Source organism: Emys orbicularis, chromosome 4 (assembly GCF_028017835.1).
Source record: "Emys orbicularis isolate rEmyOrb1 chromosome 4, rEmyOrb1.hap1, whole genome shotgun sequence".
Classification (NCBI taxonomy): domain Eukaryota; kingdom Metazoa; phylum Chordata; order Testudines; family Emydidae; genus Emys; species Emys orbicularis.
Window position 1 is genome coordinate 70943281 of NC_088686.1, and position 144179 is coordinate 71087459.

The window sequence follows — 144179 nt, forward strand, 5'->3', positions numbered from 1 at the left end:
TCCAGCTACTATCATCAGCCAAATCCCCTGGGATGCTGAGTGGTTCACTGTTATTGACTTAAAATCAGCCTTTTTCAGCATTCCTGTGCACCCAGACTCTCAGTATCTCTTTGGTTTCACCTGGGAGGGACAAAGTTATGTCTGGCAACGACTTCCTCAAGGCTAAAGAGACAGCCCCACGATTTTCAGCCAATGCCTCCGCCACGACTTGGAAGGCTTCACCAGTCCACAGGGATCCACGTTAGTCCTATACGTAGATGACATCCTATTAGGTAACCGCGAAGAAGCTGCCCTCCGCATCGATGGTAAGGCACTTTTATTATACCTACACACCAGAGGCCACAGGGTAGACCCTAACAAGATTCAGTGGGTCTCACAGAAGGTCCGATATCTGGGCTTCCTGTTAACCCCAGAGGGGAGACAAATGGACCCAGTCCGCATAAAGACTATCCAAAACTGCCCTCTGCCAAACACCAAGAAACAACTTCGAGGTTTCTTAGGATTAATTGGCTTCTGTCGCCCCTGATTGCCGTCCTGCGGGGAGTTAAGCAAACCGCTCTACCGACTCACTGCTAACCTTGCTCCTGACCCTTTGCAGTGGTCCCCAGACACGATCCAAGCCTTTCAGTTACTCAAGGACAGTGGCCTCCTCCATGTCTCTCCGCCCCCCCAATTACAGCAAACCCTTTCACCTTTTTGTCCACGAGAGGGGCGGAATTGCTAGTGGCGTCCTTACCCAGCTGAGCGGGCCCCACCATTTCCCGCTTGCTTTCTACTCTCAGCAGATCGACCCTGTCGCTCAGGGAACCCCATCCTGCACCCGGACTCTGGCAGCAGCTGCCCTGCTGATCACAAAGGCAAAGAGCCTGACCCTGGGTCATTTTACCATGGTTTGGACCTCTCATGCCTTGTCAGCCCTTCTGCGTAGGGGCACAACCCAAGTCTTTTCGGCCCATCGTCAGCAACAGCTAGAAGCCGAACTCTTAGAAGACACTAACCTAATTTTTGAAAGGTGTGGGCCCCTTAATCCAGCTACCTTGCTTCCTGATCTGCCAGTCCTCCAGGATCAGCACGACTGTGTGGAAGTAGTTTATAGCATCTTACAGATAAGGAACAACCTGTTTGACGTGCCACTGGACAACCCTGATTGCATCCTCTTCTCGGACGGAAGCTCCTTCTATGTTGATGGCAAGCGTTTCACCGGTTATGCAGTCACCTCTGAATGGGACATTCAAGAGGCCGCCTCACTGCCAGGCAACTGGGGAGCCCAAGCCGCCGAACTCTATGCCCTGGCCCGAGCTTGCCAGTTGGCCGCTGGTAAGACCGTTACCATTTTTACTGATAGCAAGTATGCTTTTGGAGTTGTGCATTGTCACATCCACCTCTGGAAGTTTTGAGGTTTCCAGACAGCTGCCGGTAAACCCATTCAGCACCTCCCCCTCATCCATAAGCTTTTGGACGCCCTCCAAGAACCCTCGGTCCTGGTTGTAGTTCACTGCCGTGCCCATACTAAAGATGATAGCCCCGTCACCCGTGGGAATGCCTTGGCTGACGCCTCCGCCAAGACGGCTGCCGTCTTACCCTTAGCCATGCCCACGTTGGCTATTGTAACCTCCTCCTTTACTCCACCGCACCCCGTACCAGTACCCGCTGCTGAACTACAGTCGTGGGAGAGCCTCGGAGCCACTCTGGTCAAAGGGACCTGGCTTATGCCGGATGGCCGAGCCTGCCTCCCTCGCTCCACATACCCCGTGGCAGTTCGCTGGCACCATGATAAGGGGGGTCACTACGGCACGCACGCCCTTGTGGACACCATCGCTCGCTTTTGGTATGCTCCAGGCATTCAACCCTACTGCCTGTCAATAGTGAAAGCATGCAGCACATGTCAGCGTAATGGACCTGCTCCGCCTCTTAACAAAATTAAGGGTGGAAGACCTCCGCCTGCTGCTCCATTTCAACATCTTCAAATTGACTTTGCAGATATGCCAAAGGCTTTTGGGAAAAAGCACCTCCTTGTTTTGGTTTGCCCTCTGACTTCATGGGTCGAAGCTTTTCCTACTGCTAATTGTACTGCTGCCACAGTGGCGAAGATTCTCCTTAGAGACATTGTACCCCGTTTTGGCATCCCTCTCGTGCTTGACTCAGATCACGGACCCCACTTTACTGGTCATGTCCTTGGCCGTTTAGAACAAGGACTGGGCATTTCACACTCCTTTCATACACCTTACCACCCCCAGTCTAGCGGGAAAGTTGAGCGTATGAATAGGGAGCTTAAGCTTACATTGGCTAAATACTGTCAGGAAACAGGGTTAAAGTGGCCTCAGGTACTTCCCTTGGTCCTGTTTCACCTTCGTACTCGCCCAACCCGTGTATTGGGATTATCCCCCTTTGAACTGCTCTATGGACACCCCCCTTTCAAAGGCGGGGGGCTACCACGTGCTGATGTTTCACTATTGGGAGGGGATCATATGACCGCGTGCCAGTTTCTCTCCCTACAGGCTCGCCTCCGTACCCTTTGGAAAGCCTCGCAGTTTTCCCAGACCGTGCCGCTGGAAGAACAGATCCACCCGTTCCAACCAGGGGACTTCGTCTGGGCCAAAAAGTTCGTTCGTGGCGACATCCTCCAGCCGAGGTTTACTGGACCCCACCAGGTTCTTTTAACAACCCAGACTGCAGTGTTCCTGGAAGGACGCAAATCCTGGATCCACCACTCCCACGTCAAGCCAGCCGTAGTGGACCACAGTGACGGACCAGCAGCTCTTGCCACCACTGAGGACACTGCCTCCGACCAGTGGACCAGCTTACCTCTTTCAGACATCAGACTTAAATTGACTCGGCAAAAATGAGAGGACCTTTTATTCTGACAACTGTATGTTTTTTATTATGCCTTTTTAGTTTATTTTCTGCTTATGAAGATAATGCTTTTATTAGATATTCCCACGAGGTTAAAACTCGTATTTTAGGAAATAGAAGTAATTGCTGGGTATGTACTCAATTTCCAGTAAATGCAGAACAGGGACTCCCCTTCACACCCATTCCCCTGACCACTGCTAATATGACTTGGATGCCACCGGCTAGAGAAAAAAATCCAGTCCAACACAATCTTACATGGGACAAAACAGGAGTGCCAATTAACAGATATCTCAGGGTAACCAATCAGACAGGATCACTGTGTTTTGTTAAAGAAAAGGGGTCAACTTTTGTGGGAACAAGTAAATGCAACATGTATTTTAATGGCACCGTCTTTAGTAAAAATCTTGGCTTCAAGCCTTGCGCATCCCACTTATCCCATATGTGGATCCCTCACCCCGATCCAACTTTTTCATGGGTGGGCAAGCCTTCAGAGTCAGCTTTTAAGAAGCCCTGCTCAGATCACAAGGGTGTCCAACTAATTGTTAAGGGATATACGATTGCCTTCTACAACTGCTCAAGCAGTACTACACTGCACTTTGAAAACACCACTACCAAATTGTGCCTCTGCAGTTCGCACAACGACCCCTCTGCATTACCAGGGGAACAGTGGTCCAACGGGTGGTGGGTTACCTCCTACTTTGAGCAATGGAATACCCGAAACGCATTGTATGGAACATACTGGGTGTGCGGGCCCAAAGCTTATTACTTTCTCTCCCCTGATTGGGCAGGGTCATGTTATTTAGCGTGGCTAACACCGCCTTCTCGCATCTCCCTCACTCCCCCTCATTTTCCCCACGTTCGTAACATCCGTGAAACCTTCAGAGATATTAATATCCGTGATGGTTTGTCGTGGCAGCGGTGGGCTGGTCTCATTAGCTTGAGGGGTGGTGTCATCCGTCTACAGGGACTACTAGAATCTTTAACCAATGAAACTGCGACCCTATTTGAGAATCAGGCCGGGGAAATGTCCCAGCTGCGCCAGTTAGCTTTGCAAAACCGAATGGCTTTAGACATAATGTTAGCAGCCCAGGGAGGAACTTGCGCCCTCATAAATGAAGAATGCTGTGTTTTTGTAAATGACACCTACTCTGACACTTTTCAACGTACCAAACATCTAAGGGAAATGGCTAAGAACTACTCCTCTGGCCAGCCACCTTATGATTGGTGGGGAGCCTTATGGAATTGGCTGCCTGGATTTGGGTGGGTTAAAAAACTCTTGGTGGGTATTGTTGGGGCCATAGTAATCCTTATAATACTGTGTTGCTGTATTCAGTGTGTCCCCTCCCTCATAGACTCATGTGGGTCAGTTTATTCTTTTCGCAAAAATAACAGGAGTACTTGTGGCACCTTAGAGACTAACAAATTTATTAGAGCATAAGCTTTCGTGGGCTACAACCCACTTCTTCGGATGCATTTAGAGTGAACCATATATTGAGGAGATATATATACACACACATACAGAGAGCATGAACAGGTGGGAGTTGTCTTACCAACTCTGAGAGGCCAATTAAGTGAGAGAAAAAAAACTTTTGAAGTGATAATCAAGATGGCTCAGTACAGACAGTTTGATAAGAAGCAAGTGTGAAAATACTTACAAGGGGAGATAGATTCAATGTTTGTAATGGCTCAGCCATTCCCAATCCCTATTTAGCCCTGAGTTGATTGTGTCTAGTTTGCATATCAATTCCAGCTCAGCAGTCTCTCGTTGGAGTCTGTTTTTGAAGTTTTTCTGTTTTAAGATAGCCACCCGCAGGTCTGCCAAAGAATGGCCAGATAGGTTAAAGTGTTCTCCCACTGGTTTTTGAGTATTATGATTCCTGATGTCAGATTTGTGTCCATTAATTCTTTTGCGTAGAGACTGTCCGGTTTGGCCAATGTACATGGCAGAGGGGCATTGCTGGCACATGATGGCATATATCACATTGGTAGATGTGCAGGTGAACGAGCCACCGATGGTATGGCTGATGTGATTAGGCCCTATGATGGTGTCACTTGAATAGATATGTGGACAGAGTTGGCATCGGGCTTTGTTACAAGGATAGGTTCCTGGGTCAGTGTTTTTGTTCAGTGATGTGTGGTTGCTGGTGAGTATTTGCTTTAGGTTGGGGGGTTGTCTGTAAGCGAGGACAGGTCTGTCTCCCAAGATCTGTGAGAGTAAAGGATCATCTTTCAGGATAGGTTGTAGATCTCTGATGATGCGCTGGAGAGGTTTTAGTTGGGGGCTGAAGGTGACAGCTAGTGGTGTTCTGTTATTTACTTTGTTGGCCCTGTCTTGTAGGAGGTGACTTCTGGGTACTCGTCTGGCTCTGTCAATCTGTTTTTTCACTTCAGCAGGTGGGTATTGTAGTTTTAAGAATGCTTGATAGAGATCTTGTAGGTGCTTGTCTCTATCTGAGGGATTGGAGCAAATGCGGTTATATCTTAGAGCTTGGCTGTAGACAATGGATCGTGTGGTGTGTCCTGGATGGAAGCTGGAGGCATGTAGGTAAGTGTAGCGGTCAGTAGGTTTCCGGTACAGGGTGGTATTTATGTGACCATCGCTTATTAGCACAGTAGTGTCCAGGAAATGGACCGCTTGTGTGGATTGATCTAGGCTGAGGTTGATGGTGGGATGGAAATTATTGAAATCATGGTGGAATTCCTCAAGGGCTTCTTTTCCATGGGTCCAGATGATGAAGATGTCATCAATGTAGCGCAAGTAGAGTAGGGGCGTTAGGGGACGAGAGCTAAGGAAGCGTTGTTCTAAGTCAGCCATAAAAATGTTGGCATACTGCGGGGCCATGCGGGTACCCATAGCAGTGCCGCTGACTTGAAGGTATATATTGTCCCCAAATGTGAAATAGTTGTGGGTGAGGACAAAGTCACAGAGTTCAGCCACCAGGTTAGCTGTGACATTATCGGGGATACTGTTCCTGATAGCTTGTAGTCCATCTGTGTGTGGAATATTGGTGTAGAGGGCTTCTACACCAATATTCCACACACAGATGGACTACAATGAATGAGAACTGCATGGGACAAAAAAAGCTTGAGGGTTTAACTCTCGGATCCATGTCTGCACTCCTCTGTTCTTTCCTCTCAATTTGGCACCATTATCGTAGCCCTGACCTCTCATGTCAGCTACCGTAATTCCTGTATCCTCCAGCTTTTTAAGAAGCATATTTGTCATATCAGCTCCTGTAGTATCATCAATGTCAATAAATTCTAGAAAATGCTCTCTGACACTCACCATTGCAGGGACATTTTCACTAGGTTCTGTTGTTGTTACAAAGCGCACCATTAAAGCCATAATTTCCATCCCACCATCAACCTCAGCCTAGATCAATCCACACAAGCGGTCCATTTCCTGGACACTACTGTGCTAATAAGCGATGGTCACATAAATACCACCCTGTACCGGAAACCTACTGACCGCTACACTTACCTACATGCCTCCAGCTTCCATCCAGGACACACCACACGATCCATTGTCTACAGCCAAGCTCTAAGATATAACCGCATTTGCTCCAATCCCTCAGATAGAGACAAGCACCTACAAGATCTCTATCAAGCATTCTTAAAACTACAATACCCACCTGCTGAAGTGAAAAAACAGATTGACAGAGCCAGACGAGTACCCAGAAGTCACCTCCTACAAGACAGGGCCAACAAAGTAAATAACAGAACACCACTAGCTGTCACCTTCAGCCCCCAACTAAAACCTCTCCAGCGCATCATCAGAGATCTACAACCTATCCTGAAAGATGATCCTTTACTCTCACAGATCTTGGGAGACAGACCTGTCCTCGCTTACAGACAACCCCCCAACCTAAAGCAAATACTCACCAGCAACCACACATCACTGAACAAAAACACTGACCCAGGAACCTATCCTTGTAACAAAGCCCGATGCCAACTCTGTCCACATATCTATTCAAGTGACACCATCATAGGGCCTAATCACATCAGCCATACCATCGGTGGCTCGTTCACCTGCACATCTACCAATGTGATATATGCCATCATGTGCCAGCAATGCCCCTCTGCCATGTACATTGGCCAAACCGGACAGTCTCTACGCAAAAGAATTAATGGACACAAATCTGACATCAGGAATCATAATACTCAAAAACCAGTGGGAGAACACTTTAACCTATCTGGCCATTCTTTGGCAGACCTGCGGGTGGCTATCTTAAAACAGAAAAACTTCAAAAACAGACTCCAACGAGAGACTGCTGAGCTGGAATTGATATGCAAACTAGACACAATCAACTCAGGGCTAAATAGGGATTGGGAATGGCTGAGCCATTACAAACATTGAATCTATCTCCCCTTGTAAGTATTTTCACACTTGCTTCTTATCAAACTGTCTGTACTGAGCCATCTTGATTATCACTTCAAAAGTTTTTTTTCTCTCACTTAATTGGCCTCTCAGAGTTGGTAAGACAACTCCCACCTGTTCATGCTCTCTGTATGTGTGTGTATATATATCTCCTCAATATATGGTTCACTCTAAATGCATCCGAAGAAGTGGGTTGTAGCCCACGAAAGCTTATGCTCTAATAAATTTGTTAGTCTCTAAGGTGCCACAAGTACTCCTGTTATTTTTGCGGATACAGACTAACACGGCTGCTACTCTGAAACCTGTCTTTATTCTTTTCCTACTTCAGCCAAGGGCCTTACTCTCTTCGAGTTGGCCCAGGCTGAAATTGCCAAGCGGCCCTTGGCTCCTTAAAATGGGGTGTAGCTTTTGGTAAATAGTTATCCCAAAGCTACAAATGGAGGAATGTTGAGTCTGAACTTTTGATGAGCTTAAACTTAACCCAGACTTGATGTCTCTGTCTGAACTTTTAATCAAAGCTCTGACCTGCGAACTACTCATGACACCCCCCCTCCCCTTAAGTAGCTATCTCCCCTTTTGTCTTTTTGAATCTACATTTTAACCTGTTTTATCCTGTAGAATCTTGATTGATTATGCATGACCATTATGATCTGTTAATCACTTTGTTTACTTCTGTGTATAAATATTGATGCTCACCCCTAATAAACTTGCCACACTTACTCCGAAGCCTTTTAAGCTAAGGATAGTGTGAGCCCGTTGATCAACGAATTGGTGTCTGGTCTCTGACAGATTGTGAGCCCCATACCAACTCCGCACGAACTCGGGTGCTGGAGAGGTGAGTAAGGACTTGCTTTTTACCTAACAACAGCATAATTAAATTCAACATCTTCGGGGGAGGGATTGTACCAAAAATTAATGACATTAAATTTTAGAAAGGGGGATTTTTTAAAAATAAATGAAGTTATTTAAAAAGATCCTAAAGTTTAAAGTGAGGAAATTCAAATATTTACATTCAGCATAGAGGCTACTTGAGGAAACCACAACAGGGTTAAAAGAAGTCATATATACCCTTAAACTAAAATGAAAGCAGAAAGGCAAGACAAAATACAGTCTGTTAAATGGAGCCTGCAAAAGTTTATCTGAGCCAAACAGGCATCCTTCATTAAAAGGAAATCCATCCCCACTGAAGCCAGTAGAAAGGAACATAAACATAGCAAACGTAGGATGAAAATTGGGAAGTCAAAGAAGGACCTATGAGAAAGAAAAAAAGGCAATGGGAAAAACACAAAAATAAAGAACAAGAAGAAAAGTGTAAAATGGAAAATAACCTCCACCCTTCCCAAAATAAATATAAAATTAAGAGACAAACTGGAAAAAAGATAGAGACAGACAAACTCAGGAAAGAAAAAGGACAAAAACCAATTGAGAAGCAGCAACCATACCCAGGCATGGCAAGAGGGCACATGTTGGGAACAAGTACTGATATATAATAAACATGAGATTCCAACACAATGAGGTTGGGACCATTAGACAATGCTGCTATATATATATATGTGCCAGGGGACAGAGTTGTTTAGTGAGAACTTTAAGTTTTGGACTGGATTTTGCAAAGAGGCCTAAACAAGGTAGTTGACCAAAATCCATTGGAATTCAATAGGATTTGGGCACCTAACTTCTATAAACTTCTTTGAAAATCTCAGCTTTATATTTCCAAACTTTTATATGGTTAAAATCTCAACTATCTGCATTTAGTGTATGGAGACACTGAAACAATGACAGTTGTTGCTTAAAATTGCTTTGACATTGTGATAGTTTGGGGATGTGTTGTCACATTGTGAATTTCATTTTGTTTTTACCATTTGGGATTGTAACTTTCGTTGTAGATTAGAGCATCCATTTTGTGGCAGAGGTGTGAGACCTAGTGGATAGATTGTCCTTGAGAAGCTGTGACAGAGCTATCAACACTGAACTATGCTTTGTTACTAGAACAATGTTTTTTTCTATCACCACGGGGCCATTGACTTTGAATGTCTCTCTACACAGAAGCTAAAGGGGGCGGGCCTGGAACATAGTCCTTACCCCCTAGCTTGCAGGCAGCACCTGAGGAAATGGGGGACAGAGTTGGTTTTAAAAGAGGTGCTTCTCTAAGCAAGGGAAGCCATTCCACCACTAGAAATAAGATGGCCAGGCCAAGAGGGCTGGAAGGGCTGCTTGGCCTAAGGACTCGGACCAATCCCAGTGATCACAGAAGTGGTGAGGTCAGACTAAGGGGAATTGCATTAGGAGTTTGTCATTTTCCATAGATCTGTAATTTTCTTGTGTTTTTTTTTAAGAGTAATGTGTCTGTGATTAAGACATTCCTTTGCTAAGCCTGTTTTCCTTGCTCTACCACCAGGTAGTCCCTGAAGAGGTTAATTGAGAAACCTGAGCTTCCACAGTGAGGTGGACTTTGGGGGAATGTGCCTAAGCAGCTGGGGGCTCAGGAGGGTTGTGGAACTGGTTTTGGGGTCCAAGGCAGCCAGGCTGTGGGGCGCCACTGCCCAAGAAGGGTGTCAGAGACAAAGTCTGTCCCTAGGAATGGGAGATCCAGAGCTAAGAACCAGTCACTCTACTAGAGGGCTTAGAAACACATGGGATTCAATGGTTGGATCCAATCACTACAGACTGGTGTCTGTTCAGAGACGGACTTGGCTAGGTTGGAACAGACAGTTTCTCTTTTAAAGTGTTTATTTGGCTGTCTAAACCAATTGGAGTTTTGTTCAAAAAAATGAAAAGTAAAAAATAATATTTTTTACAAAGAGAATAATTTATAGAGAGAGGTAAAGAATAATGGAAACCCCATGTCTGCTCTGAATGTAGTTTCACCACCATAACAGAATCATATCATCTAGTGAATCTGAAGTCTTTATTTTTCCTGTTGTCACTGGCACAAGCATTGTCCAGTAAACAGCAATTTTCTTTGATGGCTCATCTAACCATCTACAGAGCAGTTTATTCACATAAAAGGGGCAAATTAAAAATAAATGAAAGCAACTGATGCATGAGTACATTTTGGCAAAAATACAGATTACAAAAGCCTGACAGGGACGCTGTCAAATATGAGAAGGTAACCAAATGAGTGAACATTAAATGCACACATTCTTATTTATGAGAAACCTGTTTCAGCAGTTAACTGGGAACCTTTGCATCTGGAAGCAGTAGGGCTGCCTAGTTAGCTAAAGGAGACTCTATCTCTCAGTAGTCTGATTTAAGATATCTGTGCAAAGGTTACAGCCAAAGATCCCAATTTTTTAAATAATAGTACTAGCTCATTTCATAACAGGGAGAAGACTAGAGTATGACTCAATATTCAAAGGAAAATCAATGGTAACCAATAATCAAAAAGAAGAGACTCAAAACCAGAGTTATAAAGTGCTGTTAGAAGACAATGAGCAAAAAGCCACATGTGGCCCTCACTGGCCCACTAATAATTAAAATACATATTGCTTGGGGCCCAATCATGCACTCCATATGCAAGCCAAAATCTCATTTTAAGGTAACTGTAACTTGCTTTTTAAGTCAAAATGTAAACTGAGTGTGATTAATGCAGTGATGTCTGCCTGGGGTTTAAAGAGAAAATATAATAGCTCTAAGATGTGCCCTATTCATCTCACTCAGGATTACTGAAATGTCAGCATTGTTAACTATTTAATTGCACATGTACGAAATGAGAGGGTTGGACATTTTATGAAGATCTGCAATATCGCACATGTCATCATGCATCAACACTGTCTCTAGTGCCCTGCATTACTGGTGTAGGTCTTCTTCAGGTATAGTGAGGAGTTTTGGAATATCATACAACATCCCAAATATACATCCCAAATGTTCCTTGAGCTGCATGAAACGTTCCTCAACTGACTGTATTGCATAATCAAGCACCTGGTTAAAGAATTCAACTTTGAATTGTTGTTTGGGGTCTCTTATGGGATTATCCCGTGCCCCGTAATCAAAATATCTTCTTCTTCGGTGACTCTTGTATTCTTGAATGGGTGGGAAAATAGCTTCAATGTGAAGTTCCTCTGCCAACTTCTGTGCACTCTTCAGAACATTTTGAAATCCCTCATCTGACCAGTAAGACTGTAGGTATGACTTTGCTTTGTCCAGTTGTTCCATTGCTCCAGATATATCAAGGTCAACACCTTGGAGTCTCTTGCTTACAACATTTATTTCAAACAGTATGTCATGCCACAACACTAAGCCACACAGAAATTTGAAGTTATGTATGTTTCTGGTGAGTCCATTTCCCTCTGCCGCTGTTCTCCCACGAACAGTTTCTGTCATAGCATTATCCTCCATAATGGCAACTATGGCATCATCTGTCTTCCCAATTTGGTGTTTGATAGGCTTTATCGCCTCTACTTGACTTTCCCATTGCATGGCACTCAGTGGTTTCAGTGTCAGAGAGGATGTTCCCAGATGTTGCTTCAAAATTTGCCATCAATGAGTTGATGCTGAGAAAAATACATAGATGCTTTGAATTACATTAAAAAATTCAGCAGCCTCACTAGAAGCTGATGCTGCATCACTGACCACCAAGTTCAATGAATGAGAACTGCATGGGACAAAAAAAGCTTGAGGGTTTAACTCTCGGATCCATGTCTGCACTCCTCTGTTCTTTCCTCTCAATTTGGCACCATTATCGTAGCCCTGACCTCTCATGTCAGCTACCGTAATTCCTGTATCCTCCAGCTTTTTAAGAAGCATATTTGTCATATCAGCTCCTGTAGTATCATCAATGTCAATAAATTCTAGAAAATGCTCTCTGACACTCACCATTGCAGGGACATTTTCACTAGGTTCTGTTGTTGTTACAAAGCGCACCATTAAAGCCATTTGTTCCGTATGGCCGATGTCAGGTGTGCAGTCCAGAATAACAGAGTAATATCTTGCTGACTTCAGATCTGCCACAATCTTCTGTTTGACTTTTGTTGCCAGTAACTGTATGATCTCATTTTGAATTGTTTTTCCAAGGTAGTGGTGTGTGTACATTTCTTGGGTGGGGTGACTCTTCTTAGATGCTCCTGGAGTATAGCATCAAACTCAGCCATCAGCTCCACAATTTTAAGGAAGTTTCCATTGTTTGGCACATACAGCTGATCTGAAGTGCCACGCAGTGCTAGGTTTTGGGTAGCAAGCATTCTCACAATGACAATGAGCCTTTTCAGAACATTTTGCCAGTAAAGAGACTCTGATGCAATCTTCTCTTGATGCTGATCATCTATGGTGGCCTTTAACCTTAGTCTCATCTCAAACTCTTTCCACCTATGGAATGCTCTCTGGTGATTTGCTGCCTTCTCATGCCATGCCAGATTTCTAGCCAGATTTTTCCAGTCCTTTGTTCCTGTAGAACCCAATGTGGCTGGAACATTAGACTGGAAGAGTTTGCAACAAAAACAGTATGCAGCATTCTGGGTTTTTGAGTACATAAGCCATGGCCTCTCCACTTTGTCACCATTGGGGATTTCACGCCATTTATGTGTTGGATGGAAACTTCTATTTTCATTGTCTTTGGGGAACATGAAGCTTTTCACTTGCTGTGGCCCATGCAGTACAAGGAAGTCCCTTAGGCTACTGCTCAAGTGGATACACAGTCCTGGATCATCTAGACGTAAGGAACTAAACTCAGCAGCAGCTGTTTCTTGCGCCTCCACCACACTCTTCTCTGATCTACACTCTTCTTCAGGAATGTGCATGGTTACATCCATTTGAGATGGAGATATGGATGCTGCACATAGGCGTGCGCACGGGGTGTGCCGGGTGTGCCCGGGCACACCCTAATGCCCATGGTCCGGATCCGGATCTGGCCCCTCAGGGCTTTGGATCCAGCCCGCGGGATTTGCCCCCCGTGGTGCCGCAGGCCCCGCGCTGCTTTCAGAAGCAGCCATCAGGGCACCATGTCTCTGGGGCCAGGGGGTTGCTCCAGGCACCGCCTTCCGAAGCTCCCATTGGCCGGGACCGGGGAACCGCGGCCAATGGGAGCTTCAGGGGAGGTACCTGGAGGTGTGGCAAGGGCAGCATGCAGAGCCCTGTGCCGCCCCTCCCCTCCCCCGGGGCTGCGCGGGGACGTGGTGAGTGGCGCGGCATGGGGCCCTGGCAGGCAGGGAGTGTGCCGCTGCGGGTAAGTGGCGCCGGGCCGGAGCCCGAACCCCTCCTGCACCCCCCCCCGCCCTGAGCCCCCTGCCTGCACCCTGTTGCGCCGGGCTCCCCTTCCCCAGTGCCAGGCTGGCTGCTTTAACAGCCCCATGTGCTCCCTGGCAGCCTCCCACCCGGCAGCACCAACACAGCCACTTAAGGTGGCCCACGGGGGTGCTGCCACAGCCCCCCCCCAAGGCAGCTGCCCCCCTCCAGCGCCCAGGGCCCCAAACCCGCCTGCGGCTCCCCGCACTGGCCAGGGGCCCGGGCACCACCCGGGGCGGTCAGGCCGCCCCTGAGCCCAGCCCACCTTAAGTGGGGCCCGGGAGCCAGCAGGCCCGGGGCAGGGGGCGAGCCCGGCCCACAGGCCCCCCCGCAGCCCGGCTGCGAGCTCAGCTCCCCGGCGCTGTTCGGGGGCTCCGGCCCGGCACCCTCGGCCTTGAGTCCAACCCTGGGAGCAGCCCGGCCCCTCTGCGATCCACCCCGGCTGCCTCTGCCCGGCCTGGCCCCAAGCGCCCAGCCCGGCCCCCTCTGCCCGGCCCCCGAGCCTGCCTGCCGGGACGGGGGAGCCCAGATCCCCAGCCCCGGGCCTGCCTGCAAACAGCCTACCCTCCTGCACCCCAACTTCCTGTTCTGAGCCCCCTGCCTGCACCCCAACTCCCTGCCCTGAGCCCCCTGCCTGGACCTCGCACCTCAACCCCCTGCCCCAGAACTCCCTGCCCTGAGCCCCCTGCCTGCACCTTGCCCCCCCAACTCCCTGCCCTGAGCCCCCTGCCTGCACCTTGCCCCCCAACCCCCTGCCCTGAGCCCCCTGCCTGCACCTCTCACCCTAACCCCTGCCCTGAACCCCCTGCCCCCCAACTCCCTGCCCTGAGCTCCCTGCCTGCACCTCGCACCCCAACCCCCTGCCCCACAACTCCCTGCCCTGAGCCCCCTGCCTGCACCTTGCCCCGCAACCCCCTTCCCTGAGCCCCCTCCTGCACTCCGCACCCCTCCTGCACCCCAACCCCCTTCCCTGAGCCCCCTCATATACCCCACACCCCTCCTCTGTCCCAATCCCTTGCCCTGAGCCCCTTCCTGCACACTGCACCCCTCCTGAACCCCAGCCCCCTGCCCTGAGCCCCCTGCCTCACCCCACACCCCTCCTGCACCCCAACCCCCTTCCCTGAGCCCCCTCATACACCCCACACCCCTCCTCTGCCCCAATCCCTTGTCCTGAGACCCTTCCTGCACACAGCACCCCCTCCCACACCCCACCCTTTATGATGTTCGCTTTTAAAAAGAAAAAAATTCCCTGGGTGCACACCCTAATGAAATGTGCTGCGCATGCCTATGATGCTGCAGTAGCTGCCAGGTCACCTGCACTCTGACTAACTGGAAGATCAGGCATCTCTTCACCACTCACATCCTCACTGGGGCCAGAAGGCTCACCGTGAACATTTGTATCTATGTATCTAAGGAGAGCTCCTTCCTGCTTAGACAGAAAGCTTCCTTTGCTTTCTTTCTTTTTCTGAATGCTGCCCCAGAGGGGCGTTTTCTTCTTTCACTCATGACTGCTGTTCTGTGCCAGCTATAGTGGCTCTCAACACTCAATTGAAGGGGACAGATAAGCAGCCTGGCAGCAGGGCCTGAGTGAGGGAAGATATCAGCATCTTAAGGGCCTAACTGGCTCCTACTACTTCAGTTGACTGCCTGTTCTCCTCAAGTGGGTTCAGGGAAGCAGCAGGAAACAGGAAGCTCCCTGAGAAGCTGGTGTTAATCAGTCCAGGCTCCTGGGTAGGGTGACCAGACAGCAAATGTGAAAAATCGGGACAGGGAGTGGGGGGTAATAGGAGCCTATATAAGAAAAAGACCCAAAAATCGGGACTGTCCCTATAAAATCGGGACATCTGGTCACCCTACTCCTGGGGATGCTAGAGAGGTACATAAGAGGCTCCTCCTCCTCTCTCTCCCTGCAGTTCCTTCCTGCTGCTTTCTGTTATTCCCTCTCGCGTTTTCTCCTGCCTGCCTGTTATGTCTCTTGTGCCCTCCTTCCTCCAGCACAGCACTCCACCATCCTCTGTGCATCTAGAGCAAAGTGAATACATATGCACCAGCAGCAGACACAATTTTCTACACTCTGGGTCCTAGTGGCTCCCTCCCCCCCCCCCCCCCCCAAGTCTGGCACCTGAGGCGGCCGCCTCAGTTCACCTCATGGTAAGGCCAGCCCTGTGAACCCTAGTAAGGGGGAAATCTGTCCCAGAAAACCCAGAGGGATATTCAAGCCCCTTTGAAGAAGAGTCAGTCCCACACAGCTCAATGGGGCATCCAAGCCCCACCAAGGGGAGGTGAACCCAGAAAAGCCTAGTAGGGTATCTGAACCACAGCAAGAGGAAGCTAAGCTGGAAGAACCTAACACAGAATGTGTTATCATATTTTCAACATCTGCACAATCTACTGTGAGTGACATCTTGTTCTGGCATTTCAAATGGGTGGGGCTTCATTTGCAGACAACTTGGGTTGTGGGCAGTGTATAGAATAATATGGACAAGCTGTTCATAGGAGTTGCCAATTTTGGTTGGCTGTATTCTTGGAGATTTCATCACATGACATAATCTTTAATTAAAGATTAATCTTTAATTCCTGGAGACTCCAGGCCAATCCTGGAGGGTTCGCAACCATAGCTGTTCAACTGTCAGGATGGAAAGGAAGAGGTGGATTTTTTGTATGATGTGGAGGAGGAAGAAGTAAAAGGATTTTGTCATTGCCCAGACAGGTGGGGAGAAAGAGGTACTGGGTCAGAATAAATTCAAAATTACTTAGGGGTATATAAATGTGCTGTGGTACTCAGAATGCTCTTGACATTCAAATAAGTGCAATTGCAGTTTTTAGAATGATCTCCTACTTTAAAATGTCTAAGTGTGATCTAGGGATCTAATAGTTAAACTGGATTTTTTTCCTGTTCATGACCATTAGGAAAAAAATCCTTTAGCTGCTAAACTGAGCAAATTTGATATGTGACGATAGAGAAATAATAAACATGGCCAATGTTAGTCACATTGCTTAATGCATTTCTGGAAAGTGTTCAGATGCTGCGGTAATGAGGCCAGTAGAAAAACCTGAATAAACTAGATTGGAATAAAACCTCACTATGCCATTTTTGCAGTCACTTTTCTGAATGGAGCTATGTTTAAAAGAAAGCTTTTTGTTTAAAAAGTTGTTCTGAGTTATTTTTATTGTTTTGCTTAGTTACATACAAGGAATAGAAATGAGATATGTTCATCCAAATATTACAGAATTTATAATACAGTATAACAATACATTTTGTCAGTAAAACATTCATTATAAGAAAGAGAAGCGTAAGCAATTCAGTCACAGTGGTCTGAAAAGTAAATCGGGGATTTGCTCCCCATTGTGCTAGGCAGTGGACATAGGTGTAATTGGTGAAATCCTGTCCCCACTGAAATCAATAGGAGCTATGCCTGTGATTTTAGTGGGGCCAGGATCATCCAATGGATCTAAATCCAGGTCTCCAAAAGTAAAAGGCTAGTAATAAGCTAACCAACTATCCACCCTTCCCCACTTGAACTATAATTCTCTAGGCATTAAGGCCCCCAAACTCAGACATGTCAAGTGTCACTCATTGGGTGAGAGACTCACTCATTAGCATGCTGTCTCACACAGTCATATACATCTCTCACTAATTTTTAGTAAATACATAAAGATTTAAAATATTTTTACTCAGGTGCCTGAAAGAGACAACAATACATCCAGGGCCTCAGGCACAGGGCTTAGAGCAGAGGTCCCCAAACTGTGGGGTGCGCCACCCTAGAGGGGCGCAGAGTAATGTTCAGCGGGGGCACGGCACGGGCCAGGCCAGCCTCCATGGGGGGCGGGGAGGGAGTGCCACCCAGCCCTGCTCCACTCCCAGCTCTGCTCTGGCCCCACCCCCCAGCTGCAGCCCTGGCTCCCGCTCCCGCCTCGGCCCTCAACCGCAGCCTGGCTGTGGCTCAGTACCCGGCCCCAACTGTGCACCCAGCCGTGATCCCAGCCTTGGCCCCCTTGCCCCTGTCCACCCCCCTCCCCAGGAGCCATGGCCCCAATTCCGGGGGGAGGGGCATGGACAGGGGCAATGGGGGGGCAGGTAAGGAGGGCATGACCCTGAAAAGTTTGGGGACCACTGGCTTAGAGCTTGGAAAGCCACTTTCCAAGCTTGGGTACTGTGGTAACCATGGAGACTACAGACCCACATTCTATACACGCGGGAGAGAAGAGAGGAGGCTATGCAGATTTTTCGTGTGTGTGTATGAATACTTGATGGTCAAAAAAATATGAGTTTGCCCAAAAAACGAGCAGGAGTTGATTGAAAGTTTGCAGGTACTGCAAAATACAGTTCAGAAATTAAACCACACTGGACAAATTCATGGCCCTTCATCATCCCAGTAGCAAGCAAGACTTCTTTTTTTTAAATGTGGTCTTTTCAAGTTCCCATTACTGTCCAGGGTTGCCAGGCTTGTCTTAGTTTTACCCCCCTCAAATACAGGAGAAGAGAGTATTCAGATCTAACTTTGGGCTATACGGGACACTGTCCTCTATTATCCAAGTGAAGTTGGCAAATCCTGAGCTATGATTCAAGTTTGAGCCACCAAAAGAAGTTATAAAAACAGCAAAGGGGGCCACATGACAATATAACAAAGCACATGAATAAAATGTGAAACCAAATTAGATATTAAAAGAAATGTGGAATCTGAATCCTTTATCTATGGTTTGTTAGCTTCAAATTAATAAAATTCAATTTAATTACTTTATTTTAACATACATTTAATGTATTGTTTGTGTTTCATTTTAATTATTTCATTTTAATTTATTTTGCATGTATTTATTTTGGAATCTGATTATTTTAGTTTGCTGTAAATGTAATATTAGCAATAATATACAAATCAAATAATATTTGTACTGTAAAGTGTTTTTCAAATGGATGATCACTATGACAAGGTGATATGCAAAATAAACATTGTTGTATTGATAAAACAGTTTTCTTTTTTGTTAGGTTTATATAAAAACAGTTTATTATTGAATATTTTTCTTTTTCTGTCCACTGACTGTGTGCCTAAACCAGGGAATATTTAACTCTGGTCCTCAGGGATCACCAGCCATCCAGGTTTTTGTTCCAACCAGCAAATAATTGTTTTTATTAAAATCCACTGGTTTGCATTGCATATAGAATTTTAACGTGCCCTAGACTTTAGCATGAATTAGGACATTTAAGCGTTTCATATGCAATATTAAGCAGTGTACATTTTAAAATAAACTAAGAAGTGTTGATTGGATTAAAAACCTGGACTATTGGATGTCGCCAAGGCCCAAAGGTAAGAGTCCCTGTCTTAAGCAATGACCTAACACACCACCTGGAAATTCTCACTCTTTGGCCTTGAATCTCACTCTTAAGGACAGTCAACCCTTGGCATCTCTGCAAACTTGGACCTATTTAAGCCACTGAGAGTTGTGCCATTGACCACACTGGCTGCTGGAGCAGGCCCGAAATACACAAAAAGAATCTTCCCCGCAGAAAACATTACATTCTATCTTCATTATGTTAGCTGCCACTAATTCCCTAGTGTAGGGATTTGATGAACTTACATAATATTTCAGAGTGGTAGCCGTGTTAGTCTGTATCAGCAAAAAGAATGAGGAGTACTTGTGGCACCTTAGAGACTAACAAATTTATTTGGGCATAAGCTTTCGTGGGCTAAAACCCACTTCATCGGATGCATGCAGTGGAAAATACAGTAGGAAGATATATATACACAGAGAACATGACAAAAATGGGTGTTGCCTACCAACTCTAACAAGACTAATCAATTAAGGTGGGCTATTATGAGCAGGAGAAAAAAAAACTTTTGTAGTGATAATCAGTTGACAAGAAGGCGTGAGTAACAGTAGGGGAAAAATTAGCATGGGGAAATAGTTTTTGCTTTGTGTAATGACCCATCCACTCCCAGTCTTTATTCAAGCGTAATTTAATGGTGTCCAGTTTGCAATTTAATTCCAATTCTGCAGTTTCTCGTTGGAGTCTGTTTTTGAAGTTTTTTTGTTGAAGAATTGCGACTTTTAGGTCTGTAAGTGAGTGACCAGGGAGGTTGAAGTGTTCTCCGACTGGTTTTTGAATGTTATAATTCTTGACGTCTGATTTGTGTCCATTTATTCTTTTGCATAGAGACTGTCCGGTCTGGCCAATGTACATGGCAGAGGAGCATTGCTGGCCCATGATGGCATATATCACATTGGTAGATGTGCAGGTGAATGAGCCTCTGATGGTGTGGCTGATGTGATTAGGTCCTATGATGGTGTTCCTTGAATAGATATGTGGACAGAGTTGGCAATGGGCTTTATTGCAAGGATTGTTTCCTGGATTAGTGTTTTTGTTGTGTGGTTGCTGGTGAGTATTTGCTTCAGGTTTGGGGGGCTGTCTGTAAGCGAGGACTGGCCTGTCTCCCAAGATCTGTGAGAGTGAGGGATCATCCTTCAGGATAGGTTGTAGATCCTTGATGATGCGCTGGAGAGGTTTTAGTTGGGGGCTGAAGGTGACGGCTAGTGGCGTTCTATTACTTTCTTTGTTGGGCCTGCCCTGGAGTAGGTGACTTCTGGCTCTGTCAATCTGTTTCTTCACTTCAGCAGGTGGGTACTGTAGTTTTAAGAACGCTTGATAGAGATCGTGTAGGTGTTCGTCTCTGTCTGAGGGATTGGAGCAAATACGGTTGTATCTTAGAGCTTGGCTGTAGACAATGGATTGTGTGATGTGGTCTGGATGAAAGCTGGAGACATGTAGGTAAGTATAGCGGTCAGTAGGTTTCTGGTATAGGGTGGTGTTTATGTGACCATCGCTTATTAGCACTGTAGCGTCCAGGAAGTGGATCGCTTGTGTGGACTGGTCCAGGCTGAGGTTGATGGTGGGATGGAAATTGTTGAAATCATGGTGGAATTCCTCAAGGGCTTCTTTTCCATGGGTCCAGATGATGAAGATGTCATCAATGTAGCGCAAGTAGAGTAGGGGCGTTAGGGGACGAGAGCTGAGGAAGCATTGTTCTAAGTCAGCCATAAAAATGTTGGCATGCTGTGGGGCCATGTGGGTACCCATAGCAGTGCCGCTGACTTGAAGGTATACATTGTCTCCAAATGTGAAATAGTTGTGGGTGAGGAAAAAGTCACAAAGTTCAGCCACCAGGTTTGCCGTGACATTATCGGGGATACTGTTCCTGACGGCTTGTAGTCCATCTTTGTGTGGAATGTTGGTGCAGAGGGCTTCTACTGGGAGTGGATGGGTCATTACACAAAGTAAAAACTATTTCCCCATGCTAATTTTTCCCCTACAGTTACTCACGCCTTCTTGTCAACTGTTTGAAATGGGCCATCCTGATTATCACTACAAAAGTTTTTTTTCTCCTGCTGATAATAGCCCACCTTAATAGATTAGTCTCGTTAGAGTTGGTATGGCAACACCCATTTTTGTCATGTTCTCTGTGTATATATATCTTCCTACTGTATTTTCCACTGCATGCATCCGATGAAGTGGGTTTTAGCCCATGAAAGCTTATGCCCAAATAAATTTGTTAGTCTCTAAGGTGCCACAAGTACTCCTTGTTCTTTTTACATAATATTTCAAGTCTTCAGTTCTCAAAAAGATTGGTTTGTCTGTTATGGTGAGGGAGAATAGAAAGCAAAAGCCCCAGACCAATCAACCAAAACACTGTCTTCTCAAATGCTTAAAATGTTAACCTAATAAAATTCAGTGGGCCTGATTCAAGAAGTTTCCCCTCCTCCCCAACCCCATGCTATAGAACTCCCATTAAAGTCAACAGATGCTCCATTCTTAGGGGACTTGCACAATTAAGCTCTGTAATATATTTGTATTGATCAGACTGATGTACTCAGGAGTAAATACAGCAGAATAGTCTTCTTAAAAAACCAAAATGTGCCCAGCTCCTACTCAGCGGCATAAGTAATGATAATTTATTTAGGGATTAAAATTCTATTTTTAAGATAATTCAGAAAGAGGAAACAGGTGAAAAAATACTTTTATCAACATTTTTACCAGCATTTTTATCAAATAGATAATGCATTTAGACTTTGTGAAAAATGACCTTTAGTCGCACTGATGTGCAACTCTGCCATCATTTTTCTTTCAAAGACAATGGAAACCCACACATTCTTATGATGTAATGTTTTCCCTCTCTTCACTCACAGATCTGATTGTTTTCTCCAAATCAAAACTTCCATTAAGTAGTACGAAAAAGTTCTGGTACTTTTGGTTTTGAAAATAGCCTTTATACACGTTATCTGTGCAGAGGACAAAGATTTTTCTCAGAACTGGTCCCAGACTGTGGAACAAACTAAGAACTACCATAAACCTCACCACCTTCCTCTCCAAATGCAAGGTACATGTACATATGTATTTAAAAAAACTAAAAAGCTACCAATACTTTACTCTGACCACATAATTTCCCCTTTGGGAAGAGGATGAGACAGAAAATGAATCATACGTGCAGAAGTTAATCATGTTGTTGAACATCAGATGCTACAATGATGATGGCAGTATAAAAAACAGCATGGAATACAATAAAATAGAATGTAAACTGATGGGGACAGTTTTGAATCTACAGACAGACTGAAATAATGTCACTAAGGCCTGGTCTACACTACCCGCCGGAATCGGCGGGTAGAAATCGACCTCTCGGGGATCGATTTATCGTGATAAATCAATTGTCCCGTCAGGACGCGACAATCGATCCCCGAATCGACGCTCTTACTCCACCAGCGAAGGTGGTAGTAAGAGCCGTCGACGGGAAGCCGCGGAGGTCGATTTTGCCGCCGTCCTCACAGCGGGGTAAGTCGGCTGCGATACGCCGAATTCAGCTACGCTATTCGCGTAGCTGAATTTGCGTATCTAAAATCGCCCCCCCCCCTGTAGTGTAGATGTAGCCTAAGGTCTTGCCTACTCAGGGAATTAAAAGGTGCCTCTAGTGTACACTGGCAAAACTGCAATAAACTATCATTTTTACCAAAAAATAACAGGAGTACTTGTGGCACCTTAGAGACTAACAAATTAAGGTGCCACAAGTACTCCTGTTATTTTTGCGGATACAGACTAACACGGCTGCTACTCTGAAACCTATCATTTTTACCAGTGCAGTTAACCCATGTCTGTGAAACTAGGGTAATTTTCACTCATGCAAATCATGACTTTTAGCAGGTTTGCCTGTCTACACTAGGAATTTGCACGAGTAAAGTGCACTAATGGCTGGCCACTTATGGCTGCAAACAGGGCAAATCCTTGGCATAGACAAGGCCTAAGAAATGTCAGGTGTTAAATATGAAACCCGATATACTGTCTCAATATTAATATTGTTAAGGTGATCATTGTATCAGAAACATCCAGCTAATGCACTGTGGTTGGATGTTCTTGTCAAATTACTATTATGCATTTATTATCTTTTGGGTTTAAACAGTGTATTTGGAGACATTTTCACATACTGACATTTCATTATTTTGAAAGAATGCTGTCTGAAACAAAAGCTGCACACTTTAAATAGTCAAATCTCAGATTTTTATTTTTAATATAATTGAAAGGTTTGCTACTAAAAATAGTGTTTATAGAGTTGTTGCCTAAAAAGTGTGATTTATTGGATTTTATGGTCTTTCTATAAACCTTAGCCAAGAAGAATCCCAAAGATTTTACTGACTTTATAGAACAAAATCATTTCATCTTCTACTGCAAAGCAGTCACCTCTGAGGTGGAACATGACAATTATTTAAGAGTACACAATAATGCTACACAACAGTTTTGGTCATGAAGTAAAGAAAAAAAAACGTTTATCTTGTCTACACTAGGTTTTTGGGGACTCATAATTCCCAACATGGGCATCTTTACAAAGACAAGACTGGGTCAAGGATGTTTCCCACCCTCTGAGCCTTGCTTAAACTACAACTTCCACAGGTACTACTAATATGAGTTAACCTGCACCCATTAGGAATTTTGCATCTAAAAATCCTAAGGCTACTTACAGTGTATAAAATTGAGTGTGTGTGTATGTGTGTCTTTGCAAGACGGGGGCCATAGAGATTAGATTAGATTAGATTTCTAATCTAATCTCTATGGCCCCCGTCTTGCAAAGACACACATACACACACACTCAATTTTACTGTAAGTAGCCTTAGGATCTAAAAATCCTAAGGCTACTTACAGTGTATAAAATTGAGTGTGTGTGTATGTGTGTCTTTGCAAGACGGGGGCCATAGAGAATGTCTATATTGTACTTTAATTGCTTTTAGAATGATTTTCCTTTTGTCTTACAATGGTATCTGGTGTTAAAATTTAAGAATATGGCTCTGTAGAACAGAAAATAAAAATAGTTTTCTCCCCTGGCCCTGCACACACACATACTGCAGCATATCAAGGTGATACACCAGATTTGGGAAAGAAATCCTGTCGAATTTCACCGCATCTCATGAGGATAGATCCACAGCAATTCACTAGATTAGAAATGGGAAACCTTGCAGAAATTCATCAGTTTTCAGGGCAGATGAGAGGAAAAGGGGCATTTTCCCCGCCAAAAAATCACCATTGGTGGATAAAAGAAAGTCCCGTAGAATTTCACCATTTTGGGAGGTGGGGGAAGGGTGCATGTGGAAATCCTGCAGAAATTCACCAGCATTTTCCAGTACAAATTTCACAGGTTCTGTCAATTCCCCCCCCCCCAACTCTTTTTCTTCCCAGTTACTGGGTTACATGTCCCAGCATTTGCATCTCAAGGAGCTCTTAGCAAGTATCAGAATAGGCTGGAACCCACTTTAGAAAAGCCCCATTCCTTATACTCAAATCCCACAGTTTCAAGATTTTTTGAGATTTAAAAGAAAGTGGGCACTTTTCCCCCTTTTCTTCAAGATGAACTTCTATGAAAGCATCCCCATTAATGGTAATGATGTCTGTCTCAAGGCGTTATTTTGCAGCTTTGCTGGAGAAACATTCTTTTCCCTCCAGGCTCATTTTGGGGTAACCCCAACAGGGTTTTTTTTAGGGCTATCCGAGCCCTGAAGAAACTGTGTTGACCCCCAGGAAATTGCCATGGTGTTATCTTCCCCACCCCAAAAATTAGCTGTATTTCGGCAATTTCCCACTACTAGGAACTGCATGGAGAAGAAAGCCCCTACTAGTCAGTGCAAAGGGGAACGAATTCCAGGGACCCTGAAATCAACTGGGTTTATTACATACGTTCGACTTCAGAAAATGTAGTGTTTTCTGAGGATCAGCAGCCACGCTTCATATGAGAGGCAACAGATACCAACGTCAGGCATAGCGCTGCTGCCCCTTTTACATCCTTCTCACGCACTCCTGCCCCCCATCCAAAAGAGTTAGTAGTGCCTTCACACGGCAACCCCCTTCAAATGGGAAACGATACGACACCTTGATCCGACCGTAATGGGAGAAGAAAGTACTTCCGCAGCGATTTTCTGGAGGGCGGGGGGGGGTGTTTGAAATAAGTTCGAGAACAAAAACAGGATGCCCTCCTAAGTAAGTCTGCGAGTTATTGTACATCAGCGTTAGCCATTAAACATCCAAATGCGTTGCCACCACCACCACCAACATTCAAACAAACCCAGGCAGCAGAAGAATTGCATTAAGGACAAGGCTGCAGCTGTGGATCAGCTGCTGGGGGGAGGAGGGGGAGGAGTTTAAGGGGGATCAGGAAGCAACGGAGTGTCTAACACCTCTCTCTGCTATGGCTGGCTAAAGAAAAATCATCATAACCATAACAAGGGGGGGGAGGGGAGAAGGCAGAGAGTGAGGGGGGCGGTGGGGAGCAGCAGCAGAGGCAGCAGCATGAAGAGGAGACCTGGGCCGGGGGGCAGCATGAGGTCGGTGGTGGGCTTCTTGTCCCAGCGGGGCTTGCAGGGGGACCCGCTGCTCACCCAGGACTTTCAGAGGAGACGCCTGCGGGGCTGCAGAAACCTCTACAAGAAGGACCTACTGGGCCACTTCGGCTGTGTCAATGCCATTGAATTCTCCAACAATGGAGGCCAGTGGCTGGTCTCAGGTAAAGCAAACATCCTCCCCCTCTCCCCCCAGTCCTTGCCAGCTTCCCCCCCCCCCGCCCCCAGCATCTCGCCTCCCTCCCCCCACGCTCACCCAGGGAAGGGGGGGATTGTGGTGGCGTTTCCAGTGTCCCCCCCCCCCCCCCCACAAGGAACTAGTGTTCCCCAAGGAGGGATCTAAAATGGTTGACAGGTTCGCATCCCATTTTTTGTATTCTTTTTTTGGGGGGGGGACGTGAATCCCCAACAAAGTTTGCAGGAAAGTGTTTGGCACGGAGGGGGGGGCGGTACAGGGGGTTTATTGCGCGGCGAAGGCGTTGGGAGCCAGCTGGGCTGAAATTGGCAGAGCCCGGTGACATGTCCCAGTGAACAGCCGGGGCTGGGGCGAGTCGGGAGGCGCTGTGGAGCGGGTCACTGACTGGGGAGGGCGGGGGACTGCTGGGGGGCATTGCGCTAGGGGCCCGGGGGGCAGCCCTGCCCTGGGTGAGGGGCTGCAGTGCGGGACCTGCTTGGGTGGATGGGTTTGGGAGGCGCGGGTCGCTCCTGGGCCCCCGTTGAGGGGGATGGAGCCGCTGGGTGGATCTCCCCCCAGGCGGGTGCCCGTGCCGGGATGCGGGCGCTGTCAGGTAGCCGGGGGCGCTGGCTTGACGTTAACCGCTACCCTGGGGAGGGGGGAGAGCGGCCGCGGGCGCCATGCTCGGGTCCCCCCGGGGCTGCCGCAGGTGCCTTCTCCCCTGCGGTGCTTCACGCCTCGCTCCCCTTCCGCGCGGAGGGGCAGGGAGCAAACTCCAGGCCGGGGCTTTGCTGGGAGCTGCAGGCCTCGCTCTCCTGGGCTCCTCATAGCGACAGGCCGGGGAATCGATGGCCTATTCCGCCCAGGGGAGGGGAGGCCGGAGCAGGCTCGTCCAGATCCTCCCTGTTGGGGCTAGGGGTTGCAGTTCCCTCTACCTAGCCCGAGACTCCCAACCCGGGGGAGGGGATCCAGCGTCGTCCGATATAAGGAAAGGGCTGCCTGGAGTTCCCCCCTCCCCCGAGCCAGGAGCCCCCGACTGGGGGGTGGATGGGAAGGGATCATGGCCCTCCACTGAAAGCCAAGACCCTCCAGACTGGAGTGTGTCACAGTGTCCCCCCTCCCGCCCAAGACCTTTCTCCCCGTGTGTGGGAGGAGGATCTCTCCTCCCCCCCGCCAAGCTTCCCAAAATGGGGACATGAGAGACAGGAGAGGAGTGTCACTTCCCCTTACTGAGTGTCATGGTTTTCCAAACTGGGGTGTGTGTATTACAAAAGGTCCTCTACCCCATAGGGCTGGACAAGGGGATTATACCTCTCCTCCAGAATAAAGATCTGCCTCTTCCAAAATGGGGTAAAGAGAGAAATTTTCCTGCCTCTCTGGCCTTCTGCTAGCAATAATCACATATACTAATGCACATCGTGGGGATTTATGTCTTTTGCAGCCTTTGCTTTAAGAATGAATTCTCATTTGTAAAAGTCTTAACATACTTGATGCAAACCAAACAGGAGAAATATTCAGGATTTTGCCTGGGGACTATCTGATATGCTGTGAACAGTAATTGGAGACACTGGGGGGGGGGGGGGGGGGAGAGAAAGGTGGCATAATGGGTGCTTTTTGCCTAGCCATAGTGTATGGTAGCAACACTTGTGCTTGAAAAACCCATTTGACTGGGCTCAATAAGAATCTTTCCCAGGCAAATGCCATCAACTGCTGCGGAAACTAATTAAAGAAAAATTCTATTCATAATGTAAAAAGCGACAAAGAATCCTGTGGCACCTTATAGACTAATAAACATATTGGAGCATAAGCTTTCGTGGGTGAATACCCACTTCGTCAGATGCATGTAGAAGTGGGTATTCACCCACGAAAGCTTATGCTCCTATAATATGCCCGTTAGTCTATAACGGGGTAGGTAACCTATGGCATGCGTGCCAAAGGTGGCACGCAAGCTGATTTTCAGTGGCACTTACACTGCCCGGGTCCTGGCCACCGGTCTGGGGGGCTCTGCATTCTATTTTAATTTTAAATGAAGCTTCTTAAACATTTTAAAAACCTTATTTACTTTACATACAACAATAGTTTAGTTATATATATTAGACTAATAGAAAGAGGCCTTCTAAAAACGTTAAAATGTATTACTGGCACGCGAAACCTTACATTAGAGTGAATAAATGAAGACTCAGCACACCACTTCTGAAAGGTTGCCGACCCCTGGTCTATAAGGTGCCACAGGACTCTTTGTCACTTTTTACAGATCCAGACGAACATGGCTACCCCTCTGATTCTATTCATAATGGTTAGAAAAGAAAACCTAAATGTGAACAATGAGCCTTCCGTAGAGCTTGTCTACACGAGGAAATTTAGGAGCATCACTATACCGCTATAATACAATGGTAACTCCCCCTGTGGACATTTACCCTGGAGTGTGTCCATGTGGCCAGTTATAGCGATATAGTTATGCTTGTAAATGTCTCTGTGTAGACAAGCCCTAAATCCACCAACAGCTCAAGTGCCTTTGCTGCTGCTCTTAGCTTTCCTAATCTGTGGCAGAGACACAAATGACCAGAGTGTTTTGTTGCTATTAAGAAGCCTGTAGGCAGCAAGAGAAACTGACACAAATCATGTTAGTTTCACATTGCTGCTGCTTGGAAAAGCCTTAGGATATTGATTCCCACACTTTTTACTAAGGCAACCCACTAACTGCATTTTTTTTTAACTCACTGTTACATATGTGCACCCTTCACCCTGTAATCATAACCCTAATTATGGTCTGGTGAGGAGGAGGAGCCCAAAGGGGTGGGATGCATTGGAGGGTGAGCCTGCCCCGCATTCACCCCAAAGCAGTTGCTCCTGCACTGTCAGGCTGGGCCTGGCTCCTCACTGTAGTTATTGTGATCTGGCGCATGGACTCTCAACACTAATCATCCAGGCTTTGTCTATACTAGCACTTTTGTTGGTCAGGGGTATGAAGAAAACACCCCCGTTGACCGACATAAGTTTCATTGACAAAAGTGCTGCTGCTATGTTGGCTGGAGAATATTTCCTGCCGACCTAGCTACTGCCGCACATTGGTTTAATTATACCAGTGGGAGAGCTCTCTCCCACTAGCATAGAGTGGCTACACAAGAGATCTTGTAGCGGTGCAACTGTACCACTGTAAGGTCCTTAGTGTAGACATAGCCTTAGATTTGGCCATCTGCCCCTCTGTCATGGGGTGCTTGGGCCAAATTTGAGTGAATGGCGTTACAATGCTGGGAGCTGGGCCCAGCACTGCGGGACAGGAACCACTGCTGTGGGGTGAATGCAAGGCAGGCTAACTCTCCAACGCACCTCCCTTCCACACTGGGCCAGGAAAAATGTATGTTTGCCTAGGCCAGGGCCTAATGCAGGGATCGGCAACCTTTGGCACGCGGCTCGCCAGGGTAAGCACGCGGCTCCCACTAGACCCGGTTCACCGCTCCAGGCCAATGGGGGCTGCGGGAAGCGGCGCCGGCCGCTTCCTCTGTAGCTCATCAGATATTATTTGGAAGATATATTATTGGACAAATAAATGTGAAAGTTTTCAAGCTTATTCAACAATTTTTTCCCCCTGCTTTTCAACCAGCCTTGAGAGCAAGTTACATTTTAAAAAATTGAGGTTGATTGACTATATGTAAGAGTTAAGTGTAGCACACAGTAAATTATACTCAATTATTTGATTCCTTTAAATTACAGGGGTGAGGTTTCTGGAGGGTGTGGCTTTAAAGAGGTGAGGTGGTAGAGGAATCCTAACTAATGAACTTTTATTCTTGGGCTAGTAGGTATTACCTAATGTGTTTTCAAGCCTTGCTTTTGGGTATGTTTTCTTGTTTGTGCATTTGCCCATCTCCCCCCATGTGTCCCTGTTATCTTTGATAAACACAAGTATGTGTTTATCAGTGCCTCCTAGTTTCTTCTGGTTTAAACTGCATCACCAAGAGAATTTCTGGAGGATATTATGGTCCTAGGTTTCCTTAATATTTGTATGCATTTTCCTGCTCTTTTTTCCCTCTCTGCTGCTCTCCCCTCACCAAATAATATTTAAATGGACTGCCTATGATCATAAGTTTTAATTAGAAGCTTGTAGGGATATGAGAGAGTGTTTGGTATTGCACCTCTCATTCTGTTGCCAGGCAAGTCCAAAGGAGTGTGGATCAGAAGCAGGGTAATGAGATGACCTTAGCAACAGTAGTGAAGTATTACCACTTTTTGTTAGGGGAATCATGTTACTAAGTACATTTAAAAAGGGCGAAATTCAGTCCTGGCATAAGTGCATGCATCTCCCTTGCAAATATGGGGACACTCCGCTCTAGATGGTTGGATCAATAGGTTTTGGCAATTGGGATTGGGGGTGTCACCTCCCTGGGTCACTGGTTCCTCAATGATTGGTCCTGGTGTGTACCAGAAGTAGAGAGGATCAGGGAGCTCACTTAGGCTTTGTATACCTTAGAGCAGTGTTTTTCAACCTTTTTTTGGGCAAAGGCACACTTGTTTCATGAAAAAAATCACGAGGCACACCACCATTAGAAAATGTTAAAAAATTTAACTCTGTGCCTATATTGACTATATATAAAGTAATTCTCTTGAATGGGAATCAAATAAACACAAAGAAAGTATTTTATAATTACTTTATTATGAAATAGTAAGTAAACAGAAATATGAAAAATTATAAAATACTTTATTCAGTGCGCAACCTGGGCCTGTTTGGCTGAACACAAAGCTGATATTCTGGCTGGAATCGAAGAAAGACACACACGTAGCTCTTCGTCAACAGCTCTCAGTCTCTCTCTGTATTTAGTTTTTATAGCAATCATGCTTGAAAGCTCATCTCACACAGATATGTAGTGGAAAATATTTTTTTCCCACGGCACACCAGGCAACATCTCGCGGCACACTAGTGTGCCGCGGAACAGTGGTTGAAAAACACTGCCTTAGAGGAACTATGTGTGAAGAGCTGCTTAGTCCTTCCTAGCATGCTTGTATAATACTTCTGTGTCCATACATAAGTGATCCAGATGGTTTACAATGCCTGGCAAATATAGTTGAGAGTAGATTTGCTTTCAGCAAGGCTAAATACTGGGTCAGTCTGGATCATTTTAGGGCTAGTGTGGACAATACTGAAAGATTTTAGATGGCTTTCCTGCTACTGTCCCACAGTGGCCTCTCATCTCCCAGAATCCATAGTGCTGAGACCTGTTGGATAGGTACCTACTCAGAAGGCATCAGCTGAAGCAGTTCAGGGGAGCACTAATGTATGTGGGGCAAAACTGCAATGGTTCAGTATAGCTAATGTGAAGGCAGTGAATGGTTTCTGCTTAAACTTATGGTCCTGCAATTCTGCTAGGAAAGGGTTAAGTTACCTAGTGTAGATGCTACTTAGTATAACACCTTTGAGTAGGGTACAGGAATGCTACCTACCCCTCTCCCCAGTGCTAGAGTCACTGCAGCCTTAGAGTAAGGAGAACATACCGACTGATGTGGGGGTTCTGTTTTATACTGTGCATATAGAGGAATTGGGATTGTAGGGAAGGGTGCCCACTTCCCAGATTACATACATAAGAACATAAGAACGGCCGTACCGGGTCAGACCAAAGGTCCATCTAGCCCAGTATCCTGTCTACCGACAGTGGCCAATGCCAGGTGCCCCAGAGGGAGTGGACCTAACAGGCAATGATCAAGTGAGCTCTCTCCTGCCATCCATCTCCATCCTCTGACAAACAGAGGCTAGGGACACCATTCCTTACCCATCCTGGCTAATAGCCATTAATGGACTTAACCACCATGAATTTATCCAGTTCTCTTTTAAACGCTATTATAGTCCTAGCCTTCACAACCTCCTCAGGTAAGGAGTTCCACAAGTTGACTGTGCGCTGCGTGAAGAACTTCCTTGTATTTGTTTTAAACCTGCTGCCTATTAATTTCATTTGGTGACCCCTAGTTCTTGTATTATGGGAATAAGTAAGTAACTTTTCCTTATCCACTTTCTCTACATCACTCATGATTTTATATACCTCTATCATATCTCCCCTTAGCCTCCTCTTTTCCAAGCTGAAAAGTCCTAGCCTCTTTAATCTCTCCTCATATGGGACCCGTTCCAAACCCCTAATCTTTTTAGTTGCCCTTTTCTGAACCTTTTCTAGTGCCAGTATATCTTTTTTTAGATGAGGAGACCACATCTGTATGCCGTATTCGAGATGTGGGCGTACCATCGATTTATATAAGGGCAATAATATATTCTCAGTCTTATTCTCTATCCCCTTTTTAATGATCCCTAACATCCTGTTTGCTTTTTTGACTGCCTCTGCACACTGCGCGGACATCTACAGAGAACTATCCAAGATCTTTTTCCTGACTTGTTGTAGCTAAATTAGCCCCCATCAGATTATCCTGGAGGTGGATTTTTCTTTGGCATATTTCTCTACGTGGCTGACATCTTCATATGGGGGGCTGAGGCAAGAAGCCAGAGTTTGACCCATAACGAATAAAGGCCCTTGTCAAGTACTTTAGTCTTCAGTGAGGACAAGTTTAAAGCCTTTAAAGTGTGATTCTATCTGAAAAGTGACTAAAAATGGCATTGTGGGGTTTCATTCTCAATTTCCAATATTCAAACTGCCAATCTTGCAAACATAATCCAGGATCTGTGAGTTAAACTGAGTTCTTCCCATTTTGCACATCATTACTATTAATAAAGGTTCAGCAGTCCAAATTAGGCCTCTGACACCTGTTCAATGCCTCTGTCTACAGTGGCACAGGTATAACTGATTGGGATTTTAGTAAACAGTTTTGTTATGCTGGATTTCCCTTACTTCTTGTGGATCTTAGCTGTACTGGTTCAGCAAGTGCTGATATGACCAAAATGCTGTAAAATCTTTGGTACTAATTTAAACTAAATAGATGGGATATCTGAGTACACTCAAGGAGAGAAGTTCTGTTGAGAAGGAATGTGCTATCTTGATATAGTTACTTCTATGAGTAAAACTATACTTCAGGCCAAGAGACATCTGATTTGTAGGAGTAAGGAAAGTGGATGCAACATTTTAAGAGGAGGGGTCATTATGTACCTTTATATGACTCCTTCTCTCATCCCAAAGCATCTTTATAGGTGCAGTACAAGTGTCACCATTCGTTCCTGTCCATGGCTCGTTCCCCCATTAAATCCAGCCTGATAATGTCCCTGCATGCGATGTCCCACCATCTAGTTGGTGGTTAGCCTCTAGGTCAGACTGACCTCTGTTGTGTTTGCATTATTTTCTTTGGCATCCTGTCATCTGTTTGTCTTCTACACTCTTCCCTGCCATTGTAATATTTTCTATTGCAGCCAATCCAGCACCATGATTTCTCATCTGCTCTCCTCCTAACTTCATTTATCTTAAAATCATTCCACTTTACACCTTCCATCTTCTGAAGAATTCTCATCTCTCCTGTCTCCAGCCTTCTGATAATAGTTTCATTTAATGCAGCTGCTTCTGGACCATAGAGTAATACTGGTAGTACACTGGTTTGATGAATTATCACTTTGGTACCAAACATACTGTTTTTTTATCAGTTAATGATTTCATCAACTTCTGTGCAACACTTGTAGCTAAAGTATCTCTCCGTTTAACCTCTTCCTTGATGGAACCATCAGCACTCATCAAGCTTCCTAGGTACATGTATGATTTTTACTTGTTCTTCAACTTCACCGCAGCTGCATTTCAATGCTTTATGTATTGTCCCTTTTCCAAAATTAAAACCCCTTCATCTTCTTGGCATTTATTGTAATTCCAAATTGACTACACCAATTTTCCAAAGTAGCAAAGAGTATACTCACTAATTCAAACATCTTTGCCAGTTGTATGATGTCATCGGAATAAGTAAAGAGCTTAACTCTAGATTAGAGTGCCGTGCCCTCCAATTTGTTTACCATTCCTGACATCGAATTTAAGAACATGATGAAAAGCGATGGGGATTCCATGCTCCTTGTCTTACACTAAACTTTGACTTGAACCAGTTGCTTAATTTTCTCAGTACATAATTTTCTTTTACAATTGAAGTTACCCTATCTGGAACTCCATTTGATTTTACTACTTTTCTTAATGCTTTCCTCCAAACCAAATCAAAAGCCTTCTTCAAGTTGATGAAAACAGCAAACATCTTTAATCCCCATTCTTTCCCCCCCCCACCCCCTCTGTCAACTCTGAGTGTGATCAGTGTAACTTTGGCCTGGTTTGAAATCTCATTGTTCCGTGCCTACTAGTTTCTCTAAAACTGGACTTGTTCTGTTGACAATTACTTTCATTATTATTTCCGAATCCTGAAGAAAGGATATCCTGCCGATGCAAATAATATAGAGGTCTAAGCTTATTATCAGTACTGGGGAAAATCATCATGCAAGTAATTGTCAACAGATTATGACTCACTGGATTTTTTTTTTAAATAAAACTTCAGAACCATTCGTTTTCTGTCTGAGAAACAGCATAGCAAATATCAACTCAGAAGGAATTTTCATCAAAAATTTTTTCATGGATCATTCAAATCTTATCTCTAATGCTACTATGACACTGTAAAGCACTGCCAGTCATACACCTACTAGTTATTCTAACCACCATTTTAGATGGGATGGGGTCAGTAATACACAAACTCCACACTTTAGCTTCCTCTGTGCTGCCCCTACATCCATCCATCCAGCTGTGCCACCATAGGTTCTTTTGGACTTAAACTTTGGTAGTGGGCGTCCCAGTCCAGGAGGACTGGGACTCTTGGACTTTCTTGTAGTGAGCCATGAGAGATTTGCCTTCAGAGAGGAGCTACAAGCTGTACTTCTCAGGCAACTTTACCTGCGAATCTAAAATCCCTTTGCCTTCTTCCACCATGTCCTAGAGAAAGGATGGTCCAGCGGGTAGGGTGCTAGCCTATGATTCAGAGGCCTGGATTCAGTGCACAGTTCTGCCAAAGATTTTGTATGACCCGTGGGCAAATTTCTTAGGCCTTGCCTACACTAGAAAGGGTTTGTGGGTATAGCTTTGCTAATAAACGCTCCTAGTGGAGATACAACTTGTACTGCTGAAAGAGTTCTCTTGCTGGTATAGCTTGTAACAGTTTCCCAAATGAAATAAGCTCTACAGCAAAATGACTTTTTTGGCAGTATAGCTGCATCTACACTAGGGCTTTTGCAGGTGGAGAGATGCTGGTTAGATGCGCCGGTTTTGTTTCTACTCTTTCCTGCCAGTTTGCATAACTATGCCAGCAAAATTTTTCATTGTAGACTAGGCCTTAGTCTTTCATTGCTTCAGTCCCCATCTGTAAAATAGGGAATTGCTATTATCTCCATCTTACAGGGTTGATATGAGGATAAGTATATATTAAAGATGCTCAGATGGTGTCATAATGGAGTAGCCATATATATACCTAAGATATTAGCAATAGGATGCATGGACTGGGCAGGAAATAGGGGGGAGTTACACTTTTTTCCTGAGAAGGGGAGCTTGTAGTTGGCCAAATGGAGACTATACCTCCATGATCATGGCTGTCTAGACTGGCACATGTCAATCTGAACCCTACTAGGTAATCCATACTCTCTGTACCAAACTTTAGCTGGTCTGCAGGTGGCTGTGGATGGGGTGGATGCCCAGAAAGGCTATTCAGAGGTTTGCAGGGGAGTGTTGCGTATGTCTGGGAGGCATAAAGCGGAGTTGCAGGGAACAGGAACCCATTAAAGAGAAGGGGATGTATAGAGGTGACAGGGAGAGGGAATCCATGTTGAACTCTCAGTACTTTAAAGTGTTAAATTGTAACATGGATAAGACTCTTTCCCACTGTATATCCCATCCAAATTGTAATTCCTCCTCTTCCGAACACATGCACTAAATGTACAAAGTTCTGCAGCAGGAAAGCCCTGCTGTGCAATGCTTATGCTTGCTTGCATAACCTTCATAGCTTCTGTCAGAGCAGGACTGAATGTCTGTTGGAAGTCAAAGGGAATTTATTTTACAGATGAACATTCTGAGTGTCCCTGGATATTGTGTCGTTCAGGTGGTAAAATGTGAACTTAGGTTGATGGAGGTGTAAATGTTGCCTTACTTGGTGACTTCCTTAACTCTTAAAGATTGCATTCACAGGAAATGCACTTTTTACAGAATTAACAGAGTTTGTGGGATTCCTAGTTGATGGTAGTCATGTTTGAGAACTAGGAGCATTAGGGTAAGGTAGGCATGTGGTGGTGGTTTTACAGTCTTATGTTGTTCCCACAATAGAATATTAAATTATATTTTGACTCTCTAAAAAGCCCTCTTACAATGTACATCTCAAGACATAGCTGATAGAAGTACAGTAATGTTGCTGATCACCTCCCCTACATATTGAAGGCTTGAGCCTAAACTGCTGGTATGCTGGCTGGTGACAACTAAAAGACATGATTGTCACAAACAGGTTGATACTTTGACAATAACTCTGATCTCTGAAAAGTAACCAATTAAAAGTGTCAGTGTCTGCCAGGTTTCTTCAGCTTAAAGACTTAATTTAATGTATTTCAATGACTGCCTCTTGCATTTATCTGAAACCTTCACTTATTAATTACTCACTCATCTAAAACAGCTGGAGTGTACATGTGAACTTCCTGTGCCACATTTCCAGCCAGCAAGAAAGCCAAGCTCACATCAGTTTCCAATAAACTGAAGTTCATTTATAATTAATCTGGACATGTCACTTATTTGGCATCTCTATTCCTAGTGATTATCAAACATATTACAAGTCTATCATATATCATCAGCTTGCACTGTGCAGTACAAAAATAGAAGAAGGGATGGTCTCTATCCCTAAGAATTTATTGTATAAGAAGTGTTTGAATACTGCTGTGCTGTTTAACAGATTTTAGAAGGATTGCCTTAAGACACTTGACTTAGCTGAGAAACTGGTAACTTAAGGCACATTCAGTATAACTCAATTCCATGAAAAAATTTCCTTCTCTGTTACTAAAAAAGTTTTAACAAATTTTATTATATTTAATCTTTTTATTGTATGGGTTTTTTGTTTTGTTTTTTTAACTCTATGCATTTGACTTTGGTTTGATTTTATTATCCAAGCAATCAGCTTCATTTTGGTTGTAGTCAGTTTCACTTTTGGCCCATACAGTGGCCCAAGTTTGCTGTGTTTTGGGCTTCCAGTTGTGCAAGGAAATGTTAAAATGTTGTTTTAACTGAAACTTTTCTATATGTAATGACTCGTCTAATCACCAATATAATTTGTTGTTCACATATAAAAATCACCAACTAAATTTATTTTGAGCCTAACTTATTTGGCTGTTCCTTTAAAAAAATACTTTCTTATCCAAATCTTCAAACATGTACTTTTCAAAAGCACTCTACATTCAAAGGGCATTGTCAAATGCTATTCTGCCTAAGTCTAATAACTGTTTTACTACTGTTTTTAGAAGTTTGAAAACCAGCTAATATTTCTTTCCTTGCCAACTTTTGCCTTATCTGTCTGGCAAATATTTGAGTATATTTTATGGATGGTTTACTGCCTTTCAAAATGGTGACCAGGTTAATGGTCAAAAGTACAATGAGCTGCAAAAAAAAAAAAATGGTTTTAAGCCCATATTGCTCTGTTGATTGCCACTATTAACCGGCCTGTGACAGGTATTCACCACAGAAATACATTTTTTACCCTTTACAAGTCTTTAATTTAACAGCAGGTTGAGAGGGCATGCTGATGCTGATGCATCTGTATTCAAATCTTGATACTTAAATTGGGCTGGCTACAGGACAGGGTGTTATGTGAGGTTCTTTGGGTCCCTGCAGGCTGATGGTGTCTGTATATGCTGAAAGAATGTTTGTTTGTTTTCAAAAAGAAAATATTTAATCTTTTAGACTTAACCAACTGTCTTCTCGGCATTTCATAAATGATAACCAAATGTCCAGGTGTTATGTCTTGATGTGAATAATTTTGTTCATAACCATTAGCACATCCAAACCAATAGAGAGGGGAGGGGGCTGTGTGGTAAACTAATCTGGATCCCAACAAAGCCTGTGTGAATGTTGACAGTGTTAAATACCTTACTTCTCTCTTCTATTGGCTTACATTTAGTTCAGTCTGTCACACAGGCTTCCTTTCCTTTTTTGTAGGAGGGGATGACCGCCGGGTCCTGCTTTGGCATATGGAACAAGCCATCCACTCCAGAGTCAAACCAGTGCAGCTGAAAGGGGAGCATCATTCTAACATCTTCTGCCTCGCTTTCAACAGTGGTAACACAAAAGTGTTCTCTGGAGGTAAGGGAGGAAAAGAAACTTGATTTAAGGAGACTGGATTATAAACTCTTTAGAATAAAAACAATGAGCCAGATCCTATCCCACACAAAGACCTATTGGCCTGCACAGAACTGCTCTAAATTGGCCCCTGAGGAGTCCCCTGAAATGGGAACATTTTTTTTTTTTTTTTTTTTTTATGTTGCTGAGCTGGCATAGTCTGCTCTATGCCATTGCTCCTGACCCCTCCCCCAACCTGGCATAGGAGGCCTAACACTCTGAGGCTTCTGGAAGATATCACTGGATCCAAATCAGCCTTTGGAGATTGAAGAAGTGGATAGATGGCTAAAAGCCACCTTTGCCCTTCCTTGAGCTCTGGCACAGCTAAGGAGCAGGCCCTCCAACAGAATCGTCTCTGACAGTTCCACAAGTATGCATGGAATACTGAGCTTTCACTATAGGTTGCCAGTTCAAATTTAGAACCGGTTAGTAGTGATCAAATGCTGTTACCATCTGATGGCTGTTCAGTGGTCTCTGAAATGAGCTTGGGATCTCATTCCAGCTTTCAGTGGGCAGATGCCTACATTGAAAAACCACCAGCACACTTGGCACTGATTGGCCCACTTGCTGATAGTCTTGCTTCACTTTGGTGGTAAACTGACTGTTAAAACTGAACAACTTTCATTCTTAAAATTCAGGATTGAGGTATTGGGACAGAAGCTGTGTGGCAGAAACATGTACTTGATCTGGAGAAATATATAGAGGACTGCAGTCTCTAAAATTTTTGGTCTGATACCTTTCATCAGTACTAGATTTTCCCCACACACACACTTTTTTTTTTTTTTTTTAATATTGAAAGTTTTTTCAGAGAAGGAGAGGGGAAGAAACATGTTTTAATGAATGGATATATGCATATGTATCAAAATCCATGCAGAGCATTCCTTCTACAGTCTAATGAGACCAGTAAAGAAGGGAAAGAAATGTGTATCCTTCATCTGCCCACCCTATGATGTAGTTAAGTTTGTTTCTTTTTTAGCATATTTTTGGAGCTCTTGATTTCCTTCTCCCACTGAGATTTTGTGAACTTTATAGTCAGTGCTGTAAACTAAGTCTCTTACCTTCTCTATTTTATTTCCCTTTATAAAAGGGGGCTAAATATACTTTATAAAGTGGAGTCATCCTTGAAAGGCATGATAGAAGTGCAAGTGTAAAGGTTTTTCCCTTTCCAATATAATATTGCAATTTGAATTGAGTTGAAATTCAACCACAGAAAATCAGATTATTTTTGCAAATTGAAAAACTAAAATATGGAAACTTGATTAAGGTGAGTGTAACTGTTAGTTCATACTCACAGTGAAAGAAGAGCTCCCCCTTATCATGAAAATGTTTGACAGTGTGTTTGTTATGGATTGAGGCAGGTTGCCCAAAACAAGTGTATATTTTTCGCTTTATATATAGTCTTCTGTCCAAAAGATCTCAAAGCATTTTGTGTGTATGTATACAGGTAGAGATTATAATATCAAGCTACTTCTAGAGCGGTGGGCAGCAGCTGGGTGGACAGTGCTCTGCACAACAAACTTTGGAAAGGAAACTTTGGCCAAAGACACCAGGCAAACCCTGCTCCTACAAAGAGTGCCATGGAGCCTTTAATGTTCAATGAACACAGAGAACATGAATGGTTTTTAAATACTCATAGTAAACTGTATTGAACTCAACTTCATACTTTGGGTGAATGAAAAGCTGAACTGAACTTGTGGTTCCATAGAGTCCCACTAATACAAATCTGGGGCTTTGACTACCAAACCACCTTCTGTATATGCTTTATTCCATCCCCAGAAGTATAACTGAATAGAACAGTGGGCATTTTCTGGTCTTTCATTGTCATAACCAGTGTAAAAGGGGAGATGTTCTAAATGAAGTGGAAGAGTTTCACACGCACACACCCACAATTCTTACCAAATTAATCTCCACAAATGGTATGAATTTTCTTTAAATATCACAGCAAAACCAAGTTATTGTGAACCCTACTTACCAGAATGGTGGTGACACTTTTAACAGCAAACAACTACTAGGGTGCCATGTGTAACCCAGTCAACTTGTGGTCCTGGCCACATCCTCATCTTTTCCTCCCACCATAGCAACAGAACCAGAGATAGAGGCAAGTCGTGGCCACTTTGTATTCTCCCCCCCCCACCCCGCCCCACTTCTCTCTTCCTCCTCACTCTGCTCCTGCAGCTTGTGGTGGGAGGGGAAAGCAGGTTCCTTAATAGGTTGGAGATTGAAGTCAGCCTGATGTAATGGCTTCCTCCCCAGTTCATCTGTGTATATTGGGTGGAGTTCGAAGTCCGTGGAAAAACTAGGCCAGATTCATCATTGGTGTAATTTCATAGAAATCAATGTGGCTTTATTGGATCTAAACTAGGCACTTTGTGTAAATGGCTTGATTAAGGGACCATGGAAAAGAGCCAGTACACAGTAATCTAAGGGCGTGTCTACATGTACAACGCTGCACCAACTCCGCGAATGGCAGAAGCTGTGTCGGTAGGAGAAACTCTCCTGCTGACATAGCGCTGTGCACACAAGCACTGATGTCGGTGTAACTTATGATGCTCAGACAGGTGGTTTATTCACACCCCTGAGCAACACACACAATGCCGGCATAAATTGAAGTGTAGACATAGCCTAATGCTGGCACAGTAATGGTTGCTCTGTGTCCTCATTTGCCAGGAGCCTCTAAAGAGAGTTTGTGGACATAGGAAAACACTTCTTGCCTCCACTTAGCTACATGTAAACTTATTTCTCATGTTTATTCCATGGAGCAAACAGATTTAAACATGTACAAGATGAACCAAAATTTAGAGTCCTCTTTACATTTAAAATGCATATCAATAAATGGATTCTTGTTCCTTCTGAACCCTTGTTCATTCCCCTGAACATCACATGAGCTTCACTGCTTGATAGCTGGCATCATATTTACGGGATGGATAGATGCACTTAGACTAGGGATGAGGTTCTTTGGTTTTTATTTTATCCTTTCTTCATTCCACTGCAAATGAATGGTAACTGCATGCATAATGCTGTGTTGAATCTTTCATAAACCGAAGAAGCTAAACCTGTATTTGCTAGTGTTTAGTACAGAGAATGGGGGAGGGGGGAACAACCTTCACTACTAGAGATTGGGGATACATGGAGGGACCAGGATATTTTTTTATGGATGCAGTCCCCTTGGCCTGCATTCATATGGACAGTTTGACTTGCATTTAACGAACATGATCAAGGGAGGCTATCTGATTTTTAATATGAACATAATTGTGGTCACAGTAGTGTGTGTGCACACCTGCATAACAGTGATTGTAGCCGAATATGCTGTCACTGCAGCAGCACTGAGCATTGTTGTACTAACATGTAGAGTGCACTGGGCTCACAACTCAAATGCTAAAACTATGATAGCATCTAGTTTGCCCTTCCTCTGTTGTAACAGCTTAAGCAGTTACATCTTTCCTTGTGAATTGCAGTGGGTGTAGGTGTCTCTGTAGGAAACCTGAAACTTCTCATCATCACCTTCTCCACCCACGCATGCACTAAAATTTTGGCTGAGACTGGTCAGAGCATTATCAGCAACACTCCTTAATTAACTGAAGTATCTGAGCAATGTGAGGCATGCCTTATTTAAGACTTACTACCTCTACAGCACTCTTCACTCCTGTAAGGCTTGGTGCTTTAGACAACAACCAGAAATTGACCCAGAGCCTCTGTGTAGACGAGCAGAGTGCTGACCATTGGGCAACCAGGCTGGTCATCGCTCCACAATGCTTTTGTTTTCAAAATGGAAATTACAAAACCTTTTTTTCTTCACTATAAAGTTTTAATGACCAGTACGTGATTTTAAGTGTTTATATTTCTCTTTATAGGCAATGATGAGCAAGTTATACTCCATGATGTTGAAAGGTAAATGCATAGTTTGTTTCCACTGCTGCTTCAGCTTCATAACCTTAGTCACTGGAGGCGTCCAAACTGATGGTCTTTACTTTTCTTCAAGAACATTTTAGCCCAAAACGTACTGTCTTTATAAAAAAACAAAAACAAAAAAGGTGACATTTTGAAGTAAAAATATTACATTGTGGGGAGGTTTTCCCTTTGGTTTCATGTTATGTGGGTGGGCGGGGGGATAGGTACTCTCATGAAGACAGTAGTATGTTGCAAATGGGGAATTATAAAGTTGAAGGGCCACATTTTTTAAAGGTATCGAGGCCCTAGTGGGATTTTCAAAAGCACCTATGCACCTAATTCCCACTGAAGTCAAGGGGAGTTAAGTGCCTAAATACCTTTTAAAAATCTGGCTCCAAGGGCCCAATTCCCCAAAGCCTTGCAGTTTTGGTACAAAGTGAGTGTGAAATCCTACAGGTGTAAATAACTACACAAGGTGCAAGGCAGTGATCATTCACACCTGTAGGATTTTACACCCACTTGATACCAGAAGTACGAGGCTGTGGGGAATTGTGCCCTAGAAGTCATATGGTGAGATAACATGGGTAGAAAGGTTATCCAAAATATATTTTAACAACATAGTGTTACCCTGTCTAAATATCAGAGTTGAACAATCAGGATAGTAAGTTTCTTTTGATCTGGATTTGATTTCTGGGATGCAACCTTTGTGGACTAATGTTTTGGTCTGTACATGCTGTTTGGCTCCCACAAACAGTTAAGTAATAAAGATTAAGTAATGTGCACTGATGAAAAATGAATATGAAGTCAGACAAGGCAGGAACGGATGTAAGAATAGTGAGAAATATAAACCTTAAATCTCTGTGTTGCCTGAGTCCTGGTTAGCATAATTTGGAAGGATCTCTGTTGCTAAGTGTGTTCAAAAGTCTTTATGCTGAATAAAAGTCCCCAAATAAATGTTTCACCTGAGTGTCTGACCTGACATTTGACTGAAGAGAAAATATAACCGCTGTATGTCTTGCTCTTCACACTCATTCTTAGTAAGAACAAATCCTCTCCACTTTGCTTGTGCTCTCTGGCTTACACCTGGGAATGTAAAACAAAACAAAAACCGTATGCAGTTTTGTTTTATATCTCTTCTCTCTCCTCCCCCCCCCCCCCCCAGTTTTGACAAGAAGTCTTTGTCACTATCATCTTTTATAGAAAGTGATTGTTCACCATATATCTTGCTTGAGTGTTTGTTTTAAGTACGGTCCTTCCTTTGATTTTGTTTTGGCATGTGCTTCTGTTACATACTGGATTTTCAGATCTATTCTGTCCAATTGCAGCACATTTGTCCCATTCCTCTAATACTGCAATACTTTGCACCATCTTCTGTGGGGAACGCAGTCAGTGTGATATTTTGAATTCTGATTTTAATTTTTTAACATTTCACTGTTTAACATTGTATGTTTTAATGATGGCTGTATGTAAACTAGCTCCATCAAATTCTTTTTTTTTCATATGCTCAAGTGGGACTTTCTGCTGCTGCTATTCTAGCCTTTCCGTTATCAAAACTGCTTTCCAAGTTAGTCACCTCTGAGGCAGTTACTCGATCTCTCTCCTAGATCCGCAGTTCTAGCATGGGCACTGCTCAAACTTGCATTAATTTCAGACAGGATTTCCTTGAAGGACTTGCTGTACCCTGGAGTTTTTGCTAGACAGACTGTGCATCTAGGTTGTTCCCCAAGAAATACAGCAAATCCAGGAGTCTCTCACTGGCTGTTCTAGCCTTTAAGTAGTCATGATGGCCTGTCTTTTCTTGGCATTCTTCCTTTCTTGCTCCTTTTCAAAGTGACCTACAAAAATGGAAGGAGAGTAGAAACTGGGCTTGAACCCTTGTTTTGCTACTGTATGTTGGATAAAGATTATATGTGAGGAAAGGGGGTTAGGGGTTTGTGGGGGGAGTGTCTTCTCAGCTTGTTTTCCACATTAGAAATTCAGGTGTGGTCTATCCTGGAAGACACTGATTGGCGAACTAGTGAAATGACATCCCAAGAGGAAAGCTGAGTAGCTGAGACTTCTTAAAACTGTTGTTCTTTTAACAGTTAACTCCAATGATTGGCACACCTCTAGGTGAAAGAAAGCTTGTATTAAAGAATCAACACTCCCACCTCCTTGTCCCTTTTTAATTAAGAAATGAAAGCTAGCTATCTTTAGGGCCCCAGGAAGACCCCTCTCAAACACAGGAAACCAGAGCTCACATTCATAATACTTTCAAGGTTAAAAAAACAAGCAAGCAAACAAAAACTTTAACTAAAATCAGAACCCTTTGAGACCACCTTTTTTACTCCCTAAAGAAATGCAAATAAAATAAAATAAAAAACACAAGCAGAATTTAAGCCATTTAATCTTTAAAACAGATATGATCCCCAAAATGTATTTTCCCTTAATATTATTGTCAAAGTTGCTGGCTCCACCCTTGCATGAAGTTCTTGCAATTTTATAAGCTTCAGTGCTGTTAGTAGCACAGAATGTTGGGCCAAACTCATTCCTGGTGTTAAATATATATATGAATTTACCCCATTACTTTACTTATGTTCCCTTCCTTAAAACATCATAGTTGAGTAACTGTTTATTTTATATTAATTCTGTTTACAATTACTAGTGTATTAGTAGCTTGTAAACTTTAAAAGACTGAAAAGAAAGAGGAACTAACGGAGCACACTTATTGCAAAACTTATCTAATGCAACCTCACTCTTGTAGCCACCTTCACACTTTGGAGGCTTTTTGTGATAGATATGTAGGTGTCTAGTTGGCAAATATTGTTTTTTAACTCCGTAACAAGAACTTCATATCTAGTCTGAGCAGTGTTAATCTTGTTGCTCAGTACTGCCAGGTGACAAAACTATGGCTATCAATTGCCTTCTGAAACAATGTACACCAAAAGGAGGGGAAATAATACATGTTTGTCTTGCAGCAGTGAGACCTTGGATGTGTTTGCACATGAAGATGCAGTGTATGGCCTTTCAGTGAGCCCAGTGAATGATAACGTCTTTGCCAGTTCATCCGACGACGGCCGGGTTCTCATTTGGGATATCCGAGAGTCTCCCCATGGAGGTGAGAGCTGCAGGCAGAAAAGAGTATTAATGTAGAGAGAGCTCTTGAATGCAGAAAAGCTGCCTTTATTGGGGTAGATTTGGGGGCTGGGGAAGGAGTATGGTGCATGATTGGTGTGGGTGGTGATTTGCTGTTTTGTACTAATGTTGGATTGTGGTAATAGCTAGGGTTGCCACCCATCTGGTTTTCACCCAGACAGTCCGGGTTTCAGCTTGTGTGTCTGTCTGGGTGCCGTGTGTTTTTGTTTTTTATCTGTGGAAAATGTTGCAATCCTAAGCAGAAAGGAGGAGGCAGTGCAGCAGCCGCTGCAGCTGCCTCTGGGGCCAGGCTGCTTGTGAGGCTTGCAGCGGTGCGTGGCCTTGCGCAGCCCACAGTTAGCGGGTAAGGCAGCCTCGGCTGTGCAGGTGAAGACCCTGCCAGCAACGGGGGCAGAGCCTTAGGGGAAGAGGTGGAGAAGGGACGGGGTCTCGGGGTCCTGGTTACCAGCCATTAGAAAGGTGGCAACCCTAGTAATAGCACAGGATTGCCAGCCTACACGGCTTCAAATATCAGACCCCAAAGATCATATTTAGTTTTAAATATACGTTTTTCTGCATCCATACATTCAGGGAGCCTATCCCATCTCCTAACAGTTGGTGCGTCTAAGCTCTCCTTTTTCTCCTTTTGTCCCTTTTTGAAGACGCATTAGAAAAAGAAGTGTCTTCTAAAGATCAAAGATCTGAGATTAAAATGCCTTAATCATAATCCTATGGCTATTGTATGGTTTCATTATAGAGCAGAGTTAAGGTTGTTTAGGTGCCCTAACTGTGCATTTCCATATTTTAAATCTGAATTTCCTGGGATTATAAAGATCATTTTGGAGATAATTACAATATCCTGTAGTATATCACTCTAAATGACTGGTATGTATTCTCCCCCTTAACTCCATTTTAAAATAGTTTCTGTCTGGAAATTTAATTCAGAACATTCATCATGTCACTGCAGTAATTATTTCCTTTCTCTCTCTTCCCTGACTTTACATCAGTTTCATCTTATTGCCCTCTAATATAACATTTTATTTGGCATAAAGCTGCTGTTTGGATCCACAGTACTTTGGTTCCTCACTGAATTAGTCATCTGCTAGGAGTCCTGGCCCTGCCCACTAACATGTCAGTGCCACCCACTTCTGGGGTTAGTGCATCTGTCTGTGATTAGCAGGGTTGCAGGCACTACCCCTCTGGCCTGCATTTTCAGGCCCTAGAATGAACTGTGTCCTTGAACTAGACATGAAAGACCATCAGAAGTACCTATAATAAATCCAGTTTCTGTATGCAACATGAAATAAAAATTTACCTTTGAGGTTACTGAGCCATTAATTTGGTTCCTGTAAAATTTTCTGCTTCTGTATTTACACTTTCTTCTATGTGATGAGGAGAGTTTTTCGGGTGTGTGCTTACTTTGTATTCAGGTTCTTTCGTGATCTATTAAATTAATGTGACAGAAGGCAAATACATTTATTAGTTGCCTGGAAAAATTTGTTCTTTTCTGTATATGGAAACTAAGTGCCTTAATGTAGTACTTTTTAACAGGGTTTCTCTCTTTTAATTCTTTGCAAAACAATAAAAATAAACCATGCTCTAATTAAAATAAATCCACAACTTTTTTGAACCCCGCTGTTTGTGTGCTACAACAGAAATTCTCAGGTAGCTGTGATGTCCCCAGTGGTGGTACATTCTGTAGTACAGAAAGAGAACCTGGAACTGGCCAGCATCGTTCTTGGAAGTTTGTCTCTATTCAAACACAAATATAACAATATTCTGTGACATGTATGCCGAGTGCTCTATATAGCTTGGTTAGTGGTGAAATCTAACATTTTGTTCCAGGCTTGGTTCAGTTTTCAAGCTGCTTTTGTATGTTGTCTAAAGGAGGGGAAAGAGTGAAGTTTAATAAAACATTTCTACTGCATTTTGCGTTTTGCAAAACAAGGACTGTCAAGAGATTTTAAAAAAATAATCTTGATTAATCGTGCTGTTAAACACTAACAGAATACCATTTATTGTTTTTGGATGTTTTCTACATTTTCAAATATATTGATTTCAATTACAACACAGAATACAACATGTACAGTGCTCACTTTATACTTTTTATTACAAATATTTGCACTGTAAAAAACAAAAGAAATAGTATTTTTCAATTCACCTAATACAAGTACTGCAGTGCAGTCTCTTTATCATGAAAGTTGAACTTACAAATGTAGAATTACGTACAAAAAAATAACTGCATTGAAAAAATAAAACAAGGTAAAACTTTAGAGCCTACAAGTCCTCTCGGTCCTAGTTCAAACAATCGCTCAGACAAACAAGTTTGGTTACAGTTTGCAGGAAATAATGCTGCCTGCTTCTTGTTTACGTCACCTGAAAGTGAGAACAGGTGTTTGCATGATGCTGTTGTAGCCGGCATCACAAAATATTTATGTGCCAGATACTCTAAAGATTCATATGCCCCTTCATGCTTCAACCACTATTCCAGAGGACATGCGTCCATGCTGATGATGGGTTTGCTCAATAACTATCCAAAGCAAAGCGGACCGACGCATGTTCATTTTCATCATCTGAGTCAGATGCCACCAGCAGAAAGTTGATTTTCCTTTTTGATGGTTCAGGTTCTGTAGTTTCCGTATCTGAGTGTTGCTCTTTTAAAACTTCCGAAAGCATGCTCCTCACTTCATCCCTCTCAGATTTTGGATGGCACTTCAGATTCTTAAACTTTGGGTCGAGTGCTGTAGCTATTTTTAAAAATCTCACATTGGTACCTTCTTTGCGTTTTGTCCAGGGCCGGCTCTAGGCACCAGCAAAACAAGCTGGTGCTTGGGGCGGCACATTTTTAGGGGCGGCATGGCCGGCGCCAGAATGCCGCCCCTAAAAATGTGCCCCGGCTGCCCTAGCTCACCTCCGCTGCTGCCGCTCGAGCGCCACGGCGCGCGAAACAGCTGATTCGCACGCCGCTGCTCGCCATCCCTCCCAGGCTCTCAAACCTGGGAGGGAGGGGGAGATCCCGAGCGGCCGCGGTGCGCGAAACAGCTGATTTGCGCGCCGCTGCTCCCCCTCCCTCCTAGGCTTGAGAGCCTGGGGGGAGGAGGCAGGGCTGGGGATTTGGGGAAGGGGTGGAGCTGAGGCGGGGCCGGGGGTGGGGTAAGAAAAAAACGGGGGGGGGGGGGGGGGCGGCCAAAATTGTTCCTGCTTGGGGCGGCAAAAATCCTAGAGCCGGCCCTAGTTTTGTCAAATCTTCTGTGAAAGTGTTCTTAAAATGAACATATGCTGGATCATCATCCGAAACTGCTATAACATGAAATATATGGCAGAATGCTGGTAAAATAGAACAGGAGACATAGAATTCTTCCCCAAGGAGTTCATTCACAAATTTAATTAACACATTTATTTTTTTTAACAAGCATTATCAGCATGGAAGCATGTCCTCTGGAATGGTGGCCGAAGAAGGAAGGGACATACGAATGTTTAACATATTTGGCATGCAAATACCTTGCAATGCTAGCTACAAAAGTGCCATGAGAATGCCTGTTCTCATTTTCAGGTGACATTGTAAATAAGAAGCAGGCAGCAGTATCTCCCGTAAATGTAAACAAACTTGTTTGTCTTAAGGATTGGCTGCAGGAGAAGTAGGACTGAGTGGACTTGTAGTCTCTGAAGTGTTACAATGTTTTGTTTTTGAGTGCAATTTATGTGACAAAAAAAAATCTACATTTGTAAGTTTCATTTTCAGGACAAAGATTTCACCTCATACAAGTACTATAGTGCACTGAAAAATACTATTTCTTTTGTTTATATTATTTTTTTATTACAAATATTTGCACTGTAAAAAATGATAAAGTGAGCACTTGTACACTTTGTATTGTGTTGTAATAGAAATCAATATATTTGAAAATGCAAAAAATTTAATAAATTTCAATTGGTATTGTATTGTTTAACAGTGCGATTTAAAACTGCGATTAATATTTTTAATCATTAATTTTTTGAGTTAATCGCGTGAGTTAATTGCGATTAAGTGACAGCCCTATGCAAAACCTTTTTTTTTTTTTTTTTTTAAATTCTCAATTTTTGAACTAAACTACTTGATAGTGTAAGTATACAATTAGGTTTATTAAAATACACCATATTGAGTGAACACCTAACTAAACAGGTAGGTCTCTGAATAGTTTTTTCTTAAAAAAACCAACCAAACAAAAAACAACAACAAAACCCACCCTCCTTTAATGTCTCTTTCTGACAAGACAGACTGTAAAGCCTTGTCAGCAACAGGTAGTTTTCCCAGTACAGACAATGGGTATTAGCAACAGGTAGAGCTGAGCACTGTTTAACTGCAAGTGTGCAAAAGATGAAACCGTATTTAGCATCATATGGCTAAACTCAAGTTTAACTAAGGCTTCTGAAATCATTTGTACTTACCTATACTTGCAATTAAACCATATTTGTCACTGCTTCAGCTGTACCTGTTACTGACACTCATTTAAGAAATGGCCTTATAACTAACGTGGAGCAGGATTGCACTTGATACATTTGAGACGGTTCTGGGGCAGCTTCTTAAGAGGCTGGTTGATAAGGATGGCCTTTTGTCCAGGGGTTGTTCGGTGTCAGTATAAAGTCTGCATGTTTTCTAGTGATTAAATAGAAACAAACATGTATGGAGGCTCCAGTTCAGCATTTAAGTCCCAAGCTTGTAATCATTTTGCTACAAGACGTAGTGCTCACCACTATAAGTACCAGTAAGTAATCTCACTGATTTCAATGGGACTATTTGTGGTAGTGAGCACTATGCTTACTAGTAAATGTATGCAGGGTCAAAATCCTTAATGTCTGGCAAACTCCTTTAAAATCTCAAATCTCATATATAAGCTGCTATTATATATTCTATTTTAACTAACAGCCATAGAGTGGAATTCAGTTCCCCCAAGCCCTCAATCTCTTGTATAGCCTCTCCCTTTTAAAAACCTGTTTTCTCAAGCTTTGGGAGGGATGGTATTGAATGTCTCTTGTAAGAAACAAACCTTTTCATATTGCTATGTGTGAGAGCTGCAAGTGTGAAATAAAGCAGAAGAGAACAATAACCAAATTAAATCCCTTAATTAAATTGACTAATTTGGATAATATAATCTGTTTTTAATTAAACAAGTTGTCAGACTTTCGTAAATTAAGAGAAAAGTACAGTGCTGTACTTTGAAAGGTAAGTGTGTCTTTAATGCAGGTGAAACTCCAGCGATTTAGTTATAGTAACTCGGCCAAGTGAATATTTACTAAATAAAAAAACCCTTCATTTGGCAATCTGTCATTGTTCCAGGATTTCCATTTGCTGAATGGGGTCTGTGTTTCTCAGCGAGGGCTGCCGTTTTAATGATACAGCATTTATGTCCCAGCAGGGACCTGATTTGATGATGTAAACTGAAAGGATCGGTTCTACCGTTAGTCTGCTTTTGAAACTGCCTGTTAACTAGAGCCAGCCTTAGTGCTTTTGGGTGGGCTTGCCAAACAAATGTTTGCCCCTCCTGATCACACTACTACACACAGGACAGTCTTGGGTACTCCAAATTTAACTGATCTTCTGTAAAAATGGGAGGGAGAAATTTAGGCCTGCTGCTTGTGTTGGGGCCCGTGCCTAGCTGTCACCAGGTAAGTGTGTTTTAAGGGACAGCTCTCTAGACCTCAGCTTTAGGAGCTGTTAGGCCTGCAGTCACTGGAGGGTTGTGTGTGCCTTCCAATAAATTTTAGCACTTGTAATAGCTTTTCATAAACTTTAATCACCAGAACAGCACTATAAAATAGAAACGTTTCCCTGTCTGTAAAATTGAGATCAGTTGGAGGCTAAGACTTGACCAAAGCTACAAAGGGAGTCTCTATTAAAACACAGGGTCCCTTTATCTGTCCTGTGCTCGGTGAATTTGCCTTCTATTCGCCTTTTCCCCTTCATAATTAGAGGTCACACTAGCTATTCAGTGGAGGTACTTGGCTCAGCTGTAGGCATTTGACATGTGCCATCAATGGCAACCCCTTGTGGGCTGCAAATTGGTTAAAAGTATTCCCAAAAAAGAAGTCAATTTCCCGAGCACCAAAAGCCAGTCATGGGTAGCTATAGGGTAGACCAGGGTTAGGCAACCTATGGCATGCGTGCCGAAGGCGGCACACGAGTTGATTTTCAGTGGCACTCACAGTGGCCACGGGTGTGGGGGGGGCTCTGCATTTTAATTTAATTTTTAAACGAAGCTTCTTAAATATTTTAAAAACCTTATTTACTTTACATACAAGGATAGTTTAGTTATATATTATAGACTTCTGGAAAGAGACCTTCTAAAAACGTTAAAATGTATTACTGGCACATGAAACCTTAAATTAGAGTGAATAAATGAAGATTCGGCACACCACTTCTGAAAGGTTGCCGACCCCTGGGGTAGACTATGAATATTGGGATCATTTGGGAGGAAATCACAGGGATAACTTCTCAAACTTAGTGATCAGTTTATGATGTCCAGGCGATCTCTCTAATGAATAGATTTTGAAACTTCTTTTTTAAAAGAAAAAACAAACCACCTCCCTCCCTTAAAAATAGCCCTGATATTTATAGATCTCCAAAATGTTGGATGCTTGCAAATGTGGGACCCAAAAGTCCGTCAGTTTAAAACAACTTGCTCTTCCATTTCCAGTGATTTCTAATGGTAGAGTAGCTCCTCTTCAAACCGGATAGCAGATCCTCATGTTTCTTTTAAATGCTTCACTGCTCAGAGGTCCCAAACTGGATAGGTGCCACATTTGTAGTAGGCACTATACAGACACTTAAGGAAAAAGTCCTTGCTCTGAAGAGCTGAGTCAAAAAAATGTGGCAGAAAAACATGTAATATACAAGTAGAAGAATGGAGATGATGGCAGGCACATGTCATGTTAGTTGCAAGTCTTTCTCTTTAAAAAGTTTTTATGTATTTTTATTTGGTTTTATTTTATTGTTCTGTGTATAAGACTTGAAGGTAGTTTGTTAGTGATTACAAAAATAAATGTAAGTAATTAGAGTACTCTTGTATTACCATGGACTCATAGTGACACTACTTCTGCTGGGTAGTACGAACTTTTGCCAACACTTTCAAACTTGAGTGCTTAATGTTAAAAACCCAATACAAGTGACCTGACTTTCAGAGGTGCTGAGACTCTTTTAATGCTGATTTTTAATAGGAGTTGTGCCCATATTCAGCCAGGGCTGATTGTGGTCACCACAGAACATAAAATTGATGTAACTTACACTAATTTTTTCATGTCCACTGAATACAAAGCTGATGCAGATTATGCTATTGGAATCTTAAACCTGCTTAACCAAGGAACTTACCTACATGTGATGTTACGTGTACCAGGTATGTTTCCTCTGAACTTCAGCACATCTCTGTGAATCACAAAACTATTGAATAACACTTAGAATTAAAATAAGTGACACAGCCAGTGGTTCTCTGACACTGATCTTTAGAGTATTTGTGATCTGCAGTGATTTGTGAGCTAGTGATTTGTGGAGAGATGGCTTCTCACATGGTTCTGACTCTTTCCCCTTGTTTCTAGCTGCCAAATTTCATTAAGTAATGTTACTTTTCCATGTAAGCAAGTACTGCAGCTGCCTTGTATGAATGGGGAGGGCTCCATGAAATTTATTCCTTTAGTAAATATGTGGTTTGCACTATGAAACTTTGAAAACCTCTGATTTAAGAACCCACTGACTTAGGAATTCATTCCTCTGATCAGCTTTTGCCTTCCATCTTAATGAGATTGAAATTTTGGATCTGTATAATGTCATGGCCTTAAACTCTTCTGTTAAGCTTCTATGTGGAGAATTTTCTTAAACTCCCATATATGGGATTTTTCCACACTGGGCAAAGATGATATATGTGGCTGGATTTCAAAACATCAGTTATGTTGTTTGGAATGTGTTTAATTTAAGAATCTGCAGGGAAATGTGTCTGTATTTTCAGATCACTATATGGAAATGGTATAGTGAGTTGCAAAATCATTGCATCAGAACAGTTGCATGCATTGTTTGTTCTTATGTCTGAAATCTTCACTTTTTTCCCCCCCCCCCAACAGAGCCCTTCTGCTTGGCAAACTACCCATCAGCCTTTCATAGTGTGATGTTTAATCCAGTAGAACCCAGATTACTGGCTACTGCCAACTCTAAAGAGGGTGTGGGACTTTGGGATATTCGCAAACCACAGAGGTAAGAGCTGGCTGTCTTTATTCTTATAGAGTATTATGTTGTCTAATCTTCTTTTCATAGGTGCTGGCATGCCATTCAACTAGCTGTGGTCCAAATGTGGGGTGGTGAGAGAGGACCTGAATGAGAGGCACAATAAAAAATTTTAGGGCACGAAGTTTTGCAATAATGGAGGATTAATTTTTTTAGTGTGTATATAGTAGAACCTTGATTTATACAAAAACCCCTTTTATTCATAATGGAGCTTCATCTCCCCAGGAATTTTGGAAAGCTGAAAGGCTCACCAGGCTATCATTCCTGCATCTTAACTTTACACCCAGCACTGATGCGCTGAAATACTGGTAGAGTGCGCAACCTTAGTGGAAGCTAGCTGTTTTTGAGTAACTGGAGGAAAAGCCATCAGTCTCCAAAGTCCGTGCGCCTTGGGTGAGCTGACCCAGCAGCAACTCCCAGTTATCCAAGGGTTTCAGATATTCAAAAAGTCCTATGGATACTCAGACTTCTATTGTCTAATTCAACTTCATTATTCTGCTTTCTGGCAAAAATGTACAATTTAAAAATGAGTGTGTACGATTACAGTATTAGGGGGAGATGTACTTCCTTTTAAAACGAAGGACATCCCTAATGTGCAACATCTGAGTGTGGTATGTGCACTTAGGCTTTTTCTTTTGGAGCTGCTTTTTTGGGAAGGAATGTTCTTCTTCTTCTTTCTCCCTTTTTACTTTAGAACTAAATTTAATTTTCTCTTGATCAGCATAATCTGAGAATTCTTTTGAGCAGTTCAAGTAAATGTACAAAATTTCCCTTTTTGTTTTTTCTTGTTTCGTAATTGGAAATACGCAAATGTCATTACAGTGAAGAAAATTGGCACGTGCAGATAAATGAAAAAGAATTCCAAGAGAATGAATTTACAGTGATTTACACTGCCCATAACCCCAGATTTACAATTTTACTCAGACAACAGCGCACTTGTATTTATTACGTATCCACTGGTAGAGCAGACCAATCTTCATCTAATGGAGTTAGATTAGGACTGGCTTTTATAGAAAACTCATTTAAACCTGTTAAGACATCCATTGTACTGATGACAGAATGATGGACTCTGATTTATTTAAACTGTGAATTGTTTAATGGATTGGTTTTGTTTTTTGGTACCTAGTTTTAATCAGGACTTTCCCATGGGTCCTTGGCTGTGGAACTCTCTCACTTGGAAGACCTCATTGGCTGCCTTGTAATGCTACACGTCAACCATCTAAATGTTGAGAGAGTGAACTAAAAGAGTAGTTAGAATCTGTATCTAAATTGCCTTACCTGATCTTTTCCATACTTTCAACGCTAAGCTAACTGTAACTTTTCTGATAGTTACTGAGACTTATTTAGCCCTTAATGAGCATTGTTGTCCTTGCTCATCCCTTTAATATGAAGTTCTAGTTTAAGGGCTTCTCTATGCAAACACTCTTTTTTTGAGGCAAGCTAGGGTCTAAATCACCTCTGCACCAGTCTGCCGCCCACTAAGTAAGTGTCTGGGTGGATCCTGCTGCCATACACTACAAATTCTGTAGTATGCTTTCAGGAATAGATCAAAATGCAGTAGGGAACTCTTCGTGCATATGAGCAGGATCCACATGGACACTTACCCCGTACTAGCCTGCTGTGTACTATGTTTACACTCCAGGTTGCAGTGCACTGTTTGTGTAGACAAGCCCTAAATAATTACTAACAGTTTAATTGTAGAATTCTGTGTCCCAGTTTCACTGATACAGTCAGGTTCCCAGCTCAGTTTTTCCTTTGTCAATACTATAAAATATCTTTTTTGCTTGTAAAAAGATAAACAATCTGGGCTCTTTGTTTCTGGCTCACCCCTATCTATGGTAATAAAGCTTCCATGGTTGCAACTTAGGGCTTGTCTATGCAGGGAAATGTACTGGCATAACTCTACTGTTATAACTCTCAGTATGGACATTTATTGTAGAATGAGTGCCTTTTTCCAGTTTAACTTATATCATGACACAGCTCTCTATTCCAGAATAAGTGTCCACATGGGGAGTTACAGCAGTATAGTTATGCCAGAAAGTTGCTCCGTATAGATAAGCCCTTAGTTACCAAATTCCTGGATGAGCTAGAATAGAGTGAAATGTGCTCTCCCAAATAGATGGATGGGCTGTGCTGGGCTAGCATGACTAGAAAGTAGCCAAAATTGTCATTAAATGCAGCAGAAATTATCTTGAATAAATATATGTAAGATGGTACCATTTTTATGCATGTACTAACTTTTTTTTTTCTGGCCATGATAGCACTCTCTTGCTGGCGAGTTCATACTTTTCTGTTTCTACATTTAGACCTTTATTTCCATCCTGCCAGGTCTCTGGGTTGGTCTCTAAGGAGTCAGTAGTGATCTTTTTTCCCCTCAGAACCTGATGGTGTTCTGCTTCTCTCACCGACTTGTAGAATAACTAAGATCTCCAACCTTAAGACACTGTTCTGCCCCATTGCTTAGCCTTAGTAAGCAGTAACTTACTGCAGAATGGAGAGCTTGGGGCAGGGAAGGGAGAAATAACCAACTTTGCCTATTATTTCAGAGGGCACTAATTTAATCCATACTTGTATAGCTTTGTTCTTGCTGATACCCAAAATTGTCACCTTAAAAAGAGTCACCAATCTGAGTATGTTCTGTCTTTTGGCTGCTATTTATATTGTTCTGGATTTAACAGGTTTATTGTTGAACAAAATAATAAACTTTGCAGGGAGAAGTTGAATCTCAGACACATGAAATCCTCATTTAGGGCAAGATTCTGCATCTGTTACTCAAGAAAAAGTCCCATAATTGACTTCAGTGAGTTTTTTTTTCACTGACTAAGGGCCGCAGGATTAGGCCGCTGAGGCTTTGATTGGACTGGAATATGTTGGCAAAGACTTGCATATTTTAAGAGTAATGTGTAAACAAGGTACTCTGCCTTTAGCACATGCTTTAACTTGACCAGTTTAACAACTCAATGAGTTAAGCATGCCTTGTCTACACTAGACTCTTCAGCTGTGTTGGCCAACTTGCTAACCGCCTTAACATCACCTCTTTAAACTCTAATCTAGACAAGGCTTTTGTGTAGTTTCAGAAGTATGCCTCAGCTGTTCTAGTTTTCTACACTGGAGGATGTTGTGTGATATAGCAACCCCCACCGCCCAAGCTGGCTGGGATGGTGGGAAGGGGTCAAAATGGACAGTAAACTTATACATCTAGGAACAAAGAATGTAGGCCATACAGGGTGGGGGACTCTATCCTGGGAAGCAGTGACTCTATCCACCATCACCCCCCTCAGATTTCTTCAATCAGCTGAACATGAACTCAGTGTGATGCTGTGGCCAAAAGGGCTAATGTGATCTTTGGAGGTAGAAACAGGGGAAAAGTGGAAGGAGTAAGGTGGTTACATTACCTCCTGTATGTCTCACTAATGTGACTGCCGCTGGAATACTGCATCCAGTTTTGGTGTCAACAGTTCAAGAAAGCTGTTGATAAACTGGAGAAGGTTCATAGAAGAGCCATGAGAATGATGAAAGGATTGAAACACCTACCTTATAGTGATACTCAAAGAGCTCCATCTGTTTAGCTTACAGAGAAGATTGAGGGCTGACTTGATCACAGTCTATAAGTACTTACAGGGGAAACAAAAATTTGACGGTCTAGCAGACAAAAGTATAACAAGGTCAATGGCTGGAAGTTGAAGCTAGACAATTTCAGACTGGAAATGAGGCATAATTTTTAACAGTGAGGATAACGTTGTGGTAGTGGCTTCCCTATATCTGGTGATTTTAAAAGATATGCTCTAGTTCAAACAGGAATTATTTTGGAAAAATTCTATGGTCTGTGATATGCAGGAGGTCAGACTAGATGATCGGTGGTCCCTTCTAGCCTTATACCCTATGAATTAACTGGGTTATAATCCCAGGTTATTTTGTTCTAAAATACAAAAGTCTTTGCCATTTGCGCTAAGGAGAATTTCTATCAGTAACAAGGCTTTTATACCTTCTGTTCATCAGCCACTAGAGATTAGCAGCCATGACACTATAAGAAGCAGCACTCCTCACCCCTTCTAACTTAACAATAAAAACTGTAAAATATTTTTCAATTTTTTGTTCCTGCTGTGTGAGTACAACTTGTCCCAGGCTTTGAAATGGATCAGCCTTCCGATTAGCAGAAGACAGTATTGCAGTGTAGTGATCAAATGAAAAGCCAAACTTTCCTCTAAATATGTGCGGAAAGATAGGGGAAGTTACAGAGGCTTGAGATAGGACTCAAAAGTTTCATTGGTCAAGTCTTAAATTTGATCATGTACTGACTAAATGAGTCCCAGGTTACAGCTTGTATGAGAGATTGACCACTAAAAAGAAACCAATAGAAAGAGCTAATCTCTAAATACAAGACAAGTCACTTAACTGCTTTTCTGTTGCCAAACTGATTCAACACAGCAAGTGCATTTTTCTGTTGCATTGATATTTTGGGAATCTTGAGTATGGTGCTTTGGCTCCTGAGTGCTAACATGTGAAGTGCTGATCAAACACAAACAGCGCTGTATGAAGCCTAGCTGGGGCATAAGGTGGTTTTGTCGAAAGAAACAGATCTCCAAAATCATATGGGCCTTACTTATTTTCCTTCTTTCTTTAATAATACCTTAGTACCAGGTTTAGTGAGCTCTCTAAGGCAGGAGTTCTCAAACTGGGGGTCGGGACCCCTCAGGGGGTCACGAGGTTATTACATGGGGGTCGCGAGCTGTCAGCCTCCACCCCAAATCCCGCTTTGCCTCCAGCATTTATAATGGTGTTAAATATATTTAAAAAGTGTTTTTAATTTATAAGGGGGGTCGCACACAGGGGCCTGCTGTGTGAAAGGGGTCACCAGTACAAAAGTTTGAGAACCACTACTCTAAGTAAATGCTACACTGCTTTTGCAAATCCTTGAGGAGGATGACTGTTCAGACTGAGCTGTCATAAGGCTTTTGTGCCACTAGATGGTGTCTAGAATCCATATTATGTACCCAAAAAACATGTTTGTGCGTGTCTTGAAAATTATCTTTGCTTACAAGAGTGAAGAATGTATTGTACAGAACTGCCTGGAGTAAATAAATAAGGCAGATTACATATTTTCTCCTTTGGACATGTCTAATTACACAGTATTTTTAAGTTCTCAAGTTTTCCACTTTTTGTAAACCTGGAACCTGTTAAAGGATATACTGTCTATTTCTCCATCTCAGTTCTCTCTCTTTAGCAAAGTCAGATGAGGTTTATTCTTACCTATGTCAACTAATCTGGAAATCACTTGAGATCAGAATGGATTTAGGTGCCTCTTGTTTTTGGCCATCTTCCACTTTTGAAATGGTCAGCAAACAAAACATTCCCATGAACTCCCATTAGTGCTTTATGACTGCTGTTCATGATGGGGATGCTGAGCTTGCACCCCTATGCCTCATTCTTGAAGGGTGAAGGTGTTAAATGCTGTCCAGGAACAAGTGTCTTGTTTGGTTGAGTGAAAGGGGGCGAAACTGAATAGTTTCCGTAGGGGATTGGTAGTGAGATACGGAACTCCTCACCTGTAAGAGACTGGTTCAAATCCAACTAAGGTTTGTAGTAACCAAAAGTTACCATCTGATGGCCGTACTATGACTTCTAGCCCTTGTCACATAAGTCAGTCTGCTTTCAAATAGCTGGGTATTGAGGTTAAGACAGTAGCTTTCACCACCTCTTAAAAACAAAACAAGCAACTCCTAATATCAAATCAGCTCTTAGTTGTCTTGTAGAACTTCTTTCCTCAGCTAAGAGAACAGTACTCCAGTGTATATTGCCCCTTCTGATAAGAAAAAGCTATTTGCATAAATAATTGTCTAAAATTTACCTGAGCCTAATATGCACTACTATTCATACAGACCTTACTAAAACTAAGAAGGCTGGCCTAATGAATCTTATCCATATTAGCATCTTGAGTTGGAGCGTGGTCTTACTGCCTCTTTCATACTCCAAGCCCAGGAAGCAAGTTCCAGCTCTGTAGGTAGGGATTGCCTCACTGGGTTCAGTAGTGAACCTTCTCATCAATTAAAGAGCAGATCCTTTGGACTTTAAGGATGTTCCTTCCTGTCTGAATATCCTGGAAAGGTGGGGGCTATCATGTGGAAAATGTAAAGTGGGGTAAAACTCAGTGTATCTTCAGGACTCCAGTAAAGTCAAAAAGAGAGCATTTCTCACCCTGTCTCCCCAAAGAAAGTACTGAAAGGTGGCTCTGTAGCTCAAGGCGGAACAGCTTGTAAAGAATTCTCTGTAATCACAGAATGGACTCATCCTAACTGTATTAGGGGGAGTAAGGAGAATATTATAGTCTCCTTGACCCACTTAACCCCTTGCTATTACAAGCTGCTGGATTTCAGTGAACTGGCACACATGGCATTAGGCTGTAGATATGCACCTTTGCAGGGTATCATTTGTACATACTAAGGCACTAAAGTAGTAAGTCAGACTGTTTCTTCTCTGCAGTAGCTTAGTTAAGCTACTAAGATGGTTTGGGGAAGAGCTCTCACTGTGTCATACCGACAGTCAGAATGTTAACATGTCAAGGTGTTCCTGTGAATGAAGCGAAAGAATTTGGAAGTTGTGCATGTGAGATACATTGGGTTAATACAGGCTGGTTCTTGTTGTAGCCCAATCAGCATCTTTAACAAGCTTGCCAGAAAAGCACTATTTGAGGCAGGCTTTGGTTGGTTGTCTGCAAGCTTTCACAATGGTACACATATAATGTAACTGCTGTCTCCAAGTGCTGAGCAACAGCACCACCAAGTGAAATGGATGGGAACTTCAGGTGGTCTGCAACACTGAAAATCCAACCCTTCACTCCTGACTGGTTTTCCTTATTGCCTCAGTCCTGTCTACCTGTGCGGGTGTGAGCTAATGGAAACTTGAAAAGTTAACTTCCATGATGCTGGATCCAATGTAAGGCCTCTGCACTCTGCTATACAGTGCAACATTTCCCCCCCTCCCACCTGGCAAATAAGCCTACTATGGAACCTTTGTTTTGACTCCCATCCCTTATGTAAGCGAAATGTAAGAATAATTCTGATTCCTAAGGAAAAAATCTAGTCTGGACTGTACCGACTTTTCTCCTAGTTAAAATTAATGGGGTGCTATTTATTCATATAATACTTCCCAGTGGTTCTCTCTAGTACTTTTTTCTCCCCCTGCTGTGAATGACACAAACCTCCATTGTGAAAGGGCACTTATGAGTTTGAATGTTAGTTAAGCATTACTGCTGGATGTAGACAACCTTAAATAAACAGCAACTGTAATGTGCTCTCCATTCTTTGTGGAAGTAAAAGATCTGCACGTAGTCTGATCTTATGACTGTGCTTTAAGTGGAGCTCTGTTCATAAAAGGACCTATTCTGAGGAAAAGGAACTGTGGGGGTTTGTTAGTGCTGCTCTGTGGCCATATTGTGGCACCAGCCTCATGTTCCATAGTGTCAAGCGATAAGAGCTGTGGTATTCAAATGGGGAGAAAGAAATTAGTAATCTCAAGAGCAGACAATGTGGTACAAACAAATAAATGCTAATTCACAAGCTTTGGGATTGCAGAAGTCCCTTCAAATGGCCAAGAAACCACATCCCTTTGCTTGGCTCTATATAAGCACTAACTGTTTAATTGGTTCAGTACAGTAAAATTATATGCAATATATATTTGTGTGTGTATGTTGGGACATCTGCCAGCCTTTTTCCTAAATGAAAGTTGTGCTGCTGTGTGCCGCAAAAAATAAAGAAATGCATTTTTGTCAACTATTACTCATCAGCATTTTTGTCAGCTCATTTCCTCTTCCCCGCCATTTTTGCCTTTTTATGTGAGTTTGTCTAATTTTGTACTTGTTGAAATTACTGGTGATAGCTAGTACAGGCACAGGACAAATAGATGCAGTGTAAACTCTCACCACCACAGCTCTACCAAAGCACCTCAAATCTGACTTGCAGTCCTCTCCCACAGTTCTACAAATGCATCTCAGACCTAAATTGTAGCATCCTCTTACTCTAGTTCTGTGCTGCCATGCAGCTCAACTGATACACCTCACACTTAACCTGCACTACTGGCTATTGTTCCACTCCTGGGCTCCCCCTGGCAATGCATAATTCAGTACAAATGCCCTACATGCCTAGATGCTAAATTGAGATCTGCGCATTTATTTCCAATTGTGTCTGAAGATTGCTTTTTACCGCTGTGAAAAATAATGCAGTAAACCACTGAAACTGATAGTGGAACCCCATTGAATTTGTGGAGATCTTTGGTACTATTTCAGATTTTGTAGGATGAGGATTTTTGTATGGTGGTAGTTCTATTTTTGAGGGTGTTAGAGCCTTCAGCATAATTACTGTTTTGGAAATGGATCAGATATTGAAGATCTTGTGACTGCATTCAGACTTTATCCACCACTTTACCTGTGAGTCCTGTTTTCTGCAGGGCCGAGCATTTCTCTTTCCTAAAGTTTTACGTGCACATCTAATCTTTGGTGGTAGCTTTTGGAAAAATGCAGTGCTCCAGTGGTTTAAAAGCAGAGGTGCTTCTTTAAATCTGTAAAATTTGCACAGCAAACTGCTGGTGTATTTGCTGCCAAATATTTGTACTCCTGAGATGAACACTTTTCTAATTTGCTGGTGTAGATACCATACACACTTACCTAAGGTATTTCTAAAGATGCTTATCACTAGGTATGTCTATGCTGCAACTGGGAAGTATGATTCCCAGCCCGGGTAGACAGCCTGAGTCTCCCTCACTTTGCTATTTTTAGTGAGCTAGACCTGTGTGGATGTTGCAACACTGGTGACAACTTGGGTCTGGTGGGCTTGGACTCACTCAAGCAGCTAGCTAACCCATGGTCTGAGCTTGAGTGGCTAGCCTGTGCTGTAATGTTCATGCTGCTATTTTTGGCACTACCTCAGCTTGAGCTAGCACATTAATCTGTCTACCCACGATGGGAATTGCACCTCTAGCTGCAGTGTAGACCTCACCAAAGAGTCTCTGCTGGATACAACCTGGTAGGTAAATCAAGCTTTTTGAGATTGGTACTGTCATCTCTCTTTGGCCTCCCTGCCTTTTTAGAGCTTGTCTTAACTTTGCAATGGACTCAGAATCTTACTCAGATGTTGCCTCTGACCTGGCTTTTGTCTATGTGCCTCTCATCAGAGTATGGTGGTGCTTTACACCTGAGCTAGCTGGCCTGTCTTGGGTTATAGGCTAAAGCCGGAGTGCTGCTTATGCCCGGGCTGGTAACTGGCCCACTTTGCAATCTGACTGCAAGCTAAACCACTGAAGTGCTAATCTCCGCTTACTGCAGCACTGAGAACCATGGGATTTGATCACAGAAGTCCTAATGACTCACATGAGTGAGGATGGCAACAGTGTGGGCACAATAACTTGAGTATGGCTTTACCGTGTTGCTGCTCACACCTGGTCTAGGCTAACCTGGGTACCGATCACTTGAGTTAACTATGCAGTCTGTGTCCATTATCAACAAGCTTCTGTGCTGAGCTCTGTGCTACTGCACCTCCTTCCCACTGAAGTGTGTGTTCTCAAACTCCCAGTAGAGTCTGGCCTGCTCCAGACCATAGTCTTTTGAACCCAAGACTGAGACTTGTAGCAGCCTGAGCTCTGCTGCAGGTCAGAGGGTCCAGAGCTGAGAAGAAATAGGCACTGGCTGGTACTGCTGAAGTCTTACTGTTCTAGTTGCCCAAAAAGAGAATGGCACTATATGTTTGTAGTTCTGTCACTTCCCCCACCTCCATTCCTTCACGTTAATATGGGCTCTGAGAGCTAGGAGACAACTTGTGGACACTAAAATTTTTTACCAGGTGCTGATAACTGGCGTCATCAATGGTTGCAGGAGGGCACTGAAAACAGAGTAATGTAAAATATAGACCGGACCAAACAATTTCCAACACACATTCAGAAATTGTAGTTGGACCTTACACTGAGCAGGTTCTTCATATTCTTCTATGTAGGAGTGCCAGGTCTAAGAGGCAAGGCTGCTCTTTAATTTGAATCTTCTTTTTTTGGGGGGGGGGGGTGAGGAGAAGGTGGCAAGGGAGTGGAATGGGGTAGTGGCCCATCTCTAAAGTGAAACTTTGGAGGAGTCTGATGGTTTTTTGAGTTGAATGGCTTCTCATTAGTAACAAAACCTGTCACTTTTAGCTAAGGATCTCAAAGCTTTTTTTACAAATATTAAGACTTGTTCAGTGTCCATATGATAGAGGTAAGTGTATCAAAATGAATATTTCTAATACTTAGATAAATTAGGAGATCCAGGTATACATATATAAAACACAATGCTGAACTAGTCTGGAAAAACAAACTCTTCAGTCAGAGAAGAGAAGCTATATGCATGTTAAATTGACTTTATTCACTAGGGGTTGTTTGTGGGTCCCCTTGCAAGGGAGCTGCTAGACTTTTAGGGGGAAGGAGCTCTAAAAGGAAGTTACTGATTGTGTTCACCAAAGTTATTGATGCAAACAATCTGTGATCTCTCAATTACAAATAGAAAGGCAAATTATTTTTGACTGGCTATTGGAAGCATAATTAAACAAGGTGGAATAAAAAACCCTGTTTATAGGTAAAAATATGACCTCCATGTCTGTGTATAATGAGGGTTTTTAACACCTGCAGAGCAAAGACTAAATCACTCATAAAAACACAGGCCATGAGCCAAGCAAGAGGGAAGGGGGAGGGGGGGAATAGAGCTATTCACTGGCATAGGGGTGTGTCCTAAGATGGCTGTAGTGCACTTGCTAGATATATTTCTTCCTTAAACAAGCTATTGCTTTGTGATAACTGTGAAATGGCACCTTTGTATCTCAGCCTCGTCTCAAAGGGCAAATGACTTGTCCTTTTATAAGGGGTTTATTTTCCTTTGTCTTTGAAACTCAGGGTGAATTGTTAATGAACTTGTTTGTTTTTAGTTAGGTGTTTTGACAGTTCTCAAGGTGCCCAAGTCTGAGAGTCACCTTGTTATCCCTGTGCCTCCAGCAAGGGGGAGACTTGTGTGTGCTTAACTGTGTCAGCTCCCTGACTCCTCCAGCCTGTTAGCCACCCAAACAATCTTGTCTGGGCTATGCCAGCCCGTACTTTGCCTTGCAGATTAACAGTAGGTGCTCCCTGGTCCCTGAGCCCCTTTGAAGCATTCCCCTGTAGTGTTCAGTCGCTTATCCAGTGATTGCTCCTAGTAATACCAGATATGCTGTCCCTAACGGAACAGTACACACACCAGCTTGTATGATTCAACTTCGGATCAATACCTTGTACAATACCACAGCACTGAGATATATCTATAGTGAAAACAAGAATAAGTTTTTTATCAAATATCAAGATTCAAGAGAGAGTAAGTTAAGGATAATGGAAGCAGAAGGGTTACATATAAAACAAAATACACAATTTCTAGAGACTAGACTAAATGTAACAAGCTAACCTCTTGTCTAGAGTAGGCTTATCTCCCCCAATGCTTTTTGCAGCATTTCCAGCCGAGGCTGGTTTTGATCCCGTTTTCATGAGTGTAAACAGTGTTCATTTACTTCATAGATGCAGGATAATAGGGTGCTTTCCTTGTCCCTCAGCTAGTCCAGTAAACCTTTGAAGTGCACCCCCAGATAAGGCTCTTTTCCCCCCTGCTGTTCTGCTCTTCCTGATAAATTGCACAATCCTTCATCTGCATGAAGGTGATTGTTAATGAGACAACACTCAATTTACATTTCAACAGATAGATGGGTAAACATATCTGGTCTGTCAAGAAACCAGTTTTTCACTTTTGCCTGGAATTAACACTTTGATGCAAACTATAAGAACACATTTCCAGTATCTAGTAGCAATACATACATTTTACAGCTTTTAGTGTAAACCTCACATGATATTCTTTATGGATAAATACCTTGGAAGTGATGTGCTATGGCTTGTGAGTTTCAGGTCTGTTAGGAACTGCTGTCACAGAATAGTAAACCCTTTGCAGCTGGTACCCAATGGGCCTCTGTGTCACATGTAGGTGGTGGTGTAAAAGGAGTGGAGTGATCTACTGCTTTGATTACTTGTTTCTCTTGTGCATATTCATTTCTCATGTGCTTGAGGAAAGCGGCAGAGGGATGGGCTGAGTAAGGATGGTGTGTTTGAGAAGGGACGCAAAGCGCATTCTCAGAAGAAAAGGGCTGCACTCTGTACTACAACAATGGTAGTGACCTGTGCTAGGAGTATCTTTTGTGAAAGGGTACCTGGAACACTTTCAGCAGTTATGTATTAAATGCTGCTTTGATTCCAGAATAGTGTTAGCAGTGAATAGGCACAAGGCCTTTGTGAAAGGTATGACCTTTCCAGCATACATATTTTCCTGCCTTGGTTCAGTACTACTCAGCTTCATTTTATATAGCAGCTTTCATTAAAACTGCATCACAAAATCCTTTATAGAACAGTCAATAAATGGGACCATGAAAGGATATTTAGAGAGAGTTTTTTGTTTGTTTGTTTGTTCCCCCTTCCCCCCCAAGAATAAAAGTATCTTCACATAACAGACTGGGAGTCAGAAAACCTGACTTCTATTTTCAACTCTATCATGGTGTCAGCTGGACAAATCTCGCTATCTTTCTCTATCTCAGTTTACCCATTTACAGGGAACCATGTGATCCTTAACTGGTTGGCTAGTTGTAAATCCCTGCTTAGAGAATCTCAGATGGAAGGACTAATATAGCAGCAAAACGCTACCCCCATAATCAGATTGATTTATTCTTTCCATCACCGGTTACTTAAGAAAGTTGTGATTACTTTTGATACCAAAGAGGGGTGTGGCTGCACTTCGTTTCATTTACTTAGCAGTGTCAGTCCTGGTGTGTGTGTGTCTGTGTGTGTGTGTGTCCAACATCATGATAGTCTTGCAGTCTGGCTCACCTGCTAAGGTAAAGTAATACTAACAGATTCACTTTTCAAGTGCAGCAGTTTGTAATTCATAATGAATTACCTTTCCAGACTAACACATTGCCTTCCCTGGTAGCTGTGTACCTTGTTTTTTTACTGATGTCAAATCGGCTTCATTTCAGAAACAACAATTTGTGCCTTCGTTTTTGTCTGAAGGTCGCCTTCCTATGGCATATCTGGTGTCTCGTCAGTCTGGTGGAATCTGCTGGTTTTTGTTTTTACTTTGAATCCTGCTTACGTATATTACCGTCACCTTACTGTACAACTGCTACTTTTGACCAATTTAAATAATAAAATCCTAAATCAGAGAATTTAGAGATGGAAGAGGTCTATTAGGTGATTCAGATCATTCCCTGTGGTCATAGCAGGATTCTTTTTAAAACTGTATCCTCCACTTTGCTTTTAAAATCAAACAAAAGATCTTCTGTTTCTGTTGAAAAACCATTTTACAGTCTGGTAGATCTCGCTTATTATTTAGATTTACAGTGGCTCTTAGAGGACCTAAACAGGGATCAGGGCTCCATTCTGCTAGGTGCTGTACAGATATGTCATGAAGATGATTCAGAGGTTGAGCTCTCTGGGACAGGTTTATGAGAAGACTCAACAGGTGGATGAAACAAGCAAATGGAGAGGGGATGGAAGGAGGATTAGTTAACAGTAAAATAAGCATGATTTTGCAAAATCAGCAGTAGTCTTGACTCAGCTGCCTAACTGTTGTCATCTGGCTGTGTTCTGTAGGCATAAGGGTGGAGGTGAGTCTGAAGGAGGGGTTTGAAGAAGGATAACTTTTTTTTTTTATGCTTTCCCCTTCACCCTTCCTCCCCCAAATGCAAAAGTCTGTAGTTTTGTCTATGAATAAAGGACGAAATGGAAGAAAGCACAAAGATATTTGTGAAAGAAGTGAACTGGCCAGAAAGGCTGAATTCATTGGCAGGGCAAAGGAGGCATTCAATGGCCAAATTAGATCATAGAGCTGGAAGATAGGGCCGATCTAACCCTGGGGAAACCCTTCCTGATATTTACCCAGTTTTGCCAACTCTTACAAATTTATCACAAGTCTTGTGATATTTATTTTAAAGTCCTAGCTCCTGAAGTCAATTATCACATGAGAATCTCAATTTACTTTTTGTTTTTGTTTGTTTTAATGAAAGTTTTTAGCCTTCCTGGTTGGGGTGGAAAAACTTGAAAATGAGACTTAAATGAACCCTACAAGAACCAGAAAGCCAATCCTCTCTCCCCCCCCCCCCCCATCGGATTTTATAAATATAAAATTTAACCTCATGATTTTAAAACCTATTTTGTTTTTGGTGTGGGGGAGAAGTTCACGTGATTTTTTTTTTTTTTTTTTAAATGTTTGGAATTGGCAGTACTGTTTATTCTAAATTTCTCCACGCTTTATCCAGTCTGGAAGGAGGTAGTGTATTGTACTTATGTGGGGTTAATTTTATAAAGGAAGACAGACCTGGAAGCTTAATTTTTGCACAAGCTTTGTTTTTTCACTCTCCCAACACAGACTCCCAATTTCCTGTGAAGGATTCTGGGTGGTGTAGTCCTACAGGAATTACCTGTAGGAAGTATTGCTATGATTATAAATACTAAAGGGCATTCAGAACATTGTGCACATACTATTAAATTATATTAGAATTCTTAGGACCATCTTGTATGTGTAGATTAATTTTTTACTGTATGCACTGATGGGCTATTTTCACCTCCCTTTTATATGTTTCACAGGCATTAAGAGACTTCAGAACTCAGTAGGGGGGGGAATACCAAAGCAACCAACCACAGTAGCTTACCTTCAAAAAGGGGAACTACACAAAAATGAGGAAGCTAGTTAAACGGAAATTTAAAAGGAACAGACACAAGAATGAAATGCCTCTAAGCTGCATAGAAATTGCTTAAAAACACTGTAGTAGAGGCTCAAACTAAATGTATACCCCCCAAATAAAAAAAAAAGGTCCAAAAAATGCTACCATGGCTAAACAGAGTAAGAGGCAGTTAGAGACGAAAAAGACATCTATTAAAAATAGGAAGTCAAATCCTACTGAGGAAAATAGAAAGGAGCATAAACTCTGCCAAGTCAAGTGTACAGGTATAATTAGGCAGGCCAAAAAAGAATTTGAAGAGCAACTAGCAAAAGACTCAAAAACTAAGTACATCATAAGCAGGAAGCCTGCCAAACAGTCAGTGGGGCCAGTGGCTGATTGAAGTACTTAAGGAGCACTCAAGGAAGAGAAGGCCCTTGCCGAGAAGCTAAATGAATTCTTTGCATTGCTGTTCACTGTGGAGGATGTGAGTGAGATTCCCACACCTGAGACATACTTTTTAGTTGGCAAATCTGAGGAACTATCCCAGATTGATGCCTCAGTAGAGGAGGTTTTGTAAGTAACTGATTAAACTAAACAATAATAATTCACTAGGACCAGATGGTATTCACCCAAGACTTCTGAAGGAACTCAGATATGAAATTGCAGAACTAATTGTGGTATGTAACCTATTGCTTAAATCAGTCCCTGTACCAGATGACTGGAGGACAGCTAATGTAATGCCTATTTAAAAAAAATAAATAAATGGGGGGAGGGGGGGGCTCCAGAGGCAATCCTGGCAATTACAGGCTGTTTAAGCCTAACTTGAGTATCAGGCAAATTCATTGCAACTATAGTAAAAAAATGGAATTATCAGACACTGATGAACATATGTTGAGGAAGAGCCAACATGGCTTTTATAAAGGGAAATTATGCCTCACCAATCTACTAGAATTCTTTGAGGCTGTCAACAAACATAGACAAATGTGATCCAGTGGATATAGCTTTCTTGGACTTTCAGAAAGCATTTGACAAGGTCCCTCATCAGAGGCTCTTAAGTCAAGTAAGCAATCATGGGATAAGAGGGAAGGTCCTCTCATGGATCAATAACTGGTTACAAGAAAGGTAACAAAAGGTAGGAATAAATGGTCAGCTCTCAGAATGGAGGGAGGTAAATAGCAGGGTCTCCCAAAGCTCTGTACTTGGACCAGTGCTGTTCCACCTACTCATAAATGATCTGGAAAAAGGGGTAAAGGGTGAGGTGGTCAAGTTTGCAGCTGCAAACAAAACTACTCAAGATAGTTAAGTTCAAAGCTGACTGTGAAAAGTTACAAAGGGATCTCACAAAACTAGGTAACTGGGCACCAAGATAGCAGATGAAATTCAGTGCTGAAAAATGCAAAGTAATACACATTGGAAAACGTCATCTCAATTATATATACAAAATGATGGGGTCTAAATTAGCTGTTACCACTCAAGAAAGAGATCTTGGAGTCATTACGGATAATTCTCTGAAAACATCTGCTCAATGTGCAGCAGCAGTCAAAAAAAAGCAAACTGTTAGGCACCATGAAAAAAGGGATCGATAATAAGAGGGAAAATATCATAATGCCACTATGTAAATCCATTGTACGCCCACACCTGGAATATTGTGTGCAGATCTGGTTGCCCCATCTAAAAAAAAAATTAGAATTAGGAAAATTTTACAAAGAAAGGCAAAAAAAAAAAAAAATATTGGGGGACAGGAACAGCTTCCATATGAGCAGAGATTTAAAACACTCTGACTTTTCAGCTTAAAAAAGAGACAACTAGGGTGGGGAGGATAGATCTGTGAAATAATGAATGATGTGAAGAAAGTAAATAAGAAAGTGTTATTTACCCCTTCACATAACACAAGAACCAGGGGTCACCCAATGAAATTAATAGCAGGTTTAAAACAAACCTAAGGAAGTACTTCTTCGCACAACTCCGTCATCCTGTGAAACTTGTTACCAGGGCATGTTGTGAAGGCCAAAAGTATAACTGGTTTTTAAAAAAACAAAAAAAACCAAACACGAAGTTAGGTCCATCAATGGCGGGTAGCCAAGATGGTCAGTACAACCCCATGCTCTCAGTGTCCCTAAACCTTTGGCTGCCAGAAGCTGGGACAACAACAGAGTATAGATCACTTGATAATTGCCCTGTTCTAGTCATGCCCTCTGAAGCATCTGGTACCGGCCACTGTCTGAAGACCAAGTCCTGGGCTAGATGAACCACTGGTTTGACTCCGTATGGCGGTGCTTATGTTTTCAAAGCAGGTTAGATGTATAGCAGGTTTGTTTTGGCTTTGTAAATAAAGTAGAGAAGTCCACTGATCTCAAAAGCCAAGACACTCATCTTGTGTTTTCTTCTATACCATCAATATTTTCAGTCCCTATAGGGAGTGATTCATAATAAATGAGAACTTCTTGTTGTGTATTGAAAACAACCTTCTTTCAAAGCCAAACTGATCTGTTAAAATCTCCTTCTCTGTTTTTCCCAGGCTTAGATTCTTTTTGCCAGGTTTTATCCCAATACAAATTCTTTTTTGCACCGTTAGAAGTGCCTCAGTTTAGTGGTTACAGAGATGCTGACAAACCTGATGGCATGTGATCGTGTGTATTAGGCATTTTGTTTTCATATTGGTTACGAGCATTCAATTTTTTTTTTCCTTTTAAGGTCAGTCTTCTTTATTGCATTATATTGTAAACAGCCCTGCTTGAAATTATCAACACTTTCTCTCCCTTCCTTCCTTCCTTCCCTCCCCCACAAATGACTCTCATTTCCTAAAGACATTGACTGTAATACATTTCACTGTGTAACATTTGTTGCTTATCAAAAGGAATGTGTATTGAATGGCTCCACTAATGCTACCCTGGTGCACTTTTTGTTTTAAACTTCCCCCAAGGTCCTATGCTATTCTCTCTGTATCGGTGGCTACTAAGTGTGGCCAAGCTAACTTATGAACAACTTGGGCAAGCTTATGCTGACCCACCAAATGTTAAACATTCCATCTTTTTTTGGAATGTTTATTTAAACAGCTCTTTTTAAAAAGGCAGTTTTTTTGTTTCAGGCATAAGTGGTCCCTCCCCCTCTTCTCTCTCCCCCCCCACTTCCCTGGAAAGGAAGCCTTGAGCTGATGCAAATACTGGCTGTTGTGGTTCTCCCCTTCCCCCCTCCCCCCCACTAGCTTCCAGCAGAAATTGATTTATTCGCACTAATGGTGCTGATCTTGGATTGGTAGCCTCATATTGTTCATCTGAGCTACATGTTTGGTTAACACGTGAGTGCTGCCCGTACACAGTGCGTCCAGCTATGGCAATGACCGTATTGCACATAATTCTGTCATTCTCTCCTTCTTCACCCTGCCCCCAACACCAGTATATATATGTTAGGACTTAGATTTAGTCCACAGACAGAACATCTTTCTCTTAATTCTACAAAACCCACTACCACCACCAATTAAGCTCAAATGTATGTTTGTCTTCGTCTGTTGTTTCCAGAGCTGTGCAGCAATGCCAGCATTCCAAATCTGGCTCACCCAGCTGGCAGTAGAAGCAGACAAAATGCCAGGATAGTTCTGAATGAGTGAGTGAAGTGATGCTGATGGCAGAAAGTGAATGTTACCTTGGTCACTCAGACATGCTCCATCAGTGGTTGCTCTGGTTGTGCTTGGTGTTACCATGACAGATGGTGATCTCTGAGAGTTGACTTCAGGTATCTTGTTACTGGTGGTGGCCTTTATCTCTCTGAGGGATATGGGTTGGTTCTAGCTGGTTACACTAATAACACTTCCTGCAGGAGGATGCCACCTCTGAGAACTACTCTGTGAAGGAAAGTTGCAGGGGAGTATAAGTGATGGGGGGAGGGAGGGAAAGCAGTTTTAAAGTGAGCCAAAACCTGCACTGATCTAATACCTTAACTTCATATCAGGGAAGTGACACCTCTTCACTGTGTACAAGTGAATAAAGTTTTATGTTCCTATTACTTGGTGGCTCACACAGGGGAAAAATAAAAAGCCCCATGAGTGTATATTGTCATCTGCCCAGTTTTGGAGAGAGACTTTTGTCTGCTCTTCTAGCTACAGAGAAGGGGACATGATAAATAACAAGTGAAGGAAATTCTGAGTAACAGAATGGCTGTACTTTTTTTGTCAGCAATGATAACAACCTAAAAAAATCCTCTATAAGATTTCCTTTCTGAAATGTGACTCTAAAAGACTGATGTCTCTCACTAACTCCAGGACAAATGTAATAGCATACAAGTAAAAACAGATTTTTTTCCCACTAACTGCCAGTCCTGAAAATTCACCCCAGAGTTTGTGAGGCAAGTTGTGTTCTTTCAATATCCCCATCACCTGTAGTAAAGGTTCTAGGGAGCCCCATTGTCTCAGTGGATTTGCACAGGTGTAACTGATTGGAACTTAGTAAACAACGTGGTTGAGATGGGATTGTATTCCAACTTGTGCATCACTCTCTTCATTGTCTCGGCTCTTTAGGATTAAAAACAGTGACAACTTTTATTTTTAGTCACTAAATACAGTAGCTAAGAATCTGATCTATTTAGTAAGAAGATGCTATTCTTATAGTCACTTTTCAAAGTTGAAATGAACTTCAGATGTTGGATTTCTCAGTTGCTTTGTCCAGACTCAGCAGAGAATTAGCTGGGCATTAAAAGCCACCCAAATTCCCACAGAGATCTATGCTGAGAACTGCTTAATAGTTAAGCATCAGTTGGCGAGCAGATATTTGGTAAGCTCACGCTGATGGTGGGTTGTAAAGCTTGACTTGGTACTGTGAAGTTGGAAACAAGCCCTACCACGTTGTTAATTTCACTTAAAAGAATTGCCAATCTAATGGACGTAATTTGTAGTAAGTAGGCTTGAATGTATAGTTGGGGCTGAAACGAGTGCCGCACAGCTTCTCTAGATCCATTCACTTACCTAGCTATGGTTTGTACCCTGTTATGCTCCTTTTCCCACTCCTAAGCCCTGTGTATAGCAGAAAATGGGGTCCTGTCCAAAAAGTCTGCAAATGTATTTTCCTCACTTCCCCATGTGCCCCAAAACCAAATGCAATACAGGTTTGTGGACCAAACAGTATGCAGTATTCAACTCAGAAAGCCTACTTGACCTCTGCTTCTACAGGACTGAATTACTATTTCTAAATCTGGTGGCTATTGCGATTTGGCTAGATCTACTCCTGCTGGCTAAATGTTTAAAGTTTGTGGGGAGGGAGCTGTGTTTTGAAAACTATTTTAAAACAAATGTTCCATCTCCTAGCGCACAGAGGGTTTAATGTTTGTCCAACTCCTTTGAATGCATTCATGGCTGCAGCTTCTCTTGCTGTATTTGGTAGTCCATCTTACCCATTAATTATCTTTTGCACATATAAAACATGTAAACGTGTTGTGTATGTGATGGCTATTGTTTTGTTTTGTATTGCAAATGTATCCTTGTGGGACTGAGCATTGAGGGCACCTTATGGTACAAGTTCAGATGGTATAAGGGAAAATTCTAATCTCCCAACATCAAAGTTTAAAAGAAGACTGTACCTATATTTTTCATCAGCCCAGCAATCTAAGTCTGAGAAGCAAGAGCCCTTTTATCTTGAATTATTGGAATCAAAAACTCTCAATATGCATTTATGAGCTTTCTTCATGGGGCAGCCATAATGCTGAAAAGTGAGATTATTGGAAGACCTGTTAGTCACCAGGACTGTAACTAGCTTTGCACTATAAACTAGACCACCTGAATTTTTTTTGTGCTTTTCTACCAGAAGAGACTTTTATCTGGGGAAAGTTTTTGGGGTAATCTAGACAGCATGATTAGTCAGATTATTAGTACTAAAGATGTGCTATGCACTTCACAGATGATGGAGAAAGACACTGTTCCTGCCCCCAAAACTGAAAGTGACAGTTATGACAGTTTGAAAAACCAAACTTTTACCTTTGTGCCATATCGTAACTTTAAAATAGTTTGACCTAGAGATTCCAAACTTGGTTTATTGTACTTGCCCCCCCCCCCCCCCCCAATATCTTTTACTGTCTTGGGAAGGTTCTAGTAGGTTTGGAGTTGTTCAGTAAGTTTGGGCCAAGGCTATGCGAAATCTTTAGGAGCTTATATCATCCACATATTGAGCACCATTTAGAAAGTCGACAGTTGAATCAAAAAGATATGCAAGATTTTTAGATATCGCTACCTACACCTGCTATGACGTATGCCTCAGATGCTTCCTTAACCATCAGACCCTCTTCTTCACCCTTTCCTATGTGAGTCTTCTATAAAATTTCTCCTCTTACCATGCATACTCCTGTCCATCCCCATCCAATTTTCTATATACAATTATCAAACATGGTCCCCATTCTGCTATAAAGCACTAACTCCCTTCTGCCATCTCTGCTTTTACCTCTTCTCCCCCCCACGCCCCGCCAATTGACTCCCCAACCACCTGCTGCTTGGCTTCATGGAATTGTGCAGGGAGTATGCAGTGTAATCTAATTAAATCACCCTTGTAGTGGGGAGCTGGAGAGCAAAGAGTCCTGGCAGGCATGTCCTGGCAGGAAGACAGAAAACAAAATGTCAGGTAATTGGTGCAACAAAATAATGAATTCTATGGCCATGAAGTCTGAGTCCAGGGAGCCCTGATTGAGATGAATGGGGTAGATCGGACCACTGAGTATTTTTCTAGCTGTTGACAGTCTTGGAAAGATAACGTTCAATTGGTTTACATTCAGTTTGAGCTTCACTGCAACCGGAGAAACTTAATGAAAACTGAGATTCTAGAGTACAATTCCACAGCAATGGAATTGCAGAATACATGGGACTCTACTGATCAGAGTTGTATTTACATTAAAAGGTTAGCTTGCATTATGGGGGAATGTGAGGGAAGAGGTTTGGTGCTTTTGAGAGGCCTTAAATATACATTTCCATAGCTTCAGACTTCTTTTTAAGTATAACCTTAACTCTGAATTTCTTTTGGGCTTGACTGGTGTTTGAGATAAAATATTCTTTTAAAGTTTGTTTCCCCCAAGTTACTAAAACATTCGCAACATTAAATCTAACAAAGTTTTTTGTTTTTGTGTTTTGTCAAATAACTTTGCGACCACTATGGGAGACTAATGCAAAGGTCTGTAAACCAGTTTCCATCTGCTTTAATGTTACTCTACTACTATAAAATGGCATTTTGGAATGTGTCTTTCATACAGCTGTCAGTGCATAGCAGTCGCAGCCATGGAAAGGTTACTATAAGAGAGCAGGTGGGGACAGTAGACTGGGAGAATTGTAGTGGGCTGATAATAATGAGTACTGGCATGGGGCACTGGTGGGCACTATTATTTCTAGGTTGTATAGAAGTTGGTTTTGAGCAACATTCTTTTTTTTAAAAAAAAGAGAAAATCAGTAGTGATGCAAGGAGAAAGTTCAAAGAGCTGGTGTAGGGGACTCATCTGTGTTCATCAAAGAGGATGAGGGGGGAAAGGGAGTGTGTGGATTGTGTGGGGGAACAGATATAGTGAGAGAGATGGCCAGAATTGATGAAATGGAGGATGTGGCGAGATGACCTCATGGCGATGGATGGAATGGCCTTGTAAACTTTTAATATTTAAAAATAAAACACTGTTTAAACATGAAGGTTTCTTCTGGGGCTAGTTAGTAAAAAGAAAACACAACAGTTTTCTTTTGTGACTCTGTGTGTGTGTGTGTGTGTGTGTGTGTGTGTGTGTGTGTGTGTGTGTGTGTGTTGCTTTTTGTAGATTTCAAGTTTTCATTTAAAAAAAAAAAAAAACTCTTTCAGGTTTTTGGTGACAATTTTTCAGTTTTTCCACAAAATGTTGAAATTTCCCCCTGAAAATGCTGACTTTTTTTCTCTCATTTTCATGCAATTTTTCACCAGACAAACCCCATTTCTCAACCTGCTCTTTTGTTTTCCCCCTTCCTTCTTAATAAACTAGCACTGACGTACACATGCAGCTTGAAATCTAGTCAGTGTTGTTTTTTTTAAAGCTGTCACTTCCCCCTCCCCCCTTTCCAAGAGAGATCTATTTTTTTCTCCCCGTTTGGTTTATTGGGGGGGGGGGGGGGGCGGAATACAACCCCACAAACAACAAGGGTGACTGACTGACTATACAGGGGAAGCAGTACAAACGAATGGAGGGAGGCATTTTTTTTTCTCCCTCCTACCCTTTTTCATTGCTAGGCCAGGTCTAGGCTACAGACTTTTACCAGCATAGCTATGTTGGTTAGGGGTATGACAAGGCAAGATTTGTGACCAGCATAACTACGCTGGTAAAAACCCCTATTATACACACAGTTACACTGGCAAAACTGCACTTTTGCAGATATAGCTTTTTTTTCTTTCTGTGATGTGTGTGGCTTGGATAAGCTACAGTGGCAAAAGCACAGTTTTGCCAGTGTAGCTTATCCAAGGATAAATTTTCAAAAGGGACTGGTGATTTTGGGTGCTTAAATTGATATCTTACGGGGCGGGGGGCTGATTTTCAGAAAATGCTGAGCACCTGTTCTCTGAAAATCAGATCCTTTTAAGCACCTTGGGTGCCCAACATGAGAGTCATTAGTCACTTTTGAAAAACATCTCTAGTTTCTTCATGGAAATCCAGCTCTGGCCACTGGGGGGGGGGCAGGGGGGGGAAACTGAGCCCATTTAAAATACATTAATAGGTTCTTCTTCACTCTAACTAAAGAGCAAGTATCTGTTCAGTTTTACAGTATATGTCATGAAACAAGACATGCTTAAACCTTTGTGGAATGCAGATTCCCTTCCATGGGGAGTGACTCACTTTTATAAAAGCCTTGGGCAGAGAACTATATCTGGAAATATGATGCGTTAAAACCTATGAGTCAACTTCCTCTGAAAATATGTGACATCTGTACGCACATGCCTGTTAGATACTGAGGGTGGACAAGATTTCACAGCTGTGTACAAATCAGTTGGTGGGGACTCCCCCAAACCCATGAACGAAAAGGTCTATCTCAGATGTTGTGCAGGAGTCATTAAATCCCTTAAAACCAGACACAGAGCAAACAAAAGATTTTCCCCATCCATAGAGTAAATATGCATTTTGAAGCACAAAGGAACCCAAGCCAACCAAGTTTCTATTATCCTGAGTGCCTGAGGGAGACAAAGAGCTTGGCTTTCCTGTAAAGAAGAATCTTTAGGATCTGGGAACACCAACACTCACTTGTGTCTTGGACACGTGACCAAGAGTTGACATAGGTACACTTGTTGTGATCAGCATGCTGGGTGAGGCTACGGACTTCTACCATGTAAGAATTTTAGGCAATAGTGTCCTATGTAATATAAGCTTTGCCTACTTAGCACTATTTGTAGGTGACGCATGTTTGAGATTAGCTAACTCTTATCTTATGCTTTCTCATAATAACTTAACCTTAAAGTAGTCTTTTATTTAAGATACCTAGAGCTGATTGTCCTCACTAGCAGTCAACACAAACATTGCCTGATGTGCTGTAGAGATGTAAACTGTAAATGGAAGCTGGAATGAGGGAATGGTCTGATCATCTACTTGTGGATAAAGAGCTGCAGCCTCCATCCTCCACCAAGATGGTAGCAGAAAAATATTAGCCCACACTAGTTAGGGCACCGGATGAACCAAAAGATCTGAGTGCTGGCAGGGCAAAATCAAAAAGGCAAATAGCCCAACCCTACAACAACAGTGTGTGGTTTTTTTGTTTTTTAATTAACAATTGTAATAATCTGTGTCTTAGAATTTGTCCCCATGCAGGGAATTCTATCTGCTGCACATGGCGGCAGGGAGGAGAATAAAATCTCTGTCAGTTAAGCAAGCAGCACTAGCCTCTATCTCCAGACACCGTTCTAAACTGAGCACTTTTGATAGCTTGTCATTCAAGCTTTGACTCAAATTTGCTGGGGAATGGGTGCTTTGAATGTTTTTCTGCAGAAATTGGGCAGAGAGAGACTTTATTCAGATGTATAAAATTGTTTATATTGCAGCATAATGAAAATGACGACACCTGGAGCAAAGATCATTCTGCAGAATTTCCTCTTCTCTTTAAAACTCTGATAACTACACTGGGAGATCACAGATGTATTTTAAAAAGTGAAATACAGTTGATACTCTTATGTACACTTTAAATTTCAGGCAGCCTGCCTGACTTGTTCTCTCTTCCCTTTCCTAGTTCACTGCTCCGCTATGGTGGAAATCTGTCCCTTCAAAGTGCCATGAGTGTCCGATTCAACAGCAATGGAACCCAGCTGCTGGCACTGCGTCGGCGTCTTCCACCAGTCCTCTACGATATCCACTCCCGACTGCCTGTCTTCCAGTTTGACAACCAAGGTTACTTCAACTCGTGTACCATGAAGAGCTGCTGTTTTGCAGGCGACCGTGACCAGGTAATGGGCAAGTGGTGCCCTCCCAAGCTCACGTGCTAATTACTCTGTGCAAAAGTAGAGGCTTTCCTGAGCATTTGAAAACAACTTTAAGAGCCTTCTCTGATTTGGGGGATATTACTGAATCCAGAACACGGGGTGGGGGGGGGTGGAAGAGGGGGAGTTGTCCTTAATTTCTTCCTGTTGCAATACTACACAATTGTAAGTGAAAAATAATGCACACCAAGGGGTGTGGTAAATTCTACATCTGAATAAAGTAATCTAAAATTAGAAAATGTGTTTTCAAAGGAAACATGTAAATTAGCTCTCTGAAAGGTCCATTTGATCAATTTTCAGACCTGTGAATTAGACAATATTGTCTAGGTCAGAAAACTAAACTTATTATTTAAAGCCAGAGAAACAGGCCGGTAAAATCAAACATTGTGGGTATTTAAAATTCTTTTTTCTCAACTTACATGTCAAATTTTATTATTTTACAAGTAAAAACAAATTTTTACAACTACTGGAACCACAAAACCTGCCCAGCATGTGAGATTTCCCCTGATATCAATAATAAAGATTCTGGAATCAGAGCTTTAATTTCCCATGCAGGAGATAGAATAGAGTCTCTTGTAACTATAAGGGCTCAGGCATGAAAACCTATTTCTGTTACTGAAGTAAGTGGATATGACTAAGAAGCATAGGGAGTAGGTATGTTTGTGCATTTCTAATCAGAGTGCACAGAAGCAGTACTGAAGGCAATTTAAAAATTAGAGGAGTTTGCCCCAAGGAAACTTAAAAAGGGCAAAGAAATATATTGCAGAAGCAAATTAACCTGTTATACATTTGGAAACATGCCACTTCTTATGGGTCCATAATGAACAAACCTAAAGATGACACTAGTCTTTTTCCTCTAGAGGTCAGAGTAGAACTACAATTGGGACCCAGATAGACCTTTAGCATTATGCTTTTTATACTTTTTTGGGGGGGGGGGGGGAGGGGAGGGGGGAGAATACATTCATTACTTTATGGGAAGAATGTGGGCATTCTTCACTGGGCCTGTTCTTTGCCTTTTGAAAAACCCGACAGACAGGTTATCTGGTTCAGTTAGGAAGCTGGTATATAAGCGTTACATACAATATGGAATCTCTGAGCAATGGGAGATGCACTTCCTGATGAAATTTAGAGCAGGGAAGGAAAGAGGGAAGCTGAGACATAAAATGGAACATCAAGAGACAATTGGGGCAGTCTTCCAAAATGGCAAACTTTTTTTAGGGTGTTACGGAAAACCTTTCACTGGTGCCAAAACATGTACGTGTAACTTAATCTTTGGTGTGGGGAAGTCTGTTAACGGCAGAAATGTCAAATATAACTGGGCATACTAATCCTACCTAGTACATCAGTCAACCAAACTAAAGGAAAACTGCAATGACTCTTTTTTCACCACTGATTTAGAGGACTCCAAAAATAATGAATTGGAATACGAAAGTTCAAGAAACTACACAGCAATAGTTAAAAGTAACTAACTGGATATGTTTTAAAATATCCAGAGATAGGAATTGGACATGTAGGTGCTGTCACTTCCAACAGGAATTACATCCTGGTAGGGCATATCTAGACATGAAGATAAGAGCTGGAACCTGCAGCCAAATCCACAAGGGATACAGGACAGGAGACTTCTGCAGTTCTTTGTAAGGCAAATTCTGTACTTTGGCGGGTGTGTTGGAGTTCTTTGTTTTTGTGTGTTATATGTGTCCATTCATGAAACCAGAAAAATTACAGAATTTACAGAAAAAGAGCTTGGAAATTTGCTCCCATCTGTTTATCTTGGAGTGTTATGCTGCATCCTATTACTGTAGTACCTTAGTGCCTTCCACGTAAAATCAGTAGCAAAGTCCCTAATGAGCTTTGTGGAGGCTCTGACACTTTTCCCTTTATGGGGTCAGAACTCTGCTTTGGGTGGGGGGTTGTTTTTGGAGGTAGGAAGATGTGAGGAAGGGTTTGAAAATAAAAGGGATGTTCAATTTGTGAGTGTCACTTAAGATAGAAAGGCATTCTCCAGCTGCAGCTCTCGTTTCTTGTCTTCTGGTATTTGCTAAGCAGACAATATGTATGATTCAGGCCTTGTTTTTAATTTTATGTTCAAGACATCTTCAGGAAGTAACTCAAGATTTAATATTTTACATTGGACCTAGTGATTAATACTTTATATTCTATTCCAATTTTCAATTAAAAATCCTGAGTATTGTACAAAAGTTGAGACCATCTGACAAAGTTGTATTTGATTTAAAAGTTATACCCCTAAATGGAAAACATGTGGTTACCAAAGGCATACCTCAATAGGGCGTGAGATGGGGGTTGTGTTGAGGGGGCTGTACTTGAGAAATGAGTTCTATCGACTAAACTAGTGATTTTTTTTTAATTTCGTCTTTGGGAGCTGGGGCAGGAAAGAGACCATTCTAAGGGGTCTCAAAGATGAAGCATGAGGTACGGAACAAGTTATAAACATATTAGCAAATGATCATGCAAAACCAGGAAAAAAACATGGAGGAAGAAAAGTAAATTTCCTGGATGGCAAATTTATTAACTGTTTAGAGATAGTGGAAGAGGCAGATTTCCATGTCTTTGTCCTCCTTTATATTATTCACTAGTTAGCTTAGTTTTACATATATATTGGGCTGATAGCTGAATATAAAGGTTAATTCCCACTAGAGAGTATAAAATACACTCTTCATTTTACGGCAAAAGTCCTAAATAACCAACATTGCTAAGAATGTAGTTTTGGTTAACAGAACTTGTAGATGATTCTTTGTCCAGACAGTGATGAAGATAGAAACTGTAAGAGAGTTTTGTGGCCATCGGGCTCTACAGGTGTTCTTGTGTTTATCTCTTATTATTTTATAGGGCTTTGTGCTCTGGAATCCCATTCTCTCTGATAGACTCTGTTAACCATCCCATGGAACAGGGATAGAAAATGCTGTAATATTTGTCATTGAGAATGGGAACCTGCTGCAAGTGATTTGCATGCAGGCAAATGGTATTAAAGCAGGCCTGCTGCTAGTAAAATAGAAGCCTAATGTCGATGAGTTAGTATCCTTGTTCCTTGAAGCTATAAAAAGTAGAAATGTTCATTCTTTAGCCTCACTATGAAATTGCTGAACTAAAAATCATACAAAATATAAACTGAATCTCAATCATTAATGAAATTGAGAGAAATGATATAAAAGTGCTTCACTGGTTTGCGTTCTTATTGGACTTACAGATATTTTGGGCACGTAGGCTGTGACAAGAACATATCCCTTTTGTTGGTTAGAGGCTAGTTAGCTGTGCTTCTTTCTGTGCCCTTGGTTACAGGCCTTTGTGTTCCTATGAAAGCATCTGAATCATTCAAGTCTGAACCCTAACATAACCGTTGTCCTTACGAACCTGTTGAAATAATAAACAGAATATGCAAGATTTTTCCCAGAAATGCCAGACCCTCAATCTAGTTTGCTCTAAATATCTGCATTCTTTTTAGTTTTTTTAAATCAATCCATAATGAATTTCCATCCGTTTGGATTATAACGGATGATGATATTAGGGCCAGATTCTGCTACCCTTACTCATGTTGAGTGGTGTAGTACTCTTCTTCAAATACCTAGGTTCTTATGGTGACCAAAGTCCAAATGAAAACTTTTATCGTTTGGATCCACACAAAATTCTGCCCTTGTCCTAGGTATTAAATATGAATACACTGTTCACATGCCACTTACTAAGACGACTCTCCTCTTCCTTTTACAGGAGCTCTGATCTTGGTCAGTGAATGAACACAATATAGTGTCTTCTTTGCCTTAATTAGGAGCTCAACTCAGCCCAGCCTAACTGCTCACACACCCACAGAAGAAAATAAGGAGTGTGGGGAAGGCAGATTGAATAGGCCCAACTTTGGCCTTAGTTACACCAATGCACCCTATCAACTTTAGAGGGACTGCCTGGGTTTAAATGAAGAGCACAATTTGTCCCAGTACATATACATTTAGTGGAAGGCATTTGTATCTTAGTGTTGGGTGGTGGTATAAAACCTGAAGATAGATAAACTTCCTGCTCATGATTCCCAGCTACAATATGTGGTGCAAATGAACAGAATGCCAATAACCAGCTTTTATTAGTAAAATACAGCTGGTTGTTGCTTGCTTCAATAAAAGGGTTAATTCGTATCCTGTGAATAGAACAAAAAGTGTCTTGAATCTATGGCATGCCCTCAGACATTACATCACCACTCAGCCTCTTCTGTTGACATTACACTGAAGGGGAGTTTCAGGAATGCACAACTTGCTGTACTGCAGACTGTTCAAACTCCCTATAAAGTTACAGCTTTCGTTATGTTTAACTCTGCACACTAAACTCTGGTTAGGGATAATATGATTTATGCCCATCAACTAATCAAAACATCAGCACTGCTCTCTTCCAAACAGGATTAGTTATATGGTTCCTAAGCCCCATAAATGGGGGGGTGTTGCTGTGGTATAGAAATCTAACTTTTGTTGTACTTTCCTGCATGCTTTCTAGTTAAAAGGAATTTTTTTGAGGCAGTGGTACTTCAGTGTCTAATTCTTTAAAAATTAAAGGGGAGTTTTCCTCTCTAAAGAGTACATGTATGCTTTTCCTGTGTGAAAGGATGCCGGAGTATGAACCATAGCTCACAGCAACTAATTTCTCTTGCAGCATCAGGTCTTGAAATGTAAAGGACTCAGTGTGCAAATATGGGTTTTGGGGTTTTTTGGGGCGGGGGGGGAGGGGTTGGACAATTCCTTACATAAAAAAGAATTTAGTGTCTTACTAAATTTTGTAGAGATAAAATTGGTGTCTGTCAGCTTGCTGAATGGCTGGTCTTCATTGATAAAGATTTATTTATTTATTTATTTATTTATTTTAAAAGCCTGTATTTGGAACTGAGCTTTGTATATAGAAGTTGAAGAAACACAATTCCACAGCCAAACATTATCACTTTCAGTGTTTGTCATCCCATCCCATCCCAAAAGAGACTTCATGGGATCTGAGTCTCAGCAGAAGTGATAGAGAATGCCCCCTTTGATTCTGCTGACTCCCCCTCATCTCCCTGCAACCTTCCTGCCCTGTACATTTCTTCTCCCTCATTTCCTGCAGACCTTTGTAGGAGAGCTTTAGTCATCTGGCCATTGAGGTCAGCACAAAAGGAGCTGTGCTCCTTTTAGGCTCTGCAGGCAAGGAGCCCTGATTTAGAGTACTTTCAGAGGTTTGCAGAATTGGAGCTTCTTTTATGTGTACTTTAGGAAATCTACAGTGTAAGGACTTCTCTCTTCAGGATGATGGGTGTGGTCTGGTCTATGCTTTTAAAAAAAAAAAAAAAAAAAATTACCTGTTGCTAACAAAATAGGGGCCAGCGATGGGTACAGCTGAACTGGTACCGAATGCTGTTTAACTGCAAGTGTAGACAAGGACAAACTGTGTTCAGAATCAGGTTTAAAATCTGCCCTTTTCTTGATGGATAGTGATAAGAAGGCTAAGAATTTTGTATTCTCATAATTAATAGAATTTTCTAGTCACTGGGTTCAAGAGAGCAGGAAAAGCATGCAAGATGCCTGCAGCTGTAGCAATGTTCAGAAATAGTCTACATCTACCCCTCTTCCTCTCCACGTGCATAGAAACAACTTCTTTGTTTTCTTTTGGACGTAGGGGGAATATTTTCCTTGCTGCAGAAATCTGCAGTCATAGATTTTCAGCTACTTCTCCTGGTGATTTAAAAATTCAGTTTTACTATGCAGTGAGTCTGCAAAATATTGATTGATAGGTTTTGATGACAGTTTTGTATGACAGGTCTTTAAAATTGCTCCTTGGACACTCAGTTGCTTTTAAGATTGGGGTGTGGGGGGGGGTGGGAGTAGTGGTTTGATTTGAATTTTCAGTGCAGTTCCTTAGTCTCTGTTACACAGCCATCTGGCTTTTCTTGTCCAGTCAGTACAGTTCATTAGACCAGCATGTCTCTTACTGGGCAACAATCGATCAATTACTGCAGAGAAAGCCTTTGGGGATCTGTGTAAGTTGATCAGCACATGGTTAACAACAATAGCTGATGAATGTTTCCTTCTCCAACAGCTTTAATTGGACAAACATTGTATGCTTTGTAAACATTTATGTAAATGTTATAAATGGAGAAGATTCTTCTCTGCCCTTGACTTGCTCCTTGAGGATAAGGGGAGGTTTTAAGTCCTGTTTAATTACTTAACTTGGCTCAAACATGGGGGGGTGGAGGGGGAAACCAGCCTGGAAAACAGTTTCAGGTTAATAGAATTGTGCTGGTTAGTGTGAAAAAGGATAACTTTTTTTTTTTCTTTGAAGCCAGTGTTTTTGTTGTTACCATAACACTGAGGAGCCCCCTGTGCTGGGCACTGTACAAACACTGAACAAAAACATGGTACCTGTCCCTAAAAGTTTACAATCTAAGTATGAAACAAGGCAACAGATGGATACAGACAGATCGATGGGGGCGTACAAGGACACAATAAGACTATATTGGCAGGCTTTATGAGTAGTGGGTCTCGTGCACCAGCAGCCTAATCATAGTCAAATTTGTGTGTTGAAAATCTCTCTCTCCTCTTGGTCACACTATATAGGCCTGCATGATTTTCAGTATGTCTTGTGCCTTGTCCACACCCGTGGCACAGTCATGTTAATGGAATTGGTTTTCAACATTAACCAAACTTAAAAGCCATTTTAGGATGCAAGGCAAACTTGTACAGTAGATTGGGGGTAGCGGGGGAGAGGGGGTTTGTGAATTTTCAAAGGCAGAATAGGTGTGTTGCATAAATCCTATATATCTTATTCATAAAGGGCAGGGTCTTGCTTTCTAAAGTGAGTCTTGGAAGGCAAAAATCCCCACAGAAGAGTCATCAGACTTGTATTCTTTTTAGTCTTAGTCATGAATTTTATTTTGGTTTATTTATATGCTTTTTACATAGAATGGCTTGGTTTCCTTTTGTTTGATCTTCCAGAGGGAAAGGTAGATTTGATATCTAGACTCGGTGAAAGAGATGGTGAAGCTGGGAAAAAGGCACTTGTTACCTCAGGAGTACAGATAAGTTTCATTAAGTAGCAAACGTACAAATGTTTGCTTGACTGGGGACTGAAACTTGTATAAAATCCCCATGGGGGGTTAAGGTCAGTATAACTAGTATAACTATTTTTCACACCCCTGAATGACGTAGCTATACTGAAGTACGTGTGTAGTATAGGCCTGGCCTTTAGCTATGACACTGAGTACGTTTCCCAGAACTGAAGAAGAGCTCTTTGTAAGCTCGAAAGCTTGTCTCTTTCACCAACATAAGTTGGTCCAACAAAAGATATTACCTCACCCACCTTGTCTTTCCCTGAGTCCAGATATCAACTGACATGACTGCAACACTACATACAGATTTCTATTCATAAGTTTTTCTAATTCTAACAAATACGTCTAGGAATAATTTCCACCTGCCTCTCTCCATACTTTTGATTGGGTATACGAACTCCCCACTGAGCCAGGGTAAGAAGGGGTTAATAGTCTGCCCTGGATACAGATATTAAATCAGCTCTACTCCACAATCATAAGTGTCAAGCCAGGCCCTTTGGCTGGAGTTAGTAATAGGGAGGGAACAGTTATGAGGAGGGAGGCCTCAGAAGTGGCTGCCAGTGGGCATTCTGCTAACATGACAGTGACACAGTACTGAAAACAGGTCCTTGATAAATACGAAATTCTCCTGTTGCTTGCACATGTGCATATTTTCTACACACAAGAAATGTGGAATTATTACAATAATTCCAGTGAAATTGTAAAGTAGATGTCAGTCAATTAATATTCTCCATATGAAAAATATCTCCCTTGTTATCCATTTGAACCTGCCCTGTAGTTCTCATATCATAGGACTGATTTAATATGATGGAAGACCTAATGGCAACTACAGGATTTTTATTATTATTATTATTATTATTATTATATATTTTTTTTTTTTTTTTTTTTTAGAACAAAGTGTGGGTTGAGATGGGTATAGAATTCTGCTTATCAAGTGACCCTTCCTTACACACATACTTTGCTTTAATCAGTATAGCTGAATAACCATTTCATGGGGATAAGAGAAAGTGGAATTCTCAAATTCTTCATGTAGGAAATGTAGATTGCAAGATACGGAGAGCTTTCCAACAGACGACAATAGGAAAATAAAGACCTGAAGGCAGTAGGATTCTAGAATGTGCTAATATTTGTTGTGTGACTGCAGCAGCAAAGATCAGATCTCAACTTGTGTGTATCGCCTGTGGGGGGGGGGGGGGAGTGGGAGGAGCTGCAATGGACCAAAAGAGGAACACACAAGTCTAGAAGTAACTCTGCCAAAGTCCTAGTCATTGTTAATTCCAAGCATTTTATGCATACTTACAGCTCTGAGAATGAATCCCTGTGTTCTTCAGCAGCAGATATTAACCACACCTGAGAGTTTTCTTCCTTCTAAGGCAACTTCTGAATCAGCAACTTGTAGTCATTTGGAAGCCTTTTCCCCTTGTTGTTGCTAACAGCATAGATGGAGGCTGATCCTTCATAAGACCATCTATACTGGGTCAGACCAATGCTCAGTCTAGCCTAGTATCCTGTCTTTCAGGATAGTGGCCAATGCCAGGTGTTTCAGAGGGAATGAACAGAACTGGTAATCATCAAGTGATCGATTTCCCCGTCGCCCATTTCCAGCTTCTGGCAAACATCCTTGCCCATTCTGGCTAATACCCTCTGATGGACCTATCCTCCATGAACTTATTGAGTTCTTTTTTTGAACCCTGTTATGGTTTTGGCCTTTACAACATCCTTTGGCAAAGAGTTCCACAGGTTGACTGTGTGTTGTGTGAAGAAATACTTCCTCTTGCTTGTTTTAAACCTGGTGCCTGTTCATTTAATTTGGTGACCTCTAGTTTGTGTTATGAGAGAGAGTAAATACACTTCCTTATTTACTTTCTCCATACCATCCACGTTTTTTTAGACCTCAATCATATCCCGCCTTAGTCATCTCTTTTCCAAGCTGAAAAGTCCCAATCTTATTAATCTTTCCTCATATGGAAGTATTCCATACCATTAATCATTTTTGTTGCCCTTTTCTGTAACTTTCCAATTCCAATATATCCTTTTTGAGATGCGGGGACCAGATCTGCACACAGTATTCAAGATATGGGCTTACCATGGATTTCTATAGAGGCAATATGATTTTTCTGTCTTATTATCTATCCTTTTCCTAATGATTCCCTTTAAAAGAATGAAATACTTAATTATGTGCTGATTCTTAGCAAATACTTTTCTGTTAATGGCACATGTGAACATTCTGCATGTTAATATCTACTGTAGTGATCAGCTACTGCAGCAAAAAATGCAGTCTATGAAGCAGGTGTTTTTAACATTGGTGGAGGCTTCTCCTCCCAAACATCTGAGCATGTGAGCTCTTTCCTCAGTGACTGGCCTGATTCAAAAGTCACCACTATTTCAATAATCCTCTATTTGGGGGCCCACCATTTATCTTTTCACTATTTCCTACCACCCTCATGATTCATCACTGTTGGCTTACCTCCATGATCCTCATCAGTGTTACTCTACAAATCAGCTGGTAGAAGATACTCTGTTAGGAGTTAATCTTGCCCATTCCCTTACAGTCTAAGATCCTTGGACCACATATAAAGTGGAGTCTACGCTGACATAACATTGCTTATATGGCTCCTTCAATGGGTGCCTTTCTTTAAACCAGCTTAGTGGCTTTCTGACACTTACCAACATATAACCATGGCGCTGTGTGCTCCATGGCAACAACATTTTAAATTCTACAGCAGTATTAATTCATTCTGTCATGAAATGTACTTCATTCCTATTCCTATCCCCCAATACCACATGCAACTATGGTTCATTGAAATACTAATTGAAGTAAAATTAATTATTTTCAAAAATAAATGTCTAAACAAACCTGGACAGGTGGCCCATTTACACGCCCCAGGCTTTGGCTCCAATGCTCTTGTACAGACAGCACAGATCAGAACCTCCTTTCCTCTCTGAATGTGCCAGAGACACGGGGAGATTGTAGATGGCTTCAGCAGCTCATCTTCCTTTTTAAGCTTCAGTTGCTGCATTGTTCTTCAGCCAGCGCAGCTCACATGCCTACACTCCTGGCTGCTCCCCAGTCCCTGACTGTAAACTGGACTCCAGTTCTGGTTTCCTGACCCCTGCTTCATGGCTCCATGCAACAGTGCAGGGAGCATGCTCTGTAATCCAGTTAATTGCAATTGTGAGGAAAGCTGGAAAACAAGAGACAACTACAGGGAGATCCTGTCAGGGCAGGGAGATATGGGGGGGCGGGAGATGGGAACGTTGGCTACTGGCTTTGACGGCAGCAAAATGGCAAATTCTGTGACAGAAATGCTGAATTCTTGGCATCTTCTGAAATGTGGCTTTTTACTCCTACCCAAAGTCCATGGGGTTCTGATCTCCCATCACTGAGCTATTGGTTCAAGCTGTCTGCAGACTTGTGCAGGTGACTCTTCAGTTTACGCTACTAACAGCTTTTGATGGCTATCGCTAGGCACAACTCACTATTTAAAATGAAAACTGGGACTCGGGTACATCTGTCTGTGGCAAGAAGTGAATTCTGTGGCAAATTCTGCAGCTACAGGCTACATCGTACCATGTATGCACCCACATGCCTCACTTTGGAATTTGGCCCACTGACTCTAAAGTAAGTTTAAGCTTGTGCAGCTTCATCAATGGGAGAGAGGACTGTAGCATGAAGTGAATGATTAGCAGGAAAGTTTTAAAAAGAGTAACTTTAAAAAGTAGAAGAGGAGCTTTTAACTTCCTCTTCCAGCTCCTTGGCATGCAAGTTATGGCAAGTTAGACTCCCTAAAACTTGGACTGCTAGACACCACCACGTACGTAGCCTCAGTTTTTCCCTTTGTTACTAGGTTCCCAAAGAGGTTTGCTCCCAAACCAGACTCTTAGCATAGCTGCAGCCTGATGCATTTTGAAGTTTCCAGGCGGGCTGTATGCATCCGTTCTATTCTTTACAAATGGTTTTTCTTTTGATTTCTTTTTCCCTTTCCCCTTAAAAAAATAAATCTGAAACTAATTCCTTCTGGTTATTCTTTTGTAGTACATATATTATCTAAAGCAAGACATGAGGTGCTGGGTATGACAGTGATTTTGGTAGAGAGGGAAACTTGGGGCATTATTGTTCAGCATCAGATGTTTCCTGATAGAAGTATTTGTTTAGCTTTCTCTTAGACCATTTTCAGGGATATTTTGTCATTTTATTTTCAAACTAGGGCCATCTTTCCCCTGTGCTGAGCAGTTTCTGCTTTGATTACGTTCTGGGGTAGCAAATGTTGATAAGATGGCAACCCTTTGTATAATTTAAACAACAACTACAAAAACAACAACAAAACTTTCCATGTAGCCTTTTCTTGTGTAACAAATACCATTTGCAGAACTGCTTTGTTTCTTGAACTGTTTTTGTTTGGGAGACTGCCTGCATAAGCCCTAATTTATGTAGATCTGGCACAGTCGCCTAGCCTGCTGTGGGCTAGCACTTATAAGCTGTCATATGAAAGGGAACCGCTTATATTCCTGGCACCACTAGGTCATTTTGGCACTGGTAAGCTGCCTAAGTGCCTGAACATGTTGGCTTGTAGGAATTACTCTTTGGAGTGCTTGGCACTGAAAGGAAGGGTTTCTAAGCAATACAGAACTAGTGCACACAAGTTTTGTAAAGCAACTGGTGTTTGATCCATGCTCCTTCACATCAGTAAACAGGCAATTTGCATTTGTAGATGCTTACTCATACCCATATAGTTTTAAAATTGGAGCTGTGAGGATAAAAGAATAGTTGGTTGCATTGTGTTGGTGGGGGGGAATGTGAGGGGATTCCAGAGGTCTGATGCATTGTTGTGGCAGCACATATTTTACCTGTAAAATAACTATCATATTTACAATTTTTACAAGGTTGTGTGTTTCTCCATGTCGTTTGGCTTTATTTTTGTTTCTTAGTCCTGTGTTAAGATCACCGGACCTGTCTCTTCACAGCCTGCTATCACTCTGCCTGATGAGTTTGTTTATCCCTGGAGAATGGAAACCAGTTAAACTCAAGCCAGACAAGTAGAGCTTATCCTCTGTCAGGGGTCAAGAAAAGGCCAAATTTTCTTTCTCTCACTCACAAAAAAAGTTTGATTTTGGGGGGGCTAGATTAATCAGATTTTCACCAATTTAAATGATTCGTAAGTCAGTAGACCCAACAGAGTTACTTTCAGTTTACATCAGGGTAACTGAGATCAGAATCTTCCCCTTTGTCCTTAGTTTGCATGCCCTGTTGTCCATCATCTGAGATTAAGGTAAAAGAGTCACAGAGCAGATTGATGGAAGATATGGTAAGAGGTAGTTTTTGTGTCCCCTGGCAACTGGAAGGCAGTGAAATATTCTCTTTTTTTCAAATGTCCCCTTGTCACTGTGACGGGTTGGACCCCTTAGGATGCCACCTGATGTGTTGAGATACCACTGAGCCCACCTGTTATGCCAGCCTGGGACCCTTTTTACCTGTCTTGCTGAGCCAGGCTATTAAGCCTCCTCCAGCACACACACAGGCAGGGCCACACCCAACTGCAGGATGAAACAGACACTGAGATCAGTTCTGGGAAGGCTCAGTTTAAGGGACGTGCCCCAGCACTCAGGTGTCCACCTCCCTTGGAGTGCAGACCCAAAGGTATATTATGAAATCCGCCTCCTCCCTCAATGTGGAGGAAGGTATGCACAACTCCTTGCCCCCCTCCCCCCAGTAGAAATTACAGAAACTGGGTTTAATAAGAAACAAAACAAATTTTATTAACTATAAAAGGCATATTTTAAGTGGTTAAAGGGGTAGCAAACAGAACAAAGCAGATTACTAAGCATATAAAACCAAACACGCAAACTAAGCTTGTTTCACTAAAGAAATTGGTTATAAATAGTAATTTCTTACCCTAGATTTTGTTGCAGGCAGATTACAGAAAGTGTTGAAAGACAGCTACACTGGTCTCCAGCTTGAAACCTCAGTTAATATTACTCACAAGCTGGGTGCCCTTCCAGCTTGGGCTCAACCCTTATCCCCTCAGTTCAGTTCTTGCTTCCAGGTCTTTTTCAGTGTCTCTTAGGGTGGGGAGGCAGAGGAGAACCTCAATGTCACTCCCCTGCCTTATATAGCTCTTGTATGGCGGGAACCCTTTGTCTCCCAGTGGAAGAACACTAGTATTCCAAAGGGTGGGTCCAGTACCAGGTGACTCAGACCTATGTCTCTGCAGAGCTGTGGCTGCCATTACTTGTAGGCTGTCTGGAGTGTCCACAGGAAGGCTAAGCTCTTTCACAGCCCATTGTCATTGCTAATGGCCCATTAGCCCTGTCTGGCTTTTCCATTGTTGTATCTGAAGGACTAATTGGGGTTGACGCCCAAAGTAACACATTTGAAATACAGATACATAATTAATATTCCTAACTTCCGATACAGAAATTATACAGGCTTACAAATTGGATAATCACATTCAATAAATCATAACCTTTCCAATGATATCTCACATGAGCCATCTTGCATAAAGTATATCTGTTATGTCCTATTCATATCGTAAGCATATTTTCATAAAGAATATGGAGTGAAACGTCAGTCATACTGAACCTTTGCACTATGCAAAGTAGGGAATACATAAAGTAATGTGCATTGTGCCTTTGTGTACATATAAAGCATTTGTTCATCCATTATAGGCTGCTGAAAGGAGGGGCTGTTTGTAACCACCTCCCCAGCAAAACTATAAGCCAAAAAAAAGTACAGTATTGTGATAAACTCGTATTTGCGGCGTTGGCTGAAATTTAAGAAGAGAGAGCTAGATTTGGTCATTTTCCTTCTACTGAATAATAGCAAGATGATTTTTGGCAACAGTGAGTGACTTTTCATGGTAATCTTCAAAAAGGTATCAGTGGTGCAGGGGTGGTTGAATATATGACACATTCTAGATGCTTGTGGTGTCTGAGGATGAAGAATTTTGAGTTTAGGAAAGGGTGAGAGCTTGAAGTTCAGGGTGGTTGGGTCTGGGATTTTGGTCTGGATCCATCTCTGCTTTGGAGGCTAGACTGCATAGCAGACCAAAAATAAAACACGGACAGCAGACACTTGCTTGGAACTCTCGTCCTTTTGTGTCCGGAGTTCTGAGATTCCTAGCTGGGGCAGCAGCCTGTCCAGACACACAGAGAAGTAAAACTTTGAAGTTCTAAAAGTCATGACCAAACAGCTGGAATTCTCTCAATTCACTTTTAAGAAAGAGAACCTAATTCAAGTGATGCCTCACCTGTAATTTGCTTTATTTATTTTTATTTCTAATAGTACATCCTCTCTGGCTCTGACGACTTCAACTTATACATGTGGAGAATTCCTCCGGATCCAGAAGCAGGTAAGTTTGTATGTGGAATCTGACGAATACTAGTGTTTAAATACTAGTTACCTCTCAAAATATCGCACAATATCATACTGTATTATAGATTTGAGGCCAGAAGGGACCCTCATATACTCTGTTCTAGCCTGACCTTCTGCATAATGCTGGCCCTAGAACTTCACCCAGTCTCTCCATTGCATTGATCCCAATGACTTGTGCTTAATCTAGAACATAACTTTTTGGAAAGACGTTGACTCTTGATTTAAAGTCATCAAGTGTTTGGAGAATATACCACTTCCTTTGATAAACTGCTTCAGTTATTAACCCTCACTGTTGAAAACGTGTACTTTATTTGTATTGAATACAATTAAGTATGACCTGTTGTGCTGGGGGGCACGGATCAGCATTCCCTCGCACTCCCCATCAGTTCTTGGCCCAAGTCGGGGAAGCTAATGATCCAACCAGCTAACCAAATTCGGTGATGAATCCTGGTCACGTGCCACCTGAGGCACATTGCACATCCGCTAATAAGAAGACGACTTCCTGTGCTACAGTTACATAGTAATGCAGCAGATAATTTGCCTTAAAAGTAAAGTGCCAAGTTTTTATTTTATTCTTAAAAGCTGGTCAGGTACAGTGAATTATGAGAGCTAGCTGCTATTAGGAGAGTGGGTCATAAAAGGCTCAGCAAACTGAAGAACTTTGGAGAAAATGAAGCCTCTTAATTTTGGACTGGTTATTAAACTTGATTCTGTATAATAATCTATTTTATTGGGATACAAAACTGATGATATGTTTAGACCATAGAAATTTAAAGATATTAATGTCTCTTTACCAGGATTATATGGATTTGTCCTGCCTTTTCCTTTGACTTTCTCATCCTTTCTCTAGGAAATCACTCTCCTCAATTTCCTGTGTAACTTTTTGGTTTAAAACAGCTATTTGAAATTAATAAGAGAAAATGTGTAGATTCTAAATTACACTTTTATATTCTAAAATAGGCCTGTTCATATACTCTTCCTTTTGGGTCAGTTCTTGGATTCAGGATATTGCATTTCTCTGGCAATGGATGCTGATGGCCCTAATATCTAGAGGATCCATCCCTCTGTTAGTTATCTTCAGCTATTGGCTGTGAACCACGCAATTCTGAACTTGGTGCTGAGCAGATGAGCACCTGTGTACAAGGACTGATAACTAGGGTTAGCACAAATTAACATGTCATGTTAGTCAACATTTTCCTGACCATTCTTCCTGTAACTTGAGGGTGGGAGTAGTATAAGATTTCAACACTTCAGTTACAAAACAAATTGCTTAATGTCAAATGCAGTAATGATCAGAAAATCACAAGATAGAGTATGTATGTCTTGATCTCCTGTAACCTGAGTGGTTCCCTTTTTGGAAGAATTTAGCTGAGCTCATACTCTTGCTGGTAAACCATTCCTATCTCATATAGACATCACTTTATTTGCTGATATTCTGCCACTCCCTGGAGGAGGCCCAATTTAACTGTCCTGTGCTGCTAATCTGTTTTTAAACCCCGATGCATTTTAATGTACCCAGTGAACATTTCCAGAATTTGATCTGAGAATGACTCTTCAAGATTTTCATTAGTAATAGTGGGGCCATTATACATCTTATGGATATTGGCTTCTGTGGTAACTAATTTGCCAGCCATCCAGTTCATCTAGGATGAACTGATCTATAGTTATCTGTCTTCTTCACTCACCTCTTCTTCCAACCTAAGAGGGAGTGGGAGAATTCTCCAGAATTTATGTAGCCTTCTTTATTGTGATGAAAGGCATTTTCTAAACCGGCAAGGCAGTTTTTTCAACCCAGTGAGTAGGGTTTGACTACAAAAATTACCGACATTTACATTAAAAAATCTCCTTCCACAGGCGTGCTGAGGCCTTTTTCACCTCACCCCACCTCAGCTAATACAGGAAATTCCCTCATGCTCAGTTTCTGGCCTCCAATACGAGTCTTAAGAAGTGTCTGTATGGCCATGATCCAATAAGGTAGAGTGAGGGCAATCATAAATGTTATGAACTAAAGTTGTACTGTTCTAATTATTGGTATTTTTAGTAAAGATATGACTACAGCTGAGTTATGAGCCCTCTTCAATTGATTTGAGACATAATATTTCTATTAATACACATTTAAGGGAGCATTACTGATGATTTGTGTATGATCTGGTACCTTTCTCTTGCAAGCCTGAAATTGCTTTACAGAATTACTAGGTAAGGAGAACTTCACTCATTACCAAAATGTAGCCACATCAAGGGTGGAAAGTGATGATAGCTGTTTAACAGCTCACAGCATCACCCCACAGCCGATTAGAGGAGGCAGTAAAGAATACACTGTTCAAATAGAACTGCATTTACCTCAGAGTTACAAACTGACCGGTGAACCACATACCTCATTTGGAACCGGAAGTACACAGTAGGGAAGCAGCGGAGACCAAAAAAAAAAAACAGAAAAACCAACAACAGTAAAACTACTAAACGTAGTTTTAAAAAAAAAAAGAGGGGGAAACCTTGTCAAATTTTTGTAAACTAAGAAAACTTTCTATGCTTGTTTCATTTAAATGAAGATGCTTAAAAGCAGCATTTTTCTTCTGCATAGTAAAGTTTCAGAGCTGTATTGAGTCAATGTTCAGTTGTAAACTTTTGAAAGAACAACCATAACGTTTTGTTCAGAGTTACAAACATTTCAGAGTTACGAACAACCTCAATTCCCCGGGTGTTTGTGACTCTGAGATTCTACTGTATATGGAATGCAACTACTTGTGTTGGCATCTTTCCAGGACTCTGTAACAAACTCTGCTACTCTTGCAAATAATTGTAGTTTAGAGATGTTCTCCCAGTGGATAGGCTGGGCCATTCCCCACTCCACAGTAAGCTCTCCAGTGATTTGTTCAGCCTAGTTTTAAATGTCCCACACAATGAGGCTTTCATTGCTTACCTTGAGAGACTTATGTCACAATAGAATAGTTCTTTAAAAGTTAGGAAGCTTAGAAGCGTTTTTCCAACTTTCTCCCTATATGTTTGATTATTTTTAATAGGGATAATGTAATATACATGTGTAAGTGCCAGCGATCACACTTCCTTCACCCTTTTCCCTCCCTCCTTGAAGATGGTGGAACATTTGTTCCCATGCTTCCCCCACATCTCCAGTTCCTATCCAGTTCTCAGTTACTTTTCAGAAATAATCATCAATGGCTTGGTGAGTTTTTTAGCTAATTCCCTCATTAGAGCTATGGACTCCTCATCGAAGGGTACAAGTGGGCAGAGCCTCAGTTTTATCTTTCTTCTGATGGATAGCATTTCCTGCAGCACGGGGCACCCTAGCACCATGCTGGGATATTGGATTTGGTTACCCAAATAAATGACCAGTATTTCTGCAAGTTTTTATTGGCAGTGAGGAAGGCTGAAGTGAGATGAGATGTAGGCCCCGCCCATGCTGCTCAGCAAAACTGTTAGAACGTTGTTTAACTGTTTGTGGTTTTTCAACAGAATTTACCAAAACCACAGTGTGTGTGTGTGTGTGTGTGTGTGTGTATGTTTTAAATATCACTCCAAGAAGCTGTTTTAGCAACAGGAATTTTATTATTATTTTGTGGGTTGGAGAAGGTGATCAGATGATCACTGAGTTATTTAATTGAAATGACTGTTGCCAGACTTTTGAGCTGCTTAATAAATCAGAACAGCAAACTGCATTTCCAAATCTCTCTTAATACCATCTTTGACTATAACTCTGTAACAGCTGGCAGTAACAGGCCTGTCATTGTGGTCCAGTTACTAAACTAATTATGGCAATTTTCAGCATGACTTATGCAATTTTTCTTCCCTTTTTTGCAATGTCATTGCAAATGCAAACAGCTCTTCATGCTTGAAGTATTAGATGGCAAGATTTTATTGCATTGGAGACAAGTTTGTGCTTTAAGCTCTCAAAGTCCCAACATGATTAGTGGAGCTTATTTTTTATTTATTTTTTGGGGGGGGGAAGTGATCTAATCCAGTGGGAACGTACTCTGGAACACTTTAAATTTAAAAAGTCTGTTGTGTCTCAGACGACTGGTGATTGGATATAAATCCCTTCATTTCTAGAACCTTGGTTCGAATCCACCTGAACTCAGTAGTGACCAAAACTTGTCCATATCGCACAAACTACCACCTCAACTACCATTAAAAAGCCCTTGTTGGCTTTCTTGGGAGAGAAGGCAAACCCTGAATGGGCTGAGAAGGCAGATGCTATTCAGAGAGGACATCCTCCAGAGTGGAGGCATTATTGGGCAGCTTGTACTGCTGTATCCAGTAGAAGTTAATGTAGTGCCCATCTTTAAAAAAGGGAAGAAGGATGAGCCGTGGAACTACAGGCCAGACAGCCTCACCTCAGTCCCTGGAAAAATCATGGAGCAGGTCCTCAAGGAATCAATTCTGATGCACTTAGAGGAGAGGAAAGTGATCAGGAACAGTCAGCATGGATTCACCAAGGGCAAGTCATGCTTGACTAACCTAATTGCCTTCTATGATGAGATAACTGGCTCTGTGGATGAGGGGAAAGCAGTGGATGTGTTATTTCTTGACTTTAGCAAAGCTTTTGATACGGTCTCCCACAGTATTCTTGGCGGCAAATTAAAGTAGTATGGGCTGGATGAATGGACTATAAGGTGGATAGAAAGCTGGCTAGATAATTGGGCTCAACAGGTAGTCATTAATGGCTCCATGTCTAGTTGGCAGCCGGTATCAAGCGAAGTGCCCCAAGGATGGCGTGGACTGCACCCTCAGCAAGTTTGCAGATGACACTAAACTGGGAGGAGTGGTAGATACATTGGAGGGTAGGGATAGGATACAGAGGGACCTAGACAAATTAGAGGATTGGGCCAAAAGAAATCTGATGAGGTTCAACAAGGACAAGTGCAGAGTCCTGCACTTAGGAAGGAAGAATCGCATGCACTGCTACGGACTAGGGACCGAATGTCTAGGCAGCAGTTCTGCAGAAAAGGACCTAGGGGTTACAGTGGACAAGAAGCTGGATATGAGTCAACAGTGTGCCCTTGTTGCCAAGAAGGCTAACAGCATTTTGGGCTGTATAAGTAGGGGCATTGCCAGCAGATCGAGGGACGTGATCATTCCACTCTATTCGACACTGGTGAGGCCTCATCTGGAGTACTGTGTCCAGTTTTGGGCCCCACACTACAAGAAGGATGTGGAAAAATTGGAAAGAGTCCAGCGGAGAGCAACAGAAATGATTAGGGGGCTGGAGCACATGACTTATATGAGGAGAAGCTGAGGGAACTGGGATTGTTTAGTCTGCAGAAGAGAAGAATGAGAGAGGATTTGATAGCTGTTTTCAGCTACCTGAAAGGGGGTTCCAAAGAGTGTTCTCAAACTGTTCTCAGTGGTACCAGATGACAGAACAAGGAGTAATGGTCTCAAGTTGCAGTGGGGGAGGTTTAGGTTGGATCTTAGGAAAAACTTTTTCACTGGGAGGGTGGTAAAGCGCTGGAATGGGTTACCTAGGGAGGTGGTGGAATCTCCTTCCTTAGACGTTTTTAAGGTCAGGCTTGATGAAGCCCTGGCTGGGATGATTTAGTTGGGGATTGGTCCTGCTTTGAGCAGGGGGTTGAACTAGATGACCTCCTGAGGTCCCTTCCAATCCTGATATTCTATGATTCTAAGTTTCAGCATCCAGGACTGTCATTCTAGGTCCTTTCACCAGCATTAAAATAATTTTAATACATATTTTCAAAAGTGGGGATAACGCTGAGAACAGAAAGGGAAGAGAAACATAAATACCAAACTATTACCATTTTGGTTGCCCCAGTATTCAGTCTCCTGTATTTTTCTCTACATTGTGCTGAATTCTTTGGCAACTACTATGTGTGGCTTTAATATGACCATTTGCCTTAATGCTCAGAGTCTTTGGCACTTCCACATCCAAGAAAAATAATTTATTTTCCACCTTATAACTTCACAAGATTTGTTCCTTTAACTTCAGGAAGAGCATTCTGGAGGACTATTGATCATTGTTAATTTTTATGGTGCCAACAATGTGCTAGGCACTTTTTTGAGAACTGTATAGCTAAAAGCACCAGCAGATGGTGTTTCTCCTGACCGAAGAGAAGAGCGAATGTAAAGGGTGTGTTGCTTCTCCAAATTGTTTCCAGTTCATTTCAGTAATTACTCTGGCCTTGTCTGCTTGTTCAACTCCACCAGTGTAGCAACAAGAGGCTAGTGTAGATGAGGTGCCGCCAGCTTTTAGCAACAAAGAATCCTGAGGTAGACAACCCTGAATTTAGACAGTGATTTTTACTGTAACTTTTTAAAATCACATGTTTTTGCTGGCAAGTGATGCTGGAGTTTCCCAATCAATTTGACAGTAAGAGGCAGACAGTAACTCCTTGGTACCTAAATCAAATTCCATTGTGCTATAGAAAGTTCACTTTCGAGCATATCTTCATTCATAGGCATAGCCCTTCCCCTAGAGGCTAGGAAGTGATTTCAGCGACTTAACCCCTTAAAATTAAAATTGCTAATTGCATTAATGAAGAATGTTGAGCTGGATCATTTAGGGTGGAACTTACTTTTCCCCTCGGGACATTTCAAGTGAGAATTTTCATCATCAAATTATCCAGCCCACCTACATTCCAATCACATTAATCAGTAAAAAAAAAAAAAAAAAAACTATTAATGTTTGCTTGTTTCACAAGAGCTGTTACCAAAAGATACTTACAACTCATGCTAGGTCCATGTTATCACCTGCAACTTCCCCTACGGAGGGGATGAAATGTGTAGAAATCTTGAATAATTGGCCATAAAATTTGTTGGAGGGAGAAGCTGATCTTATGTAGCATTATACTCCTCCTCCCCATCCCAGGTATGGCAAGTGCAATTTAGATGTTCTGGTATTCTAGTGAGGGTGGAGGGGCTGCACCACATGACAGTCCCCCTGGCAAACCCATGAGGAAATATCCCAAGGAATTAACATTGACTGTCAGAGTTTGTTCCTTCAAGTCCTGCTCTGCATCTGCAGAGTCCATTACCTGGACTCCTCTTCTCCCCCCTTGTAGGAAACATGCCTAATCTCATTACCTGTATCCTACTTATTCATGGGGAGGAGTTGAGGCAAGGCCATGGTCCTTCATTACCATCACCATTCCCCACACCACATGACTCTCTGAGGTACAATCCCTCCATGGATTCCCCCTAGCATTATACAACTCAAATACAGGACTGTGCCCTAAAGGCACAAAGTGTCCCAGAATATTATTAATGGAAAAACAAATTAATTTAAATTGGCTTGCTACTGCAGTGCCATGTATTACAGATTAATGGTGTTTTGTGTCAAACTGGCAGCAGCTGTGAACATCTGGCCCTTCTCACTAGTTTTCAGCACTTTGAATAATTCACAAGGCTTGTATGAAGTTACATATTTGTCTCTGGAACTTCCCACTACCTTATATGAGTGAGTGGATTTTTTTTTTTTTTTTTTTTTTAAGTTTTAGATGGAAAAGACTTTGTTAGGTCACTCAGTTTGTCCTCGGGAGGCCAGAGGAGGATTGTTCCCTGCAGTAAGTTCTCCAGAGGCTTGTCCAATTTTAAATGATTTGAGTAATGGGACTTCCATTACTTTTCAGACTGTTCCACATTTTAGTAGACTTCCAACACTAGGGCATTTTTCCAGCTAATCAGACAATCTGTTACTTATGTTCATCCCATTATACCTGAGCAACTCCTCTCCATTCCAGAATGCTATAGGTTCCTCAGTGATCCCTCTGGTTGTGTGGTCCAAAAATCTTAATTCCCTCCCAATGCTATGTGGCATTTCAAACTCCTATCTAATTTGCTGGGTACTACCACCTGTAGATCTTGGTTGGCATTATTGCTGTCCAAGTATAGCTCTTCCCTTCAATATGTTTAACAGCATTTCCTGAATGTATTGGCATGCATGTTTCTAAGTGTAATCTCACTTTGGTATTTCATGCCCTGTTTGTGGTGTTTCTGTCCAAACTGATATTTGCAGCACTGCATAATTTATTATCCGTGGATTTTATTTCCCTACTGTTAAACCCCTTCTTCCAGATAATTAGTACAGATTATAAAAACAGGCCTAATTCTAACCCCTTTGTCGTGGTGTTAGACACCTACCATCTTAACATTGCAGGTTAATATTACCTTTTGTTTACTACTAGAGCCCAGACATATTTCATAAACTATTATTGTGTTAGCCATTTAAAAAATGTCTAGGAAATTGAAGATATTTAAATACAACTATAATTAGCCTGTGGAATTTTGTTTTGTTCAGATTTGTAATCCAGGATCTCTAGCAGAGAGAAATTAACTCAATGCTAGAAGAATTAGACTCTGCTATAATAATGTAAAATTAAACCAAACTGGTTAGTCCATTTGCCACTGCCTTCTGCTGGATGTAATCAGAAATACCCAGCTCTGTCTCATAAGCCCTGTATTTGCACCACTCTCAGAAATGAGTCAGATATGTTGGGACACTGTAGCTCCTAGGTGCTATGGTAATACAAATAATAATAAATCATAAAACACATTAAACATTTCTTCCTTTGGAGCAGCTAGTTTTGGAGCATACAAAAGGAGACCTATTATGGACTCTAATTTTGAGTAACATGTAGGAAGTAGAAGTAGATCAAAAAGTAGCTACCACCCCGTTAAGCCACTGAGTAACAGTGATGACAGTACAACTAAACTTACTGTCTTCATGGGAAGAATCTCATAAAAAGCAAGTTAAACTTTTTGATTCTAAACTTTCAGAAAAAAGGATTAAAAAATAAAAATAAAAGGAAGCTAATCAAAAACACCCTAAAGTCAAAAGTGTGGAAATTAAATCCTCAGACTCAGAATAGAAGCAGCTTGTATGTATACTATAATTATGCAAGAATATTGAAATGACCATGCAGAGTCAGTCACAGAAGGTATGCATACCCTTGAACAAAAAAAGAAATAAGGGCAGCGATGGGGAAAAAAAAAATCCATGTAGTCAAATGGCATAATACAAGAGATTATTCTGGCCAAACAGTTGTCCTCCATAAAATGGAAGTCCAGTCTAAGTGAAGCCAACAGAAAGACGCAAACTATGGCAAATAAAACTAAAGATGGAGTTAGGAATTTGAACCGCTAATCACCAAAACCTCCCAAATCTAAGTATATTGGAAGATGAAACCCTATTAGAATGAGTCTGCTAGATCACTATGGAGTAAAAGGACTGATTAGAGCATTAGTACCTTACAGTAAAGCTAAATAACTTGTTTGCATTAGCCTTCACCACTGTCGGAGACTGAGGTGTCTGAAAACAAAGTGCTGGAGCAAACTGACATGTACAACACATAAATGGATGAGAATACTGTTATGGGTTTTGCCAGAAGGTGGGAATGGATCACTTGATGATTACCTGTTCTGTTCATTCCCTCTGGGGCCCTGGCATAGGCCACTGTCAGAAGACAGGATACTGGGCTAGATGGACCTTTGGTCTGACGCAGTATGGCTATTCTTTTGGGTTGAATTAAACCTTGTTATGGGTCCAGTGTAACCGCCATTTTACATCCAGGATAAATGTAAAGAAGCCATTGTAATCAGGTGACTGAAACAGTTAAGTGGCCACTACCCCAAACACAGGCCCATGTCTCCTGTCAAAATGAAGGCACATCCCAGGTCACTCAGGAATTTGAATTATATGGGCAGGAGCTCAGCTAGGCATTGTTTGAGTAAGAGTGTGTACGTGAGATTGAAAAACAGAACAGTGACAGAAGCAGAGAGAAACCCAAGCAAACAGTAACAGAAGTGCTGGTAATGTGGCCCTGAGAGAAAGCTAGAAGTGAGAGCTTTTTGGAAAGGCAGGCTTAGAATAGCGAGCAAAGGAACTGTCTCCTGTTTGGTTTCTCCTGTATTCAGAGAAACAGTACTTTGTCTATTTTTTGTAAATAAATAAAATTGCATCAAAGAAATACATGACTCTCACCAATTTCTCACCCTAACTGGAACAACCTAAAAGACCCTGATTTTTTGGCTAGCCACATAGGTCACAAGGGGTAACAATCTCATCAGTAACATTGGAGAGTATAAAAAAATTACTGTAAGGGATATAAACACTTGTGTTTGGAAGCATAAGCTCACCATTAACTAATAGGGTTAGAATAACCTGCTTATAGGGAAATTTTTCTGTAATTGTCCATTTTAGGCTTTCTTTCATCTTCCTTTGAAGCATTTGATACTGGCCATAGGATACTGGACTAGATTAGCCAGATGAGTCTGGTCCAGCGAGTGGAGTCTCTGTTAGCTGAAATGATGAGGACTTCCAGTTTTGGAGCAGAATGATTGGAGCTCCTTTCCCATTGCCGCTGAATTTCTGACTGGTAACACTTTGCAGCATAGTGACAGCTGTGAAGTTCTGGATGCCTACGTATTTAAGATCTTTTGCATTTACATGTTGTTCTCCATCCAGAGCTCTCAATGTACTTTACAAATACTAATCTTCAGAATAACTCCGAGGTAAATAACGGTTATAACCATATTTTCTGTGAAGACTTGCCCAAATTAGTTGAAATTGTCACCTGGTTCAATCTTGGTGACTGCCCAAGAAGAGATGTAGGTAAGGGGAAAGAACTTTCCAAATTTCTCAGAGGTTACTGGGGGTCTTTTCATTTTGTAAGTTTTGAAGCATTTGGCCAGGCTGTCTCTGTCTTGCTGTTTTTTTTAAATCTAATTTATGGCCTCCTCTCTTCCCTCTTTCTTTCATGCATACATCTCAAATGTGGTATGTTCATTCAAGTCCCAAAGTTAATTGTGTCCCACGCAGATTTAGCATCCCTTCTCTTTTACCATTGAAAAGTCCTTCCGCCAGAAATAAAGTACCATGAAACTGAAGTTATGGAAAGAGTTATTTACATAAAAGGACTAAGTCCCACATTTTAAATCAAGTAAATTTGTGTCCCTGTCATTTTGGGTTCTTGTCACACATTGTGTCCCTCATTTATGCATTGCCAGGTTGAGAGGTGAGCTTTCAGGGGTAGAGGAGTGGAGTAGAAATCAGCTGATGAAAGCTTTCACTAGGGGAGAAAGGTTGAGAAATTGGTAGATTACATGTTCTACGCTATTCATGTAAGCTACAAAGGAAGGCTGCTATAAAAGCTGTATTTGAGATGACGTCTGGTTTTGGTTTGGGGTTTTTTTTTTTCCCCTTCCCGGCTGCCATTTAGTGTCAGTGCAGCTTTTCCTACAGGAAATGGCCATTTGATGGAAATTTCACTGCTCTCCATTTCAGGAGAAAATGTTGCTAGTTAATTAGGACAACATAGGAATCGAACTACAGTACCATCTTTGTTCTGAAGTAGCTCAAGTATGGGGACAAAGGGGGAACGAAACCTGATGAGCAGAGCCACTTGGGGGAAAAAGCAGTTCAGTTTAAACCTAACAAGCAAGCTTTGTGTGGGTTTTTTTTGAAGTTAGGATTGCTGCAGGCAGCATAGCTCAGTAAACCGCCTTCAGCTTTCTAAAAGATGTATTTTGACCTCAGGAGTTATATTTTGATAGATCATTTTCCTTCCTCTGTAGTTGTTTTCATTTTTGACTTTTAAAGAACAGTGCTGTTTTTGCTCACATTCTTCATTATGACATTTCCTTATTTAAAAATGCAAGTGCATGTTCTCAAAGGAATTATACTTGCATATAAATACATTGAAGAATCAACTGTGTGAAAAGTTGTCATTGGGAAATAGACCTAATAAAATAAAATACAGAGAGCTTCTCACACTTAAATTGGAGTCACTAATGTAGGGCCTTACAGGTACTACCATTGTTTTCTGGCACTCTTCTTTATATAGCCAGTGTGGATTATTTCCTTTGCCTCATGACAAGGAGTCACACCCCATGGAACAATGCTCTTTTTCTCCATTTCATTGCCCGCAGATTATCTTGCAATCTTTACCACTGATAAAGGAAGGCACAATGATTGGGGAACCAACCTGTGAATTCATCTCTGCCTCAAATTTAGACTCTAGTAGGTCTTCTGCTTCAAACAAGCCAGCTTCACTTGCAGTTCAATTAAATATGTTGCTGTTCTTTTATATGAGATATATACGTTTATCACACTTATCCCGGGGTTTTAAAACCGCCTATGTTTTTTATTTAGGAGGTTGAAGTGTGTAGTCTCCAAGTACAGATTCGCTGGAGGTATAGTCCTCATCAGAGCTGCATTCTTTCTGTAGTAACTTTATGTGCATATTATATATTCTATTGTCAACACAGGAGTTACAGAATATAGTTAAGATGTACTGTTAAATATAGTATGCTCCAATTCAGTTCCCTTCTTCTTTCTTCTGTTTGCCTAGGTGGGATCGGCAGGGTTGTTAATGGTGCCTTTATGGTGTTGAAAGGTCATCGGTCAATTGTAAACCAGGTTCGGTTTAATCCCCATACCTACATGATTTGCTCCTCTGGCGTTGAAAAGATTATAAAGGTAAGAGCACAGTCATTGTCATAAATACATTTTTCCTTTAAAAACTGATATTGAAACAGCACCTTTGTTTTGTTAATGACTTACTTCCCTACCCCCCCCCCAAAAAAAAAAAGGTTTGATGCCAAGGGGGCTAGTCCCTTTATCTGTCTGGCCCCAAACAAGGTGTGTCCCCCATGAGTTGTCATGACTTCATAGCAGCATAGTCTCTCATAGTATGAACTATGTTTTAATGTATGTCTGTTTGTCTGCCTTGTGGACACTCTCCCTTTCATAATACCCTACCATTTGCAATCATATTCCTGTGACAACAACAGAAATTGCATACATAGAAAAGTAACATTAGGAAAATGTCTGTGCGGTGTTTTTTGTTTGTTTGTTTGTTTTTAATATAATTTAATTTGTTCTGTATCCAGATGCTAAGAGTTAGCATCACATGACCTGCAGCCCGTAACTGATCATCAGCAAGTGCTGCTGTTTGGCAGCAGTATTCTGAAGGCAATGGCTCAAGTTGGCTAGCCTATCAAGTGGACATGATTTGTCTCTTACCCAACTCTTTAATTTGGGCAACCTATTTTTTCCATATATTTGAATCCATATTACATCAGTGCCATGTTCCTGATATTAGACATTGTCTCTTTTTTTATATACATTTTTAATAGCAGATTTTTTCAGCTAAATATAGTGTTTTATTAGAGATTGGCAAAAGTAGAATTTTCAATCTAAACCAATTGAATTTCAAATGGTGTGGGGGCATAGGGTCAGATCTGAATTTTGTGGATTTGAATCTTCCCCTATGGTTTGTTTCCTGCTTGGGCCTGAAGGAAAAGGAACCTATTTTCCAGTTTCATTTTGAGCATATCTAAAGTCTCATGAGATTTTGGCCCGAACTGGCAGAAATGTAGTATGATCAGTTATCTCATATGATTTCTGACATCCTGGAAGACTTCAGTACAACTGAACCTTAGCCTATACCTGACCCAAGTACTACCTCCTGGGTCCATTTCTAATTTTTCACAAAAGTGTATTAAGATGCTTGTACAATGATGACATGAATAAGTGGAGCTGTATAAGTTACCATATCTTTGTATGTATTCAAGAGGGGATGGACATTGCTAGGTGTTAGAATTGTCTCTTCTCTGTATTCTGCATTTTAAAATGTGCAGAATTTTCAGAAGGCCAGTGACTACCAGAAACTACATGGAATGCAGAGGTATATCCTATTTTGCTATCAAGTACTTCTCTTGGGGGTGTAAGATAAGCTGGCTTCTGTTCCTGAGTTGTCCTAGGTGTTTGTACAGCACCTACCATGCTTTGCATGCCACTGCAACGGAAATAAGTAATTCTGTTTCACTGTTCCTGTTGACAGACCTAGACTGACCAAATTTCTAACCATGAAAACTGATCCTGCTTCAAACCATTTGCTTGAATGGCTTTGTAAGATTCTTGAGTGCACATGGCTGGAAAGGAGGTTGAGTATAACTAAATGCTTTTAGTCAGTTACAAATTGACCTTTACCCTGCCAAGGAATGTTTTAATAGTCTGCAACTTGGGGATGAGACGTGGCCCAAATCCTTGGGAGCATGGCCCAGTGCCCATCTGCTTCATTCATATTCCAACTATTAACAGCCTTTAGAATCTTATCCTAATTCCACTTTCTTCTTCGTGTTTTCCTCTGACACATTAGTTTTGCACCTCCACTTTCCTCCTCTTCTTTCTTTCCATTTTCATTTATATTCTCCTGAGAGACTTGTGTGTGTGTGTGTTTTTAAAACAAAATAAAATATCTGGCTTGCATCATCCTAAGTATGGATTTTGACAAAGTGTGTTGTACAGTCTTTAGAAGCTTATTGACTTTCCATTTCTAACAGACTGCCTGTTTCTATTTAAACGCAATTCTGCCAGAGGAATTTTTGGCTCTGTGAACTTAATTCATGCAGTCTAAAGTCTCTCTTTTGGATTTTGGCTATATTGACCCTTTACCCTGTGAATCCTTCCTGCATGACTGTGCTTAGTCTGTTGGATTAACTTTGGCATAAACACATCCCCTGTGTTGCTTTTGTGTACACTTTTTTTTCCCCTTTTTGTCTAATGATTAAAAGCTTGGTTCAGTTAAGTGTTCATTCAGAGGTTGTGTAACTTTCGAAGACCACTCTGCTCCAGCGCTTCCTTTAAAAGACAATTTCTGTTGTCACAGTGTGTGTGATGGAACTTGCTTATCTGCTTTGAAACAACTGAAGTCTTTAAGATCACAAGTTGGAAACAAATCAGTGGGGGGAAAAAGTTTAATAAAATCCAGGCAACTCCATACATGAAAGTGGCAGAACTTCTTGCCCTTTGATTGTTGTACATCATCGGTCTGGCTCAGCTAATTATGCTTCTCATTTAGGGGCCAGCATGTCTTGAGTTCAAGTCTGTTGCCAGCATTTGAACTCATTTCCAGTGCTGAGATCTGCACTGCAGTACTGCAGGTGAAGGTTGCTAACCTATTAGAGGTACCATCTTACATAGCAGCAGTTACCAAACTGATCTGCAGAGCAATTGCTCGTCATGGGAAGTAGGTAGGTTACATGGTGCTGGCTGCTTCTCTTCGTTTCCAGTTCCTGTGACAAGTGTCCAGTGCTCTTCATTGCAAGGAAAAGCCTGGTGGCCAATAAAAGCAGCTGCTTTTAAGAAGGTAAAAGTCAATTTAGCTGCCTCTGCTAAGGGTCCATGCTATGTATTTGGATGAGAGGATTCAGGAAGTACGAGAGGGAATGATGTCCATGGAAAAGAGGAAGAAAAGGACCAAGTGGCAGAGATGCATGTTGAGGGCAGACGGAGACAGAACAGGTGGATGGAAAAGATGAGATGAAGAGCAACAGGAAATGGCTTTTTATTGCATTAAAGCCTCTCAAAATGTATATCCTTTCCTAATGTGACATTTTCATGTAAGCAATTACTGTAGCTGCCTCAGGGATGTCATGATATTGCAAGTGAGAGGGGAGATGCACAATGGACCTCTACAGCTAGTTTTTAAATCACTTTCTTAAAAGCTCTCCTCTTCCCTTCACTGCCACTCGAAAAAAATCCTTTTTATTTTTTTAAATGAAGATATAAAGACAACCTTTCAGCTATTGACTAGTGTTCCATTTCCTCAGCTATACAAGGTCGGTGATGAGCTAAAAGTGTGGATACAAGCAATTGTTTGGGTTTTAATTTTTAGACTAGCTTTACTAAATTTAGCACTTATTGAAGTAAGACACTGCTAGCACCGACATCTAGGTATAATACAGACAAGCTATTTGAGATTCCCACGCACTTCTGCCAACACACTTGCTATTTTAGTGCTGGGTACCAAATGAAGGCCAAATTAATCTCTGGCTTAACTCTAATAAAATCAGTGGTCTTACTCCAGAGGTGGCTTTGGCCTCTGATTTTTAAAATGAACCCACATGAATATATCTCATTGGCTTGGACTTTTGATGTTCGCCAGACCTGAAAACACGGCATGTAAGAAGCTTTACATTCAAATCTGGGTGCTTATTTTGAGGGTATAGTTAAACCCAGAGTACTTCAAACAGCCCTGATTGAGCCCCATCATGCCTATTTTGCTCAGGATTAAAGTGTGTTTGAATCCATATTACCAGAGAGGAAATGCTGGATGCATTAACCCCTGAGTATAGCTCTCTCTCTTTCCAAGTGCAGGCTTCTGAAGGGAGGACATGATTTTGAAGAGTGTAGAAGTGAGTTAAGGTACTGGTTTAATAGCTGCCCTTTGCAGTTTTATTTAGTTTAACATCTTTCCTACAAACTGCATTGCAAACTCCTTTACAATTAAATGATAGAATGAAAAAATGGTCTGACACAGAGAGATGCAGGTGGGGCACCCCCACCAGCACCTGTGAAGCCAGAGAGGAGGTCTGTGCAGCTGGGCAGGGGATGCTGGGAGTACAGCGAGAATGTCCATAGGAGACAAACTAAAGCAAGTCCAGGGAGAGTTTTAAGAATGACGGTCATTTTGCATTAAATCCTAAAATGAATAGCAGCTTTGGAGTTTGAGGATGAGTGGTGATGTTCCACTTGTTTGAAAATTACCAGTGTATCAAATATAGGAAAATCTTTTCACCCTTGTTTCTATGGTGACAAGCCAATGTCTGCATGACTATCTGCTGCTGCTTGGTAGGATAATCTGATGTAGTCAGGTGGCTCTAATTATTTTCACTTACATTAAGAGCATAACTTTTTTTCAGTTATTTTGACATGGTGTATAAATTATGTGCAGTACCTCATGGATTTTCCTGGATTATGACCTCTCCCCAAGTCTGAGACACTTGGGGCTGCATTTCTCTTCCTGTGAATAACAAAGGCAGCTTAGACTTGTAAGTAGAGCTCCAGTGCTCAGTTACGCCCCTTGCATGATCATCCAAGCATCCTCGTCTCTGACCAGGCAGATAATTCTGCACTCAGATATCTGTTGCCATCCCAGGTTTTAAAACCAAAATTTGGGACAACTGGGAGTAGTGTTGGTCTCCTTTCCTCTTTCTACCGGGAGATGAATTATTTTAGGGATTGTTACCTGCCAAGCTTATTATCTCCATTTGTTCCACATCCCTCAGTGTGGTGCTCACCCAGACAGGACAGGCAAAAGGCCAAGGCATTTTGTTTATGAAGAAACCCAGTTCAGGTTCCACCAAGGGAAACTCTGCCTCAGTTGCTCCCAAACCAGGAAAGACTCCTCCAGAGATGCTTTCACAGGAGCAGGCCAGATCAGTTTTCTTAGTGCTTGGGACCTAGTTCCTGTTCTTTACAATGAGGCATATTTTGGGGGAAGAAATTCAAAATTCTGTAATTCAAAACTGTAGGGCTGTTTCATTGCTGCGTAGCCTTCTGGGCACAGGCAGGTCCTAGAGAACTCCAGCCCAAGCCTGGAAGTCTACACAGCAATGAAACAGTCCCACAGCCCAAGCCATGCGAACCCGAGTTGGCTGGCATGGGCCAACTGCAGGGGTGTTTTTTTTTTTTTTTTGCTGTGTAGACATACCCTCAGTCTCCCTGCTGCCAGTTCCAGTGGCCCTTGGCTGCTAGGAGCAGCAGCTCTGGGATGCTCGGTTGCTCTGTGTGAAATGGCACATATGTAGTTCGCATGGGTGGCATGTGAACAGCCAGCTGGGGGAGGCTAGCCCGAGGCCCCGCCCCTTCCGTGTTTTCCCCCCCCCAACCCCCCCGCTGGAGCCCAGAGCCTTTTCACCGTGGCCGCAGGCCCTACCCCAGGCTAACGCCCCTAGCCCCGGGAGGGAGGGTTGCGTGGCTCCAGCCCCAGAGCACCAGGAGGGAGGGGCGGCGCAGCCCCACCCCGGGAGTGCCAGGAGGGTTGTCGGCATGGCCCCAGGCCCTCAGTCCCAGAGCGCCGGGAGGGAAGGCAGGTGGCGTGGCCCAAGCCAGGGCTACCACACAGGGAGTCTAGAGCCGCGCAGAGCGGGAAGCAGGAGGGGGGAGGCCTGGGGGCAGAGTGTGGGCAGGGTCATGCCATTTGGGGAGGCACAGCCTCCCCCCAGCTTATGACACCCGCCGCACATGGCAGTCCAGTAGGCATGTGGGACAGGATGGAGCTTGCTCAGTACAGATGGAATCTGCAGAGAATTTAGCAGCCAAATTCTAACTAGTCTCTACTGAGCATTTACAAACTGAAATATTTCAAAGGCTCATAACTTGGCCAAATTTGGACACTTTTCACAAGAACAACAAAAGGCACATCCCTGACGCAGCCTCCCTCCTTGACAAATTTAAAATTCTTGCTGCTAAGCATGTAGACTCCCAAGTTTCTCAATGAAATCATGGTTGTAAACATTTTTTTTTAACATGGGCAAAACTAGTATAGTTTTTCCTGTTCTTTCTGGGAAATGGCTCAACCATTTTTTCTATAACTTCTCCAAAAAATTCAGTCTGAGGCAGACACCCAGCGTGGAAACTTGCAGCCCAAACAATTAGTTTGGCAACATTCTAAGGGACTGAAAATTGGGTCTTTATAATGGAAGCATTGGGCAACCCTGAGGGTATGTCTACACTACGAAATTAGGTCGATTTTGTAGAAGTCGATTTTTAGAAACCGATTTTATACAGTTGATTGCATAGGTCCACACTAAGCCCATTAAGTCGGCGGAGTGCGTCCTCACTACCGTGGCTAGCATTGACTTACAGAGCGGTGTACTGTGGGTAGCTATCCCACAGTTCCCGCAGTCTCCGCTGCCCATTGGAATTCTGGGTTAAGCTCCCAATGCCTGATGGGGCAAAAACATTGTCATGGTTGGTTTTGGGTACATGTCGACAGGCCCCACTCCCTCCCTCCCTCCGTGAAAGCAACGGCAGACAATCATTTCGCATCTTTTTTCCTGGGTTACCCATGCAGACACCATACCACGGCAAGCATGGAGCCCGCTCAGCTCATCGTCACCGTACGTCTCCTGGGTGCTGCTGGCAGACACGGTACTGCATTGGTACACAGCAGCAGCTCTTGCCTTCGCGACAGATGGTGCAGTAGGACTGATAGCCGTCATACGTCTCCTGGGTGCTCCTGGCAGACCTCGGTGAGGTTGATCGGGGCGCCTGGACAGACATGGCTATCCTCCTCTTAGAGCACCGAATGGGAGCCAGAGACTCCAGGTCATTCTCTTCTTTAAGTTTCGTCTCATGGAGATTCAGTCCTGCTTGGAATATCATGCGAGCTGGAGGCTTCTGCCTCAGGCTGCTCTCCCAGCTGGCAGCACCGCGTGGTCGCACCTACCCCTTGCTCCCATGGCTCATGAAGCCTGAACAGTAGTAAGGAGCAGTTCAACTATAGGCTAAGCAAGTGCAGAATGGTGGTAGAATGTGCCTTTGACGTTTAAAAGCTCGCTGGCACTATTTGCTGACTAGGTCAGACCTCAGTGCAACCAACATTCCCATTATTATTGCTGCTTGCTGTGTGCTCCATAATATCTGAGAGAGTAAGGGGGAGACGTTTATGGCGGGGTGGGAGGTTGAGGCAAATTGCCTGGCGTCTGATTTTGAGCAGCCAGACACCAGAGCGATTAGAAGAGCACAGCAAGGCGCGCTGCGCATCAGAGAGGCTTTGAAAACCAGTTTCATGATTTGCCAGGCTTCAGTGTGACAGTTGTGTGTTTCTCCTTGATGCAAACCTGCCCCCTTAGTTGATTTTAATTCCCTGTAAGCCAACCACCCTTCCCCTTTGAAATAAAGTAACTATTGTTTTGAAACCATGCATTCTTTCTTTATTTAATTTTTTTTTTAAAGAGATAACTGACAAGGTAGCCCGGTTGGGGTGGGGGAGGAGGGAAGGACAAGGCCACATTGCTTATTGTAGCCACACTAAAAATCAAACTGTTTGAATGACAGCCTTCTGTTGCTTCGGCCATCCTCTGGAGTGGAGTGGCTGGGTGCCCGGAGCCTCCCCCGCCGCATTCTTGGGCATCTGGGTGAGGAGGCTATGGAACATGGGGAGGAGGGTATGCGGTTATACAGTGAATGCAGCGGGGGTCTGTGCTCTTTTCGGCTTTCCTGCAGGTCCAACAGACTCTTCATCATGTCCGTTTGCTCCCCCATTAGCCTCAGCATCGCGTCCTGCCTCTGCGCTCACTTAATTCTTTCCTGGCCTCTGCCACTGAATGCCTCCATGCATTAAGGTGTGTCCTATCAGTGTGGGAGGACTGCATGAGCTCGGAAAACATGTCATCGCGAGTGCGGTTTTTTTCGCCTTCTAATCTGCGATAACCTCAGGGACGGAGATGATAGAGGGAGCGTAGAAACATTCTACGCTCTACGATTCTGGGGGGACTGCATGGTAACCTGTGCTGCTGAGTTCGCCACGCTGACCAAACAGGAAATGAAATTCAAAAGTTCCCAGGGCTTTTCCTGTGTACCTGACTAGTGCATCAGAGTTCAAAGTGCTGTCCAGAGCAGTCACAGTGGAGCACTTGGATAGCACCCAGAGGCCAATACTGTCGATTTTTGTCCACGCTACCTCAAATTCGACCCAGCAAGGTCGATTTTTAGCGCTACTACCCTCGCTGGGGAGGAGTATACAAGTGGATTTTTAAGAGCCCTATAAGTCGATGGAACGGGGTTGGTTGTGTGGACGCATTCATTTTAAAATCGACCTAACGCGGCTAAATTCGACCTAACCCCGTAGTGTAGACCAGAGCTATGTATAGGTGATGCTGCCAGCTCTGTCTACAATACATATATACATAATTATAATATTGGACTTATATTAATCATTAGCAAAGTGATAGTGGTTAGTGTCAGAGTCCAGATTAATGCTTTAGTCTTGTTGCTTCTCCATCTGGAAATAAAATAAAGAGGATCTAAGTATTGCATTAGCTAGTGCATCCCATGATCCCTACAGAGCATTGGTATTCTGTTCTTTCATCGAGAAACCTCTAGCAGCACTGGGCTCTGCATCAGTAGCATAGCCAATACTGTTGACATTGAGTCAGTCAATTTCCCAACATCACTGCCCAGCTCCCCTTCAAAGGTAGCGTAAATAAATATCTAAACAGTCTTACTTCCCCTCTCTTTCATGGGAATGCAGGAGTGGGGGATCTTTTTGATTAGATCTACTGCAGTCCCTTGACATCAGGTGCATCGAGGGATGGGGAAGTCAATCTCTCACATAACCTTTTAATTCAGGACTGTTTAGCAGATGTACTAGTAATATCCAGCTTTTTACCTGCATGCATTCAGCATCCTGATCACTGAGCAGATATATATAAAATATGCATGCAACTGGATGAAATGTCACTGCACATCATTACAAGTGATCCTAGTTTCCTGGGAAACAAGTGCCTTCATTATTGCTTAGATTGTACTGTAGGCAACAAACTATTCTTACCCATAGTGAGTAAGCAACACCTATTTATACAAAAATAGAACACTGATATTTGCAAGAAATATTACAGTCTGAAATACTGAAATTATTGGTGATTTGTGATGTGAGCCGCCAAGGGAGGAAAAACTCCTTTTAAAAAAAATCTGGAATGGGGTGAAAGGAACAGTTCTCCAAGTACTAGAAGTTCTTGTTTGGGAGGTGGGGGACAGTTATGTCTAAAACATGGTCTTTTATATCATAATCTTTGCATTTGTGTTGCTATAGTATTTGAAATGCTTTTAAATAGTATGTATTTAAAATAGTGTGTGTGTGTGTGTGTGTGTGTGTGTGTGTATATATATATATATATATGTAAAGCAATGTATTCTTCTGTTTTACTCTTACAGATCTGGAGTCCTTATAAGCAGCCTGACTGCACAGGAGATCTGGATGGTAGAATTGAGGATGATTCACGTTGCCTCTATACTCATGAAGAGTACATTAGTCTTGTGCTGAACAGTGGCAGTGGTCTGTCCCATGATTATGCCAACCAGTCTGTCCAGGAAGATCCACGAATGATGGCATTCTTTGACTCCCTCGTGCGCCGGGAGATTGAAGGCTGGAGTTCTGACTCTGACAGCGACCTTAGTGAAAGCACCATCTTGCAGCTCCATGCTGGAGTAAGTGAACGCTCCGGGTATAGTGAATCAGAGTCCTCTGCCTCTCTGCATCACTCCCCACCACAAATGGCAGAAGAATCGGACGAAACAGCCTATAACTTAGGGACCTTAAGATCAACAGAATCTCCGCCAGCAAGAGAAGATGTGGCTTCTCGTCAACAGAGGCTATCTGCACTTAGAAGATATCAGGATAAACGTCTCCTGGCTCTTTCCAATGAGTCTGATTCTGATGAGAATACCTGTGAGGCAGAACTGGACACAGACCTTTTCCCACGGCCAAGGTCCCCAAGTCCTGAGGAGAATGAATCTAGCAGTTCTAGCAGTAGTAGCAGCACAGATGATGAAGAGGAATTGAATGAACGACGTGCATCAACACGTCAACGCAATGCATTGAGACGACGACAGAAAATACAAAGGGAAGAGAGGACTAGTACAAATCCAGAAAATGTGAGCACCTACATAGGTGAGGATCTCTATGATTACCCACAGATCAAAGTAGATGACCTTTCTTCTTCTCCAGCTTCTTCACCTGGAAGAAGTTCTACTAATATGGAGGTCCTCAAAGAAAGGGCCTCTCCTTGCTCAGATAGTGAATCAGTAGAGAGAAAGATTTACAAGGCTTACAAATGGCTTCAGTATTCTTATATATCCTATTCAACTGGTAAAGATGGTGAATCCTCTCATGAAGAGGGGGAGAATGATGAGGGGAGACCAGGAACTAGTGGAAGACACAGTACAGCACCCTCATTAAATAAGGAAGATGCTAGTAACTTGAGTTTATTAGTTCCTCAAGGTGCCCAAGATATTTCTACTGAAAGCCACAGCAAAGAAACTTTAAAGGAATATGGTACGGTAGAAAACTCTAGTAATGGTCAAGATCATGAACGCGACAATCAGCGACGGACGGAGGATCAAGAAAGCACATCCCAAGACACCAGCAGTGGGTCTGTAGAACATTCTTTTGAGACTAAAAAGCTCAATGGAAAAGCCATCTGCAAAGGGCTAAGTAGTCGTACCGAAGAGCCATGCACTCAACCTGCAGGACTTCTAGAACAGAAAAACAGCCAGAACTGTCAACCAGCATCAAGCCACCACTCACTGGCTATTTCCAAGGATTCACTCTCTGCTGCCGCCATCTGTAGTGGATCTGGTAATTACTCCAGAAACCAAACTGATGACAGTGAGGACAGGAACCTTGAGACATCCTGTGTAAATCACAATAATGGCCACTTACATCCTTGCCCTTCATATTTCAACAATGGACAGAGATTTGGAGAGCAGGAGACTATAACCCAAGGACTACAATCACACTTAAATGCTGATAATGGCAACATTGTACAGACAGGTGTGACCTTGCACAAAGACTGTTGCCTGTCTGAAATGGACTCCAACAGTTACAGTGTGGGTACGAAAGAGGATATCAGCAACTTGCATCTGACAGACAGTGAGAGCTCTCAAGCTCTTGGAGGACTGAAAAGGCACAGAGCAGAGTTTGAAGACACAGATTCAGAGAATTCTTCATCAGAAAAGAAGTTAAAAACATGATAAATGAAAATATCTGTTTAGCACACTCTCTTGCGTGCGTGCTCGCTCTCTCCTTAAAAAAGAAAAACAGGAAGTATTAAAGGCACCAAGAGCCGGGGGTCTAAAATGTTGCTTTTCTGACTCTCCTTTCCATTCTTCAGTGGGTCTATTTTAGATTGCCTATGGCTCATGCTGTATAAAAATCCAATCAACTCTCTGATAATGAGACTGAGTATAGTGTACCCTTCAAGGTTCTGTTAAAGTAAATCCTTATTAAGACGGTTGACTTATTCTTGTGTGAACGTGTGTTGTTTGTTCAGCCAGCCACCTAATATGACTGGTGATAATGTAATTATTCTGCTGAAGAGGAGTTTTTGCATATTGATAGTTATTCTACATTGCAGGCTTTACAGTCTCATGAAGAATGATTGTTGAATTAGACCACACTGATAGTGCTGTGCAGTGTGTTCTTTAAAGAAAATGGGAGCAAATGGGAAAAAGCGCTCTGGCCCTGTATTCCACTTCAGAAAGTAAAGAAGTGTCAGATATGTTTTGAAAATATCCTCCTTGTTTATGTATGTGGAGATACTTCATAAAGCACTTACATTGATGTACTTCAGTGAAGTAATTTTAATACGAATACAAAGGTGTAGGAAACAAGCCTCTTTCCAAAATCAGCTTAGGCTGTTCCTATGATACCTTTTACCTTTTTAAAAAAAAGTTAATACAGTTGCATCGTTATGCTGAAATATTGATGTTTGGTGTTAGAAGTGTGAATTGATGTAGACCCAACTCCAGTCAAAGGCCATTCAAATATGGCGCAGAAATATACCCTTGAATGTGCCTGGCATACTTTGGTTCATTGTCACTGGAACGTGACCCTGAATGCAGGGATGTATAACAAAAGCATTACCTTCGGTGTGCATACTTACAAGAGGCAATCCGTCAAAGAAAGAAGATGGTTATTGATTATAGATGGGAGGGAGGGAAGAATGTATAAGATATCTGACACAGCTTTTCAAGCCTTTCCAATTTTGCTGTTCATTTGTATCAAAATTGGTCTTATTCATCACACTAGGGAGCTTGTGCAAATAGGCTGGTGTTAGAGTACGTGGTTGGTTTTTTCCTCTGCCATGCTGCAATATTGAAATTGCAACTGGACCTGTGGTTTCCAGCTCAACAAGTATTTCTATGTATGAGCTATTTACCATAAATATGGCTACACTGAAACTTAGGAGGTGTCTTGTGTCAGAGAAGGGTGCCTTTGCAGCTTGTCGCTGTGAAGCTGGTATATCATCCTGGAATGATGGGTAATGTTGGCTGGGCCCTGTTTTTTACTAGAGTGCAGTAGTCCAACAGCCCTGACACACTAGGTGTACTGGGGCAGTGGTACTATTGCCCACACAATTAGATGAGAGGAATCTAGGGAGGAAAGAGAAAACAGATACATAGGGAGTAAAAATTACTTGTTTGGTTCTGATAGTATCGATAAAAGAAAAAAATGCTTGTGCTGAATCTAGTAGTTGCTAGAAAGTGCTAGCAAAGGCTGCCTGATTTTCAGGAATAAGGAACTCTGCCTGGGAAGACATTTTTTGCAATATCATTCTGTTCAGCTTGTGGTTCAGCATTGGTTTCAGTATAACTGCCTCACAGATACTGTACCTGGGGGACAGGTAAAATGCCCTGAAAAAAGAAAATGAAAGACATAGAGAGCTTCTGAAAGGATGATGAAAGGAAAGAGGAGAGAGGAAAGGAGAAGGGAGAAGAATGTGCTACCCTTGTGGGAACTGAAAAACCTTGATGAATTAGGAGGAGGAGAGAGAAATGACGTGCCATAGATGATTTCCTCTCTCCCGGTCAGGGTCCGCTTTTCTAAGGGAAAACTCCGATGGTGAGTGATAGAATATTTAACGAGCATGTAAGAAGGTTGGAGGGGGGAAATGTTTTCAAAACAAGTGTAAGTAGCAACAAGGAAGTGTTAATATTTTGCTATCTTACCAGTGGAAAAACATTTCTGTAATAGTGGGACTCAGATTGCTGTAATCGAGATGGCTTCTTAGAATGTCTTTGTTTATACTTTAAAAAAAAAAACTGTTGTAAATCCTGGTTTTGTAAGCCCAAATCTTAAGGTTGCAAAAGCAAAAATCTATCTTTTAAAGTTCATTAAATTGGAAACTTTTTTTATCCTTTATAGTCACTTTTTTCCCCCTCCTGTGCATGTGCTATGAAATATCTGGAATTCCTGACCAAATACTCCGCTGAAAAGTATTCCAATAAGCAAGGTCTTTTCTTTGAATGCTTAGTGTGTTACTTTCTAATTTATTTTCTTACTAGAAACAGAAGAAAAGCTCCCCAGGGCTTGAAGTCTTATAACCTCAGGCCATGGGGACTCACTATGGCTTCCCAAAGACGTTCACTGTCCAATGATTCCCTAACAGTTACACTTTCAGCCCTTCCTCTGAGCACCTGCTCTAGGGGAGGGGGAAATTAGGCTGAGATTTAACCCCTTGTTGACCAGGGATTAGATAGCACGGCTGTTCATTAGGACCACACCTTCAAATCCAGTATGATCTGTTCAGCTCTCCATCCTTCCAAGAGGGATACATTTTACTACCAGGATGCTTCATCTCCTGGCCAAGACCTTTTTTTAAAAAAAAATCCAGGTCCTGTCTGCTCTGCATGGACATTAACAAATAAAACACTTTCTGTCAGAGGCCAGTCTCAGAGCCTACATTGGTTTGCTGCATTCCTGACTTCTGTCCTGCACCCCAGAATTTTAGTGCTGTACTATGTATATGAGAGACCTGTTCAAGAGCATTTTATCCTATTTTTAGTGTAAAATGGAAAATCTTTATGAAAATGTAACTAAAAACATTTTCACCTAAAGATTTTACATCTCTTCCAATCAGTTCTACTATGTGCTTTGGGATAAAAGGTGCTACATCAATATTTTTCTATCTTGTTAGCAACTACCACCCTTCACCTTTGCTATTCAGTTAGCTACATTTTGTCTCCAAGAAACTTAATGGGTGGGTGGGAAAGAAGAATCCCCTTTTCTATCTCCTCATAGCGTAATCTCTAATGGGTGACCTCCTGACACTCATCTATGAAGCCACAGGGTACATTTGCCATCTTCAGACTTCCCCTTTCACAGCTTTAGTGCCAAAGCTAACCTAGTTGTCAAACTAACAAAAAGAAAAGTACCAATGAAGTTTAACTTTCTCTAAGGCCATGTCTACCAACTTTGGTTAAAGCTGCTGCAGTTAGTGTATCGTGTGTGCATACCTGGCTTCTTGCATCGGCACTGCACTTACTCACCATGGAGTGCTTTTGTCGATGCATGGTGCAGTGCACCATGGGTAGGTATCCCAGGGTGCAGTTCACCACCATCCACCACTGTGTTTTGGGAAGTTTTGGCAAGGCCGAGCGGGGCAGAAAAGTCATACAGGGGTGACTGGGAGCAAGGAGTCAACTTCCCAGCATGCAACTTTATCCATCCCCATAATGTCATCCATATCCCGTCATTTTCACATCTTTTTAAAAAAAACCATGAACTCGTGCCACCCTGCTCACTGTCTGCCATCTCTGATGGAAGCATGGAACCTGCACAGCTCTGCAATATGTTCATGAGTGATGCAAGTACAGGACATCAGGGGGAACATGATGATTTTGTGGAGGACAGATTGCTGTGGGACATAGCCAAATTGAATTCAAGGTTCCTGGTGGCATTCACAGAGTAGCTGCTGATGGTGGAGCGCTGCTTCTGGGCCCGAGCACTGACTGGGTGGGATTGCATCGTACTGCAGGTTTGGAACAACGAGCAGTGGCTGCAGAAATTTCAGATGTGCAAGGCTGTGTTCTTGGATCTGTGTGTCGAGTTCACCCCTGAGAGCTGCACTGACAGTGGAGAAGTGAGTGGTGATAAATCTGCAATGGGAAATCATTTTAGAGTTGGAAAATCCACTGTGGGGGGCCATTGTCATGTAAATGTGCAGAGCCATTAATTGTCTCCTGCTACACAGGACTGTGACTCTTGGCAATGGGGTTCCCAAACTGTGGTGTGGTGTGATAAATGGCATGCATATCCCTAATTTGGCACCAGCCCACATCACCCCAGAGTACAGCAATAGAAAGGGCTATTTTTCTATGGCTGTTCAAGCATTGGTGGATCACCAGGGATACTTCACCAACATTAATGGGGACTGGTCAGGGAAGATACATGATGATGTCACAGGACTGTTTAAGAACACAGGACTGTTCAGAAAGCTACAAGCAGGGACTTTCTTTCTGAACCAGTGGATTACCATTGGTGATGTTGAAATGCCAATAGTGATCCTGGGGGACCCAGCCTATCCCTTGCTCCTCTGACTCATAAAGCTGAACATTAGCCACTTCACCAGCACCAGGGAAAGATTCAACAACCGGCTCCACAGGTGTAGAATGACCGTTGAATGCTCTTTTGGTAGATTGAAGGGGATGCTGGCATTGTTTACTCACAAGATTGGATATCGGTGAAAAAAAATCCCAATGGTTATAAATGCCTGCTGTGTCCTGCATAATATCTGTAAAGCAAAGGGGGAAAAGTTGCCAAAGAGCTCAATGCAGAGCTATACGGCTCAAGGATGCCCTGAAAGATCACGGTAACAGTGAGCCATGGTAAGGCATTGTGGACTGTGCTCTATCTGGCCTGACAGTTTTGGGGCCTGTTAAGAATTGTGTGGTGCTGGGTGTATGTTTGAATAAAACACTGTCAGTGCACCTATTTTGTGGTGCTTGCTGTATATTTATGATTATTACTCTGTGTTGGTCACTGATCCTGAGAGCTGTCACACTATACAATAGCAAATAAGTGGGTGCTTTCAGTACCACTAGATATTCTGCAGCATATGTTGAGAACTCATAAAGATTATTTTCCAAAAAATAGAAGCCACTACAAAAAATAAATCTGTGCAAGTTAAAAGCAAATACATTAAAAACTAATGGAACAGAACTTAAAGGGAAAGAACATTAAAGTCAATTTTGGCTACACATAGAGCAACCGTGGGTCTCACAGGTCAGCATATGTGAAGCTGTGGTTGTCCTTTCTGTCCCCTGGTATGGTGTAGTAGGGGTAGGAATGCGGTCCCTGAAACCATCTGGAATGTTAAGGGGGGCAGGATACAGGGAGGTGCTAAAATGGAGTCATCCGAGCTGTGATTGTTGAACCAGTAAGTCCACAAGAGTCTGCAGCATCTGTGTTTTGCTGCTGGAGAAGCCCCATTATGTCCTGGTGCATCTCCCTTTCCTTTTTCTGCTGGGACTCCTGGGCCTTTCTCCTGTCTGCTTTTTCCTTCTCCATACAGTCTGCAGTATTCGTTCTCCAGCAGCACTGGCTTGAAGGATCTCAGTGAACACGTCATCCCAAATCTTCTTCTTTCTCCTCTTTAGCTGGCTCAGGTGTTCTGTGGGTGGGGAGGGGGAACCCCTCAAGGCCGCAACAGCAGCAACTCCAAATAGAACAAATATACCATTGTCAGTATAGTCAAATCAGAACATGAAACTTAAGATTCAGATTTCCTTGCTGTCTGAGAGTTTTAAACAAGACCTGCTTAGTGCCATGTCTGCTTAGGCATGCGTGTGCACCACTCACAGCACCAGCCAGGATGAGTATTGCCCACAAGGGAAATGAGGGAATTGCTGAGTTGCATGAAACTGAGTATGAGGCAATGGCACTGAATACTGGCACCAGACAGGTAGTGGTGATTTTAGATGTTATCTCACTCCTGAGGGTAACAAAGACACAGTGGACAGCTGCTGCTGGCATCCCAAAGCTGCCAAGGCCTGAATGCCATTAGCATGTTTACTACAATGGTGCCTGCCATAGCTATTGCTGACTGACATGGGAAAGTATTCTACCATGGATGAAGAAATAAGGCTGCCATCCCTAGAAACCTTTGGAAGGGAAATGCAGACCACTTCCGTGAAAGTTTCATCAAAAGCACTCAGGAGGGTTCAATGGACACCTCTGTATACATAAACTGCATTGTGGGACAACTGCTGGGAGGACTGTTAGGGTCAACATAAGTAACGCAGTGGCTACACTCTCAATGCGTCGACCTCAGTACATCGACCATGGCTCACTGCTGTGTGGGGAGGTGGTGTTACTGCATTGCTGCAAGGGGGGTGCTTACGTCGGTGGGAGACAAATTTAAGTGTAGACACAAATACAAGTAGATCAATGCAAGGCAGCTTATGTCTATCTAACTTTGTAGTGTAGACGAGATCTCCGTCAAACAGGGATAAGCACTACAAGAGCAGCCTCACTGATTTGGGGACCTTCTTTCATTCCCACAAGTGGGCCTTAAGGGTCGTCATGCAAAATTCTGTGGCTGTTTTCCCACTCCAAGAGAAGAGATTCAGTGTGCGGAGAATTTGGAGAAGCCCTTTTTCAAATACAATGACTTGTGGGGAGTTCCTTCTAAGCCAATAATGAGTTGTGGAAGCTCTTCAGCTTTCTGCAATGGCGGTTTCTCAGACACAGCACGCACAGATGCATATACCTGCCTCCAGAAGCCAGTGGCAGGGATTTTGACTGCAGACTTGGCAAATGCGCAAGGCCTTTTGTTAATTCCAAGATATTTTGATGATGTGTGTAACTGGGGGAGGGGAGTGGATGGAGAAATTTCAGATGAGATTCCCAAGTTACTTCAGAGTCAATTTTTCCCAAAATACAGTGCATGGGAAAAGTATGTTTCCTGAAATATCACATTCCTTACTACTTTAAACCTGGCTTTTCTGCCTATTCGTAAGCCACATCACTTGATAACTAGGAAGACACTGTTCATAAATTTAAGGAAATGTATTTAAAATACTCTAGATCCCATCACAAGATTTTTGTCGGTTAAGGATACTATCTGAGTGTGATGCTGGACACCCTAAAGTCATGGACTTGAGCCTTGTTTTCTTTCAAAAGTTGGTATAATGTATACATAGAAAACTTTTATTCATCATGACCATCAAAAGTTAATGCTGCCCTCTCCCATGAAGACCTTGAAACTTTTTTTCATTTTTGCATAGCCTAGTTACAGCACTTTCCTTCTTTCCTTGCCGGCAAGAAAGGGACAGGTATTGGAGTTTCTGTGCTAGATTAAAATTCTGCCTGTTAATGGTTCTCCAACTCTGTCTGCAGTCAGCTTCATCAGAGGGAGACCCTTATGTTCGCCAACCTTTCCTCTCAGGCTCCCAATTTTCCATTTACTGATTCTCAAAATGTTTCCTTTTTTTGCAGAACATGAAGGGTACTATAGATTGCTGTGGGTAATCTTAGCATAATAATTGAATGGCCAAAGGTAGCCTTTGGAGAACTTTTTTTCCCCCCCCAAGCCTGCTGTAATACATTTATAACTTTTGCATGTGCAAAGTGCACACCTACGTCCCTGTGGAGTGTTTAAAATGGGGAGCCAGGTGGACATGCGGTGGTGGTCCCACAATTCACACAATAAGAAAGGTGTGTTGGGTTTTAAAGAAAGAGAAATATATGATTTCCAATCTAACTAGTCACAAGTGTTCCTCTCACAAGCACTTAGGCTGTCTACGCTACAGCCTATGCCAGCAAAACTTAGGTCGCTCACGGGTATGAATATTCCATCCCACTGAGCGACATAAGTTACGCTAATAGAAGCGCTCATGTGTACAGTGCTATGTCAACAGGAGAGCTTCTGCCGCTGACACAGCTTCTGCCGTTCGCAGAGGTGGGGTTTTTTTTATGCCAACAGGAGAGCTCTCTCCCATCTGCATAGAGCGTCTTCACCGGATGCGCTGCAGCGGTATCAGTACAGATGTGCACTGTACATACAGGCATAGCCCTAGATTCAAATAATGCCTGAGGTTCTGGCCATTACTGGCCATTCCGGATCCTCTGACACTTTTTCAAAGGGTTATGGTATTACCCTCAGCATCCTGGTTAAGGTCCAGGTTGGACAATTTCATCCTCTTTTGGAGTAGGAAACTAAGGTAGTGACAGCCTCCCATTTTGATTTTCCCTGTGCTATGTTAATTTTATTTCACCACAGAATTGTGTGAGAAAGGGCAGCTGTATCTCTCCTCCGCAAATCTGTGTTGCATGTTCTCTTAAAAAAGATGACGGGCAGGACCCACATCTCTAATCAAAGGACAGAGGATGTGATCTGACGCATCAGAAGATTTTCTGTGCTAGAGGCGATTTAAAATGCAGATGGGGAGGCTTATAAAATGGATGTGTTTGTAGATCGACAGAGATCAAGTACTAAAAAACTATAATGAGAATAACAACTGTGCATAGGCTGGCCACTTTTGTAACAAGTAATGTAACTGTCTCTATTTTTTTCCTGTTCCTAAACATCTGGGGTGAAGTTTGCCCCAAAAGTGCACTTCACGCAAGAGCTAAATACAAATAGTCACTCCGAGTGTGAAAGTCATTCTCTCCATTCAGATACTGTTTACAAATGCTCGTGCACAGTTAGTCACGGAATCAAGCATGGGCACAGTTTGCATGTTATTGCAGAAGTCTGTTAATATGGACAAGGTCACCCTGAAAGTGGTCTGGTTAAGTGTAAAGAACAAAAACCCAGCTCATCACATCCCCCCCCTATTGGAACCCCGTGTATGTGCTCTATGTATAGGTGAGCACAAGTTGTTCAGCTCAGCAGTAGAATAACATGCATGCAACAGCTGAGTTCCAGCCATCCAAACATAAGTTGCTATAATGTCCTCGCATCTCTGATGTCCTGTGGTACCAAATTAGGGTGACCAGATGTCCCAATTTTATAGGGACATCCCGATTTTTGTGTCTTTTTCTTATATAGGCTCCTATTACCCCCCACCCCACCCCCGTCCCGATTTTTCACACTTGCTGTCTGGTCACTCTATACCAAATAGCATCCTAGACAAGCCGACTGTCCCAAGCGCAAACCACACTAGCCCTGTACTTGAGTTACTGTACGTCCTGCATAAATCTGTCACTACTTTTGTGAGCAGATCTGAGCTGTTCTTTAAGTTTCTTGCTTTGCAAAACACTCAATGAGACTATGCATGTGGAACTGTTTGTAGGTATGTGGAGTCAATTAGTACAAATATACCTGCATCTGCCTACAAATATGTATGCATAAATCTGGCTCACATTTTCTCATTTAGTGAGTGAACAGGCTCATAGGCTTACCATATTGGAGCCCCTGAAAAAGAGGACACTCCAAGGGGCCCCGGCCCCGCCCCAACTCCACCCCTTCCCCGCCCCCGGCCCTGCCCCAACTCCGGCCCTTCCCCCTAAGTCCCTGCCCCAACTCCGCCCCCTCCCCTGAACGCTCCGCCCCCTGGCTCCTCCCCCTCCCCTGCTTCCTGCGAATCAAACGATCGCGGGAAGCCTGAAACAGGCAGGCAGCAGGTAAGCTGGGGCTGGGGGGGGGGCGCAAGGAGACGTGGCCCAGTCCGGCCCCCCCCCCCCGGCCGAGCGGCTCCCTCCAGGTGCCGGCCAAGAGGCTCTGGCCCCAGCGGCTCCGGCCCGGCTCGGGCCCTGGCGCGCCGGCCGAGCACCCTCAGCCCCGGTCGCTCCGGCTCGGCTCGAGCCCCAGTTCCGGCTGCCGGCCAGCAGCCAAGCACCATCAGCCCGAGCCGAGCGGCTCCGGCCAGCGACATCCCAGCTCGCAGCTGCCTCCTCCCGGGCTCCGGTGGCTGCTGCGCTGGGGAGAGCGGCAGGAGCCGGGAAAGTTGAACCCCGGGGAGGAGGCGGTCCCCTTACCATGCCTCCCTATTTTCCCGGACATGTTCGGCTTTTTGGAAATTCCTCCCAGACGGGGATTTGAGGACCAAAAAGCCGGACATGTCCAGGAAAATCCAGACGTATGGTAACCCTACAGGCTCTCAAATGCTAGATTCTGCCTTCCGCTGTGTATGTGGTGCTCCCATTGTGCAGGCCTCACAGAAGTCATTCATCCCTAAGCAAACTTACTTCTGAAATCATGTTGCTATGGTCTAAAGGCCTGCAGTCAAAGCTGTTTACAGGCTTATAGCAGCATTAACATCTGAAATCACTGACTCCTATGTACATATACGCTTTGCATTCCAGGAACTTGAAGATGACCAAACCATGTGTTTTGTGGGCAAATTTTGTGTGTTAAATTTCCTTCAACTCCCAGAGCTAAGTCTTGCTGGGCCAAATTCTGCCCATGGAAACAAGGAAAGTGACTTCAAGGAAACAGTATTTGGCCTTAAATGCTGAGTTTCAGCCCAAGGAGCATTTTTATGGCTGAATTCTGAAACGTAGATGTACAATGGAAACACTGAAACAATTTGAACTGCAGTGATCTAAATGGAGTAGTAACTCTAAGCGGGGCAAGGAGTGAAGGAAGCAATTTAATCTTTGGGAAATATTTCAAGTACATTCTGGTTTTAAACACTTAAAAGCTCATCTACTAGCTCTGAATCCAAATTTAAACCTCTAATTTTGACCATATGTGAATATGGTACGAGAACTGGCATTTCTGTCTTGACACTATCACTAGATATGTGCTAGCTATGGCCTCTGAAGACCTTTTTCACATGCTTTCAGTAATGTCCCTGCATTTAGCAATGTCTCCGTGGTGGGGTGTACTAGCTCTTGAGGGACAGTCTGGACCTTATGGCCAAAACAGCCCACGTACGATCAAGGAGACCTTGACCCACACAGGAAACAGGAAATAGAAACAGGAAAAGGAAGCTGAGCAAGAGCAAGTGTCAGAATCCTAACAAAGGCAGTTGGGACCAGTGGTCAGATCAGGGTCAAACCTGAAGCTGGGCATAGTGGAGGAGTTCATAGTTCACTTCCAGGCCAGAGTCAATACCAAGGGGCAGAGCCCAGGCAGGTTTCAGGGTCTGGGTCAGCAGGGGAGGGAATTCCAAATAAGCCAAGGCCGAAGCCAAATGTTCAGGAGCAGGAATGATCATGACAGTTACAGGAGCTCCATGCTGTTGCTTGGACACTTCCTGGAATGCCCCTTGGGTTATACAGGGGGAGGAAGCCAATCAGGAGCCATGCAGCTGCTGCCTGACAGACCCCTTGAGGTGGGACTTCCTAAGGTTTCTGTCCATAGCGTGTTGTCGGCACTGGAGTGCAACTCTGTTATCACTGCTGTTGGGTGGCACCATGGAGATGCCAGCTGTGCCTGGCAGCTCTTCAGGCCTGGGTTCTAGACCCACAGGGTCTTACAGAGCGAAGGAACCAGAAGCTACACATGCTGCTGTGGGTTGCAGGTGACTAGCGTGAGCTGGGCCTTTAAAAAATTTTCTGATTTTAAGTTTGGTTGCTGTGACTCAAGGCTCTGAGGTAAGAACATTATGAACTGGATTAAGCTGCTCCTTCCTGGACTGGACGCCTGAGAGAGAGGGAGAAAGTCAACCAACCTGCCTCCTGGAACAATAAGGGTATGTCTACAAAGCACCATAAGCCTGGGCTCTGATTTAGGTTTAAGCCCAAGTCCGCCTTCCCTCCACACTGAAATCACTCTGCTAGGGAGAGTGGGTCAGAGCCTGAATCTGGAGAGTCTGCCAACGCTATCCCACAATCCCCTGAGACTCTTTCCCAGCCCTTAAGAACAGCTATACTGGGTCAGACCAAAGGTCCATCTAGCCCAGTATCCTGTCTTCCGACAGAGGCCAATGCCAGGTGCCCCAGAGAGGATGAACAGAACAGGTAACCATCAAGTGATCCATCCCCTGTCACCCATTCCCAGCTTCTGAAAACTTGCCAAAACTTCCCACTTGCTTCCCAGGTAACAGAAGCAACCTCCTGGTTCAAATGCAGCTGCTTGGTGTTTAACCCTTCATTTCCACACAGTCTGCTCAATTGGAAACACATTTAACCCTCACGTGAATTAGTATGGCCAGCACTGCCGCCAAAATGTTCACCAGCGTGTTGCAGATGCTCCACGTGTTTCCTGAAATAGGACTCAGAACATGAGATGAAAAAGTTTGTCTACTGGGTTGGGCTCCATATTGATGGTTCTGGCTGCAGGGAGCATGGAGACACAAAATGGCTCAGCTGCATGTGACGGTAGGCCAAAACCATCCAAAACACTTCTAGGCAATTGCCCTGGGACAGACAGACAAACAATTCTCCCACAACCCACTATGAACCACGCTCTGGAGCAGGCTAAGCTGGTGAGGGTGCTAGGAACCCTGGGTTATGATATGTGCCCACAGAAGCTGAAGTTCTGACTCAGTGCTACATGGTGCAGTATGGACACAACCGCATGGTTGAGAAGCCCAAGTTTCCAATGCAGTGTGGATGCTCAAGTGTGGACTTGGAAACACCTACGTTTGTAGGTGCAAGTCACACAGCCCCAGGCTGTGATGTGTAGCCACACTCTAAGAGGACTAGGAACTTTGAAGGCCTTCTTTAAGAGAACTAAGTTTGTTTTTTGGCTTCCCCTTTCTCAGATTCTGTACAGTCAAGCTTTACACTTGGGAGGGACGGGGAGTATCTGAGGGCAAAATGATACATCTGCCCCGACGTCAACTATCAAATATGCAATATCTATCTATTCTGCCCACTGAGTTCTAAGTTAATTGTATGTACTGCTTGGAGGCACTTGGTGGAGCATGTCCTTTTGGATCTAAAGGATTTACCAGATCATTTAGATTCTTGGTCCCAGAAGTGTCTGGTTTGGCCTCAGCACCACATGGGATTTGCTGAGCAGCTTACTCGCACTCTCTGGTACAAAGGAGTTCATGTTTGTCCGTTAGCCCCGGTAGAAGGTTCTTCTCAGGGTGTCTGAGCCCTCTGCCACCAGAGTAACTTTTTCCTCAGCCACCATTTAGCCCATAGTGAGGTGGATGGATTCCCGAGAACCTCCTTCCCCTGCCAGGGGATCATAGGAGGTGAGGTGAAAAGCCTGATCCTTTAACTCAATCTTCTTCCTCTTCTAAGAGAGCTATGGTGCAAACTCTGCCTCTTCCTTACGACATCCAGTTGTGGATAGGATGACCAGACAGCAAGTGTGAAAAATCGGGACAGGGGATGGGGGGTAATAGGAGCCTATATAAGAAAAAGACCCCAAAATCGGGACTGTCCCTATAAAATTGGGACATCTGGTCACCCTAGTTGTGGAACCCATATCTCTTTCTCCACCTCTGGCTGGCGTCTACAAAGACTTACTGTATTTGGATGGATGGAATGGAAACAGGTGTTGGTGTTAACCAGTCCTTTGCTACTGAGCAAGTAACTGCTTCTCGTTGGTGCTATGCTATCATCACATCTGCCTCTCTGGTATCTCCTGCTGTCTATATCTAATTTCATGAGTTGCTGCTTTGGATGGCCAAGTTCTTAACCTGGAGCTCACCATAGGGTGAGAAAAGACTCATCAGTCGTTTGGCCTTTTGGAGACCAGTGGGAAGGTGACCTAGCATCTGACCCACTCTATGAATAAAGTTAGGTACCTACTGTACACGAGTTCTTCACAGGTCTACTTAAACCATTGATTAATCAGTGTTTGTTTCTTAGCAGCTGACACTTCTCTCTGTTATGAATGTTAATGTTACTGTACAGAGCAGTAATACAGCACAGCAGCAGCCTTTCATTTCCATCCCATGATTGATCATTCTTCTGGGAGCTTCTGCACATTCTTAAGTCTGGCTTGTTTTCACTTTTATCATAAAATTAGCTGACAAACTGAGAATGGATTCAGCATGTCCTACAGCGCAGCTCTCCAGGACTAAGGTATATTTCTCAAGTCTGATACCATAAAAGCCTTAATAAGAAGCCAGGAATGTCCACAGTAATGTTTTGAATTCCCAGATCACTTACTGAGTGGGGGATAATCCATATCTCCATCATTGGAGATTTTTAAAAGCAGGTTAGACAAACACCTGTCAGGGATGGTCTAGATCAGTGGTTCTCAAACTTTGTACTGGTGACCCCTTTCACATAGCAAGTCTCTGAGTACAAGCCCCCTTATAAATTAAAAACACTTTAATATATTTAACACCATTATAAATGCTGGAGGCAAAGAGGGGTTTGGGGTGAGGGCTGACAGCTTGTGACCCCCCCCCCATGTAATAACCTCATGACCCCCTGAGGGGTCCCAACCCCCAGTTTGAGAACACCTGGTCTAGATAATACTTAGTCCTGCCATGGAGTGCAGGGGACTGGACTAGATGACCTCTCAAGGTCCCTTCCAGTCCTATGATTCTATGTCTGAAACAGTAGGAGTAATTAAAGCCTCTGTTGATGTTTTGATTTATTTACACACATATTTTTACCATGTTACCAGCCACACAAGGCTCCTCAGTTTTCATGTGGCTTACAGTCTGCAAAATGCTAGAGTTCAAAGAGGTGGAGGACGTATTCTTCAGTGGTTAGAGCACAGATTCTGGATTCTGTTCCTGGATCTATTGTTACTTGACTGTATGACCCTGGGTAAGTCACTTCTCTGCTTTTTGCCTCAGTTTCCCCATTGCAAAATGAGGATAATACCTACATCTTGCAGTGCTGTGGCATTTAGTTCATATTTGTAATTGGCTTTATCTGCAGATGGAAGCTCCTGTAGATGGGGCAAATAATTATAGTAGACATGGTGGGTGCCCAGAGGTTCTCTTTGTAGGATAGGGGGAAATGTCTGGGGTTTAAAGAAGGCTTTCGGATGGGTCAAATGGGCAATAGGGGACAGGCAGTGGCACTTTGTCAAAAGTGGCATTACCTATTTCTGAGCCACTATCCCTTTGGAAGCAAATGATCTTGAATGCTCTTGGATTATTGTTCTAACAGATTAAAACACAATTGGGGGGATTAGTTGGTATCTGCTACAGACCATCCAATCACATGAGAGAACAGGATGCTCCTTAAGCATCTATCTATAATGTGTAGCAAAAAATGTACATTATGACAGTGACATATGCTGCAAGTCTCATGTTGCCAATCTTAAACCATCCTTGGGATTTCTGAAAATTATACAGGACAACTTCCTACTGCAAAAAGTGTTGCATCCCACATGGGGAAAATTCTGTATTCAGCCTCATCTTGGCGGGTAAAGAGGAATTAATCCCAGAACAAAAAGTTAGTGGTTGTTTGGTAGAAGTGCTCATGACTTGATCACATTTGTTCTGTGCAAACAGAATAAAGTCCAAACCAGCAATGTATGCTTGCTGCTTTAAAAGGGCCAGTTTCACAAAGCTTAAAACAATTATGAAACAAAGCAGCTGGTAGAATTTAAATGGAAAAATGTGAATGATAATTGGGAATTATTTGAGGAAGTATTTACTAGACATCTAAAAAGCCCCAGTTTTTCTGGTTAAAAAGCCAGGCTGGTTTAGAGGGGAAGTTAACGCAATAAGAAAATAATAAATGTAAAAAAGGGGAATCCTGGAGCTTATAAACTAAATGGACAAAGGGCGAGGAGACAGGAAGTAGTAGTATCCCAATTTTGCACATCGGTAATGGAGGCAAAGGGATGAAATGACTTGCCTGAGATCATGAAGTCTGGGGCACCACTGAGAACTGAACCCAATTCTGCTGAGTCGCTGGCCAGTGCCTAGACCCCAGGACCATCTGTCCTCTCATAGGGAACTGTTGCTTTGATTGGTAGTCAAATGCAGCACCGCAAAGGATCGTGCTCAACAGAACTAGTGCCTCTTCTGCATATGTAGCAAAATGGTGTCTAATTATTTGCCAACATGATGTCAGAAGGTGAAGTGAATGTCCTATATGAATCCCATACTATCACAAAAGGCTTATATGAACTTGTCTTCCTGAAGACACTATTTTGTGGTGGCAAGTGGTACTCTTATTTTGTTGCTCTGTTTTGACCATAGCAGGCTGAGTCTTTATACCACCATGCATTCTATTGGGCCATAGCAACGAAATACATTACACAAGTGCCACCAAATTAAACTTCTTGGGTTTTGTTCAAAGTGTAGGCAAACCTGGGACTGACTATTCAAATTGACTATTATTTTTATATAGTCAATTGTACTTTCCCTGGCTTGTCATTGCTGTAGCAGACGATATCCTATAACTCTGGCTGTTCAAAGAATGCAAGCACTAACTGTACTTGTGCACTAAATTAAAGCATGTGGGAGAGCTTTCCTGCTGAATTTACAGGCTACCTTGCAGAGTTCAGGAGCCCCATATCTTTTACATCACAGACCTGATAAAAGGGGCTTTATGTTTGCAAAACTTGTCTGTTAATATTACACAGCTGGGCTGTCAGAGGTTGCAATAACTCTCAAGGCGTCTCAAACAATAACTGCCTCTCCGGGTGTCTCAGGCTGATTTAACAAAGGGAAAAACATGGAGAATGGCAATATGTCTACAGTGAACAAGCTGACATCAGCATCTTTGATCTCTTGAATCTGATGTCCCCTATTAGTGTGAACCAACCAAGTACAGGAGCTGAGCCAAGTCTGGGCATTGGTTCCTGATGAGAAGAATGAGCTGTAGTATAAATAACTAAAATATAAGAGCACTTTAAAAATATCATTTTGGGTTGGCTTGTTGACAGTTGAGGCTGTAGGCTAGCCATCTGGGCTCTCATCGCAGGAACTACCTCTGCAGGTGTTACTCATTTTACTATGGGAGTAAATACAACTAATGAGCGTTCAAAGGCCCAAGATTATTTATCAGGCTCTGAGAGACAGTGTGGGTTAGTGGATTGTCCATGAGGCTGGCAGTTGGGGACCGCTGAGTTCTACCATTGACTTTGTGCAGTTTAAGCATTTCACTTAATCTCCCTCTGCCTCACTTTTTTTGCCGGTTAAACAGGGCTAACACTTCCTTCCTCAGTTCCCAGGGAGTTGTGAAGGCTAACTAGGGTTTGAAAGATTGCTAGCCAAGTACCAAGAATTGTTAGTGGGGTCCATATCCCACCAAATCAACTCTGAAATTTCCCTTTTGGTATGTTTCCATTTATGTTGCAGCTAGGAACCGTGAGAATTTTATGAAAGAAAATCTAGCCTTGCCGGTTGCTGAAGTTTAAGAGCGTGGGTCATTTTTAAAAACCAAACCCAGGAAGGACCAACGCCAGCGCGACTGCAGTACTAGGACATATAGTAAGTGTGATGCACCTACCTGATCCTAATGGAAGATCCCAGCTCAATGCCTCAGCAATGGTATGGGGTGGGGGAAGAGGGAAGAAAATTCTGAAGATCTGCTTGAACTGTAGAATTTTTAAAATAACAAAAGAAGCAAGGGAAATTATTCTGTAGAAAAAACTGTTCTGTCCAACCCAGCCTCTTCAAAACAGTATTTTTCAGCTGTATCACACACTGTGAGGTTTGAACGCAGGAAGCCCCTTTCTCCAGACCCCTGTTGAGCTAATGAAGAATGGGTGACCTGTAATAATATTCTGTCTTATAAACTCTTTGTGGGCTGGACACTGGAGGGAGACAACCACACCCACTTAATCAGGCCAGGCCTTCTATCCAATAGATAGAGCAGTGATGACATATATGTATTCATTCATCCCGAGGCATATGTTATGTGAGCACTGGCTAACTTCCTAGGATTTCGGGTTGCCATGGAGAGGTGACCTACAGGGGAGATAAGATGGTTTCTGGTTGCTGAGAGGCTGGGCTGTGTTAGGACTAGGGTTGTCAAGTGATTAAAAAAATTAATCATGCGATTAATTGCACTGTTAAACAATAATAGAATACCATTTATTTAAATATTTTTGGATGTTTTCTACATTTTCAAATAGATTGATCTCAATTACAACACAGAATACAAAGTGTACAGTGTTCACTTTATATTTATTTTTATTACAAATATTTGCACTGTAAAAAAACAAAAGAAATAGTATTTTTCAATTCACCTAATATAAGTACTGTAGTGCAATCTCTTTGTCATGAAAGTTGAACTTACAAATGTAGAATTATGTAAAAAAACCAAAACTGCATACAAAAATAAAACAATGTAAAATTTTAGAGCCTGCAAGTCCACTCAGTCCTACTTCTTGCTCAGCCAATCACTCAGGGTATGTCTATACTACGAGAGTAGTTCGATTTTACTTAAATCGAATATGTGGAATCGATATTACAAAGTTGAACGTGTGTATCCACACTAAGGGCAGTAATTCGACTTTGTGAGTCCACACTAACGGGGCAAGCGTCGACATTGGAAGTGGTGCACTGTGGGCAGTTATCCCACAGTTCCCGCAGTCCCCGCTGCCCATTGGAATTCTGGGTCGAGCCCCCAATGCCTGCTGGGGGAAAAAATGTGTCGAGGGTGGTTTTGGGTAACTGTCGTCATCCAACCGTCACTCCTGCCCTCCCTCCCTGAAAGCGACGGCGGGCAATCATTTCATTTCGCGCGCTTTTCTGGTGAGTGACAGCGCGGACGCCACAGCACTGCGAGCATGGAGCCCGCTGCGACCATCGCTGCAGTTATGGCCGTTGTCAACACCTCGCACCTTATCGTCCACCTTTTCCAGAGGCAGATGCTGAGAAATCGGGCGAGGAGGTTACGGCATCGCGGTGAGGACATGAAGTCTGAGAGTGGCACAGACCTCTCGCAAAGCACGGGACCCCGCGCCGTGAACATCATGGTGGCAATGGGTCATGCTGATGCTGTGGAACGGCGATTCTGGGCCCGGGAAACCAGCACGGACTGGTGGGACCGCATAGTGCTGCAGGTCTGGGATGAATCACAGTGGCTGCGAAACTTTCGCATGCAGAAGGGAACTTTCCTGGAACTTTGTGAGCTGCTGTCCCCTGCCCTGAAGCGCAAGGACACCCGGATGCGAGCAGCCCTGACTGTCCAGAAGCGAGTGGCCATAGCCCTCTGGAAGCTTGCAACGCCAGACAGCTACCGGTTAGTCGCGAACCACTTTGGCGTGGGCAAATCTACCATGGGGGTTGCTGTGATGCAAGTAGCCAATGCAATCGTTGAGCTACTGCTGTCAAAAGTAGTGACCCTTGGAAACATGCAGGTCATCATAGATGGCTTCGCCGCGATGGGATTCCCAAACTGCGGTGGGGCTATAGATGGAACTCACATCCCTATCCTGGGACCGGACCACCAGGCCAGCCAGTACATTAACCGAAAGGGCTACTTTTCAATGGTGCTGCAAGCACTGGTGGACCATAGGGGACGTTTTACAAACATCAACGTCGGATGGCCGGGCAAGGTTCATGACGCTCGTGTTTTCAGGAACTCTGGTCTGTTTAGACGGCTGCAGGAAGGTATTTACTTCCCGGACCACAAAATAACTGTTGGGGATGTGGAGATGCCTATAGTGATCCTCGGGGACCCAGCCTACCCGCTAATGCCCTGGCTCATGAAGCCCTATACAGGAGCCCTGGACACTGAAAAAGAACTCTTCAACTACCGGCTGAGCAAGTGCAGAATGGTGGTGGAGTGTGCTTTTGGACGTCTCAAGGGGAGATGGAGAAGCTTACTGACTCGCTCTGATCTCAGCGAAACCAATATCCCCATTGTTATTGCAGCTTGCTGTGTGCTCCACAATCTCTGTGAGAGCAAGGGGGAGACTTTTATGGCGGGGTGGGAGGTTGAGGCAAATAGCCTGGCTGCTGATTACGCCCAGCCAGACAGCCGTGCGATTAGAAGAGCCCAGCGGGACGTGCTGTGCATCCGGGAGGCTTTGAAAGCTAGGTTCCTCAGTGAGCAGGGTAACCTGTGACTATTAAGTTTGTTTAAAGAGAAGCTGAACCTGCCCCTGTTTCTTTACCCAGTTTATGTTGACTATCCTCTGCCGCTACATACCCCATTCACCCCATCACCCCCCTTCCAACACACGTTTAAAAATAAAATACATGGAACTTTGTTCATTAACACCGTTGTCTTTATTACGGGTTTCGCGGTAAAGGGTTGAAACTGGGACTCAGACTGTGGTGGGGAGCGGGCGTAGTGATGGAAAGAACGCTTCTAAACTCGAGGAATGACAGGCTCCTGCTCCTAGAGCGGTCCGCAGTGCTGGACTGGTTGTTTCAACGGAGCCTGCCACCCCTCCTTTTCGGGACTCTGTGTGTGGGAGCTATGTCACTTTGTGGCAGGGGAGGACGCTGCTGCGTGGCTCTGTGATCCAGGATAAGGACCGCTGCATAAGATCTCTAACCGCCCTCCCCCGCCACAAACTCACATAGCCCCCCCACACACAGAACATAAAAACCACCTCCCAGACTGACCAGGGTGCCTAGTGACTGCAATGTGTGTGTGACCTGCTGCTGAACATGCCCCCTGTCTGTACCCTGGTAAAGGTGACTGTCCTGTCCAATTACCAATCCCCTTCCCCCACTTCAAACACACTGTCCTCTAAAAGAACATGATGGAAACAGTAATTAAAAGAAACGTATTTTTTATTAGCAACTACACAGTTAGGGGATGAAACTGGGACGGGGGCTTGGGTGAGGCGGGAAGGAAAGGACTTATCAAATTTTGGGGAATGAGAGCATTCTGGTACTCGAGCAGTCTGCAGGGGTGGAGTGGCAGTTTTCACGGCCCCTGCCGCCCCTCCTTCTTGGGACTTTGGGTGAGGGGGGTATGGAACTTTGTGGCGGGGGAGGGCTCTGTCCTCCTGCCTCCGGTCCTGCAGAACATCCACAAGGCGCCGGACAGGGCCGGCTCTGGCTTTTTTGCCGCCCCAGGCAAAAAAGCCTCCCGCCGGCCCCCCCCCCACGGCAGGGGAGGGCAGCGAGCCCCGCCGGGGAGAGCGGAGCGCCGGGGGGAGGGTGGCGAGCCCCGCCGGGGCTCCGCTCTCCCCGGGGGCCAGAGCGCCAGGGGGAGGGCGGCGGGTCCCCGGCGGCCAGAGGCAGCGCCGGGGGGGGAGGGCGGAGAGCCCCGCCGGGGCTACGCTCTCCCCGGCGGCCAGAGGCAGTGCCGGGGGGAGGGCGGAGAGCCCCGCCGGGCCTACGCTCTCCCCGGCGGCCAGAGCGCCGGGGGGAGGGCAGCGAGCCCTCTGCGGCTCCGCTTTCGGGCCAGAGCGCCGCACCGCCCCCCTCCAGGTGCCGTCCCAAGCACCAGCTTGGTGTGCTGGTGCCTGGAGCCGGCCCTGGCGCCGGAGCGTGTCCGTTTGCTCCCTCATTAGTCCAAGCAGCGTTTGAGTTGCCTGCTGGTCTTCCTGACGCCACCTCTCCTCCCGTTCAATGTGTGATCGATGGATTTGGGACATGTTCTCCCTCCACTGGGTCTGCTGGGCCGCCTCGGCTCGGGAGCAGCCCATAAGTTCTGAGAACATGTCGTCCCGTGTCCTTTTCTTTCTACGCCTAATCTGCGCCAGCCTCTGGGAGGGGGATGCCAGGGTAGGTCGGGAGACAGTCGTAGCTGTGGGATGGGAAAAAGGGACTGAATTCCTCACAAAGATAATTTTTTGTGAACAATGAACATAGTCTTTCTCTGTGAACAAGACCATGCACAGCACCTATCACATGCGCACTCAGGACAAGGTCGAATTTTCGGCCTTCGCATTCAGTGCCTGGGGTCTTGCACTGGAGATCAGACAAGCGGGGCAGGATAGCGGAATTCGGGTAGCAGGCTGACATGGTAAGCCGTAGACTTTTGGCTGCTTAAAACTTAAATTATAGCAGTGCCCTCCTTTCACGTTCAAAGCAATGCTCCTAGCGTTGGCCAGTTCCTGCTGCCAGCAATCCGGCAAGCATGAACTCTGCCCCTGTCCCACCCCCTCGCGGCTGTCCCCGGGAAAGATCCCTGTATGCTGCCCCTCTCCCGCCTCCACCGCGTGGCTGTAAACCGCCGGTTACAGTTCTGTAAAGGAACAGGCAAGCAGTCCCAACAGTAACATTCCCCTAATTCAAAGCAGGTCACCATGAGCGACATCACTCTGCTGAGGATTTCTGAGACAGAGAAAGAACGCATGCTGCGTGAAAGCCAGCAAAAACCAGGGCCGTATGCCGCCATGCTCTGCAAGGCAATGATCCCGGAGTACTTGATGATAGCCTGGCGTGGAAAAGTTTCCTACCACGGAGGACCCAATAAGGCCGCTCTCCCCAGGAACCTCATGCAAAGGCTTTCCAATTACCTCCAGGAGAGCTTCGTGGAGATGTCCCATGAGGATTTCAGCTCTATCCCCGGACATATAGACCTTCTTTTCCAGTAGCTGCACTGGCAAGGACTAAAAAGTAGAGTGCCTAGGGCAAACTAATCATGATAAACCGGACATTGTTTGATTCTTTTGCAGTAGTTGCACTGCCAAGGACTTAAACGTTAAGCGCCTAGGGCAAACTAATCATGAAAAACCCATTGTTAATATTCCTGTTCTGTTCAAAATAAATGTTTACATGTTTTAAACACTTACCGACTGATCCTTCCCCTGATTCTGGCTCTGGGTTAACGCCTGGGGATGGTTGGTAGGGGATCTCTGTGAGGGTGATGAACAGATCCTGGCTGTCGGGGAAATCAGCGTTGTAAGCGCTGTCGACTGCCTCGTCCTCCTCATCTCCTTCCTCATCTTCCCCGTCCGCTAACATCTCCGAGGAAGCGGCCGTCGACAATATCCCATCCTCAGAGTCCACGGTCAGTGGTGGGGTAGTGGTGGCGGCCGCACCTAAAATGGAATGCAGTGCCTCGTAGAAACGGCATATCTGGGGCTGGGATCCGGAGCATCCGTTTGCCTCTTTGGTCTTCTGGTAGCCTTGTCTCAGCTCCTTGATTTTCACGTGGCACTGCGTTGCATCCCGGCTGTATCCTCTCTCTGTCATGGCTTTTGAGATCTTCTCATAAATCTTTGCGTTCTGTCTTTTCAAGCGCAGCTTCGAAAGCACGGACTCATCGCCGCACACAGCGATCAGATCCAAGACTTCCCGATCAGTCCATGCTGGGGCCCTCTTTCTATTCTGGGATTGCATGGTCACCTCTGCTGGAGAGCTCTGCATCGTTGCCAGTGCTGATGAGTTCGCCACGATGTCCAAACAGGAAATGAGATTCAAACTGCCCAGACAGGAAAAGGAATTCAAATTTTCCCGGGGCTTTTCCTGTGTGGCTGGTCAGATCATCCGAGCTCGGACTGCTGTCCAGAGCGTCAACACAGTGGTGCACTGTGGGATAGCTCCCGGAGCTATTAGCATCGATTTCCATCCACACCTACCCTAATTCGACATGGCCATGTCGAATTTAGCGCTACTCCCCTCGTTGGGGTGGAGTACAGAAATCGAATTTAAGAGACCTCTATGTCGAACTAAATAGCTTTGTTGTGTGGACGGATGCAGGGTTAATTCGATTTAACGCTGCTAAATTCGACATAACCTCCTAGTGTAGACCAGGCCTCAGAGAAACAAGTTTGTTTACATTTGCAGGAGATAATGCTGCCCGCTTTACCAGGTCACCTGAAAATGAGAACAGGTGTTCACATGGCCTAGTTGTAGCCGGCATTGCAAGATATTTACATGCCAGATGCGCTAAAGATTCATATGTCCCTTCATGCGTCAACCACCATTCCAGAGGACATGCATCCATGCTGATGACAGGTTCTGCTTGATAACAATCCAAAGCAGTACAGACCGACGCATGTTCATTTTCATCATTTGAGTCAGATGCCACCAGCAGAAGGTTGATTTTCTTTTATGGTGATTTGGGTTCTGTAGTTTCCGCATCGGTGTGTTGCTCTTTTAAGACTTCTGAAAGCATGCTCCACACCTCGTCCCTCTCAGATTTTGGAAGGCATTTCAGATTCTTAACCCTTGAGTCGAGTGCTGTAGCTATCTTTAGAAATCTCACATTGGTACCTTCTTTGCATTTTGTCAAATCTGCAGTGAAAGTGTTCTTAAAATGCACAACCTGTGCTGGGTCATCATCCAAGACTGCTATAACATGAACTATATGGCAGAATGCAGGTAAAACAGAGCAACAGGGGACATACAATTCTCCCCCAAGGAGTTCAGTCACAAATGTAATTAATGCATTATTTTTTTAATGAGCGTCATCAGCATGGAAGCAGGTCCTCTGGAATGGTGGCCGAAGCATGAAGGGGCGTACGAATGTTTAGCGTATCTGGCACGTAAATACCTTGCAATGCCGGCTTCAAAAATGCCATGCAAATGCCTGTTCTCACTTTCTGGTGACATTGTAAATAAGAAGAGGGCAGCATTATCTCCTGTGAATGTAAACAAACTTGTTTGTCTTAGCGATTGGCTGCACGAGAAGTAGGACTGAGTGGACTTGTAGGCCCTAAAGTTTTAAATTGTTTTGGTTTTTAGTACAGTTATGTAACAAAATAAAATCTACATTTGTAAGTTGCACTTTCACGACAAAGAAATTGCACTACATTAGTTGTATGAGGTGAATTGAAAAATACTATTTCTTTATCATTTTTACAGTGCAAATATTTGTAATAAAAAATAATATACACTTTGTATTCTGTGTTGTAATTGAAATCAATATATAAGAAAATGTAGAAAAACATCCTAAATATTTAATAAATTTCACTTGGTATTCTATTGTTTAACAGCACAATTAAAACTGCGATTAATTTTTTTGAGTTAATCGCGTGAGTTAACTGTGATTAATCAACAGTCCTAGCTAGGACTAGAGCCCTCCTCCTCCCGCATCTTCCATCTGCTAGGGAAAACTCTCCCCTGCCTCAGTGTGTGCACATGGCATGGACATCCTCTCTCCACTTCTAATTCTTGTCCCCTCCCTTAGGCTGGGAATTCTCCTGGGTCCAGGCAGGAGGTCAGGCCAGGAGCAACTTGTGGACAAAAATGAATGCCAGAGTGGCTTCATGCAGAAAGGCCGGGCTGGTGGTTAAACAGAAGCAGTTGGGGAGTATAAATCTGCCAATCTATTGGGGTAGGTGTTTGACAGGATGGAGGGATGGGTAGGTGGTAGGGGGGCTCCATGTTTGAGGGAGATAGCAGGTGGAGGAGGTGGAAACGTGTGGAGTGAGAGGGGCAGAAAATGGGTAAACAATTCAATGATTTAAGGGATAACAGTAAATATCAAAGAGAAAAAATAGTTTCTCAGTTGCTGTCACACACACCCCATCCCATGTTGCAATGCTATGGCTTGCTCTGAAAATTCTGTACATAAAAAGGCCTGTTCTAAGACTATGCAGTGTACACCCTCATTGCCTCTGACTGCACACACGGGAATGGGAAGGCTTCTCTGGACATTGGTGTTAGAGCATGCTTCAAGGTTATGAGAATTATAGAATCGTAAGACTGGAAGGGAGCTCGAGAGGTCATCTAGTCCCATCCCCTGCACTCATGGCAGAACTAATTATTATCTCTAGACCATCCCTGACAAGTGTTTGTCCAACCTGCTCTTAAAAATCTCCAATGGTGGAGATTCCACAAACTCCCTAGGCAATTTATTCCAGTGCTTAGCCACTCTGACAGGAATTTTTTCCTAATGTCCAACCTAAACCACCCTTGCTGCAATTTAAGTCCATTGCTTCTTGTCCTAACCACCGAGATTAGGGAGAACAATTGTTCTCCCTCCTCCTTGTAACAACCTTTTATGTACTTGAAAACTGTTATCATGTCCCCTCTCAGTCTTCTCTTTTCCAAACTAAACAAACCTGTTTTTTCAATCTTTCCTCATAAGTCATGTTTTCTAGACCTCTAATCATTTTTGTTGCTCTTCTCTGGACTTTTTCCAATTTATCCACATCTTCCTGAAATGTGGCACCCAGAACTGGACACAATACTCCAGTTGAGGACTAATCAGCACGGAGTAGAGCAGAAGAATTACTTCTCATGTCTTACTTACAACACACCTGCTAATACACCCCAGAATGATGTTTGGAGTTTTTTGCAACAGTGTTACACTGTTGACTCATATTTAGCATGTGATCCTCTATGAGCCCCCAGATCCCTTTCCGCAGTACTCCTTTCTAGGCAATCGTTTCCCATTTTGTACGTGTACAACTGATTGTTCCTTCCTAAGTGGAGTACTCTGCATTTGTCCTAGAATTTCATCCTATTTATTTCAGACCATTTCTCCAGTTTGTCCAGGTCATTTTGATTTTTCTCCTATCCTCCAAAGCAAAGCACTTGCAACCCCTCTGCAAACTTTATAAGTGTACTCTCTATACCATTATCTAAATCACTGAGGAAAATATTGAACAGAACCAGATCCAGAACTGATCCCTGCAGAACCCCACTTGATATGCCATTCCAGCTTGACTGTGAATAACAGGGAATAACAGAAAGCAGCAGGAGCTGCAGGAAGAGAGAGGAGGAGGAGCTTCTTATGTACTTCTCTAGCACCCCCAGGAACCTGGATTGATTAACACCAGCTTCTCAGGGAGCTTCCTGTTTCCTGCTGCTTCCCTGAATCCATCTGAGGAGAACAGGCAGTCAACTGAAGTAGTAGGAGCCAGTTAGGCCCTTAAGACGCTGATATCTTCCCTCACTCAGGCCCTGCTGCCAGCCTGATTACACTGGTCTACGATTTTTGAGAAGTCGTCTGCTTCAGAGATAAAATGTGCTATTTATTATGTATTTTGATGTGCTGAATTCAAATATGACAATTAAAACAACTGATTGGCTACTGTTTCTAAGATATTTAAGTTTTTACATTTTATGTCTATGAATATTGTGTAGATAGTAGAGTTTTAATCATAAATTGTAAACCTAGGTCTTTTCATGTGTTTATGGTTGCTTTACATGATAATATTTCACCTGTCCTGTTTATGTAACACTTTAAAAATCAGCAAAAGAGTTATATAAATAAAATTTATTATGAAACAAAAGGCAAAAAACTATTATGTACATAGTTTAGTCCTATTCAGTGTCTACTCGGCGCTTCTTGGCTTGTCTCTTGTATTCATTAAATGGAGCATCTCTTGTCACTGTCCAGCAATAGTCTGCAAGCATTGATGGGCTCCATTTGCCCTGATAGCGTTTCTCCATTATTGCAATGTCCTGGTGAAATCGCTCGCCGTGCTCATCGCTCACTGCTCCGCAGTTCGGTGGAAAAAAATCTAGATGAGAGTGCAAAAAATGTATCTTTAGTGACATGTTGCAACCAAGGCTTTTGTATGCCTTGAGGAGGTTTTCCACCAACAACCTGTAGTTGTCTGCCTTGTTGTTTCCGAGAAAATTTATTGCCACTAACTGGAAGGCTTTCCATGCCGTCTTTTCCTTGCCACGCAGTGCATGGTCAAATGCATCATCTCGAAGTTCACAAATCTGAGGACCAACAAAGACACCTTCCTTTATCTTAGCTTCACTTAACCTTGGAAATTTTCCACGGAGGTACTTGAAAGCTGCTTGTGTTTTGTCAATGGCCTGGACAAAGTTCTTCATCAGACCCAGCTTGATGTGTAAGGGTGGTAACAAAATCTTCCTTGATTCAACAAGTGGTGGATGCTGAACACTTTTCCTCCCAAGCTCCAATGACTGTCGGAGTGGCCAATCTTTCTTGATGTAGTGGGAATCTCTTGCACGACTATCCCATTCGCAGAGAAAACAGCAGTACTTTGTGTATCCAGTCTGCAGACCAAGCAAGAGAGCAACAACCTTCAAATCGCCACAAAGCTGCCACTGATGTTGGTCATAGTTTATGCACCTCAAAAGTTGTTTCATGTTGTCATAGGTTTCCTTCCTATGGACTGCATGACCAACTGGAATTGATGGCAAAACATTGCCATTATGCAGTAAAACAGCTTTAAGACTCGTCTTGGATGAATCAATGAACAGTCTCCACTCATCTGGATCGTGAACGATGTTGAGGGCTGCCATCACACCATCGATGTTGTTGCAGGCTACAAGATCACCTTCCATGAAGAAGAATGGGACAAGATCCTTTTGACGGTCACGGAACATGGAAACCCTAACATCACCTGCCAGGAGATTCCACTGCTGTAGTCTGGAGCCCAACAGCTCTGCCTTACTCTTGGGTAGTTCCAAATCCCTGACAAGGTCATTCAATTCACCTTGTGTTATGAGGTGTGGTTCAGAGGAGGAGAATGGGAGAAAATGTGGGTCCTGTGACATTGATAGTTCAGGACCAGAAGTTTCATCCTCTTCCTCTTCCTCATCTGACTCAAGTGAGAATAATTCTGGTGCATCAGGAACCGGCAGTCCTTCTCCGTGGGGTACTGGGCGTATAGCTGATGGAATGTTTGGATAATGCACAGTCCACTTTTTCTTCT

General features: G+C 43.0%; 1 protein-coding gene across 1 annotated transcript; it reads left to right on the forward strand.

The window, feature by feature from the left end:
* The first annotated feature begins 25253 nt into the window (after positions 1-25253).
* DCAF5 (DDB1 and CUL4 associated factor 5) lies at positions 25254-118312 on the forward strand. Its single transcript, XM_065403680.1, has 9 exons — positions 25254-25473; positions 37604-37747; positions 41635-41671; positions 44629-44768; positions 52871-53000; positions 77955-78168; positions 92550-92616; positions 104957-105084; positions 114334-118312. Exons 1-9 carry the CDS (start codon positions 25260-25262, stop codon positions 116149-116151), a joined length of 2892 nt encoding a protein of 963 aa, XP_065259752.1. The 5' UTR covers positions 25254-25259; the 3' UTR covers positions 116152-118312.
* The last annotated feature ends 25867 nt before the right edge of the window (positions 118313-144179 follow it).

Excerpts from the sequence above, each read along its gene's own strand:
- DCAF5 (XM_065403680.1), top strand. The coding sequence starts at position 25,260 with ATGAAGAGGAGACCTGGGCCGGGGGGCAGCATGAGGTCGGTGGTGGGC. Across the intron at positions 37,748-41,634 it reads CACAAAAGTGTTCTCTGGAG|GCAATGATGAGCAAGTTATA; the intron begins GTAAGGGAGGAA and ends TTCTCTTTATAG. Across the intron at positions 44,769-52,870 it reads CCGAGAGTCTCCCCATGGAG|AGCCCTTCTGCTTGGCAAAC; the intron begins GTGAGAGCTGCA and ends CCCCCCCAACAG.